Here is a 137,491-nt window from a genome sequence, read left to right on the forward strand (position 1 = left end):
ACCGAACGAGACCACTCTCACGTTCTTCGGCAAAGGCCATGAAGCTCGGCAGGGAATCCTGGTCCCATCTAGCCGTCGGATATTTTTACCCCGCTACACTACAAACCAGCATTCCTCGCTGCATTCTTTGCTCTTTCATCTTAGAAATTCTTCACAAGTTAAACAAAATTTTGGAATTGCACAGAGAAGCACAAATATATAGAAACTACGTACTATGTCCAAGAAACTAAAGAGGAGTCGGGCAAGATCGCCTTAACCTGTATTTTATGTCCCATAGGTTTTCAAAAAATTTACAACTTATTTTTACATTTTTTTGAAAAAACCTTGTTTATGAGCTTTTAGTGTGAGTTTTTTCTTGTTTTGTAACTGGAATAGAAGAGGGAAAAGAATCCTAGTAAAGAAGTGAGGCATAAAAAGAAAGAAGATAAAAGCATGCATGTTTGTACGTCAAACTCTAATAATTGTTCAAATTTCAAATCCAAAACCTCCATCTCCAATCAAAAGTGTCAAATTTGCACTTGAATCTCCAACCAAAAGTTCCCCCACTCAATGTTGAAATTTATAAATTTTTGACATTTTTTTTGGTAACAAGAGTGCAAATTAAATTATAAAATAATAAGTCTGAGGTATTTCACCCCTACAAAGTCTTGTTGCAATTGAAACAATAGCATGCTAGGTGCAACATGAAAAGAAATTAGGCCTAAGGATTGAGAGAGTGTCGTGCTTCTCTGCAGTCTTGATTAATCTTCACCGTTGTGAACTTCTCCATCAAGCACCTGCATTGCGAAATTACTCAAAGGATGGTGTGCTGTGTTATTGTGACCTTCTAATATTTTTAAGATTGAAGAAGCATCGACGCTAACTTTGAACCTAACCCAGAAGTGTTGCTTGGCTGGTGATATATAGCCCATCAAACATTGCCCAATGATTCCGCTGCAAGAGTCGAACAGGACCGGATCAAAGGAGCTTTGTGGCTGAGAGTGTTGCTGGGCTTGAAGGGATCGATTGAAGTTGGATTCTCAAATGCAGGGCCGATTGTAGGTGGATGGAAAAAAAGAAGTGGAGGTTTGCAAGAGAAGAGAGAGGAAACAGGTTTTGCAGGGGTTTGATTTTGTTAACTCCAATTGGACCAATTTGCGGATCAAAACCGGAGATCATGATAAAATTCAGCTCAATTGAATATCGGTAAGGACTTCATCTAGTAGATTGTTTATTTTCATTCAGATTCTTGACTGAAAAATTGAATTGTAACAAAGGAATCAAAATAAAATGAGCGGTTTCGATATTCGATTAAGCTGAATTTTATCATGATCTCCTAACAAATGAATCTAGAAAAATTGTACGGTTTTGATTAGCAAATTGGGATACGGAATGAGCATACCCTCGCGAGAGTAAACAAAATTGCTCTCATTTTTTATAGTCCAGTATTCCATTTTGAACCGTCCCTTAATAAGTGTCTATTTTATAAAGTACTGGGTAAAAATATAATTTCCATTTTGCCCCTAAAATAGATTTCATTTTGAAAAATTTATGAGTAAAAGTGTAATAATGATACCTCCATAAAGGCTAAGTTAAAAAAGTTTAGAGTGTAATAATAATATCTCTAAAAAATGTTGAATTTACGCGGTGGGACCTTTAAAGGACGGAGAGAGTATTATGTTTTGATGCCACCGCATATGCTATATCCCAAATGAAGTAATAGGGAGAGCTTTGCACTTGTACCCTTACTAGTTAATTAAATGGCTCTCTTTTCTTAAAAAAAAAATAATAAAGAAAGAAAGAAAAGAAGATATTCCTCCTGATACCATATTATTTTCTGACAATGATGTAGAAACTTCACTGAATATTAGTACTAGTATTCAATACTTCCGGAGTATATGAACAGTATATTTCTTCCATAACATATGAGGTCCATACGGAGGACATTCATGTTATGTGAGAAAAGAAAGTATACTGTTCATATACCCCGAGAGTATTTAATTTTCACACTCTGTATAATTTAACACATAACAAGGCAAAAATATAAAGGAAATCACGCTTTAAATCATGTAGGGGATTCGTAACCCAGACAACATCAACATTCCCAAAAACAAACATACAAACAAATTGGTAAGGAATTATTGCAGTACTACAAAATTCAAGACATTTGGCTATGGAGTAGCAAGGAGAAATGCTGATTGGTGGTGCTGTAACCTCCATCGACCACAAGGTTAATCCCGCTCAAGTACTTCGACTCGTCGCTCCCCAGAAACACGGCCGCCTCCGCCACGTCCTCTGCCGTCGGCACTACCCCTTTTAGATTCGCCGCCTCACAAAGCAGCCCTTCAAAAGTGTTTTTCTCCATTCCAAATGCTTTACTTAGTAATGGAGTGGGAAGTGCACCGGGGGAAATACAGTTCACCCTTATCCCATGCTGCCCTAACTCCACACACAAGTTCTTCATGAGCCCAACAACCGCGTACTTTGACGCTGCGTACGAGTGTGGCGATGTGCCCGCAAGCACTGTGCCAAGGCTTGCCGTAAAGAGAATCACACCTTTCTTTGCCGGAATCATAACACTAGCGGCGTGTTTGGCCCCCAAGAAAGCGCCGTAAACGTTCACATCGAAAACCTTTTTCAAGTCTTCGTAATCCAAGCCTTGGATTGTGAAGTCCAATTTTCCAGGAATACCGGCGTTATTGTACATTATGTCGACCTTTCCATACTTTGACATGGCTGTGTCAACCGCATTTTTAACATCATGGTCAACAGTCACGTCGCAATGAACGTAGGTAACATTTTCATCCGTGCCAATGTCCTTGCAAACTGCCCATCCAAGGTCGTCTTGGACGTCAGCGATGATAATCTTGGCACCGTGTCGAGCAAAGAGCCTAGCGGTAGTCTCGCCAATACCGCTTGCGCCGCCCGTGATGATGGCTACTTTGCCTTCTAACCTGCACAATAGTTGGTAAGTCAACAAAGAAAATAACTACTACTATACGGATAAAACTATGTACCAAAGTTCAGAGAGACTTATGTGATCTTTCCTTTCTTTCTAAATCGAATCAATTAAGAGAATGACTTATTCACGAAGGAGCCGCAAATAAGTCGTTCACGGAGCCGCACAATCACATCCGTACATTTCAACAATCAATGATTGAGATTGCTTTTCAATAGGCACCGGATAAGCCAGGTGACATGGATAACATGAATACCTTTTAGAGATAGGAGCTTGGGAGGAACAACCTTCCATTTTTGGCTAACAGTTAAATGGGAGCTCAAACATGTGGAAAGCTATATGCTCTGCCCAAACATTTATAGGCAGCTTTGCATCTGGGTAAGGGTAAGAGTATTATGACACAGCGGCCAATTAACAGAAGACGTGTCAAAAAGCTGTGTTGTTTTGCTGTTGCCTGGTTGGATTCATTTATGACATGCAAGGAAGGACAATAAATATCCTCAATCTCAAGTTCCTCCAACTACTACCAAGAATTGGCCATGGATCCATCCTAATAAATACACAAGATGATGGACAGCAACCAGCCCATGTGTTTTGGTGACAATCTCAACGCAACTTGGCAAATGGTTTTTCTTATCTAAACTAAATAAAGAAGATTCGGTGATAAATTGTATAAGCCCGGTTCTGGTATTTGAGTTCATAGAATTTTCATCAATGCTACCCTCTCAGCCTCGTTAACCAAATTACATACCAGGGCTATACCACAACCAGGGCTAGACAAAAAGTTGTATCCAACACAGGGTCACAAAAGTACTGAATCTGAACCCAATTTGCCCTATACAAAAAGGCGGTATACAAGACAAGGCCACAAAAAATTGTTGGTAGTCTGCCCTATACAAAATGTGGTATCTGAGTATACTACCACATCAGTAAGTGATGGAAAGTAGATTTTTAGAGGACTAATTTGTCCAAAAAAAAACAAAACAAACGTAATTCCAATAGTCATTGATTTGCTACCTGTTAATTTACATGTACAAATCTCGATTACAGCCATATCAAGCAAAATAATCCCAAAAAATGCATGGATTAGGGCCATATCAAAGGGAAAATAGAAAACTCCAAGTTTCTGAAACCGTAACTAAACTAATTTGATTTCACAGGATTTTTTTTTTCATTTTTGCACTAAATGTAACAACACTAAACATAAAAAACATGGATTACAGCCATACCAAGGAAACAGAAAAGCCCCAAATTTCTTAAAACGAGCTTACTAACATGATTTCATGGGAATTTTATTTATTTATTTTTTTTATCTTCGCACAAAATGTAACACCACTGAACCAACAATCGTTAATATCAAACCATTCCAAATGAAAAACATGAACACTTTGTGTTGGGTGGGTCCCTCCTAGTTGATGGGTCGACAAGGGGGCTTAGTAATTAAGTCCAAAATGTTATGGGGTTATCTTGTTATTCTTTGAATGACAAAGGGGGAATCTTGTAATTTCTTTAATGAAACTAGAAAAGGAATCTGGAGACTTCGTCTCCCATTACCTGTGTAAAAAAGAGAGAAACAGAAAGTAACGAAAAGAGGGCCAAGTTGATCCATGATTGGGTGCTCATTTGAAGTCCGATTATGATAAGATTTTGGTATGTTGTTCACATCGATGAGCTCTACGCACTGATCGGAGCAGATCGGCAAGCTTCTCTCGGATTCTAGGAGTTTGGGAAATCCACATGGTGAGACCTAAACTTGTACTCTTTGTTGATTTTGTTAAAATCCACCTTAAGATGATGTTTGTATGCCTCTAGTAGCTTGCTAGGGAAGAACTCTTGTAACCCCATTATGATTATAGTGGCGGATTTGGTAGCGATTACGCTTCCGTAAACGTACCTCTAATTTAGGAGAACCACGTAAAAATTCAGGTATCTCGTGATTTGCTTACTTGTTACTATTTACTTTTCGGCTCCTAGATTGCTTCTTGTTGGTTATTGTGGTTGCGATAATTTAGCTTATTCTCTATTTGCACAAGGAGGGAAAAATATTCGTAATGTTTGGGGTAGTTTTTCCCAATTCTTTCTCAAAATTCAAAACCAAACAAAGTAGAAAGTCCCAAATTTTTGAACCCTAACTGTTCACATTTCACTAGAAACCCCAACAAATATATATATCAAAGAACTATAACCAAAAAAAGTAAAATCTAACAGATGTCGCATGCACCAATTAGGGTTTACATGGTTACCTATAATAGCTTAAAGAAGCAGCGATAAGGATGAACAATTCTCGATTGTTGTAGTAGAATCGCACAATCTTCTTCTTCAAAAACGACCCAAGTTCTTCAACTGTTGGAGTAGAATCGCGAGCATCATTGTGTCATCGTCTTCTTACGTGATCGCCATCGTTCCTCATCGCTTCTTCTTTCCTCTCTCTCTCTCTCTCTCTCTCTGGACGTAGAGTGTTCGGAAGAGGAGAACAATCTCCAAGTGTGTCTTTATATATGTAAGGGCAATTTTGTCATTTCAGTCTCATTCAACACTCAACTTAACGCCGTCTCACGGGAAATTTTCAATGCCAAGCAGGTATATCCTATGTGGTATCCGTTCGGCGCATCCGAGCCGTCCGATACATTTTTGGATGGCTCGGATTGAAACCTTCTTTCTCCTCTTACTCCAACACTTTCTCTCTCCAAATTTGAGCCGTTCAAACACGAAATGGACGGTTCGAATGTGCGAGTGAGCACCACGTGATACCCGCTCGACACTGAAAAATCTTTCCTTCACAGTCTGAGTTAATTTGACAGGAAGGGGGTCTTTCGGGTATTGTCAGCAAAAGGAGGGGAGGGAAGTGTTATTTTAGATACCTCCCTTGGTAATGTGTTTTTTTTTAATGACCGAGGAACAGACTTACAACCGAGCCACAATTGGATCCGACTACGCAACCCAAACCTTGGGGGGAACTAGCATAGCCATGCCAGTCACGATCCCCCACTTACTATCAAGGTACTCCTCCTGTGGGGAATCGAATCCCCGACCAAGGAGAGTTCTCTTAAAGTCAATGATTCGCCTTTACCACTGGGACAACACCTAGATGTGTCCCCAGGTAATGTGTTGGTGTTAGATACACAGAGGTCATTAAAATTTGCCCAAGTTTTACCTAACACTAGTTGGCATCAAAATCCGAGTGCAATTTTAACACTCAACTTAACGCTGTCATTGTGGCTTTATATATGTAAGGGCAATTTTGTGTTGGAGTAGAATCGAGAGCATCATTGTGTCATCGTCTTCTTACGTGATCACCATCGTTCCTCATCGCTTCTTCTTTCCTCGCTCTCTCTCTCTGGACATAGAGTGTTTGGAAGAGGAGAACAATCTCCAAGTGTGTCTTTATATATGTAAGGGCAATTTTGTCATTTCAGTATCATTTAACACTCAACTTACCGCCGTCTTACAATCTGAGCTAATTTGGCAGGAAGGGGGTCTTTCGGTATTGTCAGCAAAAGGAGGGGAGGGAAGTGTTATTTTAGATACCTCCCTACAGCCTAGCTACAATTGGATCCGACTGCGCAACCCAAACCTCGGGGGGAACTAGCACGGCCACACCAGTCACGGCCCCCCACTTACTATCAGGATATTCACCCGGTGGAGAATCGAACCCCTGACCAATGGGAGTTTTTCTAAAGTCAATCATTCGTCCTTACCATTGGGTGTGTCCCCAGGTAATGTATGGGTGTCAGATACACAGAGAGGTCATTAAAATTTGCCCAAGTTGTACCTAACACTTGTTGGCATGAAAATCCGAGTGCAATTTTGTAACGTTCACCCTCTATTTAACGTTATTTTTTCTCATATTGGTTGAAATGATGTAGGTCTCACCTATGCAATACACTTTTTTGATAGTAGTGAGATTCATACCATTTCAACCAATAGAAAGAAGGGTAATGTTCAGCTTCTTTTAAGAACTTTTAAGAATGGTGAACAAAATTAAATAAATTCAGGCCAAGCAAATCAAATGCCTCTTTGTGGTTGCCTTTTCCATGCTCATACAAGGCTTCTGCAAGCTGAGACAAAAAAACAGCCGATGATGAACAAAATTACCTATGATTTTTGGTTTGTTTTTGTCGTCTAAATTGAGCTATTCTCATCAATAATAACGTCGAACTTGAGCATTTAGAATCCACATCGATAGAAGCGGAGCCTTAGGGTACAGAACTTTGTGGAATACGAAAACAAGTGCTACAAACCGGCGTTCCGCTCTGCATTCTTTGCTCTTTCATCTTGCTCTGCCTCAGAAATTCCACTATGTCCAAGAAACTAAATAGGAGTCGGGCAAGATCGCCATAACCTGTATTTTAAGCCTTCGAGTAGATCTTCTCCTGTATCGAAGGCTCAGCTTGAAGTTAAGGCCCATACTATCGACACATCAAGATGCCACTCCAAATACCAAAGTGCCTAAAAATTGTCATGACGCGAACATTGGATGACAATTAGTTTAACTGCATTCGACAAGAATGCTCTAACGATGTTTCAATCAGGAACAAGGACGACGCGTGACACGAGCACTTACAAAGCAGCAGTTCATGCAAACCTTCAGAACTGATAGATAAGCATACGCTACAACGCATATTGCACGGCTATGACTCTGTACGTACAAGTATAAGAGAACCATTTGAATATCTCCTGATATCTGTGCATTCATTTATCCATCAGAACAGCATGTTCTTACGACTAATGAAATAGTGAAAGACATGTATCACTATCATGACTCTGAAATATGATTTTCTGCCATTAAGGGCCCTTCTGAAGATCTATTGACGAAGGACTTGTTGTGGTGTCTGAACCTTAGTAGCATAACACATATGTGGGAGTGGGAGGCCAGTATGACAGCGTCTTCAGGAAACATCTAAAACTATTGAAATTCGCTAGAGCAAAGATTGAGAGCGGTGACGTAGAGCGAGGATTGAGAATGGGAGGGGAGGTGCTGCCCCTTCAAAGGGCAGGAGCGTATTCAGAAAACATCTAAAACTACGAAACTTAGGTCCGATCACAACCCTGTAACAAATAACCATTTCTATTTGGCATGAGTTACATCAAAAAATGAAAAAAGCACTGAATAACAAAACGAAAAAACCATAAAAAGCAACTCCAAAAACTGCTACTAACAAGACCGTTTATTGGATTACAAAACTCCGAACAAACAACAAACCAAAAAAATAAAAACAAGAAAGACCAACTTGAGCAATCTAAGTGGCCCAAATTATTGACGTGGTGACAACCTATTGGGGAAATTACTGGGCTTTAGCTCTGGCAGCCATCATCTTGACAACCTCCACAAGCTTCTCTGTTTCCGGGATGACATCCTTCACAGCAGCATTCGAACCAAACCTCTCGGCCCATCCAAACAGCCCAGGGGTCTTGGTTTCATCGAGCAGCTTTATATCGGCCATCTTCTCCGACACTCTCAGCCACCCCAAGAAGCTCCCAAGGGCTATATCGAGGTACCCGATTGTGTCACCACCGAAGAAGTCCTTCCCTTTGCCACATTTGGCAAAAGCATCCTCCAACAGCATCATCCCTTCCATAAATTGCTCTAGTGCTGCCGCTTTTGCCTCGTCTCCCTTTGCATTCCGAATCCCACTTAGTGCCGGCAACCACTGCACAATGAGGTAAGATACGGTACAGTCCATGGGTACCATGTGAAAACTCCTTTAGAAAACAGAAGTTTCATAAAATAAAAAATGCTCTTCTGCTCTTTAGTGCAAGTGAAACTAAATTTTGATCAAAATGAGGATAAGCTGACCAAAGAGTCTTAGTATTAATCAAGGAGCTACTTAGGCTCCATTTGGCTTTGGCTTATTTATTTGTTCTTATTTAAATTTTTCTCATATTTGTTAGTTTTTCGTCAATTTTTTTGGAAATTATGGCATCGTAATGACAAGAGGAATATAAAAAGTAAAAAATTACGATCGAAACCTTTTTTTTTTTGAATAAAGACAAAAATAAGCCAATAAGCCAATTTTTTTATCTTTATTTAAAAATGATTTCGATCATAATTTTTTACTTTTTAAATTTCTCTCATCATGACATACAATAATCTTTAAAAAATTGACGAAAAATTAACAAATACGAAAAAAATTGAATAAAAACAAAAAAAATAAGCCAATTGGCTTATTTAACCGAACAATGCCTAACTACCTAGTACCGAGTTGCTGGCTTATTTTGCATTAACTTCTTTTTCTTAGTATTCGAACCAGCTTATGCACTTCGATTAGTCCAATGTCCACAAGTGAGGGGCTAATTTTTTGAAAGACAATATCAAAAAGAGCAATGTTATGAACATAACTTTAAAACACAGTAATGACTACAAATTGTGTACTAAAAAATATATGTGTTCTTAGACTTTATTGTGTCAAAAATCAGATCAAAAGAATACCTTATCATCAACATAAGCAGCCCAGAATCGGGCCATGGCCCGATCATACGGCTCAGAAGGGAGAATATCCGGGCCATCGGTCCACACCTCATCAATGTACTGCACAATAATAAGGGACTCGCAAATGGGTTTCCCCCCATGAATCATGACCGGGATTTTCTTATGAACCGGGTTTGATTTCAGTAGCAACTCACTCTTGGACCCAAACGTCTCCTCAAGAAACTCGTAGTCGACATGTTTCAAGTTGAGGGCGATTTGAACCCGGTTCACGTACGAGCTGGGCGCCGCACCCAGAACCTTCACGTCGCTCAGTGCCATTGATACGGGTCTTGAAGTAACAGCTAGAGGGCTGTTTGTAAAGGAGTTAAAAGGTGGTTTTGCAGTAATGGGTATGAATGTAGAGGAGGGGCTAGTGATAATTTTTATAGAGCCTTTGGCTTGGTGAAGAAGAAGGCTTTGGTTGACTTTGACTATGGTGCTACAGACGGTCCCGACCACAATTTCCTAGATATTATTGTTTGCAGAAATGCTACGGTGCTATAGATACTTCCGTTGGAAGGAGTCCCCTCCCCTGCGTCATTGAATGCGTCATGGTGATTTTGGAAAAGGACGATGAATAGGACTGCATTGTCCTGTTATTGCAGGTTGAGTTCTCAGCTTTTTGATAATTTGTTCTTATTATTCAATTTTTTTCTTCAGTTATTAGTCTCGTGTTTCACTTTTTTTGTTTTTCTATTCTTGTTAGGACTAGTCGGAAAAATAAAAATTATGACTTTCACCTAAATACTTTTTGAAATATACAAGATAAAACCCGTTTTTTGGGGGTGTTTTGAGCTTTATCTTTTGATATTTTCAAAAAATATTTGAATAAACGTCATAATATTTTACTCTTTTTTTTTTTTTTGGTCTTGACGAGACAAATCGAAAAACTAAAAAAGTAAGGTTCAAAACTAATAAACGCCAAAAAAATTGAATAAGAGCAAACTATAAAAAAGCTCAAAAAGCAAAAGAAGTCAACCTTCCGAGGGCTATATCGAGCTACCCGTTGGTGTCACCGCCGAAGAAGCCCTTTCCTTTGCCACATTTGGTAAAAGCATCCTCCAACTGCTGGAGGGTTTTCATAAATTGCTCTATTGTTGCCGTTGTTGTCTCTTGTCCCTCTACATTCCTGAGCCACCTCAGTGTCAGCCACCATTGCTCAATCATGTACAGTACATTGCAACCATTGTGTACTGTGACCAAATTCCTTTAGAATTCATAACTTTCATAACAAGTTCATCTGCCAGTGAGTGCACGTGAACTGACTGTATATTTGGCTTCATGTATCTCATTCACCAACTGTATGACTCAACATTGGAACAATCTTATTAATAGGTTTTCAACAATTTACATTTTTTGTTAAAAACCTTGTTTATGAGCTTTTAGTGTGAGTTTTTTTGCTCTTTAATTGAAAAAGAAGAGGAAAAAAAATCCTTGTAAAGAAGTGAGGCATCAAAAGAAAGAAGCTAAAAGCATGCATGCATGTTTGTGCGTCAAACTCTAATAAATATTCAAATTTCAAATCCAAAACCTCCATCTCCAATCAAAAGTGTCAAATTTGCACTTGAATCTCCAACCAAAAGTGACCCCACTCAATGTTGAAATTTATAAATTTTTGACATTTTTTTTGTTTTTGTAATAAGGGTGCAAATTAAATTAAAAAATAACAAGTATGTGGATATTTCACCCCTACACTGTCTTGTTGCAATTGAAACAATAGCACACTAGGTGCAACATGAAAAGAAATTAAGTCTAAGGATTGAGAGCCTGTCACGCCTCTTTGTAGTCTTTGATTATTCTTCACCATTGTGAACTTCTCCATCAAGCTCCAGCATTGAGAAATGAAGTTATTCAAAGGATGGTGTGCTGTGTTGTTGTGACCAGGGCCGTCCCTAAGATTTTGGAGGCCTAAGACGGACGCAGACAATGAGGCCCTTAATATAATTTATGAAAATAAAATAATAAGCAGATAAATGATTTTTTCAAAGCCAAATGCATGTATTCGGAAAAAACCCAAACAATTACTAATTTATGATCTTGTTTTCTCTCCTTTGATCTCTAATTCATCTTCTTCTTCTTTATTTTGAGTTCATGAAAGGAGATTAGAGCTATAAGGGTAAAATATGCACAAAACTTATCGAGGAACCCACCACATGGAATTATTTTCTAAGGGGCTCTACATGAAGACAGGTCCGCCCGCGATCTACATTTTCTTTTTCCTTTCTTGTTTCCTGCTCAATCAGGTTGGGACCAACCATTGGGCTTTTTTCCCTTGAGTGTAAAATAGGTGCTTTGTGGTTTTAAAATGGGCCCTAGTGTTGCTATACCTAAAACGATTGGACATATATAATGGGTATCCAAAAAAATAGGAGGCTCTAATTTTTACACATTTTTTGGGGCTTAAGGCGTAGGCCTCTTCGGCCTTAACCCAGAGCTGACACTAATTGTGACCTAATATTTTTAAGATTGAAGAAGCATCAATGCTAACTTCGATCCTATCCCGGTTGTGTTGCTTGGTTAGTGATAGCCCATCAAATATTGCCCTATGATTCTGCTGCAAAAGTCGAACAGGACCATATCAAAAGAGCTTTGTGGCTGAAAGTGTTGCTGGGCTTGAAGGGATTGAAGTTGGATTTTCAAATGCAGGACCGAAATGGATGGAAAAAAAGGAGGTTTGGAGGTTTGCTAGAGGAGAGAGAGGAAACAGGTTTTGGATCCCTGATTAGTCCTCCTGCTACTACTGCGTCGAGCCTATCCACGGCTCCATCAGTGTTGATCTTTACCGAGCCCATTGCTGGAGGCTCCCATCCGACCATTTTTTCAAGAGAAGCCCTTGACGGTTTGTTATTGAAAAACGGTGAAGTACCATTCAGTTCCCAGGGCCAAAACGCCATAAGGGGTGAAGAATCTGGATTCGAGTGGATTACTAACGGGGTTCGAATCAAAGTGGAGTCTATTGCAGTTAGCCCAAATACACCAACAACCAAGAGGGAAAATGATGGACCAAGGAACACCGAAAGAACGAAAGAGCTTTGGAACATCACTTTGACTTGTCTGGACAAATGGGACAAAAAGGATTGGGGGTGATGTTGTGAGCAAACAGATCGTGTTTAGTCGCAAGACGATCACAAGCGACTAACCAGATGAAGTGGATGACATGAGGGTTAGCGGGGATTTTCCAAAGCCATTTCCAATCTTCATAAGGAGCGGTACTGGACAAATTTTTACAGAGTTTATAACCATGCTTGCTACTGAAAAGACCAGAAGTAGAGTTCCAACAGATGCGATCAGGTTCGAATTTGACAACTTGAAAAAGTTCCCTAGAATCATGTTTTTAATGTTCGAGGGGGAAAACAAAGGGAGTGTTATCCAGTGCCCAGAAGCCCCCGTCCCACAAATCCGGCACTGCTAAATCTCGATCGCAAATGGTCAAAGGGCCCTCTAATCTATCATACCGCGAAGAGGGCCTTCTCCTGACCAATTATCTAACCAGAAATTTGTGGAGGTACCACTACGGACCACAACTCTTGCCCCATTCATGAACAAGTCGCTCCCTTTACAAACACATCTCCATATAATGGTTATTGGTCGTGTTGCCGTATTTGCCTTCAAGGACTTTGGCCCAAAGCGACTCAGGTTCATAGGGTAATCGATTTCCAATTGAGTTTCTCAATAGCCACTTTACCAGCCAAATGGGAACTGCGGATACCATGGCCCCCGGAAGCCTTGGGCTTAGTGACCTTATCCCAACTCTAAACAAGAATTACTATTTGACATCACTCTCGATAATCAAACACAATGGAATTCATTTTTCAAAAAAACACACAACGGAATTTATTGACCAGTAAGTACCCAGTTCTGCAGCAACATTACGAAATACGAAGGATTACAAAGTACCTTGTCTTGCCAAGGTAAAAGGTCCTAGCTGCAAGCATTACCTTAACCTAAGAATATCTAATTTGCAACTTGTTCCAGCCATTACTTAAAGGTATGAGTTAGATCAAAAAAATGAACACAGCACAAGACACCAAAAACAACTACAAACAGGACCAATTACTAAATTACAAACTCAGGCCCAGTTCCGCTAAGGGAAATAAGAACTTATTTTTTGAGTTAAATGTGATGTATGATGAGAGAATGATCTGTCTCATAAAACTTAAAAAATACTCCTAAGAACCTTAGCAGAACAAGGCTGAGAAGAAAAACAAACCAAAATTGAAATAAAATAAAATAAAATTAGACCATCTTGAGCAATCTGAACAGCCCAAATTATTGACTTTAGTTGACAACTGAATTGGACAACGCAATTGGAAAATTACTGGGCTTTAGCTCTGCAGCTAACACCTTGATAAGCTCCACAAGCTTCTCTGTTTCTAAAATAACATTCTTCACAACAGCATTTGAACCAAACCTATGAGCCCATCCGAATAGACCGGGTGTCTTGGATTCATCCAGGATCTTTATATCGGTTAACTTCTACGTTACTCTTAGCCAACCCAAGAAGCCCCTGAAGGCTATGTCGAGATATCCGATGGTGTCAACACCAAAACAGGCCTTTCCCTTGCCACATTTTGCAAAAGCATCCTCCAACGGCATGATCACTTCCATAACTTGCTCTAGTGCAGCCGCTTTTGCCTCCTCTCCCTCTGCAATTCGCAGCCCCTTCAATGTTGGCCACAACTGCACAATCATGTACATTACATACATACAATCAGGTGCGTTTTCTCTAACCAATAAGTTATGGACAACTTCTTGTTGTCCAAAAATATCAAGTTGTTTTCACTAATCTATTAAGTAGTAGATTATGTGCGGGTGAAAGGAAAAAATAGAGAGGAAAAATACGGGGGGAAATGAAGGGCAAGAAGTTGTGGGTTTGTGTGAACAATGTTACAAAATGCAATAACTTTTAGTTCAAAATTTTTAGTGCAAACGCCACAATGGGTGCTTTATGAAATTTCATTTTGAAAACATAATTTTTTGTCATAGAGAAAATCATTTGCCGCTTCTTATAAGTACAAAACTGAAGACTCTGTATTTAGCGAACTGATCATATTCATACATGCCATCCAAGGGTTTCAATCGCCATGTGAGCAGTCTTCCTACTAGGGTAGGAAGCCTTCAAAATTAAGTCCACTCTTTGAATTGGACGGTCCAGATTCACCCACGCTATAAACAATTTGTTTACAGGCTCTGTGAATAAGTCTGTCTCAAGCCAGAAAGCGATAGGAATCCAATTTTTAGCTATATATATATTTTTTATTTTTTTCCTTGTCAAATGGAGTGCATTCTCGGATATTCGACTCTCAATGCAAACGAAAAATCTCAAGGAATACTAGAAGATTACACAATCGTAAACTTCCAGGCTCCGGTATTAATAATTGATTGAGCATTAATTGAACTACACATAATATAGTATCAAAAGTCAAACCAGAAGCATACCTTATCATCAACATAAGGAGTCCAGAACAGGGCCATGGTCTGATCGTACGGATCAGAAGGGAGAATACTGGGGCCATCGGTCCACACCTCGTCAATATACCGCACGATAATGAGAGACTCGCAAATGGGTTTTTCCCCCTGGATCATAATAGGGATCTTCTTGTAAACCGGGTTCGATTTCTGTAGCAACTTGCTCTTGACAAAATTTGGGGACGTGAATTTCTCCTTGAGGAACTCGTAGTCGACGGATTTCAAGTTGAGGGCTATCTAAACCCGATTCACGAACAGGCTCAGCGGCGCGCCGATAACCTTTACGTCGCTCGGTGCCATTGATGTAGGCAATGATGGAACCAAGGGGGTCTAGTGGCGGCGGCCGCCACGACAAGAATTTTATAAATTGCAATTATTACATGTATAAAAAAAAATTATCCCCAACATATATAGTTTTTCTACTACTAGATTTTTTTTCTTTATTTTTTGTTATATATTATTCCTAAATCTTCTATTTTTTTTTCAAGAAAGGAAACCAAAAAAAGTATTCCAAAACTAAATTCAATGGGCCAACATAAAATAATATAAAGGATGAGGTATAATTAAGGGAAAAAAAACTTCACACTCTAAAACTATAGTTTTTGTTATGTTGTTTTAATTTTTTTTAGAATCGACGACTATTAATATTGTAATTCATTTTTTTATTTTTTGAATATACATTTTGTCACTGATAAGGTAAAATTATAATTCCGTCCCTGATAGGAGAGGTGACCCCATCATCCCGATTCATCCGTAATAAAACGTCATATGGATTGGAATTCTTGGCGTGCAGCATTCGCCCAATCAGATTTTTGTGGGTCCGTCAGACTAAATATCTTTCGTCCTTTCCAAAATTCCAAGCACGAGTTAAATTCCAAGCACGAGTTGGTGCAACTTGCAAATGTTGGGGGTAATATTTGTCTCTTACTCCTAACAGCCTGTTTGGATGCCAGATACGGCACCCGGATATGCCAAGAAGTCGGAGATGTAATCCCAGCCCCACACATATCCAGTGTTTGGCTTCAATTTTCCTCTTCCGGACTTGTTTACTGTTCGAACTACGTATCCCCCTTCTCCGGAATTTCACCCGGATTTATAACGACACCCCAGGCCCTGTCGTTAGCAAATCAGGGGAGTTTTGGGCATTTTTGTAACATTCTACCCCTTCAAATCAGGGGCGTTGTGTTACCTTTTCTTGCCAAAAAAATGAGAGAGAGAGAGAGAGAGGACTGCCCCATCGTCGGTGATGGTGGGTCAGAGCAACCATCGTCGTCGGTAAAGATAATAGAGAGAGAGAGAGAGAGAGAGAGAGAGAGAGAGAGAGAGAGAGAGAGAGACTTACGGCCGGAAAACCCAGCAGATGGATGAGCGGCGGCGACAGACGGAGAAGACGAAGGGGTTGCAGAGGTTGCCGGACGAAGAAGACGCCTTGGAACTACGGGTGGGGTTCTTTGGAAATGGAGAAGTGTGACGCGGCGGTGAACTATTCTTGGGTAATGGAGAAATGTATTTGGAAATGGGGAACTGTGCATCTACAAATATATACAGATATACGTTTATATACACAGCTTTGCCATTTTTCACTTTTAAATTACGTTTTTTTCTTTTTTTGGGAAAATAATATTTATTTGTAATAAAAATCATTCTAAAATGAAATTATTTTATCCTAAAATTAATGACAAATATCAATTTATTCTAATTTAAAATAAACCAATTTTGAGCATTAAAAAAATCAAAGTGGGGTAATTTAGTCATTTCACATCTTATCCAATCATATCCACCTTCCAAATCCTCATTCTCAAAAAATCATCTAAACACCTCATTACAAATCTACCATTCTTAACATATCACCCCTCATTACATATCCACCTTCAAATCTCCCCTCATTCTATATCTACCCAAAACAAATCCTCCATCCAAACGGACCGTAATATCCTGAGATATTTGTTTTTCCATGTTTACTATGCATTAGCTCAGTTAGCATCACTCACCGTCTTTTTTAGTAGAAGCTTGGGTTCGAGCTTCATGAGAGACAGTTGATTAGGGTTTAGGACTATGGAGTATGGACAGCCTTTGGATCTTTTGAGAACTAACTTACTAACTCTCTACTAACCTCCGCTAATGTATACAGTATTGAAAAAAAAAAATCAGTATGCATTTAGACTTTGGGGTTTGGCACAATGGTCGTGTTCCTAGGAGTGGGATACACAAACGTATGGTTTCAAAGAGTACTGTTGGATTAAAACCCCCAGGGGTTTGAGCAGGTGGGCAAAAGAAAGCTATAATAAGTGTTTATCCTTCACGAGATCGTGTATTCGAATTTCACGGACGCTAAACGTTCAAATCTTAGGGCCATTGGAAAGTTTGTCTAGCCGTTAACTTCAGCATCTTAATATTAGTCGAGATGCGTACAAGCTGTCCCATACGTTCAGTTATTTAAAAGAGTCTTTGAATTAAAGAGTGCTAGGACAATAATTGAGCATAAAAAACACAAATGTAGTTTCTTTCAATCCAAATATGTTTACTATCATGGGAAGTCTTGTCGTACTTTTGTGCCGCACCGTACATGCATCCTAATGCGACATAGTTTGAAGGGAAAATTTCAAAATAGCCCCCAACCTTTACACCAAAATTCAATTAGACTCTCAATCTTTTAAAAACTTCAATTTTACTCCTAACGTTATATTCCGTTAATCAAAACACTCCCTTCCATCCGAATGACTAACGGATTCTGTTAAAAGCTCCGTTAAATATCGTCCCGATCAAATTTTGATGATCTGAGCTATTCAATGTTTTCAAAACATGATTTTAAAGGTAACATTAACGAAATCAGCAAAAAAAATGACCGCGAATGGCTTCATCTGAACAGTTTTTTATTGAATAGTTCAATAAAAAACTACTCAAATCAAGCATTTTCTGGTAATTTTTTTTTCAAAAATCCTAGAGGTACATATGAAATGTACATATTTTGTACATATCAATTTTGTGGGGCCCACCTTGGGTCCCACAAAGATGATTCAAACCGCCTATTATTTTTAAAATATTTTTTTATGGAGCCCTGTAAAAAATCAGCACAACCCGATATCGGTAAGGATTTTTTCTTAATTTGTGGAGGCGAAACTACTTAATTGCTTAGTTTCGCCCCTACAAATTTAGAAAAAATTCTTACCGATATCGGGTTGAGCTGATTTTTTACAGGGCTCCATAAAAAGATGTTTTAAAAATAATGAGCGGTTCGGATCATCTTTGTGGGACCCGAATTGGGCCCCACAAAATCTATATGTACATTGTATGTACATATTATATGTACCAATAGCAGCACTCTTTTTTTTTGTTGATTTTTCGCAAGTACCCTTAAAATTACATTCTTATCACATTGAGCGGCTCAGATCATCAAAATTCGATCAGAAAATGGGATGTGTAGACCGAAGCAAAATTCGGACGTCCAGACTTAAACAAAATCCGGATCGATCCGCATCTCCCTTTTTCCAATCGAATTTCGATGATCTGAGCTGCTCAATATGATTTAAATGTGATTTTAAGGGTACCCGTTGAAAATCAGCCAAAAAAAAAAAAAAAAGACCGAGAGGGAGTTGATCTGAATAGTTTTTTTATTGAACTAACCCTTAAAATCACGTTTTGAACACATTGAGTGGCTCGGATCATCGAAATTCGATCGGAATGCTATTTAATGGAATTCGTTAGTCATTCGGACGGAAGGGGGTGTTTTGATTAACGGAATATAACGTTGAGAGTAAAATTAAAGTTTTTAAAAGGTTGGAAGTCTAAATTAATTTTGGTGTAAAGGTTGGGGGCTATTTGAAATTTTCCCTAGTTTGAAATGTCTTACGTTTGAAAAAATGGACCACAAGGGATTGGATTGGACTAGTCTTTGTGGTTGGCTTAGGTGTAAAGCACAAGGATAATAATCATACTAAGGCCTAGTTTGGCATTATAAAACAAATGATTTAGGAGTATTTTTTTTGTCCTTATTTAATTTTTCCGCATTTATTAGTTTTTCGTCGATTTTTTAAGGATTATTGTTTCGTCATGATAAGAGGAATCTAAAAAGTAAAAATTACTATTGAAATTCATTTTTTTTAAATAAAAACAAAAATAAGCCAAATTTTTCAACACTAATTTCATCCTACTCAGAACTATACAACACTAATTTCATCCTACCTCTAAGTTTGGAATGCAAAAGGGGTGTAGAAGGAAGAAATGAAACGAAGTCACGTCTGCTCCTAATTTAGAATCGAACAAATTAAGATTACAACACTGTCTTAGCTAGACAATGAGCTGGCTCAATGATCCTGCAAGGGAACTTTCATTCTATGGTGTATTATCTGCCTGCACCACGCCGTGGTTTATTGCGGCATTTAGTTTTTTGTCGGTAAACTTAATTTAACTATTACAATCCATTGGCAAAAAGGCAATGAAAACATGGTATAGTAATAACTAATAACGAATGAAATGGGCAAGGGAAGCCCAACTTGCAGAATGTCCTAAACGTCAACTTTCAAAATAGAACAACTACAAAAAATATCTATACCATCATGAAGCAAGTAAGAAAATGGCACAAGAGGCTGTGAGGCAAGGATGGAACCAGGGGTTTAGTGGAGGCGGCCGCCACAACAAGAATTTTAGAAATTGTAATAATTACATGTATAAAAAAAAATTGTCCCCAACATATATAGTTTCACCACCGCTAGATTTTTTTCTTTAGTTTTTGTTATATACTATTTCCTAAATCTTCTTTTCTTTTTTCTTTTTTTTTTTTGGGGTTTCCAAGAAAAGAGACTCAAAAAAGTATTCCAAAACTAAATGCAATGGACCAAAGTGAAATAATATAAAGGATGAGGTATAATTAAGGGGAAAAAAACTTCACACTTTAACTCTAAAACTGATGAAAGGGAGAGTAGGTTGCCTATTGTTCTAATGCGTTTGAATGGTGAGTTTTGTTTTGCAGCTGCTCTACAACTCGATCTCAGTTAGTAAGTTTTTCATTGTAGTGTGTTTTGTCATGGAAGTGCCAAAGGGGGAGATTGTAAGGACCAAATTTGTAGTCTTAATTGTATTCGCAATTCCGTACGACAAAACACATATTTTATATCGAGTTGTAATTTTATTATTTTTATAGGCTAGTGAGTTTGTATAGGATTAGAGTGGAAGGAATCTATTTATTTGTAATTGAGTGAGAGTGAATCAAACATCTAAAGGCAGAATGGCTTCGCAAATGGAAAGGAGCTAAATCGGAACGGATTGATCGGGATATCAATCAAATATCCATCGGAGGCTACAGACACACATGATAGTTTTCCTATTTCCTTTTCAAATGAAAAAACAGGGTTCCTTAATAATCCGTAAAAAACCCTAAAAGTATGAATGTGAAGTACTAAGTTATTCTACCAGCAAAAATCACGCAAGCAAACAATCCCACAACTCAGAGATATACATGGAAAACCCTAGAATGGATAAAAATCACAGGAAGAAATCAAATCACTATAATCATTGTGCAGTTACAGATATACCTATCACTACTACAAAATGGTATAAAGATCACGGTCCAAAAACTAAAAAGATCTCACTTTTTGTAAAAACGTAATAAAATGTTATGAACTATAGTTTTAACCTCAGTTATACAAAAAAACTGAGATAGAAAGATTTTTTAGTCTCAGTAATCTAAAAATTGATATTGTAACTTGAAGAATAGATCTCATTTTAAAAAAAAACTGAGATTATATATGAAAGAATATATCTCGTTTCCAAAAAAACTGAGATGAAAAGATTTTTTAGCCTTAGTAATTTAAAAGTGAGATTGTAACTTCAAGAATAGAACTCGTTTTCCAAAAACAGAGATTATATATGAAAGAATATATCTCATTTCGAAAAAATTGAGATAAAAAGAACCTTTAATCTCAGTCATTTAGAAACTGAGGTCGTAAGTTAGAGAATATTTTTTTTAAGACTTGAGATGAAAGATCTTATATAGGAAAAGTTGAAAGTCGCTTACCCCTTAATCGACTCCTCGCGTAATATTCCTAAATAAATGTCACTCTCAACCATTCTACAAAAAATATTTGGTCACAAAATGGGGCACTTTCAGCAATGAAAATATATTTCGTCGCCAAATGAGTACCTTTGGTGACAACATTTATGAAGGTTGCATTTCATCTCCAAATATATTTCGAGTATAACTCTATGTTCAGAACTCCATTAATTGAGATAATTCAAATTGGGTTTGAACAATAACACAAAGGGCTACAACTTTCATGTTTATCAAAATTGCTAATTTTAATATTTAAAGGTTCAAAATGATGTTCAAAATATATTTTAATGTTAAACGCATATGTTTTATATTAAATATTTCAATTATATATTGAAAAGTGTGTGTGGTGCAGTTGGTTGAAGCTTCTATGTAAAACTCAAGAGACTTGGGTTCAAAACCCACTAGGAGAAATAATGTGGGATTTTTTCCCTTAGCAAAACGCCACTTTTAATCTCGGTTTTCTCAAAAACTGAGATTATTTCTCTCTAAACAACTACGATTTTATAATAAAACTGAGATGTTTTGCTATTAAAGGTCACGATTTTGTCATTTTTAATCGCAGTTTTTATGTTTTTAGTCACAGTTGTAATGAGTTTTAATCACGGTTTTTATCTTGTGGTTAAAAGATAGAGACTTTTAATTACACCTTGATAGACCACAGTTTTAAATGCGAGATTAAAAGTGAAAGATCACACTAAATGACCGAGGTCTTTATCTATTTTTGTAATAGTGTATCCAAACGGTGTAAATCCTCACAACGTTCTAAGTACTACTTGCCGAGTCACACGTACACCGCACCCAGTGATCTTGATCGCCAACAGCCTTAAGTCCATAAGCCCTCCAATAAACTAAAAGAAATTCCTTCACAAAGAATAGCTCTTCAAAGAACCAGTTGCTTCCATTTCCTCTGCCGCCGCACCTATATCTCTTATGGCTCGAAGAGCTTTTGTTCTTCTTACACAATTCCAAACAAAAACCTTTTACTGTTGCACTTTTTTCCCGTACCCCAGAAGCAAAAAAGGAAATAGGAAAACTATCATGTGTGTCTGTAGCCTCCGATGGATATTTGATTGATATCCCGATCAATCCGTTTCGATTTAGCTCCTTTCCATTTGCGAAGCCATTCTGCCTTTAGATGTTTGATTCACTCTCACTCAATTACAAATAAATAGATTCCTTCCACTCTAATCTTATATAAACTCACTAGCCTATAAAAATAATAAAATTACAACTCGAAATAAAATATGTGTTTTGTCGTACGGAATTGCCAATACAATTAAGACTACAAATTTGGTCCTTACAAAAACAACTTATATAACCTAAAAAAATTAAAGTTAGTCTTTTTTTTGTACTCTTTGTGCAAATGACAAATATTATTTACTATAATTTTTGTTATGTTGTTTTAATTTTTTGTAAAGTCGATGACTATTAATATTGTAATTCATCTTTTTATTTTTTAGTATACATTTTGCCACTGCTAAAGTAAAACCCTCGTTCTTTCCCTGGTTGCATCATTGAATGCGTCAGATTGTTTTTGGAATGGAAGAGGAAGGAGGAATGGGACTGGATCGTCCTCTCAACCTTTTGAAGTAGAGTACTATTTTTCAATTCCACCTTTTCCTTTTTCCAGGTGATGGACGGTGTTTCTTGTCAGGCTAGTTTCCTGGTTGCATCATTGAATGCGTCAGATTGTTTTTGGAATGGAAGAGGAAGGAGGAATGGGACTGGATCGTCCTCTCAACCTTTTGAAGTAGAGTACTATTTTTCAATTCTACCTTTTCCTTTTTCCAGGTGATGGACGGTGTTTCTTGTCAGGCTAGTTTTTAAAGCCTTTCACACGTTAACGTGTAGGGGTAAGGCTGCCAAAAAAAAAATTTGTTGACAAGAAGAATTAAAACTTGAGAGAATATGCTTTGTTCTCTTTGCAACTTAAAAAAAAAAATTTTAAAAATTCTTTCAAGATTTTTCTATTTTCAACATTTTTCTTTCTATCTCTCTTCACTTATTACTCCTACTATTTTTCAAAAAAAATTTCAAATTTCAATCCAAACAAAGCAGACTTTGTTTATTTGCATGGAATTGATGGAAAAATCAATTTTTTTGTGACTTTGTATGTGTTTACTTATCAGAAAAGTTGGTACTGGCTTGAACTTTTCTAGTGGAAATTTTTTTTCCTGCAAATAGGATTGTAAACGAGTCATGCCAAGCCGAGATTTGACGAGCTCAACTCGTTTACTAGCTAAACGAGCCTAAAATTCGAGCTCGAGCCTTGACAAGCCAAGCCCTTATCAAGCCGAGCTAAGTCATTTACTAAACGAGCCTCTTTAATCTAGCCGAGTCACTCTTAACGAACCGGGCTTTTGTCAAACGAGCACAGCCAAGCTCGGTTCGTTTACTAAATAAGCCGAATCGAACCTTAACAAAGAACTTTTAAAAAATAAAGATAAACTGGAACGGGGCCTAATAATAGGCTTTAGGTAGTCTAACTACTTGCCAGCATTGCTCTAATTCTCTTATTCAGTACTTTTAGAAAAGCAGTTCTTCAAATATATAAAGATATAGCCCTTTAGAAGACGATTCTGAACGAGCTGAGTTGAGCAGTGGGTTGTTCAATCTTTGACATGAAAACCTTGCAATCTTGAAAGATGTGTTCAAATTCGATATTTTGGTCTAAAATGCGAGTTTAATTGAGCGGAGCTGGAGCTCTAAGTAGCTTGAAATTTAGTACTGTCATATGGATAGAGGTGTGTGTAGAGCCTGAGTACTCAGTTGTACAAACTTGGACTGACCAAGTAGGGTGCCAAAAAGCGTGCTAAAGATTGATTTTATTAACATTTGACTTGATCTCAAACGAGGTTGTAGTAACAAATTAACTAGTCATAACACGGATCTAGCTTTGAGTAGACAGGCGACCTAATAAGCTCACATGTAATTATGGAATTAGCTCTCATGGAATAATGGTCCTGTTATCACATACTTTGGGAACCGTATTTTTTATACTATAATCGTATGTCAGTAAAGCTAAGGGGACCAACCACCCCCATACTGATGGAGTATCAACGGGCACGCGGAGCACACTTCAGGTTCTGCACGGATGATCTGAGTCGTTCCATAATTAAAAAAAAAACAAGTGGGTTTGTAAAAGATTAACTTAATCTGATACGTGTGGGTGCTCGATTCAATCTTTTATTTTTTCATTTAGATTCCAAGAATTTTTGTAACTGGGTTCATTCACTTATCTAAATTGCGATTATTTCATACTGAAATTACTTTATATGTCTATATATATGTATGTATCTGTACACGAGGTTAATTTAGAGCATCCTCTAAAATCCATATCTGAATACCCAAGCTTTTAATGAAGGAGAATCTATATACCGGGCCTTACCGGTCGGTAAGGGTAATTTCGGATAATATCGGGCGAGATGTTGTTTCCTGTGATTTCGGCCGGTATTTTGCAAAGCTGGGCAGTGAACCGACAAAAAAAGGGAAAACAGAAAAAGAAGAAGACCGAAGCAGAGAAAATAACCAGAGAACCGAAAAAAATGGTCGATCTGTTCGTGAAGTTGTCTTCTCTCTACCCTGCTATAGCATGATGCACTAGTTGCTGCAAAATAGGTCTTGTCAAAAGAAAAGAATTCTTGTTCTTCTGCAAAATTACTTGTCAAGAGAACACGCACAAAAAAATAAATGAGCAAACTCCTAAGTCTCAACCTAATACCACTTTGGCCAACCCCTTTGGGTTCTCGATTCTACTTTTATGACAAGAAATGGAGTATTATATTGAAAACATGAATCATGTTACCATGAAATTCTTAATTGAAGAGGTGTGTATAGTGGAAAATGATTTCTGCACTACCTTTTTGGATTATGACACTCATTTTCTTATGAAAAATACACACAAAAACTGTTAGTAATTTATTTTAATCAACGGGTATCTGTAATCTTAACGTGGGGAGATTAATGAGTATTTAATATCATGGAGCTCGTAATATAATTGAGATAAGGACGGGAGTGCAATTATAATTCTGTAGTGGGGTGAATTATAATTAGAGAAATAAGAAATAGAATCCTGGTGGGATTAAGTTTTCTTATTTACACTGGGAGCCCAGACTTATTACTCCTTAGGTCCCTATCGTAGCCCTATATATACACGTTATGCTCTCTAGGTCAGTATGATGTTTTTCTATTCTTCAGTAAATAGAGGCAGGCTTAGAGAGAGCAAATAGATCACGAAAGAGTCCACACTTGGTTCGTGTTCTAGACGTGCAGGGAATACGATAGAAGATCGTAAGGTACGGTCGAGCAGTATTCGTGGTTTATAGCAAGACGTGCTATAACAAGTTCAACCAGCGTTCGTGTCGCAGGGAGTTGAGGTAGAACCCTAATTCCGCTTTATAGGGTTTTACAATTTTTGTTGTCTAATCTGTACGCGTCATTACTGGGTCTTGGGGATTCAGTTTCCCAACAGTGGTATCAAAGCAGGCTGTAATCACGCGTATGGATTAAACAGGCCATGTTGTCCGTAGGTTATAGAGGGTAGAACGTAGAACTGTGCTAACCTTTATTTTGCAGCGTTCTTACCCAACTATTATGGTCACATGATTTTTATTGGTTTTATGTGATTGGATCCCACGATAATTTTTTCGTGGTTATTGTTATTTATTGGGTACCACGATTATTTTTCGTGGTTGTAATAATTAACGTAGCATGTGTTATTTATTAGGTGCCACGATTATTTTTCGTGGTTGTAATAATTAACGTAGCATGTGAACTCCAATGGAGGCATAAGATCGATATTTGTATGTTTCTTCGATTGTAATAGCATTCGACGGTTATTCGGAGATCGAAGATGGTAGATACAAAAGATTCAAGTTATTTGGCTCGCAACAGTTTTTTTTCCAGATTCGTAGGGTCTGATTGCAGGGCTATTTCGACCCAGTAAACATTGGAATCAGAAAATCTGTTCTTCACGAAAGTTGTAGATAATTGAATTTCGAATCCAACCCAATTTGAATCACTTCAATTGGAGGTCAGATGAAGAAGATATGGCCAAAATACTGAAGGCTGTGCAGTTTACGCGGGAATATGTTAAATCCGAAATTTCTTGCCTAAGCACGGTTGGATTTTGGTTTTCTTGATTGATTCAAACTGTCTAAATCTTCTACATAAGTATAGCCGAAGGATTTCAAGTTTGGAAGGACTCCTTATTGCTTAAGGATTTCAAGTTTGGAAGGATTCCTTGTTGCTCAAGGATTGCATCTTTGACCATAATAGTTGGGATGCATATTTTATTATGTTTCCTAAATTATGTTTATGCATGTTTCTATGATTGTTTTGCATATGTGATAGTTTACCATATTGGGACAACATGGTAATATATGGCTTTTGACCTAGATCACGTTTTTTTGCAAACTTAAAAATTTTGATAACCCTCACAAATTTTTTTTAAATAACTAAGTGGAAGAGGGAGTTTATTTTATAAATTCCACGGTCTCCATTACTAGTATGTAGATGATGTAATTAATTTTGTGTGATGGTTTTAGAACCTTCCCCCCCATCGGGCAAAATTAATTATGGCATCATCGGTACAGACTTCCTTAATAGATAGGTCTATGATGATTGTTGTGTGACTTACTACACCATCTGAGGTAATTCATAACGGAACAATGGGTCATGGGGCTAGGTAATGGTATACACTTAGCTGTAAATAATAGTATCTTCACCATCTGAGTCACTATTATTATTTATAGGACCGAAGTTATATTGGCTATTTAATTTTGCTTGGCACGGTATAGTGTCTAGATAGTAAAATTAAAAGGTTGTGCCTATCTACACGAATGATAAAGAGTAGAGACTTCCCATCGAGGCATGCTCTTCACGGTGTGTAGGGTTGCCAATGTTTTTCTTTTAACATGTGGTAGAGGGAACCAATATTAAAATGAAATTCAAAATTTTTATTGCCCTTCATAATTGATTGTTATGTTATTTGATTCTCAGATTCAAAAATGGGCTCTTTCAATCCACTTGCCATTATTCTCAAAGAAAATAAACTTACTGGACCAAACTATGTTGACTGGAAAAGAAACTTGAATATTGTGTTAACTGCTGAGGGCCACAAATATGTGCTATCTACGGCGTGCCCTCCTATACCTGAAGGAAATGCCACAGAACAAGAAGCAAAGCCTTATAAAGATTGGGTTAAGGCTGATGAGATGGCGCGGTGTTATATTTTGGCTTCTATGTCGAATATATTGCAACATCAGCATCAAGCTATGGAATCTGCTTCTGATATGATGCTGAACCTCAAAGAAATGTTTGGGGATCAGAATCGGGCAGCAAGGCTAGTTGCTATGAAAGAATTGGTGAGCATCACCCATGTTGAAGGGACCCCGGTTAGGGATCATGTTCTAAAGATGATAGCTCTTCTTAATGAACTAGAGATCCTTGGAGCTGAAATTGATGGGGAAACCCAGATCGATTTCGTTCTCAACTCACTGCAGTCTGAGAGTTTTAAGCAGTTTCGCCTGACTTATTCTATGAACAAAATGAATTTATCTTTGGCGGAACTTCTTAAGGAACTCCAAGCAGCTGAGGGTCTTTTGGTTACGAAGAAACCACCATCAGTGCTAGTGGCTGAGAAGGCTTCTACTTCTAAGCCGAAAGGCAAGAAGAAGCAGAATAAGTCTCAGAAAAAGGTTGTGGAGGCAGTTCATGCGCCTCAAGGTGGAGTGAAAAAGCCTACGGGCAAGTGTTTTCACTGCAAGCAGAAAGGACACTGGAAGAAGGAATGTCCGGTTTTTCTCAATAAAGTGAACAAACAAGGTAAATCTTTTTCACTAGTTGTTGAATCATGTTTAGCGGTGTTATCTACCAGTACCTGGTGTGTAGATACGGGAGCCACTAATCATGTTTGCAATTCATTGCAGGGGTTCCAGGAAACCAGAAGACTCAGTGATGGGGAGATTTATCTACATATGGGAAATGCTACGAGAGTGGCAGCAGTTGCAGTAGGAAATATTTTTTTAAATTTTAGTAGTAATAGGAGTTTAATTTTGAGAGATTGTCTTTATGTTCCTACTATTAGAAGAAACTTGGTTTCAGTTTCTAAGTTAATAAAGGATGGATATTTGGTTTATTTTAGTGACTCTGTGGTTATTAAGTTAAATAAACGTTTTATCTGTTCTGGTTCATTGGTGGATGATCTCTACATTATAAACCCTATATTTCCTACAGTGCAACTGCATGAATTGAATAACACTAATAATTTACCATGCAAGAGAAAAGAGCCTTCGAAATTGAACCAAACGTATCTTTGGCACTTACGTCTTGGTCATATTAATCTGAATAGGATTTCTAGACTGGTTAGAGATGGACCTTTAGGTTCATTAGAAGTTAAGGAACTTCCAGTCTGTGAATCATGTTTGGAAGGTAAGATGACCAAAAGGCCTTTTTCAGCAAAAGGATATAGAGCCAAAGAGCCGTTAGAATTGGTTCACTCTGATTTGTGTGGGCCTATGAATATCCAAGCTAAAGGTGGTTTTGAGTACTTTGTCACTTTTATTGACGATTACTCAAGGTATGGATACATTTATTTGATGCACCGTAAGTCCGAATGCTTTGAGAAATTCAGGGAGTATAGGGCGGAAACGGAAAAGCGTTTGGGTAAATGTCTCAAGACACTACGATCTGATCGTGGTGGTGAATACCTCTTGGGAGAGTTTAAGGACTACTTGTCAGCTGAAGGGATTACATCCCAATTGTCAGCTACAGGTATGCCACAACAAAATGGTGTAGCAGAGAGAAGGAATAGGACTCTTATGGATATGGTAAGATCAATGATGAGTTATTCAGATTTACCAATTTCGTTTTGGGGACATGCACTAGAAACAGCAGCGTATATTCTTAACTTGGTACCATCTAAGTCAGTACCATCTACACCCACAGAACTATGGATTGGGCGCAAACCTAGTCTCCAGCATGTTCGGGTTTGGGGTAGTCCAGCACATGTGCTGAATGGGAACGCAGATAAGTTGGAATCGAGAACAGAAGTTTGCTTGTTTGTGGGGTACCCTAGAGGAACGAGAGGTGGACTGTTTTATAGTCCTGCGGATAAGAAGGTCATTGTTAGCACTAATGCCCGGTTCTTAGAAGAGGACTATGTGATAGACCACAAACCCAGAAGTAAAATTGTTCTAGAAGAATTAAGAGGAGAGAGACCGGTACAAACTTCTTTACCACCAATAGTGCAGGAGGAAATGCCACAAGAGATATTTGTAGAGGCACCTATTGACACATCGGTACCTCGTCGTAGTGGGATGGTTACTGTTCCACCCAGTCGATATACGTTGTTGGGAGAGTTTTTTGAAATGATTCCTGATGATCAACATGCTGAACCCTGTAACTACAATGAGGCACTTCAAGATAAAGATGTGAAACTTTGGCAAAAGGCTATGAAATCAGAGATGGAGTCTATGTACTCTAATCGGGTCTGGGATCTTGTAGAACCACCTGAAGGGATTAAACCCATTGGGTGCAAGTGGATCTATAAGAAGAAGAGAGGGGCGGACGGGAAGGTGCATACCTTCAAAGCTAGGCTTGTTGCGAAAGGGTATACTCAGAAAGAAGGGATCGATTATGAGGAAACTTTTTCGCCAGTAGCCATGCTTAAGTCCATTCGGATTCTCTTATCCATTGCGGCTCATCTCGATTACGAGATTTGGCAAATGGATGTAAAGACCGCGTTCCTTAATGGAAATCTGGATGAGTGTATCTATATGGTGCAACCAGATGGATTCATAGCAAAAGGTCAGGAGCACATGTTGTGCAAGCTTAAGAAGTCTATTTATGGGCTTAAGCAGGCATCTAGATCTTGGAACATTCGTTTTGATCAAGCAATCAAGTCTTTTGGTTTTGATCAATGTCCGGATGAGTCATGTGTGTACAAGAAGCGCAACGGAAAAGTTGTAGTGTTTTTAGTACTATATGTCGATGATATCCTGCTCATCGGAAACGATGTGGGAGTGTTATCTTCAGTGAAAGTGTGGTTATCCGGCCAATTCGAAATGAAAGACTTGGGAGAAGCTGGTCACATCCTAGGGATTAAGCTTATACGAGATCGCAAGAATAGGATGTTGGGCTTATCACAAGCTACTTATATCGATGTCATTCTAGCCCGTTTTAGCATGCAAGATTCCAAGAAAGGGTTCCTCCCTTTTAGACATGGAATCAATCTATCCAAGGATCAGTGTCCTAAAACACCTGAAGAGATGGAGAAAATGAAGGCAGTTCCTTATGCCTCGGCAGTAGGAAGCCTTATGTATGCTATGTTGTGTACTAGACCTGATATTTGCTTTGCCGTTGGCATGGTTAGCAGATTTCAGTCTAATCCAGGGCAAGAACATTGGACTGCAGTGAAACATATACTCAAGTATCTGAAAAGAACTAGAGATCATATGTTGGTGTTCCAGTCAGATAGTCTGGTACCTCATGGGTACACAGACTCAGACTTCATGTCAGATAGGGATTCCAGAAAGTCTACCTCAGGATATGTGTTTACCTTGGGAGGTGGAGCTATAAGTTGGAGGAGTATCAAACAATCTTGCATTGCTGATTCTACCATGGAGGCAGAGTATGTGGCAGCTTCTGAAGCAGCCAAGGAGGCTGTTTGGCTTAGAAACTTTTTGTTGGATCTGGAAGTGGTCCCTTCAGTGCAATCAGCCATTACACTCTATTGTGACAATAGCGGTGCAGTTGCTAATTCGAAGGAGCCAAGGACTCACAAGAAGGGAAAACACATTGAGCGTAAGTATCATCTGATTCGAGAGATCGTACAAAGAGGTGATGTTGCTGTGACCAAGATTGCATCAGCGAATAACCTGGCAGATCCTTTTACGAAGAGCTTACCAGCTAAGACTTTTGATAGTCACGTAGAAGGAATGGGAGTGAGATGCATGGCAGTATGGTTTTGAGTCTTAGTGGGAGTTTTGTTAGGAAATTATATAAAAGTTATGTTTTTATATGATGGATTAATATTTAATTATTAATCAGTTTTATCCATTTTTGATGAGAATCTTTTATGGGCAATATTTGCATGATAATTTTGTATGTTGTGCATGTGTGTCTTTTATTCTACATAGTAGATAATCCAGTGTGTAGAGTACGGCTTACACACAGAAGATTGGATCATCGGTTCTTGTGAAATATAAGTTATGGTTCACAGTCTTAGATGGAATTTGACACACCATCGGTAGGACTGTAGCACAATATTTTAGTAGGTTTTTCTTGACTACAGGGAATGGTGTTAATTCCAACTCATTGTGCTAGTATACTTTGTGTGTATTGAACGGGACCGTATTGAGGTAATTGTCTTTATACTAACTTTATAAGACAATTGAAATCTCATGGTTATTATGAATGCTTATGCTCTTAATTCAAAGATAATTATTAGAAGTATATATTTAATGTTGTTGACTTTGATTCATTAAAGAGTGAGATCTTTGTACGGTCAATAGTCTCGGTGAATTGGGTAGCAACATTATGTATATGACAACTATTAATTATTAATGGAATCCACGTCCCGATAGGAATTGATGATACCCCTTGAGTAAGCTTATAAGTTTCGATTATGTTAAACCCTGCAGGTGGATATTTGTATCCGACATATCGAATAAGTTAAGCGGATAGTCTCAAGTTAAGATGTTGATTAAGTGGGAGATTGTTAGTAATTTATTTTAATCAACGGGTATCTGTAATCTTAACGTGGGGAGATTAATGAGTATTTAATATCATGGAGCTCGTAATATAATTGAGATAAGGACGGGAGTGCAATTATAATTCTGTAGTGGGGTGAATTATAATTAGAGAAATAAGAAATAGAATCCTGGTGGGATTAAGTTTTCTTATTTACACTGGGAGCCCAGACTTATTACTCCTTAGGTCCCTATCGTAGCCCTATATATACACGTTATGCTCTCTAGGTCAGTATGATGTTTTTCTATTCTTCAGTAAATAGAGGCAGGCTTAGAGAGAGCAAATAGATCACGAAAGAGTCCACACTTGGTTCGTGTTCTAGACGTGCAGGGAATACGATAGAAGATCGTAAGGTACGGTCGAGCAGTATTCGTGGTTTATAGCAAGACGTGCTATAACAAGTTCAACCAGCGTTCGTGTCGCAGGGAGTTGAGGTAGAACCCTAATTCCGCTTTATAGGGTTTTACAATTTTTGTTGTCTAATCTGTACGCGTCATTACTGGGTCTTGGGGATTCAGTTTCCCAACAAAAACTTCACTAAAAGACAATAAATTGAGTGCCATAAACAAAAAAAGGAGTGCAGAAATCATTTTCCATAGTTGATATGCATAGCTGGCGATATTACTTGTATTATCTTAATTCATCGATATATAGTGAACACTGATCTGCGTCATGAATATGGTTTTTTTTTTTTTTTTTGATAGGCTGCACCATGAATATGTTGAACTATACAATTGGGAAACCCCGTAAGAGAAACTGTGCGTTGCATTCTTCATTTCTTTTCTTAGTTGGTCTTCGCGCTTTGTGTATTTGTTGGTTTGGCTAATTTATCAGATTGGATATAAATCAATACATAACCAGTAGTTTCCATATAAGTAGTATGCCACCTTATTGAATTACAAAACTCTGAAGAAAAAAGAAACCAAAATTGGAAACAAAATTACCAAAAAAAAAATTACAGAGACCATCCTGAGCAATCTAAGCGGCCCAGATTATTGACTTGGTGACAACCAAATTGGGGAAATTACTGGGCTCTAGCTATAGCAGCGAATATATTGGCAAGCTCCACAACCTTCTCCGTTTTCGGAATAACATCCTTCACAGCGGCATTTGAACCAAATCTATGCGCCCATCCGAATAGACCGGGTGTCTTGGTTGCGTCGAGGATCTTTAAATCGATCATCTTCTCCGTCGCTCTCAGCCACCCCAAAAAGCTCCCGAGGATTATGTCAAGGTATCCAATGGTGTCACCGCCGAAGAAGTCCTTTCCCTTGCCACATTTCGCGAAAGCATCCTCCAACAGCATGATCCCTTCCATAAATTGCTCTAGTGCGGCCGCTATTGCCTCCTCTCCTTCTGCATTATGCAGCCCCCTCAGTAACGGCCACCACTGCACGCACAATCATGTACTTACATTAATTGCATACATGCAATTAGGAACGTTTCCGCTAACCAATAAATTATGGACAACTTCTTGTTATTCATAAATGTCAAGTTGTTCCCACTAACCCCATAAATTGTAAGTGGTATAAAAAAAGAAAAAATAGCGATGAGGAAAAAATGAAGAGGAAGAAGTAAACAACATGAATAAATGCAATAATTTGTAGTCTGAAATTTTTAATGAAAACGGCCCTGTTAAGGTAGGGAGCCTTCAAAGTTAAGTCCACTATTTGACTCAAACAGTCAAACTTCTACCAAACCAAGTTCGATTTTAAATTTTAATCAAATTAAAAGATACTCAAATCATGTACTTCAATTTTAATCATGTACCCCATCAATTTACAATTTCAAGATTAATAAAAAAAACGAAAATGTTATCAGCAAAGCAAAGCCAAAAAGCGAAAGGAATCCATTTTTTAGCTACAAATGAAGTTAAACCAGAAGCATACCTTAGCATCAAGGTAATCAGCCCAGAACCGGGCCATGGCCCGATCGTACGGATCCGAAGGGAGAATACCCGGGCCATCAGTCCATACGTCGAGAATATACTGCACAATAACGAGAGACTCGCAAACGGGTTTTCCCCCATGGAACAAAACAGGGACTTTCTTGTGAACCGGGTTCGATTTCAAAAGCAACTCACTCTTGGTCAAGAATGGGAATGACTCCTCGAGAAACTCGTAGTGGACGGATTTCAAATTGAGAGCGATTTGAACCCGGTTCGTGAATGGGCTCAGCGGTGCGCCGATAACCTTTACGTCGCTCGATGCCATTGTTATGGTTAGTGAAGTAAATAGAATAGAGGACTGTTTGTAAATGGAATAGAGGTTGTTTGGGAGTGGGTATGGATTGATAGAAAAGGAGGGATTGTTATTTATAGTTGGGTTTTGGCTAGCTGAAGAAGAAGAATTTTGTTGACCCGTGGCGTCATTGAATGCGTCAGGCTATTTTTGGAAGGGAAAATTTCAAAAAAGCCCTTGAACTTTCTGACAACTTGCAAAAAAACACCTGAACTTTCACTATTAACAAAAAAACACCTAAACTTAGCATTCCGTTAGCAATTAAACCCCTGACGTCTAATTCCGTCAATTTTTAACGGATGGAGCTAACGGAAGGCGTTAACTTTTTATTTTTTTTTACTTTTTACATTCAAAAATTATTTTTAACTCTTTCTTTTTTTTATTGGTAAATAAATATGCAATAAACTTTTTTTTTCTTACTATTTATCAAAAATTACTTTAACTTTATTTTTTACTATTTACAAAAATAATTTTACCCACCATCTTTTTGTTACTTTCAAATTTTACCCCTCTCTCTCTCTCTCTCTCTCTCTCTCTCTCTCTCTCTCTCTCTCTCGCTTTCTCTCTCTCTCTCTCTCTCTCTCTCTCTCTCTCTCTCTCTCTCTCTCTCTCCCTTTTTTTTTTTAGAACTTTAACCCCACTCCACCAATCAACTGCCAAAGCTCTAGCTCTAATTTTAGAAATTCGAAATTACTCTTTTTTTTAGCATTCTTGTTTTTTATATTTTTTACTTCCAAAATTACTTTTAACTCTTTATTTTTAGTAGTAAATAAATATGAAATAAAGTTTTTTTTCTTACTATTTATCAAAAATTACTTTAACCCTAATCTTTACTATTTATAATAATAACTTTAACCCATTTTTACTATTTATTGCATATTTATTTATGACTAAAAAAAGAATGAGTTAAAAATAATTTTTGAAAGTAAAAGTAGTAAAAAAAAGAAAAGGTTACAAAGAAGAGGTTAAAAGAACTTTTGAATTTCTGAAATTGTGGCTAAGGCTTTGGCGGTTGGTTGTGGGGTTAATTGGTGGTGTGGAGTCGATTCTAATAAGAAAAAAGGGAGAGAGGGGGGGGGGGAGTTGTGGGAAGGTAAAATTTGAAAATAAAAAATAGGGTTAAAGTAATTTTCGATAAATAATAAGAAAAAAAAGAACTTAATTGCATATTTATTTACCAATAAAAAAAGAAAGAGTTAAAAGTAATTTTGGAAGTAAAAAATACAAAAAAAAAAATGCTAAAAAAAAGAGTAATTTCGAATTTCTAAAATTAGAGCTAGAGCTTTGACAGTTGATTGGTGGAGTGGGGTTAAAGTTCTAAAAAAAAAAAAGAGGGAGAGAGAGAGAGAGAGAAGGGGAAAGGTAAAATTTGAAAGTAACAAAAAAGATGGTGGGTAAAATTATTTTTGTAAATAGTAAAAAATAAAGTTAAAGTAATTTTTGATAAATAGTAAGAAAAAAAAAGAACTTTATTGCATATTTATTTACCAATAAAAAAAAGAAAGAGTTAAAAGTAATTTTTGAATGTAAAAAGTAAAAAAAAATAAAAAGTTAACTCCTTCCGTTAGCTTCATCCGTTAAAAATTGACGGAATTGGACGGCAGGGGTTTAATTGCTAACGGAATGCTAAGTTTAGGTATTTTTTTGTTAATAGTGAAAGTTTAGGTATTTTTTTGCAAGTTGTCAGAAAGTTCAGGGGCTTTTTTGAAATTTTCCCATTTTTGGAATGGAAGAGGAAGGAGGAATAGGACTGGATCGTCCTGTTAGTAGAATATTCTTTTTCGATTCTACCTCCTCCTCCCTCTTCTTCTTCCTTTTTTTTTTTTTTTTTTTGTAGTGCAGAGCGTTTTGGGTTAACTTGCACGTACTTCGGACTAATATCTAAAATGCCTTTCAAAGCCGTTTCACACACAAGCTAACGCGTGGGGTGAGGCAGCCCCAAGCAGAGACGGACCGAAGCGGGGGCACTCGGGGCACGTGCCCCCACTCGAACGCGTGCCCCCACTCAAAATTAAAATATATTTTTTGTATAAATTACTCACTCCTCCCCAATTTGTTGCGCCTATTTTACTTTCACGTAATTTAAGGAAAGTTCATAATTACATTGACTTTGTGTCAATTTTACGATTTTACCCCTTTGTAACTTATGACTTTTTGTCAACTTTCTTATCATGTCATTAATTTACTTTACTTTTCTTTCAAATCAAGTTCAAAATTTGAATTTGGGAGGGAGAAATGAGGAGTAATATGGTAATATAGACATCCAAAATTGAAAAGTTTTGAAGCAAGCACATCATTTTGAGACATTCCAAAAAGAAATAAGGGCACAACAAAGTAGGAGAAGGGAGTAGCATAATTATGAAAGTGTGTTAATATGTAAACATACACGTACACTTACATATATCTCGAGAAAACACATACGTAATTAGTTTTATGTCTGAATTTCATCAAATGGTGTATTTTATACTTGTTGATTTACGAATTGTTTGTCTATTTGGAACTATGATTTCTTGATTATTTTTATTTTTAACCATCCAGGAGAAATATTGTAAAACAAAGTCATTAACAAAATTAACTCGGTCATTCTAAACTTGTTGATGTTCATTTAGAACATACTTTAAAAATTTTGTATGAGATTTTGTGCTCATTTTTACCTAATTTAATTTAAAGTAAGCGTTATAAACTTTTATAATTAGTAATACATGCCTTAATTTTGTACGATCTTATTGTGGTTGACTACAAAAATAAATTTTTGTCATTATGATTAACAAGTCCCCCCACTACACTAAATTCTTGAATCCATCCCTGGCCCCAAAAATTACTGATAAGAAGAAGCAAACCTAAGACTCTCAAAATAAACAAACTCTTAAGTCTCAGCCCAAAACCACTTTAGCCAAAACGAACAGGGTTTCTGATATGGTAAGAAATTACGTATTATATCGAAAACATGAATCATGTTACTATGAAATCCTAAAGTGAAACAAGACGACGATAAAAGCAAAACAGGACCTTCAACTATGAGAGAATATGGCAAAGTGGGGCTTGATAAATTGAAACTTCAAATTATGTGATAGTAGCAGCAAATCCTTGCATAAATGCACAAAAGAAACAGTATAATATATTTTTTAGGTAATTGATTTTATCACTCTCTTTTTTGTTAATGTAACTCTCATTTTTTCACAAAACAAATCATCTAACAAAGACACAAAAGAGAGTGGCATTAACAAAAAAGGAAGTGACAAAATCACTCTCCATTTTTTAATAGCAAAGAAATAATATAATAAGGGAATTGATTTTAACACTCTCTTATTTATATTTACACTCCTTTTTTTGTCTTTTATAATATAAAATAAAAACTTTCATTTTTTCACAATAAAACAAAGAAGAAAGTGTGAATATCAAAATCAAAAAAGGGAGTGTGAAAATCACTCCACTATAAGTTTATAGCAGTAATACATACCAATAAAAGTTTGGACATTGATTTCCGCTCTATACTTTTGTACATAAGCATTCCACTTTGAATGAGAATATTTGCACAAATAATTGTAAAACAAAACAATATTGCAACCAAAAAATAATTTTATTTCGGCTCACTGAACTTCTCAACTAATATCTATTGAAGGTCATGAATCTTATAGGCATCCCCATGTTACCTTCCTCCCCAACAAACACATCCCTTCGGAGGTGGTGGAGAAAAAGGGCTAATGAGGAGTGATAAGCACAGAATATTTTATATTATTATGCTTAATATCTCCCATTTATCATATTATTTTGTTTATTATCGGATATTTTATGTAATATTACGCGTAAGGTATGTTTTTGTTGATTTCAGGTAATTTAGGATAAAGTGTGTCTTTTGACATCCAATTTGACTTAATCACTTGAACCCATAAAATGACGCTGAAGATTTTGACTGTATCTGGACCCCCATCGAAGACCATTAGAAATCAGTCGAGAGCATCGTGGAATAAACAGAAAACAAAGCAGTGCACGGTTGCAAGCCATTGGGCCGGGTGTCGGAAGCCATGGCCATCGAAGACTCCACTTTTGCGTAAAGGATAGAAATGAAATATCTACATGCCATAATTAGATGGCTATTAAATGGAACCAGGGGAGTTTAGTGGTGGCGGCCGCCACGACAAGAATTTTATAAATTGCAATTATTAAATGTATAAAAAAAATTATTCCCAACATATATAGTTTTGCCACTGCTAGATTTTTTTTCCTTTATTTTTTGTTATATACTATTCCTAAACCTTCTTTTTTTTTTTTTCAAGAAAGGAGAGCCAAAAAAGTATTCCAAAATTAAATTCAATGGGTCAAAGTGAAATAATATAAAAGATGAGGTATAATTAAGAAAAAAAAACTTCACACTTTAACTCTAAAACAACTTATATAACCTAAAAATTAAAGTTAGTCTTTTTTGTACTCCTTGTGAAAATGACAAATATGATTTACTATAATTTTTGTTATGTTGTTTTAATTTTTTTTGTAGAGTCGATAACTATTAATATTGTAATTCATTTTTTTATTTTTTTAATATACATTTTGTCACTGGTAAGATAAAATTTCAATTCCGTCCCTGATTGGAGAGGAGACCCCATCACCCATAATAAAAAGTCATATGGATTGGAATTCTTGGCGTGCAGCATTCGCCCTATCAGATTTTTGTGGGTCCGTCCAACTAAATATCTTTCGTCCTCTCCAAAATTCCAAGCACCAGTTGGTGCAACTTAATATATTGTTTCCATCCAGAGGACCAGAAAGGCAATGGTGCTACATAGAATTAATTGTTTCTAGATACTTCCATTGGAAGGAGCCCCCAGCGTCATTGAATGCGTCAAAGTGATTTTGGAAAAGCAAAAATACTAGAGGCACATCGGTATGGCATACCTCAGTCACACCTCTCTCACATACAGGTAGGGCTCATTGAAACAGACCCTACCTGTATGTGAGAGGGATGTGACTGAGATGTACCACACCTGATGTGCCCCTAACACCTCTTGGAAAAGGGAAGATGAATAGGACTGCATTGTCCTGTTATTGAATGCGTCAGGGAGGCCAGTAATCTGTGAAGGCAAGCAGCCCAACTTCTCGACATGTAGGCGACAAAACCGAACTGGAAAATTACTGTGCTTTAGCTATGGCAGCCATTCTGAAAACCGAATCGGAAAATTACTGTGCTTTAGCTCTGGCAGGCTGGCTAAGTTCGGCTCCTCTTTAATTCTGTCCTGTAAAAGTTTCTTACGATCTCATATCAATGATCGAAACAATTCATGTTGTTTTGCTCGTTGAGAAACAAAAATGAAGTATGCCAAAAATAAAGTTTATTGGACATCATTAGATATGATTTCGGAACACATATGGAATACATTATTTTGCAAAATATAAGATTACAACATTGGAACAAATCCCCTTTCTAAATTTTTTACAATATAAATCTCTTTTGAAACCATATCAAACAATAACTGATCAAACTGAATTTTGGCATGCTTGATGCTCTCAGGGAATTAAAAACTGTGAACGGTTCCGATCATTGAAGTATGATTGATATTTTTTTTTTTTTGAATCCGGATTGGAAAGAGTGTTCTCTCTAATCTATTTAAAGGGATTGGAGAGGAGCCCGACTCTGGCTAGCAGCCGTCAAGTTTATAAGTTCCACAAGATTCTCTACTTCTGGAATGATATCCTTCATAGCAGCATTTGAGCAAAACCTTTCGGCTTTCAGCAAATAGACTTGGTGTTTTGGTTTTGTGAGCAGCTCTATATCCGCCACCATTTCCAACGCTCTCAGCCAACCCAGAAGCTTCTGAGAGCAATATTGAGCTATCCGATAGTGTCACCGCTGAAGAAGTCCTTTCCATTGCCACATTTGGCAAAAGCATCCTCCAATTGCTTGAGGACTTTCATAAATTGCTCTATTGCTGCTGTTGTTCTCATTCACCAACTATTTGAATCAACATTGGAACAATCTTCTTAATAGGTTTTCAAAAAAATTACACTTATTTTTACATTTAAAAAAAAAAAAACCTTGTTTCTGAGCTTTTAGTGTGAGTTTTTTGCTCTTTTACGGAAAAAGAAGAGGGAAAAACAATCCTAGTAAAGAAGTGAGCCATCAAAAGAAAGAAGCTAAAAGCAGCTTGTGTGTCAAAACTGTGGGGGCTCCGTTCCGGATGGTTCGTACTTTCTGAATGTTGGCTCGAGGTTAGCTCCTGGCTCCTTGCTCTATCCTACAAAACGAAGCACGACTAAAAGACCACGCCGGAGGTTCTCCGGGATGGCCCTCCGGTGCAAGAGTCAGTTTGCTTGCAAGGAAGAATTAGGGATTAGGAGCTAGGGTTTTCTTCGTGCGTACCTCTTCCAAGTAGGCATAATGGGATATTTATAGGGAACCCTTAGCTTGGTCTCCAAGATTGCACCAACGCTCAACACGCGTCGGCTGATGTCACTCTTACATCACGTTTAGGGTTTTGCAACCATTTTCATGATGAGCTGGCACCTTCACGTGCCCCCATCTTTATCCTCATAACCGTTTAGATGACGTTACGACCATCATCATTGCCAAGGTTATTGTTCTAACGCAGACGGGCTGGATCGTCGGCCACGCTTCGCTCGGCACCGAGCATGTTGTGTGACCTCAGCAGCCGTCCAAACGAACGTATTTCCCACTCATACGGGTGCTGGGACTGGTGTATTTAAGGAAGTAGTAATTAAGGGGACCCTCGGCAATGGGGACCCTCGGTTACGGTTGCTGTTCCGAACGTTGAGAGAAAAATGACTTGGGGAAGACAAGGATACCGGATTACGTTCGGAAATGGCTCGAGCCCTTTTGCTCGGCCTGCTACAATAACCCCTCAACCCATGCTGAAGCTCTTTACTTGGTATGGATTGATTTAAGATTTGGCCGAGCTTCATCCGAGGATCTTCATCCGAACCTGTAACAGAATAATCCGAGCCCCACATAGGATGACAGCTGTCGAGAATTTGTACGGGTGTGTCAGTCGAAAGGACGTCTTAGCAGATGAGGAGACGGCTGGCATGGGCAAGGCTTTCAGTCGCCACGTGTCACATAGAGGTTGGCAAGGGGTTCGGCTGTGAAATGATGGGCGGGAAATTCGAAAAGCCCCGCTCCGTCTATAAATAACGGTGAAGAATGAGAGAGAAAGCTCTTCTGCACTTTCTCTCTCTAGCGCCTGGAGCTTCTCTCTCTACAATTCCGTTCCAGAACTCGATTCGAATCCAGATCTTCACTTTCAAGCCTGATTCCAAGAGAAATCTTCATGTATGTCATCGATTCTTATCGTTTTACTCCTTCCCTTGCTTTTTATGCACATTTTTTGGGTTTTTGGGGTGATTTTAAGGGTTTTTGTTCTGTGTGAATAGTTGAATACTGGGAAGAACGTTGGCGTTCATCCCTGAACTCAACTTGTTCTTCCGAGCCCCAATAGGATGTTTAGGGCTCCCCGAACGACTTCTTGTGGTGGGGATTAAATAACCGAACGGTCCCCAATTTTGTGATTGGCCGAGCTTAGGGAGTCTTTCTAGGAATACCGAGCCCATTATAGGTTAGCCTATGACTCGTGAGCCGATAAGATGAACCGAACTTCCAAACAGCTTTCTTGTCGGCGCAGATTTCAACCGCTTAATACCCCTTTGTTCTTTTTCCTAGGTCTGGCTCACGAGGTCATCGACATGTCTTCATACTCGGATTGCTCGGAAACCGAATCCGATCGTCAGTTCATTAGCGAGCTTCTCGAGCTGCGTAGGTTGAGGAGCGGCCGAGCGATCGAATCAGCTTCAACCAGGATGTCGGCAACTTCTCCTGTGTCTGACGACTCTAACGCCGAGCGAGATTTTGAGTATGCCGCGGATGACTTCCTCACGGATCCTGAGATAAGTTTTTCCCCAGAGACCCAGTCTGAGACCGAGCCACAAGTGGGCCAAGAAGCCAAATCGAGGCTCATGTCAGGAGCTAAAGCTTCAACGTCGGCTCCGAGCGATGCCGATCTGTTCGATAAAGGCTTGCTATGCCCTTACGCTCACTACTTCAGTGGCGATTCTGGAGAATATGCAGCATTCCGCATGAAGTATAACATTCCCGACGATATTCTGATTCATAGAGTCAAGAGCACTAATGGCCATTTGCGAGGCTGGGCTTCGGTTCCCCATACATCTTTTTCTTAGGGAGATTCTCTGGAAGTTCAGCCTGGCCCCCCACCAGCTCGCAATAAACAGTTACCGTATAATCATGTCGGTGATAGCTCTGATCGAGAGCCAGAACCTCGATTTTACCCCAACCGACCTGTTTTTTACATACACCATGTCCAGACATGGCAAATCTGGCCGTCGGTATTTGTCGACGCGTCCCAAAAAGCAGCCCCTGATCGACGGACTTTCGGATACCAACAAATGGGCTTATTTTTACCTCGAAGTGCATGGAAACTTCGAGTTCGGCGATGGTCTCCGTCGATACACTGTTCCGAAAGTGGCTGATACGAGAGGTGATAAGACCGAACGTGTTTAACTCTTTTATTACGTTCTTCTTTTGTCTTCTTTGCTGCTGAGGGTATTTCTTGATTTGTTGTTCTTTGTGTTGTTGTTTTTGTAGAGCTCGGCCCAATTTCTAAGGTACTTAACACCAACTCTCCGGGGAAGGCGAACGAGACGCTGCTTGCTCAGGTTTGCCGTCACGCTCCGACCCTTCTTGATTACCGACCCTCCTACAAAGGTGTGCTGAGGAGGAAGGAAAAAGGGAAAGAGGTCGTTCCGAGCAAGAAAAAGACATCCAGTGTTCCGCCTGCCGAGGCTGTACAAAAGAAGAAAGTAACCTCCAACGCCGTCAAAATCCGAAAGAAAAGGCAACAGAGGGGAGTGAAATTGCCGAGGATTGGATTTACAGCAGAGGAGTGGCTTACTTCGTTCGAATCTGCCGAACTTCTCTAGCCTTCTTTTGAAGACATGTCAAGAAGGAACATTCCAAGGCCCGTGATCCCAACAAAGACGACTAATCCTGGCCGAAGCCGAAGCTCTTCTGAGCAGCAGAGTCAGAAGGAGAAGAGACAAAAAACGTCAGAGGACGTTGTTCTGCCGAACATCTCTCAATCCGTGCCTCTTGACACTCTTCAAGCCCCTACTTCAAAGGACCAGGGGAATCTTTCTGAACCTCATATTGATCTTATCGATCCCGTCACTGAAGCTGCCGTGCGTCGCCAGTTCAGCCCCTCTTACACAATGCCTGATGGCAGGGTTCTGCTCCAGAACGACTCGGTCAAAGAGGAGCCGAGCCTTGCGATCACTCTTTTGAGAGGGCTGGCTTTGCCAAGGGATTACGATCAAGTTCCAACTGAACTTCTTCCAGGTCTTGGTGAGATGTGTTCTCATCTTGTTCAGGTTTGTTCCTCCCCATTTTTTTTTAATTCTTATTTCTTCTCTTCTTCACTCATCATCATCATCATTTTTTTTTTACTTTGCTCTTTTGATTAGGCTGGGCAAGCTGCGCTGAAGGCGTATGACAAGGCTTCCAAAGTTTCTGCCGAACGATTGAGGTATAGGTCTGATCGAGATTCCTGGCGAACCAAGTTTAGGATCTCGGAGCAGCAGTTCAAGGATGAGGAGGCCGAGATGGAAAAGTTGAAGAAAGAGCTTGCTGAGGCGAGAGTTGCCGCCGAGACTTCTGATGCCGAGGTGAAAAAGTTGCAGGGCGAGGAGAAAGAAAAACTTAAAGTTGCTGATGCCCGAGGTTACGAGGCAGGGATCCAAAGGGCCGCTCTTGAGTATACCCAGGTTGCTCACAAGATGGTCAACGACGAGCTAGAAGCTCGGTTACCTGACTTTTTCAGGCTGGAATATGCCGCGGGTGCCGATGCAATGGCTGGTGTAATGGCAATTCAGCCTGAGTCTGGCTTCCTTAAGCAACTGCCCGAGCCAATCGTGCCTAATCTTGACCTTCCTTACACTGAAGAGGAATGCCAACCCTTGCCTCCCGAGGATGAAGATGAAGAGATGATCGAAGCGCCTGTGGCCGATCAACAAGAGAAGGCTGGTGATGGTAACAGTCGCTCCAAGGCTCAAGACGAAGTTGCTGAAGATGCCCGAGTTTAGGATTCTCCTTAAGTTTTGTTTTGTTTCTGAATATTTTGAACTTTGCTTCTTTTTTTTTTTTTGGACTGGATGGCACCGAACATTAGGTATTTGCCATGCCAGGTGTAATAGTTTGAAGAGGTACAACAATGAATTGTTTACCGAGCCGAGCCATCTTATGCAAGAGCTTTCCGAATCTCCAGTTTATCTTTTAATGACTTAGTGAAATTTCTCACTTTTGTTGCTTCATTGGATATTCCTCTGTGCCTTAGAAATATTTTTTGAGTTTGGCCGCCGAAGGTCAAGCAACCTTGGCTTGTTTCCAGGTTTATTTACTTGTAACAGCCCCTACGTTGGTATAAGGCTCGGCTTCAAATGCCAATCTTGTGCCAACGTAATATGTTAAGTAAATGTTTTAAGTGGCAATTAGTTCAAGTCAAAGTATGAACATAGCCGAACCAATATGTTTGATCGAGTTGTGGCTGGAAATCAAGTTGTCCGAGCCATAATGTGTTTGCAATTTAGAAATCCGAACGTAGTTGTAATGGTTAGAATGCCGAGCTATAGTGATCAAAGTTTGTAATCAAATATAGAGAACATTGATACTTCAGAAATTGGGGAGACTTTTCATTAAATAATAGGATGACCAAAACAGGTACAACATTTTGGTAAGTGACAAGTAATAAACTTTGAAGAGGACGTGATAGGTTGAGAAGCTTCAAAGGTATGCCTTCCTGAGGTTTAGAGCGTTCCACGGGTTCTCAATTTCCCTTCCTTCTTTGTCTTCTAACTTGTATGAGCCATTGCCGACCTCTTTAATCACCCTGTAGAGTCCTTCCCAATTTGGTTTGAATTTTGTCTTCTGGTTGGCTCGGACAACCTTTCGCCAGACCCAGTCGTCGGTTCGGAACTTTTTAAGCCTTACGCTTCGATTGTATCCCCGAGCGACTTCCTGCTGATAGTTAGCTAATTTGAGCTGGGCATCGTCTCGCTTTTCTTCGGCCAAAATAAGCTCGGTAGCGACTGCATCATTGTTGGTTTCTGGATCGAAAGTTTCAGTGCGGAGGGTTGGGAACCTGGATTCAAGTGGAATGACAGCCTCCATGCTGAAGGCCATTGCAAAGGGAGTTTGGCCAGTGGAGCGTCTGAGAGTGGAGCGATAGGCCCAAAGGACCCTAGGCAGTTCTTCGGCCCATTTTCCTCGTTTAGAGTCTAGCCGACGTTTGATGCCAGCGCAGATAGTCTTGTTTGTGGCTTCGGCCTGGCCGTTGCTTTGGGGGTAGGATGGGGTTGAATTGAAGAATCTAATTCCGAATTCAGCACAGAGTCTAGTTAACTCTTTGCCGACGAATTGGGAGCCATTATCCGAAACAATTGCATAAGGCACGCCGAACCTCGTGACGATGTTCCTTCACACGAATCGCCTAACGTCTGCTTCAGTCGTTGTGACTAATGGCTCGGCTTCCACCCATTTTGAAAAGTAATCCGTTGCAGTAATCAAAAACTTGAAGCCCCCAAGGGTAGTTGGAAGTTTGCCAACTATATCCAAGCCCCACTGAGCAAAGGGCCAGGGACTAGTGATAGGTTTGAGAGATTGAGCGGGCTGCCTTGGTATAGGAGAAAAAAGTTGGCAAGGTTTGTACTTTTTGACTACTTCTTCACAATCCTTCTTCATTCCTTTCCAGAAGTATCCTTGACTGAGAGCTCTTTGACAGAGGGAACGCCCGCCAGAGTGACAACCGCAGCTTCCAGAGTGGAGTTCAGTCAAAATAATTGGGACCTCGGTTGGGTGAACAACTCGAAGATATGGCCCAGTGAAGTTTTTCCTGTAGAGTTGGCCGTGCTCAGAGATCCAATAGTAGGCTGCTTTGCTGCGTACACGGTGGGCCTCTTTTTTGTCGGAGGGTAGCGTATCATCTTTGAGGAACGAGACGATTTCGTCCATCCAACTAGGGCCGAGGGAAATGCTGAACACTTCTTCCGAGACCTCGAAGCTTGGCTGGTGGATCTCGCCGAGACTGATGTGTCTGTATTCTGATGCTTTGCTTGCCGAGGCCAAACTTGCAAGAGCGTCGGCATGAGCGTTGTTCTCTCTGTTGATCTGTTCGATTTGGAATCCCTTTAACCCTCGGATTAGCTCAAGAGCCGTAGCCTGATACTTTATCATTCTTGGGTCCCGAGCTTCATAATCACCTGTTACTTGATTGACGATCAGCTGAGAGTCACAAAAAACTTGTAGGTCTTCAACTTGTAAACTTGTTGCGGCTTGGAGACCAGCAAGCAAAGCTTCATATTCGGCTTCGTTGTTTGTGGCTTGGAAGTTGATTGTGATAGCACTTTCATGAAGGACACCACAAGGGTTTACAAGGACAACCTCTGCACCCGCGCCGTTGCTGTTTGATGCCCCATCAACGTGTAACTTCCAAACGTCTCCGCTGAATAAGTTCCAAGTTTTTCGAGCCTCTTGTTGTTCTAGCATCCCATAATTAGGCTTGACCAATGTTTCTTCATCCGGGCTTCCTGGGGTGAATTCAGCAATGAAGTCTGCCAATACTTGGGCCTTGATTGCAGTTCGAGGCTCAAAGTGGATATCAAAATTTGCTAATTCGACCGCCCACTGAAATACTCTGCTTGATAGGTCGGCCTTCCTCAAGAGATTTTTAAGTGGAAACTCCGTGAGGACTATGATGGGGTGCTCTTGAAAATAAGGGAGCAATTTTCGAGCTGCTGTAACCAATGCTAGAAGAAGCTTCTCCAATGGTAGATATCTAGTCTGTGCTAGGAGTAAGGTTCGGCTAGTAAAGCAGATTGGTTGGTCTTCAAGGCCTTCCCGTCGGACAAGTGCCGAGCTTACGGCATGTGGAGAGACAGCTAAATAGAGATGGAGAGTTTCAAAAGCTACTGGTTTGACGAGAAGAGGGGCCGAACAAAGATAAGATTTCAGCTCGGTGAGGGCTGCATCGCAATCTTCCGTCCACTTGAAACTTCGTCGGCTTTGCTTCTTAAGAGTTTGGAAGAAGACATGGCATTTATCTGATGAGCGGCTAATAAACCTGTTGAGAGCCGCTGTCATCCCTGTTAGCTTCTGAATTTCCCAAGGAGTGGATGGTGGTTTTAATTGCTAAATAGCTGAAATCTGATTTGGATCTGCTTCGATACCACGCCGAGTAACCAGATAGCCGAGGAACTTCCCGGAACTAACTCTGAAGGCGCATTTGTGGGCGTTAAGCCTTAGCTTATGCTTCTTCAATATTGCAAAGACCTCGGCAAGATGAGAGAGGTGGTTCTCGGCATTGAGACTTTTGACGACCATATCGTCAATATAAGCTTACATGATCTCGTCGATGAGAATTTCGAACAATAGGTATACCATTCTTTGAAATGTGGCCCTCGCATTCTTAAGGCCGAACGGCATAACCAGGTAGCAGAAGAGGCCCCTGGGGGTGATGAACGCCGTCTTTTCCATATCGTCGGGGTCCATGGCTATCTGGTGGTAACCTCTATAAGCATCCAAGAAACTCAGCCGAGCGTGACCCGCTGTTGCATCTACCAATTGATCAATCTTTGAAAGGGGGAGGCAGTCCTTAGGGCAAGCATCATTCAAGTTGGTGTAGTCCACGCAGACTCTCCATTTTCCGTTCTTCTTCTTTACCACCACATGGTTCGCAAACCGGCGCCGAGCATGAAATATCGTGATGCATCCTCGTTGAGTGGGAATTTCATAAGATCCTCAATTGATTTCTCTTCAGGAAGAGATCCGACGTCTTCGAGGACTGGTTTGTCAGGGACTTCAACCCAATGAACTCGTTTGGAGCTTGATGACTTTCCGATGGCCGAGACGTAACATTGTCTGGCTTGTAACTGGTCTCCAAATAGATCTTCTTGTTTGCCATTAGCGCCGATGTACCTGACCACCTGGTGGTAGGTTGAGGCGACGGCTTTTATTGAATGGAGCCAATTTCGGCCAAGGATTGCGTTGTATGGGCTCGGTGTGTCTACGACGACGAACTCTAGATTAGAAGCAACCGAGCCCGTAACTACAGAGAGGGTAATCCTTCCGATAGGCCAAACTGGAGTGCCACTGAATCCAATTAAAGGGACTTCTGCTGGGAGAAGGCACGTCTCTAGGATTTTGAGCTCCTTGAAGAGAGATAAGTACATTACTTCTGCCGAGCTTCCTAGATCAATAAGCACCCTTTTGACCGAGTGAGTTAAGATTTGGACTGTGACCACCAGAGCGTCGCTATGGGGTGTTTGGACACGTTGAAGATCTTGCTCGGTGAAAGTGATTGACCAAGGGTGCTCAAGCATTTTGATTCTTTTAGGAGCACAATCGATGGAAAAAATTTGGGCAACTTTCTCAGCTTTGACAAGCTCTAGACGAAGCTGTTGTGCTGCCTCCTTTGTTGTTGAACCATGAATAACGTTGATCACTCCGACCGGACGTGGAATAGGATTTGGTCCACCAGCGTTCGGCTGTCTCCTCGGCGTTTTTGTCCAGTCAATATGATCATTAAGAAGTCCTTGCACCGCTAGATTTTCCAAAAGTGCCTTATAGGGGGCGCAAGTTGTGGTGTAATGCCCGAGCTCATTGTGGTACGAGCATCTCTTCCGACTGTTGTTATTGCCTTCTTCTGTGTTCAACTTGGGAGGGTTCGGCCATTAAAAAAACGGTTCCCTCTCTATGGTACGGAGGAGGAAATAAATTGGCTCTTTAAAAACGGTGGTTGCTGCTATATAGTCATGAGCTTTTGGACCCTTTTTGTCTGCCACCTTGACTGTGTTGACCTGCTTCTTCGGCTGGACCACGACCATAGGCTTTGGTGGTGCGATTTGGGGCGTGGGGATATGAAGGCTTTGAGGTGCGATTGAGTTTTGTCCTACTTGGAGTTCTTGCTCGGCGAGGAACTCTTCGTAGGAACAAAACTGTTATACCGTCCTCATTAGCTCGTTCATTCCATGAGGCGCCCATATTGCCAGCTCATCTAAGATCTTGCTTCCTGTTTCCAACCCATTTTTGAAGTTCCTGGCAGCCCAGTATTGATCAACACCGGGTATTTCGTTAAACAATTGCCAGTAACGTTCGGCATACTTCCCAAGCATTTCGCCGGGCCTCTTCCTCATCTGTGCCAAGGCATCTTCTTCCTTGGCTTGCTTGTTGCTAGTGATGAACCGATAGTTGAACTTTCAAGCTCTTTGAAACTATGGATCGATCCAGCCTCTAATTGGTTGAACCAAAGCAAGCCGAAGCGCCCAAGGCTCGAGGGAAACGCTTTGCACATGATGGCGTCATCATCGGTGACGCATGAAATGGTGCTCCTGTAGCTGATGAGATGGGTGTATGCTTCGGTTGTGCTGGGGTCGAACTTCTGGAACTTCGGGAGGTGGAGACCTGGCTTCGGCAACGTGGCTTGGATCTTTGCCGAGAAAGGTGACTCCGTCAGCTTTTTCAATTGATACTCGTGGGTTGGCCAAGGGGGAAGACCTTCCCGAGCGTTCCGAGACTTCTTCGATGCTCGGTATTCTTGTACCCTTTGTTTTCCTTCTTTCTCATCTTGCTGACGTTGAGATCCCCTCTTTCTCTTCTCTATGGGGACCCTTCTGTAGTCCTTTTTTGGAAGATTTTCAGTATGATAGACCCTTCGTCGGCTAGGACGATCGTCTTGCCGAACGACCACGCTTACGCTTTTTTCACGGTTAAGTTTCCAAGCGCTTCCCGAGTTTGTTGCTCGTCGTTCGTAGGCCTTTTCCCAAGGGACTTCATCATGTTCCATAAGCTGGCTCTGGGGACCTTTCTCGTTTCTTCGAGGCGTTCGGCTTCTTTGCCGTTCGGATTTGTATGGGATGAGAGCCTGATCGTTGTCTTGGAATTCCACGGTATCGTAGCTTTGGGAGCCCTGAGAGTATTCATCTCTAGCCGATGAACTTGAGAAAATAGTATGTGGGCTCCCTTCTCTTCCTTTAAGTCCCGCACCATTGCCGAGATGTTGATGAACTGGGGAAAGTTGCTGCCTAAAGCGAGCGCTATCCCCAGCTCGGTGATCTGTCAATGGTGGGTCCAGGCGGTCGTGGATTGAGATTCTTTTTGGCCGTGCATCAACACCCAAAGGAGGAGGGGGTGGCAGATTTTCTCTCCGGCGCCGACCCTGAGATCCAGAATGGGAAACCGTCGGAAATTCATTGGCCTTAATCTTTGCGATCTCCATTTTTAGAATGGTGACATCAACGTTGGTCTGTTCTTGTTGTTGTTCTAGCATTTGTACGTATGCTAGAGCGTCTTCGCTTAAGCCCACTGGACGTTGGATGGAGGAGCTCATGCCTGGTGGAGTAAATCCAGGAGGGTGAGATGGGGAGGCAGCGTTGATACCGGTTTCAGAGGTGATGTGCAAAGAGGAACTGAGGGGTTGAAAAAGAGGAGGTGGAGGTGCTCCGCCCATTTTTGGAGGAGAGTGGTGGAGATCTGGAGGAGTGAGGTTTTTAAGGTCAGAAGAGGTGGTCGAGGTGGAGGAGCCGCCGTGGATCTGAGAAAAATTGTTTCACGTCGGGTTCACCAAATTGTGGGGGCTCCGTTCCGGATGGTTCGTACTTTCTGAATGTTGGCTCGAGGTTAGCTCCTGGCTCCTTGCTCTATCCTGCAAAACGAAGCACGACTAAAAGACCACGCCGGAGGTTCTCCGGGATGGCCCTCTGGTGCAAGAGTCAGTTTGCTTGCAAGGAAGAATTAGGGATTAGGAGCTAGGTTTTCTTCGTGCGTACCTCTTCCAAGTAGGCATAATGGGATATTTATAGGGAACCCTTAGCTTGGTCTCCAACATTGCACCAACGCTCAACACGCGTCGGCTGATGTCACTCTTACATCACGTTTAGGGTTTTGCAACCACTTTCATGATGAGCTGGCACCTTCACGTGCCCCCATCTTTATCCTCATAACCGTTTAGATGACGTTACGACCATCATCATTGCCACGGTTATTGTTCTAACGCAGACGGGCTGGATCGTCGGCCACGCTTCGCTCGGCACCGAGCATGTTGTGTGACCTCGGCAGCCGTCCAAACGAACGTATTTCCCACTCATACGAGTGCTGGGACTGGAGTATTTAAGGAAGTAGTAATTAAGGGGACCCTCGGCAATGGGGACCCTCGGCTACGGTTGCTGTTCCGAACGTTGAGAGAAAAATGACTTGGGCAAGACAAGGATACCGGATTACGTTCGGAAATAGCTCGAGCCCTTTTGCTCGGCCTGCTACAAAAACTCTAATAAATATTTAAATTTCAAATCCAAAACCTCCATCTCCAACCTTAAGTGTCAAATTTGCACTTGAATCTCCAACCAAAAGTGCCCCCACTCAATGTTGAAATTTAAAAAGTTTTGACATTTTTTTGGTAATAAGGGCCCGATTGGATGCTATATCCATCGGGTGTATTTCGCAATCCGGTGTATTGGTTCCTTACTCCACTGTTTGGCAAGATTAAGGGCTCCTGTATTCGTTTCTTCCCTTCTTTGTTAACACAGGCCAGAGGGTACTAATTTATGGCTACCTCCGGTTGTAGCCATAATTAATCCGGGGCAATACAGGTGAAATCTTGCCATTTCTGCCCTCCCTAATCCCCCCTCTTCATCTCCTCCGTGTACATGCACAGAACGGAAAAAATGGAAAAAGAGAGAGGAAAAAAATTATGGCCGGAGTTATCATTTACAATAGAGAGAGAGAAGTACCGTTGCCGTTCAAAATTTGCCCGTCGTCGGTCTGGATCTACTCATTCGAAATTTGCCAGTCGTCCATGGGTGCCGGTCATCCATGGGGAAAGTGGGTGGGTTTTGTAGTGAGAGAGAGAGCGAGAGGCGGGGGTGGGTGGGTAGATTTGGTCCTATTTTAATTTGTATTTTTTTTTGTACAAAACTAAAATCTGACCCTTTTTATTTGTCTTTTTTTACTCCTATTTTGTTGTGTACAAAACTAAATATTCAATAAATAAAATAGATAATAAAACAATTTAAAAACACAAAATGTATTTATTTTTTAAATTATTAAAATAATTAAATTATTAGTAAACTAAATTATTATTGCTTATTGTGATAAAGTACTTAATTTTATTGGATTTTGTAATAATATATTTAATCTAATGAATTATCTATTGTAATACTGTGCAATGGCAAAAGAGTCATTTGACAGCTTTTTATATCATACACCCTTCTTTATACACCCAATTTATCCTCTATCCGAACCAAGTGTTATTTTATCCCCCTTCTCTAATACATCATCCAAACTGTCTACTTTTTAATACACCCTCTATAAATATCAAATCAATGTGGGTCTTTCCTTCTTAACTAATACTCCTTTCTATCTTATCACCCCTTCATAAATAATATACCCAAAACACATACGGCATCCAATCGGGCCCTAAGGGTGCAAATCAAATAATGAAATAATAAGTCTGTGATATTTCACCCCTACAAAGTCTTGTTGCAATTGAAACAATAGCGCACTAGGTGCAACATGGAAAGAAATTAAGCCTACGGATTGGGAGAGTGTCGCTCCTCTCTGTAGTCTTGATTAATCTTCACCATAGTGAACTTCTCCATAAGCACCTGCATTGAGAAATGAAGTTACTCAAAGGACGGAGTGCTATTTTATTGTGATAGCCCATCAAACATTGCCCAATGATTCGCTGCAAGAGTCGAACAGGACCAGATCAAAGGAGCTTTGTGGCTGACAGTGTTGCTGGGATTGAAGTTGATCTTCAAATGCAGGGCCAATTGTAGGTGGGTGGAAAAAAAAGGAGGTTGGGAGGTTTGCAAGAGGGGAGAGAGGAAACAGGTTTTGCGGGTCATTTTGCCCTTGTGATCCCGATAAGTCCTCCTGCTGCTACTGTGTCGAGCCTATCTACGGCTCCATCATTGTTGATCTAAACCGAGCCCATTGGTGGAGGCTCCCATCCAACCACCATTTTTCAAGAGAAGCTCTTGCTGGTTTGTTATTGTAAACGGTGAAGTACCATTCAGTTCCCCAGGCCAAAACATCTTGAAGGGTGAAGAATCTGGATTCGAGTGGATTATTAACCGGGTTCGAATCAAAGTGGCATCTATTGCAGCTAACCCAAATACACCAAAAACAAGAGGGAAAATGATGGACCAAGGAACACTGAAAGAATGAAGAGCTTTGGAACATCAATTTGACTTGTATGGACAAATGGGACAAAAAGGCCTGGGGGTGATGTTGCGAGCAAACAGATCGTGTTTAGTTGCAAGACGATCAAAAGTGACTAACCAGATGAAGTGGATGACACGAGGGTTAGCGGGGACTTTCCAAAAGCCATTTCCAATCTTCACAAGGAGTACTGGACAAATTTTTACCAAGTTCATAACCATGCTTGCTACTTAAAAGACCAGAAGTAGAATTCTAACAGATGCGATCAGATTCGAATTTGACAACTTGAAAAAATTCCCTAGAATCAAGTGTTTAACGTTCGAGGGGGAAAACAAAGGGAGTGTTATCCAGTGCCCAGAAGCCCCTGGCCCACAAATCCGGCACTGCTACGTTCGGCTAAATAAGCCAAGTGACTTATTTTTTTGTTTTTATTCAATTGTTTTTCATATTTGTTAGTTTTTCTTCAATTTTTTGGGGATTATTGCATCGTCATGACGAGAAAAATCTAAAAAGTAAAAAATTATGATAGAAATCAATTTTTTTTAATAAAGACGAAAAAATTGGCTTATTGGCTTATTTTCGTCTTTATTCAAAAAAATTGATTTCGATCATAATTTTTAACTAGATTTCTTTCGTCATGACGATGCAATAATCCCCAAAAAATTGAAGAAAAACTAACAAATACGAAAAAAAATTAAATAAGGACAAAAAAATAAGCCACTTGGCTTATTTAGCCGAACGAGGCGTGCAAATGGTCAAAGGGCCCTCTAATCAATCATACCGCGAAGAGGGCCTCCCCCTGACCAATTATCAAACTAGAAATTTGTGGAGGTACCGCTACGGACCACAACTCTTGCCCCTTTCATGAACAAGTCGCTCCCTTTGCAAACACATCTCCATATAATGGTTATTGGTCGTGTTGCCGTATTCGCCTTCAAGGACTTTGGCCCAAAGCAACTCAGGTTCATAGGGTAATCGATTTGCAATTGAGTTTCTCAATAGCCACTTTACTAGCCGAAGCATGCATGTAAAGTACAATAAAGAAAAAATTGAGGCATATTGAGAATTATTGACTCCCAAGAGGAGTAATTGCCTCTGGACTAGCACAAGGCTAGATCCTAAAAATTGTCGAGGGAAATGAGCAAAGCCTATAGGAAGTCACCTAGGGAGGTAACCCAATCTCTGTGGCTGGAGATCCTATGAAGGAGATGCAATAGGTAAAAACAATTCATATTATGTGACTTGATACCAGCACTAAAGAAAAATTAGGAGACTCCATATATTGTTGTTCTCCTGCTCATTCCTAAGGCATAGTGCTAAAGAAGTGACAGGTTGAGGATGGGTTTTAACCCTTAATGAATCCAAGGCGAGGATTTTCTCGCAAGGTACATTTCGTCACTGTACCCTTGGAGGATTCACCTAAGTGGGAGTTGTCGTGAGGCCGCGACTATGAGGCTTGGGCTAGCCTATAGAAATTGTCATGAGAATCAAGATCGAGTGCATGGCCATTAATAGCACTAACCCGCGATCGAACGTCCAATACTGGTACTGTGTATGTGATATGTTGAACTCTGACTCAAAGGATCTAGTTCAAAACATAGTTTACTATGATCCTTCAGAGGTAAACTATTAACACTAAGTGAGGTTCAAGTCCGGAAGACATCTTCACCTATTTCACAGTATATAGTTGCCCAATTTTGTTTCTAGTATGTATTTTAAAAGTCAAACTATAAAATATTTATTTTTATTAAAAAGTGGGGGATTGTTGGAACATTTTTAATAAAATAAATGTTAAATATTAATTCCTCTATTATCATCATCATTATTCTTCTGTTACATAATTATGTTTATATTAACCCAAAATCGGTTACAAGATTTAAGGGAATTTATGATTGTTATTATGTATATTAATACGTATTACATCTATATATATGGGTAATCCGTACAAGTGTGATGGTTATGAAAAATAGAGGGTTTTAGAGTATTCATAAACTATTTTCTATAGAGTTGGGCAACTCGGTTCGTAACTCGTTCAAACCTCTCGGTGGTCGTGAACATCGGATGAGGAATGCTTGTGAGCTCTTGGGTTTAATCTTGGGGCTAGTACACTCCGGTGGAACCTTAACGAGTGGAGAAATATTAGCCTTAAGACAGTGACAACACGAATCTCATTCTCACAGGCAACATCTTTCCTTTCATTATTTGTATATTCTCTCGTATTTACTTGTTGAGTTTTTATGTTTATGTGTACCTATATAATTCTTGTGATAAATAAATATTTGTGAATAAAAGTTTTAACATTATTAACCGGGTTCGAATCAAAGTGGAGTCTATTGCAGCTAACCCAAATACACCAACAAGAAGAGGGAAAATGATGGACCAAGGAACACTGAAAGAAAAAGAATGAAGAGCTTTGGAACATCAATTTGACTTGTATGGACAAATGGGACAAAAAGGCTTGGGGTGATGTTGCCAGCATACAGATCGTGTTTAGTTGCAAGTCGATCAAAAGCGACTAACCAGATGAAGTGGATGACACGAGGGTTAGCGGGGACTTTCCAAAAGCCATTTCCAATCTTCACAAGGAGCGGTACTGGACAAATTTTTACCGAGTTCTTCCAAAATTTTCTTTTTCAAAAAAAATGTAATTTCAAACTCAAATATAACAAAAATCAAAAATAAAATCAAAATTAATTTTTTAATTTTTTTTGCACCGTTTAAAAGATTTCAATGAGATTTATCAAACAAGATCTATATTGGTAGGAAAATTATTTGCGTAAACACATGATTTTTAACCTTGAAGTTACCTTCATTTTCTTAAAGTTCTTTTCAAGTTAAAGGCTATCTGAACCTGGTTCACGAACGGGCTCGGCAGCGCGCCGATAGCCTTTAGGTCGCTCAGTGCCATTGATATGGGTAGTGAAGTAATAAGAGAGGTCTGTTTCTAAACAGAACAGGTTGTTTGGGAGTATTTATAGTAGGGTTTTGGCTTGCTGAAGTAGAAGGCTTTTGTACGTTGATCTGTTGGCTATGTGTTTACACCCGTTTTTGGCACCCGGTCCTGGGCAAGCATTGGAAGGCTATTTAATTATCTTTTAATTAAATTGGGCCAAAAAATAGAGAGGTATTAGATTAAAATTAATGGGCCAAGACAGTTTTAATTGGGCCCGGTTAATTTTGACCCAATCTGGACATAATTTGAGATTATGGGCTATGGGTCATATTATTAAATTGAGGCCCATTCAGTTTGTGTGATGAGAGCGAGGCCTTTTTTATTTTTAATAGGCCCATTGCTACATTGATGAAACCATTTGATAAAGTCTCGTGGAAGGAGGAACAAGAGAATAGGGATGATTGCCACGTAGCCATTTGACAAGTCAAATGGCCCATTATCCCCTCATGCCCACAAAAAGGGGTGGGGTAAGCCCATGATCTTCTCAACTACCCATAACCCCACAGAGAGGAAAAATAGGAGAGGTCCACTAGCCTTTCTCAACTGTTAGTAACCACCCACTCGCGCATGATAGCCATGGGACATGTGCCATCACGAGAAATCAAGACGGGAAGATCATTTTTGCATGCAAAACCGTGGAGCACTTGGCCTATAAATATAAGAAGACAAAAAAAAAAAAATGGTACACACACCAATCAAGCTCAACGCTTAAAACTAAAGCCTTCCCAGCGAAGCAGTTATCTCATTTCTCTCCCATTTCTATTTCTCTTGTACCTCCAACTTTATTATTACGACATATATAGTAAAGTTATTCCGTCTCTTTTGTATCCCCAATTTTATTATTATGACATAATAAAGTTATTCTACGTTGTTACTTCTTTTCCTACACGGTTAGAAAATTATTAAGTCTTCGCTCGTAGAGGCAAAACGACGAACGAACACTGCAATCCAGCTCTTAGGTTTGCAGTACTTTCATCCTCATAGTTAAGAAGTCAGAAAAGGAGCACTCAACCCTTTACATTGGACGCGATAAGTCCTAGTACGCCCGCTCAGTCCTTGAGCTACTTCGGAGCCAAAACACTATGGTAGTGCTACAGAGGAGCAATTTTCTACTAGAATCTTCTATTGGAAGGAGGAGCTGGGGGGCGCGTTCGTTGAGTCATTGAATGCGTCAGGCTGTTTTTGGAAGAGGGCTGCTTTCCCCGCCTTGACACCCCACCTCCCTGGCCCCACACCTTATTTCCCATATTACCCCCTCCCCTCCTCCCGTTCCTCCCTCCTTTTATTTACTTTTTTTTTTCTTCTTTTTTCTTCTTTATTTTCTTTTTTTTTTTCTGTCAGAATTTTTTTATTCGTTTTTTTTCTTTATTTCCTTTTGATTCCTTCCACTTTGAATCTTTCTTATTTGTTTCTTTTCTCATTTACCTCCCTTCTTTATTTTTTTTTTGGTTAACTCAAATTCTATTTTCAATTAAAATTGACTTTATACTTAATAAATTTATATTATTTTAATTAGTTAATTAGTCTTAACAATGAATAATAAAAATAACTTATAATGAACAATAATAAATTGAAATAAAATTTCATTTTTATTATAATTGAGTACATATTGTCAAAACATGAAAATACATAAAAACACAAATTTTAATCAATATCTCCTCCAAATGCTGCTCCCGGCATGCTTATACCCATTACTTCGTACTACAATAGCAAACGTGTTTCATAACTGGCAGCCCATCCTTTAGCTTCATCCGATGAATGCTCCTCCCACCATGTTGGGATGGGTGGTACAGGGTAATGAGGTTCTAAGAAAATTTGCACGAAGTGATTGTTGTTAACACGGGCAATAGCAATTTCCCGGCGGTATTCGACTAGAACTGGAGGGGACCTCAATGGCAAATGAATAAAACAACCGTAAACATCCTCATCAAATGTATGCAATACTAGATTGTACCTTGTTGCGATGACAACTCCCAAAGTCATAGCCTCCATCCAATGATTCTCTGATGCTATAGGCTCGAACCAATTCAGTAAAATTAGTAGACAATTTGCCCAATCATGTACTGGATAAATCACACTGTATAGATAATAATTTTGTCGAATTTCTTCAATAAGCTCCTCTCGTACTCGACTCCAATCATTTTCACTATACCCGATTAGTGCAGCTATCGCCTTGAATCCACAATGACCATCACCAAGCACGTCAACAGTGTGGGAAATATAACGCTGAAAAGCCTGAGGTAATCGTTGAATGTAGCAATCAGTGATGGATGGAACTATAAATTGAGTGTTGCGAACCCCCGAACCCCTCCCACGTCTTCCTCTCCCTCTCACTCGCGATGTTGCAGTCCTTGATCCTGAAGTTGATGCTTCTGAGAAAGAAGGTATGCGACGTGTACTTTGCTCATCTCTACCTGTAGGTCGACCTCTATGTTCTGTGTTGTACGATGGAGGTCGAACTGTGCTACGAGATGGATCTGCCATATCGATAATCCTGTCTATGATATGCTCTCGCATAGGTGGATCCATCCCATCTAATATCTCAACGACTTGAGATGTCCTGTCAGATCGTACTCCCTCCTCATTAAACTCGGTTGCGTGCATAGACAACCTAGTCCAATGAGCATGGATACTCCATAGCGACATTGGAGTGGAAATGGAACGATAATATGCAAGATCGTTCATGCATGGCAATCCGTATGTGATTTTGATCGTACAGTTGCAATAGCCAACAATGTGGGGGGATACTTCTAAAGCGGTTTCTAGCTAATCATCTATGAACTCCATTGCCCCTAATGAAATTCGACACCTTACCTGATCAAAAATGGAGTCACGTAATTGTTTGTGGCGTGGAATGTTCAATGATTTCTCGAACGACTTCTTAATTTTCCCGAACTGATTTTTCAACATCTTTTCTATTTTATCAAAAGATGTTTGTAGCGATGACATGGTATCCCCCAAATATGCCTTTAGCCTCGCATGTGCAGACTCTGCCCTGTAATAGAATAATGCACTGTGTTTAAATAGGAAAGTATCAAAAAATATTTTCTAGTGTAGTAGAGAAATGCACAAAATTTTAATAGTAAAGTCAAAAAGCGATTTTACCTTTAACTTGAATTGCTTCCGAGGTGCATACATGTATCTGTCCATGCTGAAACAAACCGCTCTTTGTATGACCTTAACCATGTTTGCCACAGGTAAGTTATGACATACGGGAACTGGCGAAAATCATCGCACATGGCTTGCCACTTCTGTTCGAAAGACGAAGGTGTAGATGAATTGATAAGCGAGTGCCATGACTTGATGAAGCGCTTCCATTCCAGACCAAGCACACGGCTGCAGTTCTTCATGACGCACTGATTTATGTGTCAAATACACAAGATGTGACGTGCTGTAGGGAAACATGCTTCAATGGCGTTCATAAGCGCTAAATCCCGATCTGAAACAAACACCAATGGCATCGACGCCCCCTCTTGAAGCATCCAGTTTTTTAAGTTATTCAATGCCCACGTCAATGTCTCTTCTCTCTCATTACTAAGATAACCGAACATAAGCGAGTAAGTTCGCCATGTGGATGTGATACCCACAACCTCCAATAGTGATTTCCGATACTCATTTGTCTTGTACGTCGCATCAATGATTAGTACAGACGGAAAGTTGACAGATAGCTCTAGACTCATAGGATGAACCCAAATAATATCTGTGATTTCGTTAGTATCCGGATTTGTAAGAAATTGATAGAGGTAATGTTTCTTAAGTAATTGACGTATGACATACTGAATAGGAGTTAGACCGTCCAGTTTGGCTGCTTTGTTTGCAAAAATGGTGTTATAAATGCTCTTGATTCCCGTAGTGTTTGACGGGTCTTTTTGCTTCAAAATATTAAGAATCTCACGAGGCGCAGTGCTATTGGCCATGTCGGCCACAAATTGTTTCTCTACTGGTTTTAGCCTTGACGGGTATTCGTGGCCCTCAATATGTTTTGCTATTTCTTGGTTATGGACACCACTAATAACCTCTAAACCCCACCTGATACCGCATGGATGTTGTGGTATACCTCACAGTTGAAATGGGCAATCGCATTTTCTAGTCCCAGTGTTTCTTTGCAAGGATTGCCCTTCAACCAGATACCGTGGCGGTTCGTACTTTCCTCCTCTTTCATAACAAAGAATGCACTTCGGCAATTTGCCGCCTTTTAACTTAGCAGAATTTAAAATAACCACCACAATACCATATTTTAGACCAACGCTCCGCGCCCAAGCTAACATATCTTCTCTACTTTCAAAAATCTATATAAAAAAAACGAATATGTATAAATACAACATTAACCAGTCTTAACATAAATAACGAATATGCAAAACAATAACAGTGAAAACTAACCTGGTCGGTGGTAAATTCTAGTGTGTAATCGCGACTATTGTGGGAGACACTCTCCTCACTACGAACATCATTCTCAAATGACCAACTATCTGAAATTGAAAAGTTGTAGTTATCCATTGTTCCTTCCCGAATTTTTCGCTGTGGCGTTTCTAAAAAATTTGACAGATACACAGTCTGTGAGGAAAGCCTAAGTAACCATGCTAAATTTTCACCGAAAATCATTATTCTAAATTTTGTGGATTATGTTTGACATAGAAATAACCAGGAAAGTCCCAGGTCGGATGGTCGGACGAGTCCAATTAGAATCACCATTCCTTCCTTAGTCGGTACGAAGCCAGACTTGTTGACAAACTTTCGAGGGTGTTAGCCTCGGGTTACTCCACAATTGTAAAAACGATCATAAAACATAGTGTCACATGGAGGACACCTTGGAGTGGAAACCACTTATGCGTTAGACCAGTAATTTTAGTAGAATAAGTTTTCTAGCTATCTTTAGTATTTTAACTTAATATGCATTTTTAAACACAAAAATAAAATATAACAGAAGGATACGGTAGCTTACGGAAGATGAATGTGGCTATCAACGAAGTGACTTCTTACGGTAAGCTTATGTTAGCTTCGAAAGAGAAAAGAAAATACTTTTTTTTTCTCTCGAAAATAATATTGACTAAACTACTAAATTTTTTGGATCGAGAGCTGATCGGGTGGTGATTTGGTGGCGGCTTTGGGTTGAGTTTCTTGAAGAATTCAAGAAGAAACTCATTAATACCAAGAACAAAGTAGATCAAGAGCAAATACAAAGTTTCTAGAGAGAAAAGTTGGAAAGATTCAAGGTGTGAATTGAATGGTTTCACAAAGGGTTCTATTTATAGGAAAATGAGGACCTCTCTCCTCACCAAATATGGGCGGCCCCCCCCCCCCATCCCATATTTGCTCATCCCATATGGGCGCCCCCACTCTCCCACCCCCCCCCCCCATATTTGCTATATGGTTGAAGTATAATTCTAGTTTAAGTCTAATAAAAATATAGTTACAAAAATAAAATGTTCAATTTTTAATCTGTTTGAACTGGTGCAAAGATGTTATTTTTCTGATCATTTCATCCTAAATGGTCGTAATAAATTTTTGCCTCCAAGGCTTTTCAATGAACACCCTAAAAGAGTCTTGAAACTAAATAATGAGTTTTAGGGTGTTTGTTGAAAAGTCTTAAAGCAAAAAAAAAAAGGAAAACGGCCGGATAAGAAAAAAAGAAAACAAAAATGGAAGGGCGCGGGGGGGGGGGGGGGGGGGGGGGGGGCGGTGTAAAAGAAAACAAAAAAGAAAAGGGAGAGCTGGGGGGGTAAGGGGTAAGGAGGTCAATTTGGGGGGGGGGGGGGGGGGGGGGGGGAGGGGGGGGGGGGTGGGGGAATAGCAATTTTCTTTTGGAATGGAAGAGAAAGGAGGAATGGGACTGGATCGTCCTAACTGTCAACCTTTTGAAGTAGAGTAGTGGAGTATACTTTTTCAATCTTACCTTCTCCTTTTTCCTGGTGATGGACGGTGTTTCCGGGTCAGGCTAGCTTTTTAAAGCCTTTCAACACGTTAACGTGTAGGGGTAAGGCTGCCAAAAAAAGTGTTGTTGACAAGAAGAATTAAACTTGAGACATTAGGATTTTGTTCATTTGCATAGAATTGATGGAAAAATCAATTTTTGTGTAACTTTTGTGTTTACTAATCAAAAAAATTGTCACTGGCCTGCAACTTTTTAGTGGAAACTTTTTTCTTACAAATAGGGCTGTAAACTACCGAGCCCAAGGCAGCATTGACAAGCTCGAAACGAGCCAACATTCAAGACTGAGCTCGGCTCGGCTCTTCAGAGCAGACGACCTTATCGAGTTGAGTTGAGTAATTTGCTAAACGAGCCTTCTTTAATCGAGCTAAGTCACCCTTAACAAAACCAAGCTTTTGGTAAAATGAGCATAGCTGAGCTCGGCCTTTTTACTAAACAAGCGAAAACTCGAGCTCAACGCTCGGTCGTTTTCACTAATAAGCCAAGCCAAACGAGCCGAGCCGAGCTTACGAGCTGCTCTGTCTGTTTATAGCCCTACCTGCAAATTGTCTTGTCAAAAGAAAAGAATTCTTGATTTCCCGCAAAATTACTTGTCAAGGAGAACACGCACAAAAAATAAATAAGCAAACTCCTAAGTCTCAACCCAATATCACTTTGGCCAACCCTTGGGTTCTCGATTCTACTTTTATGATAGAAATGGAGTATTATATCGAAAACATGAATCTTTTACCATGAAATTCTTAATTGAAGAGTGTGTGTATAGTGAAAAAGATTTATGCACTCTCTTTTTGGATTATGACACTCTTTTCTTGTCTTTTAGTGAAAAAAATACACAACAAAACTTCCTCACTTAAGACAAGAATTGAGTGCCATAAACAAAAAGAGAGTGCAAAAATCTGTTCCATAGTTTCCTATGCATAGCTAGCGATATTACTTGTATTATCTTAATTCATCGATATATAGTGAACACTGATCTGCATCATGAATATGTTTTTTTTTTTATTTGGCTGCGGCCATTGAATAGTTGAACTATACAATTGGGAAACCCCGTAGAGAGAAACTGTGCGTTGCATTCTTCATTTCTTTTCTTAGTTGGTCTTCGCGCGTGTGGTATTTGTTGGTTTGGCTAATTTATCAATTGGATATAAATCAATACATAACCATAGTTTCCCATATAAGTAGTATGCCACATTATTGAATTACAAACACTCTGAGAAAAAAAGAAACCAAATTGGAACACAAAATTTACCAAAAAAAAAATTACAGAGACCATCCTGAAGCAATCTAAGCGGCCCCAGATTATTGACTTGGTGAAAACCAAATTGGGGAAATTACTGTGCTCTAGCTATAGCAGCGAATTATATTTGGCAAGCTCCACAACTTTCTCCGTTTTCGGAATAACATCCTTCACAGCGGCATTTGAACCAATTCTTTGCGCCCATCCGAATAGACCGGGTGTCTTGGTTGCCTCGAGGATCTTATAATCGACATCTTCTCCGTCGCTCTCAGCCACCCCAAACAAAGCCCCCCGAGGATTATGTCGAGGTATCCAACGGTGTCACCGCCGAAGAAGTCCTGTCCCTTGCCACATTTCGCGAGAAGCATCCTCCAACAGCATGATCCCTTCTCATAAAATGCTCTAGTCGTGGCCGCTCATTGCCTCTCTCCTTCTGCATTATGCAGCCCCCTCAGTAACGGCCACCACTGCACGCACATCATGTACTTACATTAATTGCATACATACAATCAGGAACGTTTCTGCTAACCAATAAGTTATGGACAACTTCTTGTTATTCATAAATGTCAAGTTGTTTCCACTAACCCCATAAATTGTAAATGGTATATGGGCAGGTAAAAAGGGAAAAATAGAGATGAGGAAAAATGAAGAGGAAGAAAATAAACAACATGAATAAATGCAATAACTAGTAGTCTGTAAATTTTTATAAGAAAACGCCCCTGTTAAGGTAGGGAGCCTTCAAAGTTAAGTCCACTATTTGACTCAAACAGTCAAACTTATACCAAACCAAGTTCGATTTTAAATTTTAATCAAATTAAAAGAGACTCAAATCATGTACTTCAATTTTAATCATGTACCCCATCAATTTACAATTACAAGATTAATAAAAAAAACGAAAAGTTAATCAGCAAAGCAAAAGCCAAAAAAGCGAAAGGAATCCATTTTTTAGCTACAAATGAAGGTCAAACCAGAAGCATACCTTAGCATCAAGGTAATCAGCCCAGAACCGGGCCATGGCCCGATCGTACGGATCCGAAGGGAGATTACCGGGCCATCAGTCCATACGTCAAGAATATACTGCACATATAACGAGAGACTCGCAAACGGTGTTTTCCCCCATGGAACAAAAGGGACATCTTTTTGTGAACCGGGTTCGATTCAAAAGCAACTCACTCTTGGTCAGGAAGGAAAATGACTCCTCGAGAAACTGTCGAGTGACGGATTTCAAATTGAGGGCGATTTGAACCCGGTTCGTGAATGGGCTCAGCGGTGCGCCGATAACTTACGTCGCTCCGATGCCATTGATATGGTTATGAGAAGTAAATTAGAATAGAGGACTGTTTGTAAATGGAATAGAGGTAGTTTTGGGAGTGGGTATGGATTGATAGAAAAGGAGGGATTGTTATTTATAGTTGGGTTTTGGCTAGCTGAAGAAGAAGACTTTTGTTGACCCGTGGCGTCATTGAATGCGCCAGGCTATTTTTGGAAGGGAAGAGGAAGGAGGAAGTCGACTGTATCGGTCTGTTACTAGAGTATTCTTTTTCGATTCTACCTCCTCCTTCCTCTTCCTTTTTTTTTTTTGGTAGTGCAGAGCGTTTTGGGTTAACTTGCACCGTATTCGGACTAATATCTAAGATGCCTCTCAAAAACCGTTTACATGCTAACGCGTGGTGTGAGGCAAGCCCAAGAATTACTGATAAGAAGAACCAACCTAAGACTCTCAAAATGAACAAACTCTTAAGTCTCAGCCCAAAACCACTTTGGCCAAAACGAACAGGTTTTTCTGATATGATAAGAAATGACGTATTCAGGGACAAGACCAGATTGGTTTAACCCTAGCAATGGCGAAATGTATACTAAAAAAATAAAAAGATGATTTACAATATTAATAGTTATCGACTCTACAACAAAATTAAAACAACATACAAAAACTAGTAATAAAATATTTGTTCATTTGCACAAGGAGTCATAAAAAAAAGTCTTACTTTATAATTTTTAGGTTATATAAGTTGTTTTAGAGTTAAAGTGTGAAGTATTTTTTTACCTTAATTATACCTCATCCTTTATATTATTTCACTTTGGCCCATTACATTTAGTTTTGAATACTTTTTTTGTGTCTATTTCTTGAAAAAAAAAGGGAAAACGACCGCCCAGGACCTTGTTTTGATAATTGATACCCGTCAAAGACATGCTGGACAAACATTTGTTAATATTGAAAATATCCTTGGTGAGTATTAATTATCAAACACGTCCTTGGCCGTCATTCCCACCCCCCCCCCCCACCCCCCCCCCCCCCCCCCCAAATAAAACTAAAAATAAAATAAAAACTAGAAAATAGAAGATTTAGGAAATAGTATATAACAAAAAACATAAAGAAAAAAATCTAACGGTGGCGAAACTATATAGTTGTGGGATAATTTTTTTTTTTATACATGTAATAATTGCAATTTCTAAAATTTTTATTGTCCGGCCGGCCGCACGCATAACCCCTGGTTCTATCCTTGCCTCATAGCTCTTGTGCCATTTTCTTACTTGCTTCATGTTGGTAGAGATATTTTTTGTAGTTGTTCTATGTTTAGGACATTCTGCAAGTTGGGGTTTCCCTTGCCATTTCATTCATTATTAGTTAATACTATACCATGTTTCCATTGTCTTTTTGCCAATGGATTGTAATAGTTAAATTAAGTTTACCGACAAAAAAATGCTGCAATAAACCACAGGGCGTGGTGCAGGCAGATAATACACCATAGAATGAAAGTTCCCTTGCGGGATCATTGAGCGAAGCTCGATCATTGTCTAGCTAAGACAGCGTTGGATTCTAAATTAGGAGCAGACATGACGTCGTTTCATTTCTTCCTTCTACACCCCTTTTGCATTTCAAACGGAAGACATTTCAAACTATGTCGCATTAGGATGCATGTACGGTGTGGCACAAAAGTACCACAAGACTTCCCATAATAGTAACATATTTGGATTGAAAGTTTCTACATTTGTGTTTTTTATGCTCGATCAATTATTATCCTAGCACTCTTTAATCCAAAGACTCTTTTTTAAATAACCGAATATCTAGGACAACTTGTACGTTTCTCGACTAATATTGAGGCGCTAGAATGTTAACACGGGACAAATTTACCAGTTGGCTCTAAGATTGGAATGTTTGGCCTCTGCGGAATTCGAATACACGACCTCATGGAGGAATAAACACTTATTATAGTTTTTTTGCCACTTTGCTCAAACCCTTGGGGTTTTAATCCAACAGTACTCTTTGAAACCATACGTTTGTGTAACCTACTCTAGAACACGACCCTATTGTGCCAACCCCAACGGTCTAAATGCATATGATTTTTTTTTCAATATTGTATACATTAGCGGAAGTTAGTAGAAAGTTAGTTAAGTTAGTTCTCAAAAATCCAAAGGCTGTCATTCTCCATGGTCCTAAACCTAACCATTGTCTCTCATAAAGCTCGAACCAAGCTTCTACTAAGAAGGCAGTGAATGATGCTAACTGAGCTAATGCATAGTAACACTTGGAAGAGCAAATAACTCAGGATAATAGGAGTAAGAGACAATATTACCCCACATTCTGCAAGTTGCACACTTGCTACGTGCTTGGAATTTTGAAAGGACGAAAGATATTTAGTCGGAACCACAAAAATCTGGTTAGGGCGAATGCTGCACGCAAGAATTCCAATCCATATGGCGTTTTATTAAGGTGATGGGGGTCTACTACGCCAATCAGGACGGAATTGAGATTTTTCGTATTAGTGGCAAAATGATACTAAAACATAAAAAGATGAATTACAATATTAATAGTTAGCGACTCTAAAAAAATTTAAAACAACTAACAGAACTAATAGTAAATGATATTTGTCATTTTTCACAAGACGTACAACATAAGACACATTTTAATTTTTAATTTTAGGTTATATAAATTGTTTTAGAGATAAAGTGTGAAGTTTTTTTTCCTTAATATACCTCATCCTTTATATTGTTTCACTTTGGCCCAATAAATTTAGTTTGGAATATTTTTTTGGGTCTCCTTTCTTGAAAGAAAAAATAGAAGATTTAGGAATAGTTATAGCAAAACTTAAAGAAAACAAATCTAGCGTGGCAAAACTATATTTGTTGGGGATAAAAAAAAATTTATACATATAATAATTAGAATTTATTAAATTTTTGTTAGGGCGACCGCCGCCATTAGACCCCGGGATCCATCCTTGGTTGCAAGCCATTGGGGTGTCGGCAGCCGTGGCTATCGAAGACTCCACTTTTGCGTAAAGGATAGAAATGAAATATCTACAAGCCATAATTAGATGTCTATAATTGTATAAAGTAGATATTTTTGTATTATATTATTACTATATCTTAGTTATGTACAAGCCATGCGTGGCTTTCTTTTGTTCTCTTGGCGCATATATATATATATATATAAGACATCTAGAAGGAAAGAGAGAATTTCTAGCAGAAGGCCATAGAAGGATAAGAAGAGCGGAGCTCCAAGGCGGAGCAGATGCTTTGCCTCTGTTCCGAAAAATCTGTTACTATACTATTTTATTTATTTTTGGAATGTAGATGAAATTCTGGTCAAGTAAACTTTAATTATTATATGTTATTTCTGGTTTCTTTCAGTTTGTTCAGTTAATTATATGGCTTTGGTAAATGATTTCTTGAGTATCAAGAGCGGGTGTTTGGTGATCTTGCGATTTTAAACACTACGCCGTACAATAGTTTTCATAGATATATAATTGAGAAATGATTTAGTCTATACTTGAGAGGATGGGTCGTGCTTAGGGCAATTCTTAGTGTAAAGTAGTGTAGTGTAGTGTAGAATCGAAGGCGCATTAGTGACAAACTTGTTCTTAGAAATTACGTAGCGAATAGTTGAGGCCGATTAGTGACAGGTGCTGCTATAGATTATTTCGAGTCTTTGACAATTCGTGCCTTTCTTAATATGCTATGTCGATGACAAATTATATTTATCCTATTGACGATTTTAGTGGGGTTAATCGCTACCACGGATCACAGTTGAATGAAAGGATTAAGACTTTAAACAGATACAATACTAATGTACAAAGCCAGGGTGGAATCGAGATTCCACGACCTTCTCTATCCCTTATCTTTATCCCTCCATTTTATTTTATGTTATTTCCATTTTGTGCATTTTATGTTTAAAAATCCAAAAATCATCTATCTTTTGCTTGGACTAAAGTAGAAGTTAATTTTGGCAATTGACACACTTATTTTCTTGTGGATCGACACGGACTTCCTCGCCTATACTATGCAAATCTTTAGTTGTAGTCCGGTTAATGTAAATAATAATTGAATTTGACAGCCGTTTAGTAACTTCAACGACTACGAAAGGGCTCATCAAATTTCTGGCGCCGTTGCCAGGGATTCTTATTATAGCTAATTTTGGTGAATCGACACACCACTGTAAGTACTCTGTTTATTCTTCCTTCATGTAATTTAAACTCAATTTAGCGGATACCTCTAACTGAGCCACCATTCGACTTGAGGTGTACGAAGTTAGGTTGAGCATCAATTGCCTTTTAATTGCTTTTTAGTGTATATAACGTGGCAGGTGGCATAACCTCACGGAATTGTATTGAGACGAGGCGGCGGCATAGGCCCCTCTAGTTGGTTTACTAGTTTTGTGCAGGGCGTATGCTCAAGTTTATAGTAGCCCTCTTTCAAATTGGTTGCATAGGTCTGCTTCTCTTCCGAGGGGCTCGCCGTATCATTTCGAAATATTCTCCACAGTGCAAGTTATTCACCCCCGTTAAGGACATTGGCAGATCAACCGACTACTCGTACTTTGCGTGATTACCTAACTCCGGAAAAAAGGTCGCACGTGTCACCGATAGCCGTTCCAAATTGCACCGCCGCAATTCGTTTGCTTTCAAGCAAGAATATCACCGGGTTATACCAGAATTTCGGGGGTGTAAACTTGAGGATCCTTATGCTCATATTGCGGAATTTGAGACCATTGTCAGCACGTTTATGACAAACCCGGGACAATTAGACAAGCTCGCTTGAAGTTGTTCCATTTCTCACACAAGGATAAGGCCAAGCAGTGGTTCCATTTTTTGAAGCCCCGATCTTTGCTCACTTGGAGGAAGTTCAGGATGTGTTCACCACGAAGTTTTTCCCGGTTAGCCAAACATAGCTTCTCATGGACGAAATTCAGAATTTTAAGCAAAAATATGGGGAGGTCTTTTACAAGTATTGGGAACGTTACAAGGATTTACTTGCAACTGTTCCATACCATAATTTTTCCATGTACCTAGTGATTAACTACTTATTTGGGCTGCGATCACAACACAATCAGCTTTTTGATACTAATGGGGAGTGGTTATTTTATGGGAAAGGATCTCGATGTCGCTTGGGGTTCTTAGACGCTTTGGCGGAGAGGGCTAGGCAACTGGCAATACATAGATCTAGGTGATCAAGCAAAGAGAAACCAGGATCAAGTGGCTCCGGCAAGTTCTCGATGAGAGAGCATAACGTTTTGAGACAAGCTAGATGAGCTATCGTCAAGGTTGGACCAAAATGAAGTTGGACGTGGTTCAAGTGAAGAGGTGTGAAGGAATTTCAACAAGTGGAGGAAATGTGTGAGATTTGCGAGACAGTGGGTCATTCGACCGATAATTGTCATACTATTCCCACCCTCTGGCACCACTTTAGTCAACTTCCTCCGGAAGATGTGTGTGCAATGAACCAACGTTGGGATCCGTATCCCCAATACTTATAATCCGGGGTTGCGGTCCAATCTGGCTTTCCATTGGAGTAATCAAAATGAAGCAGGAACTTCACTACTTCACAGCTTCTCCTCCGCTCAGAATCAAACTGGCGGCGCAACCTTAATTACAAGGCCCACCACGGTTCCCTGTAATTCAAGGCCTGCTAGGATTCATACCATCCGGCCAATTTCAAGGGCAAAACCCAGTTTCAACAACAAGCACCTCCTCCACGGCGATCTTGGAGGACATTATGAACCCCTTTTAGTCAAATGCAAGTGACCACAATGAGCAAACTACTCAAGCCTATGAACGACATCAGAAACCAATGGGCAAGCTAACTAAGCAGTAGGCCAACAGAGAGAGAGGAAAGTTTCTTGCTCAGCCAAAACCGAACCCCCAAGGTCAACATTGATTGGTAGCTCTTCGGTGCCTTTCCCCTGAGCAAGCCAAGGCAATTATTTCGTTGAGAAGCGGAGAAGACGATTGATAATGCTCAAATGGAGCCAGCCCGGTCACACCTATCTTACTACCTTGTCCGGCACCGTCACACGCCAACTATACGAACATGGGGAATCTCCCAAGAAAGCTCTATGGGAAGAGAGACAAGGAAAGGCCAATGAGAGTGATGTTCCGCAAGCCTTCACTGTTCCCGCACCATACCCCAACCGATTGAAGACTTCGGCCAAACCAAATTTGAATACCGACATCTATGACGTGCTCAAGCAAGTGACGGTCAACCTTCCCTTGATCGATGCTATCAAAAAGATTCCTTCGTATGCCAAATTTTTGAAGGACTTGTGTACTCATAAATGCAAACTCCAAGTTCAAAAGAAGGTATTCTTGACCGAGCAAGTGAGTTCTCTTTTTCAGTCGACCCTTCCACCCAAGTATAACGATCCGGGGTGTCCTACGATATCCATCACGATTGGAGGCAAAGTCGTGGAAAAAGCTCTCCTTGATTTGCGTGCAAGTGTGAATCTCTTGCCGTTCTCGGTGTATGAACAACTTGGGTTGAGAGAGATGAAGCCAACTCGAGTGACTTTACAATTGGCGGATAAGAGTACCCGAGTTCCTAAGAGGATGGTTGAAGATATACTTGTTCAAGTCGACCAATTTGTATACCCGGTTGACTTCGTGGTGTTAGACACTTGTCTGGTACCGGCGGCTCAGGCATCTATTCCAATTATTCTCAGGCTCGGGCGCCCGTTCTTAGCAACATCCGATATCGTGATCCATTGCCGAGATGGGCGGCTTAACATGAATTTTGGTAACATGAAGATGCAAGTCAACATGTTCCACATAGGAAGCCAAATGGGGGATGATGATGATGTGCGCGGAGTTAGTATGATTGATTCGTTTGTTCAAGACCATGTCGATGAGTTCATTTGCAAGGATGAGTCGGAATTAGCGCTTACTTCCGCCGAGGCCGATTTTCTTGATGCCCCCGAGGTTGCGTATTTGTGCTCTTTGCTAGATGAGGAATAAGTGTGTGGCTTAAACCCGTGGATTTCGAAATTTGAGGAGCTACCCCCGATTGAGAAGCAAAAAGTTTCGTCTAGTGTGGAACCCCCGAAGCTCGAGTTAAAGCCGCTACCGAGCGCACTCAAGTATGCTTATCTTGGCGGTGGCCAAACATACCCGATGGTGATCTCCTCCGCCCTAAGCGAACTTGAAGAGTTGGAATTGCTTGCCTTGTTACGGAAGCATTCTAAGGCGATCGGGTGGTCTATAGCCGACATAAAGGGCATCGATGCATCTCTTTGTTCTAGGATGATGTCAAGCCATCTCGCCAACCTCAACGGCGATTGAACTCGATTATGAAGGACGTCGTGCGAGCGAATGTGCTTAAGTTGTTAGACTTCGCGATAATTTAAGCCCGTAATAAATAAGAAAAAGGCGGTAGGGTCGTACCGACTAGACTATATATGATTAGCGGATTCTAAGTGGGTTAACTTGATACAAGTTGTACCTAAAAAGTTGGGAGTGACGGTTGTGAGAAATGACAAGGACGAACTAATCCCAACGCGTGTTCAAACCGGTTGGAGGGTGTGTATTGAATACCGAAAGTTGAATGCAAGTACGAGAAAAGACCACTTTCCTCTTCCCTTCATCGGTCAAATCTTGGAGAGGGTGGCCGGCTATAAGTTCTATTGCTTCCTAGACGGGTACTCTGGTTATAATCAGATTGAGGTGGCTTTGGAGGACCAAGACAAGACTACTTTCATGTGCCCATTAGGGACCTTTGCATATCATCGTATGCCGTTCGGGCTTTGCAACGCCCCTGGCACCTTCTCTCGGTGTATTATGGGAATCTTCAGCGACATGGTGGAAAAGATTGTGGAGGTGTTCATGGACGACTTCTCCGTTTTCGGTGTCTCTTTTGAGGCGTGTCTCATGAACTTGGGGTTAGTGTTAGCCCGGTGTGAGGAGAAGAACCTAGTCTTGAATTGGGAGAAATGTCACTTATGGTGACCGAAGGCATCATTCTTGGCCACATTGTGTCATCCAAGGGAATCGAAGTGGATAGAGCCAAGATTGACTTGATTGGGAACCTCCCTATTCTAAAATGTTTAAAGGATATCCATTCTTTCTTGGGGCATGCTGGTTTCTATCGACGGTTCATAAAGGATTTTAGTGCCATAGCTCGGCCATTATGTCATTTGCTCGCCAAAGATGTGCCTTTTGAGAGGACGCCGGCTTGCGAGGCCATTTTTGCCAAGTTAAAGTCAAGTCTTATCTCACCATGTATCGTGCGGTCTCCGGATTGGGAATTACCGTTCGAACTCATGTGTGATACCAGTGATTAAGTCGTCGGGGCCGTTTTGGGCCAACGGCAAGGCAAGGAGCTGTATGTGATCTACTATGCTAATAAGACGTTGAATGAAGCCCAAATGAACTATTCGACCACCGAGAAGGAGTTGCTAGCTATTGTCTTTGCACTAGACAAGCTTCGGTCTTACTGAGTGGGAGCTCCAATCACCGTGTACACCGATCACTCGGCCCTCAAATACCTCTTTACGAAACAAGATGCCAAGGCGCGGTTGATTCAATGGATTTTACTCCTGCAAGAGTTCGACCTTATAATTAAGGACAAGAAGGGCGTCGAGAATGTGGTAGCTGACCACTTGTTTCACTTGGAATTTGAAGACCACACTTCTCATATCCCCATCGGTGACTCCTTTCCATGTGAACAGTTGTTTGGAATCTCATCGGTACCGTGGTATGCTGATATAATTAACTACTTGGTTACCGGCTTGAAGCCCCCACATTGGCATATCCATGAAAGGCGTCGATTTTTGGCAGAGGTAAAAAGGTTCTCTTTTGATGATTCGTACCTTTTTAAGTATTGTGCGGACCAACTCGTCCGACATTGTGTGCCTGACTCTGAGCAACAAAGCGTGATCAAATTTTGCCATACAAAGCCTTGTGGCGGCCATTTCTCGTTCAAAAAGACCGCCGCAAAGATTTTGCAATGCGGGTTCTATTGGCCAAATTTGTATAAGGATATGTTTGCCTTTTGTCGGGGTTGTGCACGATGCCAACTTTTGGGATGTGTTACCCTACGCAATGAGATGCCCCTTACACCTATCTTGATCATTGAAGTCTTCGATTGCTAGGGCATCGACTTCATGGGCCTTTTTTTGTCGTCTTTCCGGTACCTCTACATATTATTGGCGGTTGATTACGTCTCCAAATGGGTAGAGGCAATTCCTACGCGCACTAAAGATCATTCTGTTGTCGAATTTCTAAAGGACAACATTTTATCGAGATATGGGATGCCGAGGGCTATCATTAGTGATCAAGGGTGTCATTTTTGCAACCGGTCCATTGCCGCTTTAATGAAGAAGTATGCCATTATTCACAAGGTTTCAACAGTCTTCCATCCTCAAACAAATGCCCAAGCAGAACTAGTGAATCAGAAAATTAAAAATATCTTAGAGAAGACGGTTAATCTTACCAATAAGGATTGGTCAATGCGTTTGACTAATGCCTTGTGGGCTTACCGTACTACGTACAAAACCATTTTGAGTATGTCTCCCTACCGACTCGTCTATGAAAAAGCTTGCCACTTGCCGGTGGAACTTGATATTCAAATTTCAAATCCAAAACCTACATCTCCAATCTAAAGTGTCAAATTTGCACTTGAATCTCCAACCAAAAGTGCCCCCACTCAATGTTGAAATTTAAAAAATTTTGACATTTTTTTGGTAATAAGGGTGCAAATCAAATAATGAAATAATAAGCTAGTCTGTGATATTTCACCCCTACAAAGTCTTGTTGCAATTGAAACAATAGCACACTAGGTGCAACATGAAAAGAAATTAAGCCTACGGATTGGGAGAGTGTCGCGCCTCTCTGTAGTTTTGATTAATCTTCACCATTGTGAACTTCTCCATCTAGCACCTTCATTGAGAAATGAAGTTACTCAAAGGACGGTGTGCTATGTTATTGTGATAGCCCATCAAACATTGCCCAATGATTCCACTGCAAGAGTCGAACAGGACCAGATCAAATGAGCTTTGTGGCTGAGAGTGTTACTGGGATTGAAGTTGGATTTTCAAATGCAGGGCCGATTGTAGGTGGATGGGAAAAAAAGGAGGTTTGGAGGTTTGCAAAGAGGAGAGAGAGGAAACAGGTTTTCGGGTCATTTTGCCCTTGCGATCCCTGATAAGTCCTATGTCCTCCTGCTGCTGCTGTGTCGAGCCTATCCACGGCTCCATCATTGTTGATCTAAACCGAGACCATTGGTGGAGGCTCCCATCAAACCACCATTTTTTCAAGAGAAGCTCTTGCTGGTTTGTTATTGTAAACGGTGAAGTACCATTCAGTTCCCCAGGCCAAAACATCATCAAAGGTGAAGAATCTGGATTCGAGTGGATTATTAACGGGGTTCGAATCAAAGTGGAGTCTATTGCAGCTAACCCAAATACACCAACAACAAGAGGGAAAATGATGGACCAAGGAACACTGAAAGAATGGAGAGCTTTGGAACATCAATTTGACTTGTATGGACAAATTGGACAAAAAGGCTTGGGGGTGATGTTGCGAGCAAACAGATCGTGTTTAGTCGCAAAACGATCACAAGAGACTAACCAGATGAAGTGGATGACACGAGGGTTAGCGGGGACTTTCCAAAAGCCATTTCCAATCTTCACAAGGAGCGGTACTGGACAAATTTTTACTGAGTTCATAACCATGCTTGCTACTGAAAAGACCAGAAGTAGAGTTCCAACAGATGCGATCAGGTTCAGAATTTGACAACTTGAAAAAATTCCCTAAAATCATGATTTTAATGTTGGAGGGGAAAGCAAAGGGAGTGTTATCCATTGCCCAGAAGCCCCTGTCCCACAAATCCTGCACTGCGAAATCGCGATCGCGAATTGTCAAAGGGCCCTCTAATCTATCATATCGTGAAGAGGGCCTTCTCCAAACCAATTATCGAACCAGAAATTTCCGGAGGTACCACTACGGACCACAACTCTTGCCCCTTTCATGAAACAAGTCGCTCCCTTTACAAGCACATCTCCATATAATGGTTACTGGCCATGTTGCGACTTTTGCCCAAAGCGACTCAAGTTCATAGTGTAATCTGCAATTGAGTTTTTCGATAGCCACTTTACTAGCCAAATGCGAACTGCTGATACCCTGGCCCCCGAAAGCCTTGGGTTTAGTGACCTTATCCCAACTCTAAACGAGAATTGCTATTTGACATCGCTCTCATTTGACTTTAAGATTCATTCTAATAACCAAACGCAGTGGAATTTATTTTCAAAAAAAACACACGACCGAATTTATTTACCAGTAAGTACCCAGTTCTGCAGCAACATTACGAAATACAAAGGAATGAAGGATTACAAAGTACCTTGCCTTGCCTAGGAAAAAGTCCTAGCTACAAGCATTACCTTAACCTAAGGATATCTAATTTGCAACTTGTTCCAGCCATTTCTTAAAGGTATGAGTTAGATCAAAAAAATGAACACAGCACTGGGTCACAAGCCCTCGAAATAACAAAGACACCAAAAACAGTTACAAATAGGACCAATTACTGAATTACAAACTCAGGCCCAGTTTTGGTAAGAGAAATAAGTACTTATTTTTTTAGTTAAATGAGATGTATAGTGGGAGAATGACCTGTCTCGTAAAGCTTAAAAAATACTCATAAGAACCTTAGTGGAACAGGGCCTGAGAAGAAAAAACAAACCAAAATTTAAAAAAAAAAAAAATAGACCATCTTGAGCAATCTAAACAGCCCAAATTATTGACATTATTTACAACCGAATTGGACAACGCAATTGGAAAATTACTGGGCTTTAGCTCTAGCAGCTAATATCTTGATAAGCTCCACAAGCTTCTCTGTTTCCGGAAAAACATCCTTCGCAGCTACATTTGAACCAAACCTATGAGCCCATCCGAATAGACCGGGTGTCTTGGATTCGTCCAGGATCTTTATATTGGTCAACTTCTCCGCTACTCTTAGCCACCCCAAAAAGCCCCCGAAGGCTATGTCAAGGTATCCGATGGTGTCACCACCAAAAAAGGCCTTTCCCTTGCCACATTTCGCGAAAGCATCCTCCAACGGCATGATCACTTCCATAACTTGCTCTAGTGCGGCCACTTTTGCCTCCTCTCCCTCTGCATTTCGCAGCCCCCTCAATGTCGGCCACAACTGCACAATCATGTACATTACATTCATACAATCAGGTGCGTTTTCGCTAACCAATAAGTTATGGACAACTTCTTGTTGTCCAAAAATGTCAAGTTGTTTTCACTAACCTATAAATTGTAGATTATGTACGGGTGAAAGGAAAAAATAGAGAGGAAAAATTCGGGGGGCAATGAAGAGCAAGAAGTTATGGGATTGTGTGAACAACGTTACAACATGCAATAACTTGTAGTTCAAAATTTTTAGTGCAAACGCCACAATGGATGCTTTATGAAATTTCCTTTTGAAAACATAATTTTTTTTCATAGAGAAAAATCATTTGCCGCTTCTTATAAGTACAAAACTGAAGACTCTGTATTTTGCGAACTGATCATATTCATACATGCCATTCAAGTGTTTCAATTGCCATGTGAGCAATCTTCCTACTAGGGTAGGAAGCCTTCAAAATTAAGTCCACTCTTTGAATTGCACGGCCCAGATTCACCCACGTTATAAACAGTTCGTTTACAGGCTCCGTGAATAAGTTTGTCTCAAGCCAAAAAGCGATAGGAATCCAGTTTTTAGCTACAAATATTTTTTTTTCTTTTTTTGTCAAATGGAGTGCACGCTCGGATATTCGACTCTCAATGCAAACGAAAATTCTTAAGGAATACTTGAAGATTACGCGATCATAAACTTCAAGGCTCCAGTATTAGTAATTGATTGAGCATTAATTGAACTACACATAATATAGTATCAAAAGTCAAACCAGAAGCATACCTTATCATCAACATAAGCAGCCCAGAATAGGTCCATGGCCCGGTCGTACGGATCCGAAGGGAGAATACCTGGGCTATCGGTCCACACCTCGTGAATATACCGCACAATATGAGAGACTCGCAAATGGGTTTTCCCCCATGGATCATAACAGGGATCTTCTAGTAAACCGGGTTCGATTTCTGTAACAACTCACTCTTGACAAAATTTGGGGACGTGAATTTCTCCTCGAGGAACTCGTAGTCGACGGATTTCAAGTTCAGGGCTATCTAAACCCGGTTCACGAACGGACTCGATGGCGTGCCGATAACCTTTACGTCGCTCGGTGCCATTGATGTGGGTAGTGAAGTAAAATAAGAGAGGTCTGTTTGTAAACAGAATAGGTTGTTTGGGAGTGGGTTATGAATTGATAGAAAAGGGAGGGATTGTTATTTATAGTAGGGTTTTCGCTTGCTGAAGAAGAAAGGCTTTTGTTGACCTGTTGCCTTTGCAGAAATGCTAGAGACAAAGAAAATTTACCCCGAAACTATCCCGAAAAGATCAACTAGTGGTTGAGATTCACTTTGATGTGTGTGACACAATCATCAAAGTGATTCTCAACCATTGATTGTTGTTTTCGGGGTACTTTCGGAGTAAGTTTTCTTTGTACCTAGCATTCCCCTTCACATAATGGACCTAAGACTAATTTTCTACAATAAATATTTGATCTTTATGTATTTATCATTAAAAAATTAAATTAGCATACTACTTATATGGAAACTTGTGGTTATGTATTGATTTATGTTCAATCTGATAAATTAGCCAAATCAACAAATACACAATGCGCGAAGACCAACTAAGAAAAGAAATGAAGAATGCAACGCACATTTTTTTTTTTACGGGGTTTCCCAATTGTATAGTTCAACATATTTATGGCGCAGCCTATAAAAAAAAAAAAAGAAGACATATTCATGACGCAAATCAGTGTTCACTATATCAATGAAGATAATACAAGTAATATCGACGGCTATGTATATCAACCATGGACAATGATTTTTGCACTTCCTTTTTTGATTATGGCATTCATTTTCTTGTCTTTTAGTGAAGTTTTTGTGTGTAAAAGACAAGAAAATGAGTGTCATAATAAATAAAAAAGGAGTGTAGAAATCATTTCCCACTATACACACACATCTCTTCAATTAAGAATTTCAGGGTAACATGACAAATGTTTTCGACATAATACTCCATTTCTTATCATAAAAGTAGAATCAAGAACCCAAGGGGTTGGCCAGAGTGGTATTGGGATGAGACTTAGGAGTTTGCTCATTTCTAGAATTCTAGGTTCCGTTCAGCTGTTGGAAATATTGTGTGAGAAAGTTCCCAGAAAAAGTGAATTAACGAAAAATAAAATTTATTTTCTTGTGTGTGTTCTCTTGACAAGTAATTTTGCAGGAAAACAAGAATTTTTTTCTTTTGACAAAACCTATTTTGCAGGAAAAATATTTCCACTGGAACAGTTCAAGCCAGTGACAACTTTTCTAATAAGTAAACACACATAAAGTTACAAGAAAGTTGATTTTTCTATCCATTCCATGCAAATGGACAAAATACTAATGTTTCAAGTTTGATTCTTCTTGTTAACAATTTTTTTTCGACCGCCTTACCCATACGCGTTAACATGTGAAAGACTTTAAAAATTAGCCCGAAGTGCGCACAAGCTGACCATAAAACACCGTCCATCACCGGGAAGAAAAAGGAGAAGGTAGAATTGAAAAATAGTACTCTACTTCAAAAGGTTAGCTGGACGATCCAGTCCCATTCCTCCCTCTTCCATTCCAAAAACAGCCTGACGCATTCAATGACGCAGCGAACTCGCCCCCCAGCTACTCCTTCCAATAGAAGCTTCTACTAGAAAATTGAAAATTGCTCCTCTGTAGCACTACCAAAGCCAACGGGAAATGCTAGGTACAAAGAAAACGTATTCCGAAAGTATTATGAAAACAACAATTAATGGTTGGAAATATCCTTTGGGTAAAAATGAGTTGTCAAATTTTGATTGGAGGATGGGGAAATTTTTTTTTTTTTCTATTTTCTATTTCTTTTTTTCTTCTCTTCAGCCAAAAGTACGAAATGGAAAAAGGGAGAAGAAATGGTTTTGGGTTGGCAAAATGATCCGGTGCAACACATGCACACTCGCTGGATACGCACTCGCGCACAATCGATTACGGAAATAAAATTGGTGTGACAACATAAATAATTTTTCGTATTAAATAAACTAAAAAAGCAAAAATAATATTTTTGTTTTGATAATTATTATTTACTAAAAATACCGGGTCTTTACAACTGAGCACATGCAATGGAACCGTTCCGTGAAATGATTTGACCTATGGACGTGGGTGTGGTAAACGTCATAATGCCAGAGGGTAAATATTTGATCGAGTATCAATAAATAGAGAGAGATTTAGTGATACGTCCACTATAGATATTTCATAAGTATACAAGTTTACCTAATAGTTTTGTAAAGTCATAAATTTACACAACTTAAACTTTAGGGTACCCTATGAACGTGTCTAAAATCCTAAACTCTATAAAAATGCATAAACCACCAAAACCCTATAATAGGAAAATGCACCATAAAACAATCAAAAAGTGTCTAAACCCTAGGGTAATCTACGTTAGGGTACCATATCCTATAATAAAAAAATGCACCCTAAAATCTTATGAAATGCCTAAACTCTGGGGTACCCTACCCTACCCTACTCTACGGTATCCTAAAATGGACTTGAGACCTTACAAAATTAATAGGTGAACTTGTGGGCTTATGAAATTCACATAACAGAAATACTAGAGACAAAGAAAATTTACCTCGAAACTATCCCGAAAAGATCAACTAGTGGTCGAGATTCACTTTGATATGTGTGACACAATCATCAAAGTGATTCTCAACCATTGATTGCTATTTTCGGGGTACTTTCGGAGTAAGTTTTCTTTGTATTTAGCATTCCCCCTCATTTTTTCCATTTCTTGTTCCCCAGCATCAATATGCACGGCAGAGAGAGAGAGAGAGAGAGAGAGAGAGCAGCGTGAGAGGAGAGAGGTGGCAGCCATACCTCCGACCGGCCGTCCCCACCACCGGAGCAGCATCACCTCCTGCCGCCATCACCCCCAACCGAGCCCACCTCTAGCCGAGCTCCATCCACCGATCCTCCAACCGCCGCTCGTCCTCTCGCCATCACCGCCAAGCTCTCATCATCACCACCACCGTGCACCTCTCACCACCGTAGCCACCTCCTCCTCCTCACAGCCGGGTCACCACAGCCGTAGCACCATCACCAACTACCAAGCTCCGCGGCCACCCCGACTCGCCACCGAAACCTCTTCGAAAAACCTTTTGTAGGACGAGAGGTAGTCCGAACTCACCTCCCAAAATATATATTATGTTCCGTATTGATTGTTTCGTGTTTCGGTATGAAAATAATCCAACCCGACGTCGCCAATCGTAATCCGGCCGAAACAGACTGAAAATGGAACCCACTGTTTTCAGTAAAACAGCCACTGCAAAGTTCTGAAATTATTTTAGTATATTACAATTCACCCCTCGTGATTTAAAAGAGCTTATAAATTTGACTCTTGAGTAGTAAACATTAATATTAAATTTCGAGGTTAATTAGTTTTCGATTCGGTCCTAATCCCGTTAACACCCCGCGACGATTAAGAGTAAACGTAAACTTTAGCTTTGAAAAAGAAAAGAGAAAATAATAAGGATCACTTAATTTATGTTAATCACATGATTAATTATATGGCATGACTAATTTTATCGCATGATTTGTTTTTATCGTGCGATTAAATGTTGTTAGCATGTTTTGTTGAAATGTCGTAATAATGTGGAGATCGAAACCTGTTAAATGCAAGTATTAGTTTAAGAGACGACTGGTGTTAGGTCGATTACTATGTTTAAGTGATAGTCGGTAATGAAAGGTGAACATGGTTATTAGTCCTTGTGAAGCATAATTTATGTTGTTCCTTGCTTAATTCCTGTTAAGTATGGACGTGCATGATTTCGAAAACCTAGAATGGACATTAGAACCCGGGGTGGTATACGATTAGAGGATCATGTAGACGCTAATAAGTAAAGGATAAACCGGAAAGTGCAATAATTATGATTTTAAGATGGGTGCTAACAGGGGCCCAGTCTTGCGTTAATGGGTGCTAACAGGGGCCCAGGTTGTTTGAGAAACGTAACCCTAGGTCGGGCACAGTGATGATTGACTGCGAGAATAGGTTTGGTTCCTTCCTTGCGTGGTTGCGTCGACTGTAGATCTGAGTAAATAATTTGGTAGCTATCAGCGGGACACGGCAAGGAGCAGTCTGAATCACACTAGGTTGCCTTACGCTAGAGGTTGAGGGTAGGACGGATCTCGAGGTGGAGATCCTAGACTTTCATATAAGTTAAAGGATAGTAATGAAATCAAACACTGTTATTTGCATTGCACTCTTTATCTTGTTGTGTGTAAATTATGGGTTTGGGTGGGTTTTGGCTACTGAGCGTCATCGCTCACGGTACTATATTGCCCTGGTAACTCGAACGCCAGGTATTGAAGATGGAACAGAAGGGCCGTAGGTAAAGAATGATTTGACGACGACCAATGAAGAGAATGTCAACTCTGAATTCCGTACTTTAGTTGCTCTGACTAATTTAAATCGACCTTAATTTGAGAGCTTTCTGATTTATTGGGAATTGTAATATTTTGACAATATCAAAGACTTAAATTACATTCGATATTGTTGTAATATGGTGACCAGGCTTTTGGATCAATGACGTAACAAATCTATAGATTTCTCTTGGGAAAATTGTCTTTGGAAATTTTAAAGCCTGGAACAAGAAAAATATTATTGAAAATCTCTTTTCAATATTTTTTTAATGTCTTCAAATTTTTGGGGCGTTACATCAGTAATCAATAAGTTGTCAACTACAACTTTTTTCTTTTGTTATTATTAAAAAAATTGCATTTTTTACTTTTGATGCCAAATTTTTACGTACTATTGGTTCATCTCGATGAGAGGAACTGAAAAAGTAAAAAAATGACTTTTATACAAGTATTTCTGGAAATATCTAAGAAAAAATTCCAAAAAGTTAGCTTTGGGCTTTGGCCTTTTTCTTATATATTTTTCCAAAAAAATGGGTAAAAGTCAAATTTTTTTTTTTTACTTTTCTGATTCCTTTCACCGAGACGAATCAACAGTATATAAAATTTTGGAGCGAAACTAACAAATGTAAAAAAAAAAATTTGAATAAAGACCAGAAAAAAAATTGTAGTCCACAACTTATACTCCCTCCGTCCCTTATTTATAGTCCGGTATTCCATTTTGGGCTGTCCCTTAATAAGTGTCCATTTTGTAAAGTTAGTGGGTAAAAGTTGATGAATTGTCTATTTTGTCTCTAAAAGTTGATTCCATTTTAAAAAGTAAGTGAGTAAAAGTGTAATAATGATGGGTAAGTAGGGAAAGTGGAGGAAAAAGTTGATGTGAAAGGTATAATGATGATGTCTTTTTAATAAGTTGGAATTACGAAGCAGGACACTTAAAAAGGGACGGAAGGAGTAATTAATAAGGCCTTATAATTCCTACCAACTTCTCCAATTTCTGGTACTTAACGACATAACGTCTGTTTCCGCATCATTGTATCAATCAAACAGCAGAACGACAAAAGCAATAAGAAGACTGACAATAGCAACTCCAAAAAAAAATTTGCTACAAACAAGACCAATTATTGTATTACAAAACTCTGAAGAAAAAAGAAACCAAAATTGGAAACAAAATTACCAAAAAAAAAAAAAAAAATTACAGAGACCATCCAGAGCAATCTAAGCAGCCCAGATTATTGACTTGGTGACAACCGAATTGGGGAAATTACTGGGCTTTTGCTCTAGCAGTTAACATCTTGGCAAGCTCCACAATCTTCTCTGTTTTCGGAATAACATCCTTCAAAGCGGCATTTGAACCAAATCTATGCGCCCATCCAAATAGACCTGGTGTCTTGGTTGCGTCGAGGATCTTTAGATCGGTCATCTTCTCTGCCGCTCTCAGCCACCCCAAGAAGCCCCCGAGGGCTATGTCTAGGTATCCGATGGTGTCACCTCCGAAGAAGTCCTTTCCCTTGCCACATTTCGCGAAAGCATCCTCCAACAGTATGATCCCTTCCATAACTTGCTCTAGTGCGGCCGCTTTTGCCTCCTCTCCCTCTGCATTTGTTAGCCCCCTCAGTGTTGGCCACCACTGCACAATCATGTACTTAATTACATTAATTGCATACATACATCAGGACATTTCCGCTAACCAATAAATTATGGACAACTTGTTTTTGTTCAAAAATGTCAAATTGTTCCCACTAACACCATATGTTGTAAATGGTATATGGACGGGTAAAAGGTAAAAATATAGATGAGGAAAAAATGAAGAGGAAGAAGTGAACAATCTGACAAAATGCAATAATTTATAATCCGTAATTTTTAATGAAAATGCCCCTAGCTAAGGTAGGAAGCCTTCAAAATTAAGTCCACTATTTGACTCAAACAGTCAAACTTATATCAAACCAAGTTCCATTTTAACTTTTAATCAAATCAAAAGAGACTCAAATAATGTACTTCAATTTTAATCATGTGCCCCTCAATTTACAATTACAAGATTAATAAAAAAATAACTTTAATCTATACTAAGATTTGGGTTTGACTGGTTCATGAGAAATAAAGCTTATACTAAAATGTTTACAAATATTAAAATAAAAAATTGATTAAAGACCGTAGATGTTATTAGCAAAGCAAAGTCAAAAAGCGAAAGGAATCCATTTTTTAGCTACAAATGAAGTCAAACAAGAAGCATACCTTATCATCAACATAAGCAGCCCAGAACCGGGCCGTGGCTCGATCATACGGATCCGAAGGGAGAATACCTGGGCCATCGATCCACACCTCGTCAATATACTGCACAATAACGAGAGACTCGCAAACGGGTTTTCCCCCATGGATCAAAACAGGGACTTTCTTGTGAATCGGGTTCGATTTCAGTAGCAACTCACTCTTGTACCCAAACGTCTCCTCGAGAAACTCGTAGTCGACGTGTTTCAAGTTGAGGGCGATTTGAACCCGGTTCACAAACGGGCTCGGCGGTGCGCCCAGAACCTTTACGTCACTCGGTGCCATTGTTGGGGTTAGTGAAGTAAATAGAATAGAGGACTGTTTGTAAATGGAATAGCGGTTGTTTGGGTGTGGGTATGGATTGATAGAAAAAGGAGGGATTGTTATTTATAGTAGGGTTTTGGATTGCTGAAGAAGAAAGCTTTTGTTTACCCGTGGCGTCATTGAATGCGTCAGGCTATTTTTGAAGAAGAAGGCTTTTGTTGACCCGTGGCGTCATTGAATGCGTCATTGAATAACTTTCAACTCTCGGCACAGTTTTTAATAAATTTTTCTCTCTATCTCTCTCTACTCATTACCACTCAAACTCTCAAAAATAACTTTCTAAAAACTCAACCAAACAAAGTATCACCGAGAGTTAAAAGTTATTCTCAAAAAGGGCAATCAAACACAGCGAGAGTTTTTTTGGATAGAGTATTCTTTTTCGATTCTACCTCCTCCTCCTCCTCCTCCTCCTTCTTCTTCTTCTTCTTCTTCTTCTTCTTCCGGTAGTGTAGAGTATTTTGGGTTCACTTGCATGCACTTCGGACTAATATCTAAAGCACCTCTCAAAGCCGTTTCGCATGGGGTGAGACAGCCCCAAGAATTACTGACAAGAAGAACCAAACCTAAGACTCTCAAAATGAACAAATTTCTAAATCTCAGTCCAAAACCACTTTGGCCAAAAACAAACAGGGTTTCTGATAAGAAATGCCGTATTATATCGAAAACATGAATCATGTTACTATGAAATCCTACGGTCAAACAAGACGACGATAAAAGCAAAACGAGACCTTCAACTATGAGAGAATATGGCAAAGTGGTGCTTGATAAATTGAAACTTCAAATTATGTGGTAGTAGCAGCAAATCCCTGCATAAATGCACAAAAGAAACAGTATAATATATTTGTTAGAAGTGACAATTTCAACCCATATTTTTTAACCCGTCCAAATCCATCCATTTATAACCCAATCCAACCCGCTCAAATTATATAATGGGTTGATATGGGTTCAGATATGAGTTGAACCCATATCAACCCATATTTATATGGGTTTAGGTGGGTTGAAAATGGATTCAATATGGATTGAAAGAAAAAGATTCATGCTGGCCTGTTTTTTTAATTGCTCCTGCCTTTAGTCCAAAACTTTTTTTAATTGCTCCCATCTGTTTTTTTTCCTCGATCGCTGAAAATTGGATTTGCTTGGGTGTGTTGTTTTGTCATGTCCTACCAGGAGAAGAATGCACAATTTCCGTACGGCAAAACCCACCAAATCGTTGGCCTGTTTGGATGGAGTAAAAAGGAGAGGGGAAAAATATGAGGGGTATATAGAGAGGGGTCTACTCCTTTTCCCCCGTTTGGCAATCCAATTTTGTCCCCTGTTATTTTTTACCCCTTCTTCGTTTTCACCAGTTTAAGGGATTGTCCAGAATTAATTTTGGGCTCCTCTTGAGGTCTCCAAAAATAATTCGGCTGTGGAGGGGTATTTTGTGGATGAAAATACCCCTCGTTATCCCCTTGCCCCTTCCACCATTCAACCAATTTCTACTCTTCATTCTACCCAGAATCATAAGATCTTCGCACATGTTCAAACAAATTGAAAATTGAAAACATTTAATTTTTAACTATATTTTTTAATATATAAACGGTGTAAAAAAATAAGTATTCCAATTTTCAATCCGTTTGAACCGGTGCGAAGATCTTAGTTTTCTGATCATTTTATCCTAAATGGTCATAATTAAATTTTCACTTTATGACTCTCGTTGATTAACCCTAAGAGATATTTGATTCTACGACTTTCTTAAGGCTAATCAACGAGAGTCTTAGAGTCAAAATTTAATTATGATCAGTTAGGATAAAATTATCAGAAAATTAAAATCTTTCCATCTGTTCAAACGGATTGAAATTTGAAACACTTAATTTTTAACCATATTTTTTAATATATAAACGGTCTAAAGAGATTGAAAAATTAAATAATCCAAATTTCAATCCGTTTGAACCGATGGAAAGATTTTAGTTTTCTGATCATTTTATCCTCAATGGTCATAATTAAATTTGGACTCTATGACTCTCGTTGATTAGCCCTAAGAGATATTTGATTCTGCGACTTTCTTAGGACTAATTAACGAGAGCCATAGAGTCAAAATTTAATTATAACCATTTAGGATAAAATGATCAGAAAATTAAAATTTTTCCACCGGTTCAAACGGATTGAAATTTGGAACACTTAATTTTTTTAATATATGAACTGTATAAAAAATTGTTTAATAATAATACTAAATTCGTTAATTTGTTAGTAGAAATAAATATTACGGCTTAAATTGTGAAAGAATAATTAAATTTGCAATTACATATAAAACGTAATACATATTGCACAAGGGCAAAAAGGTCATTTGACAGCTTTTTATATCATCCACCCTTTCATATACCCCCTATTAATCTTTCATCCAAACAAAATATTATTTAATCCCCCTTCTTTAATACCTCATTTAAACAACCTACTATTTAATCCTCCCTCCATAAATATCACATCAATGTGGATCATCCCTTATTAACTAACAGACGCTGCTACTGGTACAGCGGCTGCTGTACAGCAGCCGCGTACAGATCACTTTTGTGTCCATCTCGGGTCCCGCAAAGATGATCAGAACCGCTCATTTTGTTCAAGATACTTCGTTTAGGGTCTCTGTAAAAAACACCTCAATCCGATATCGGGAAGGGTGTTTACGAATCATCCAACTTTGGCTAAATTTTGAAGCAAAGTTGGATGATTCGTAAACACCCTTCCCGATATCGGATTGAGGTGATTTTTTACAGAGACCCTAAACGAAGTATTTTGAACAAAATGAGCGGTTCCGATCATCTTTGCGGGACCCGAGATGGGCACAAAAGTGATCTGTACGCGGCTGCTGTACAGCAGCCGCTGTACCAGTAGCATTTCTGTTAACTAACTAGCGCATGCCCGTGCCTGAAGGCACGGCTCCGAATCAATGGTCAAAAAATTATTCAATTTTATCCCTCTAATAACCTCTTTAACACAAAGACAAAAAAAACTCAACATAGTATTTTTCTTCACTCATTAATGACTATGTTCAAATGTCTATGTCTAAAGACATAATATAACACATTGTGAAGTGAACCTACATGTATTTTCAAAAGGTACGTGTGTAAAGTGAGGCCACAAAATTTGGCACTCGCAACAAAGACATTCTATACAAATAATTTTAAATGGCTTTTGTTACCATTTCATCATCCTTCACCCAAGATCTAAACTCAAACAATATGTGGAAAAATAAGCTTGAAAAACTTTCATAAATGGGTTCCATTAATCTAGAGGGATATCAGGTCGAAACTCATTTGTTGATCAAATCCCTCACCATCACATAACCAGCTAGCACCAGCTGCTAGCTACTGTTTGCTCCGAAGACCCAAGAAAACTACCGCTCGTGATCCTTGTGCCCGAGAATGAACATTGATTATGAATAGTCACTCATGTTTTAGCTTAGGATCTTGAAATTTCCAACCGGATTCAACTCTGAAGCAAGAAGATAATTACCTAGAATACAACAAAAAAAAACACACACATCTGTAAAAGAAAAAATCATACCACCAAAAAGGATTTCCAAGGCATATGAAAACCGTACCACCAAAAAGGATTTCTAATTAGTTCACCACGTATCAATGGAATCCTAGTTGGAAAAGAAAAAATTCAAATGCAGTTCATAGTGTCCTCAATGTAATCAAATAATCTTAAAATTAGACTTGACCAGCAAGGGAATTTTCAATAGAATGGGATTTCGGTCCAATCTCATTTTCTTATTCAATCCCACACTCCCAATTGCACAATACATACCTAGTACTACAACTAAGTGGATTCAAACAAAGATATGCATGAATGCTCAGAAATTCATTGTGGAGTATCCACGTCAAGATATCGCAATCTATTTCTTTCTTACCCAACCCGGATAGGTCGGGATATAATTTCTATAAGTTCTTATCATCAATGAAATAATTTCTATGAGTTCTTATTTGCGAACTTCATGTATGGAGAGTAAAGCCTCTTTTTTGCTCCCCATACATAAGATTTATGCCCAACGTACTTTGATGACCCCAATCCCTATTTTCAAAAAGAGCAAAAAAGGAAAACACCATGTTGACCTACACTCAAATGACTAACCTAAAGCACTTGTATAATATCTTCACCGATTATTTAATCAAATACTTGGGATGCTAAAATTGTTCGTGCCTAAAGGCACGGCGCAACGTAATACATGAGTGCCAAAAAATCTCCTAGTTTCACGGATAATTATTGCACAAAATAAAACAATAGACCAAAATTATAAATGAATGCTCAGAAATTCAGTGTGGAGTACCCACGTCAAGATATCCCAATCTATTTCTTTCTTACCCAACCGAAATATGTCGGGATATAATTTCTATGAGTTCTTACCTTCAATCAAATAATTTCTATGAGTTCTTACGCATCTATATTTTTCTTTTATTTGCAAATTTCATGTATGGGGAGCAAAGCCTCTTTTTTGCTCCCTCTGTTGATCAATCAATCACTTCATTCTGTTTCTCATGGATCTGTCAATTATCTTAAATAGGACATGATTACATCTAGTTATCTAATATTTGAAACTATTTGGGATGCAACTCTGGCTTGCCGCGGTGTATCAAATAGTTAATTGACAGGATGATCTCTTTTTCGTTTCAAACTCTTACAAACAATATAAAAAAGCTCATATCATGTTAGTCCCATATCACAAACGTAAGTGATGGCCCCTGTTAACTAAATAAGTTGCTGAAAAACAAATCATTACCATGAGAACAAATGGAATCGGTCTCCTGTGCTGTAAAAAAAAAAAAAAACAGCAAACTTTGACGTGAGATTAATCGGCGGTGCTCAAAGAGACTAAGCAAACAATCCAAAATATGACTTTTTTTTTATTGGGTCATTCCTTAAACCTAATCTACTTTATCTTAGGGGACTCGGGGAGGAGAATGTTGCGTAAGTGTTGCTTTTGATAGCTCTTTTACAATCTGTGCCTAAAGTATGTACGTACAGAAGAAAACATTACGAATTATTATTGTAATCCCAATACTCCTAACAAAATTAAATCACTATCAAACTTTAGTTGAGTTAGTTAATTACCAATGATTTTTTCAAAAGAAAGACAGAAGATATGCCAAAGAGTGATACCTGTAAATCTTCTTCTTCATTGTCCACATGTGTTGTCTTCCTTTGCCTAGTCATTGCCTTTAAGTTTTTCTAATCCCGAGATTAAAAGATGCCTAATGCAAGGGTAAGGACCAAACCATAAAAAAATCACAATCAAAGGATCCATACATGGTTACAGGAAATGAAAAATGATACCCAAACATCTCATTCAAACATTTCAATATTTCAATTGGACAGAAACCTTGCTAAATTTCAATTTCAGAAACTTCCTAGCCGAATGGTACTCATATGGTCGATACATTTAATCAAACACTTAACATTCTCACAATTCATCCTATCAAAAATTGATTGGTCATTCCTGTACAACGTGTAAGGGGGGAAACAATTAATGATTAGCCAACACATAATTCGTGTACAACGTGTAAGGGGGGAAACAATGAATAGCCAACACATGAAAGTAAAAAAAATAGATCAAGGCTTACAATGGAATTGGAAGATTGACCGGTCTTCCCCTAAAAGAAATTATAGTCACTGGAAGAAAAAGGACAGCAACTGTATGGAGATAGGAACATTAGAAGGAAGGAAGGAGAGAGAGTGAGAGGATAATCAAAAATTTAGCCACCGGTTTTGGTTTCTTTTGGAAAAATAACGTGTTCTGAAATGAGGGGGCCGGGAGGAGAGAGATGGAGATAATCAAGGAGATTATGATGGATTTCAATTAGTATAACTTCCTTAATTTAATTATTCCAAATAACGTGTTCAGAGAGAGAGAGAGAGAGAGAGAGATGGAGATAATCAAGGAGATTAGGATGGATTCCAATTAGTATACTTCCTTAATTTAATTATTCCAAATAACGTGTTCTGAGAGAGAGAGAGAGGGAGAACTTCCTTAATTATAGATTTCCGAAAAGTTAGTACTTCGAAATTAGTTTCTAATTCCCGGAATGTTTTGTTTCCTTAATCAAAGACATGGCTTTTTAATTTAATTATTTCAAATTACGTGTTGAGAGAGAGAGAATCAAGGAGATTAGGATGGATTCCAATTAGTATAACTTCCTTAATTTAATTATTCCAAATAACGTGTTCTGAGAGAGAGAGAGAGAGGGGGAGGGAGAGAGAGAGAACTTCCTTAATTATAGATTTCCGGAAAGTTAGTACTTGGAAATTAGTCTCTAATTTCCAGAATATTTTGTTTCCTTAATCAAAAAGAAGGTATGTATAGAAAGAGATTTAAGGTGAGAATTGTATTTTCAATCCAGCGGTTGAAATTTATGTACCAATTTAACGGTGAAAAATATGTACCGCTCTACCATATTATATAGATACCCCTTACTATCTTATTCCCCCTTATTAATTAATACCCCCAATTCTTTTTTCGCATCCAAATGAACCCCTAAGCCCGATTATTTAGTCCTGGGCATAACTCATCCGGGTATTCAAATGGCCGGCCAAACCAAGGCATACCTTGGGAACCCAAACTCATCCGAGCGGATGAGCTCATCCGGCTGCCATTCCCTGCATCCAATCGGGCCCTTATAGGTATCCCATGTTTCACTTTTCCTCCCAACAAACGCCATCCCTTGGAAAGTGGTGGAGAAAGAGGGCTAATGATGGAGTACTTATGTGAAGCCCACTATACTGAAACATGGACTCCGGCCTGGTGGGCTGGGCTGGGCTGAGGGGTTTCTCTCGCATGATGCAGTTAAGGAAACATTCCATGGTTTGATAAGGAGGTTTGTGAAAATATTTCAGCCCAATGCTCCATAGAGATTGGAAAGCCTTTTCCTGTAAGAGATGATTTCTCTCAACTTCACAAGGAAACTTCAGCCGAAAAAACTAATGTGCTTTTTTATTTTTATTTTTATTTTTTTTTCATTCGTTAAACTAATGTGCTTTCGGTCCAACTTATTTCATTATTTTTTGGGAAAATAAATTAATATTGAGGCAAAAGCTTTACTCTGCTTTTTCTCTTCTTTTTTGTTAAGGAAGATAGCAATGTGCGTCTTTAGTCCCTCACTGTGATGCCTTTGTGTTGATCTACGTATCTTTCTCAACAATCTAATGAAGCTCTCTCTCTCTCTCTCCAACATGACTCGTGGGCAGAATCTATACCCTTCGGCAACTTGTGATTACGAGTGGAGTGTTCATCAATAAGAAATAGTGCTAAAACAATAGCCAAGAATAACGAGTGATATAATGTGCTTAACTACATGACATAAGAGACACATTCTACCAATATATTAATGACACATCACATGGTATTTAAAATGTGGTACCCAAATATGGTCACCAGAGAATTACTTTATCCGTCCTAATTTAATTGTCTTTTTTAGGAGTTCGTACCACTTTTTCAATAGATTATATCTTGTAATTTATAATGTTTTATGTGATTTTGAAAATATTGTATTATAGAACTAATCGAGATCTATCAAACAAGATCTATATTAGACATAAAATTCATTACCGATTTAAAGTTATAACTAGTTTTTTATCCAGTTACAACGGAATAAGGGACAAATAAATTAGGACGGGGGGAGTAATTCTGATTATGTACGAACGAACAATCAATCTTATCCACCATCTCAAAATCATTACCAAGCAAAAGATATGGAGATTTTCTATTCAGGAAATCACACATGAAAAACTTAGACCTTCGTACACTTCACGTTTTCATAAGCTCCTTAATCCATTAAAAGGCCAAACAATAAGTAAATTAAACTCTATATTAGAGGTGGGCATCGTGTCGTGACATATTATACTTATGTCGTGTCATGTTGTATTTCTGTCGTATCATTTTAGATTTCGTTTCTAATTTCTTTGATCTTTTGAATGAGTCCTTGTTTCTTGTCCTTTGTTGCCAAGTAGTCCACCCTTCCTTATCAGGAGCTTATAATAATCCCTTTGATAGGAATATGACCTAAAAGAAAAAGAAATAAATAAACCCCAAATCAGTTAGCATAGAAATATAATAATCCTATTAGAATACAAATGCATAAACAAGATTATAGACCTATAGCAAGAAAACAAAACCTGGATCAGTTCCAGGCTGCTGCGTTGCCTCAAGTCCAGAACTTGACTTTTTGTGTTTTTAAACTTAAGGTGAGTTTTCGCTAAATTTTTTTTTACCTTCAGGCATGATCGGCTCTGAGGAGAAGGCAGAGGTACGGCTACTTTAGGTCCCGAAATTTAAGGCAGAGGTATGGCTACTTTAGGCTCCGAAAATTAAGAGAAAAAGTAGTGCCCGTTTCCATATGTGTTGTATATAAACTACTCCGAAGAATGACAAAGCTGATGGCTTGGCACTAGCGGCTTGTGCGTCTGCCTTATTTGTAAAATGCTCGAATTTGTTTCCTGTAGTCAGTTTTTTTGGGTGAAATATATTTTTTCATTTCCATGCTGAAACTAATATGTAGAACAAAATTCTTGTGTAGATGTACTCAAAGGGGCCGGATCCCGTCCATTTGCATCGGACCAATTCGGTCCATTTGGTGCATTCGGGCCGTCAAAAAGTGATTCCGTCCAAAATACTTTTGGACGGCCCGAATGCACCAAATGGACCGAACTGGTCCAAAGCCATATTGACAGGATTCGAATCCGTGATCAAAGTCTTAGAATTCAATTTTTTTTGCAGATCACAGTCAATATAACCATATTTCACTAATATCAAAACTAAGTTTTTTCTAATTCAAGTTTTATTATTTTTCGTGTACAGTTTATTCATTTTACTTTCAACTTCTCACGTTAAATACACAAATAAAACACTTTTGATAATGAGGACCCAAAATTATTAATTTTTTTACTTCAACGAACTTAATCAACAATGTTTAAACTAAGATAACTATTTCATTATTGATGATAGCATTCTCGTAATTAAACTAAATAAACATAATTAGAGAGACAACATAAGGTATGAGCAATACTTCGTTATATTGGATTTATTTATTAATGGCGTAATTTTTGTATATTTGAAGGTTATTTAATTAAATTGTGAATCCTAAATTTCATGTTTTATATTTTTATAATATTCTAATGAATTTTTTTGTTAAGAACTACAAAAGCCCACTTTATAATTTACCTTTAGGCCCCCAAACCAAACTATCAAGGCCGGCACTACCTGCAAGCAAGCTAATGACGGTAATTAAGTTGTTTTCATTAAATGATATTTAAGTTGATGTATATAAGACGAATGATTTGTCTAGAAATTTGCGAAAACATAGACTGTAGTCCATTTTGTTTTGGGGAAACTCACCCTTAATGTCATTGGTTTTGAATTGAAGATGATATATTATGAGAAAATGACCGGCCTGTCTCGTAAATAGGTAAATAAATACTTTAAAAAATAAGAATATAATCTTAGCGGAACGGGAGCCTAACTGTGAGCACTAAAATAGGAAGGGTCTCTAAAATTCGTAAATTTTTGAAGGCGTAGCTCAAGGACATGCGAACCAGCCATCAGAAAATCCAAATTCAGATTAGCATAAAAAAAAGGCTAAAATCCAGCAAATGAAATAAGGACATGAACTCATCAAGCCACCATTGACGTGGAACCGTAGCCACATGAGCAAGAGAATCAATTCTGACAGGGGTTCAAAGTCCAAATGATGGTGCAATAGATCGATTGTGCTATGACAGGGAAGAATCCAATATTGGATGACAAGATTTGTGCTGATTCTTTAGGTCACAATATATAGTTGCATTATCACCATTCTCATCACTCCACCTTCACTTTATTCCTTTAATTAGTACGCCCGGCCCCAACTCATTCCTTCTCTATCTTAAGCTTTCATTCTTGTAAACCTTTATTTTTTTTTTCAGATCTTTGTTTTGTGTGTTTTTGTTCACTTTTTTCTGAAGTTTTGTTAGATTTGCGTTATATTTTTTTGGATTAATTATATGTTTTTACAAGAGGAGTCTAAAAAGTATAAAAATATTTACCAAAAGCCAAAAAAAAAATCACTAAAGACGAAAAAAATATAAAATAGCTATATTTTTTGTCTCAAATGTCGTCTTATATGAACTTTTTTCAATATCGGCCCACATTTTTATATTTTTATGATTTCTTTCGTCAAGACGAATGATTAATCTCTGAAATTACGACAAAAATCTCAACAAAAAGTTATAAAAAATAAAGAATACTAAAAAAGTTTTAAGCGAAAAGTTTACAAGACCTTGTTTTTCTTTTCTTCACAAAAACCCACAAAAAAACCAGAGGACTGAAAGGTGGAGAACTCGTCATGTTCTATTACAAAGTCTTACTTTAGCAAGGCCCCGTTCTACTAAAGTTCTTGTGTTTTTAAGTACTTAATTTCCGTTTTATGAGACAGGTCATTGTCTCACAATACATCACCTTTAATTCAAAAAATAAGTACTTTCAAATAAGTACTTATTTTTCTTACCGGAACAGGGCCTAACTATTGTTCATGACTATCATGTAGTTTTAATAGTAAATTTAGTAACTCTAATGTGGGTTGACAAATATGTAACTTTTTGCTCGTATTTTTAATAATGAAGAAAGTTTGTATTGTCGCATTATTTTGTTACGATTTTTTTCCTTGAGTTTGTATTTACATTGTGCCTACACTACTCGTTATTCTTGGCTACAAGTCAAACTGAAAACTTGCGTTTTTGCTAAACTAAATGACTACATGTTAATGACAATAATTTGTATGTTGGAGAATGACCTATTTAATTAGAAACCAATGAAAACATGGGGTTTAATTCATTTATTTAGAAAAAAATGCACCCTTAAACCTGTAAGTATTAAATTTAGTGATCACATTTAAATATCCATACTTTTGGTTATTCTTCTTATATTGATAAAATAAACTCCAACCTACATGTTTTTTTACTAGCACATGTCACGTAATCTCCAAGTCCAATACACAATCACCATAAATAAAACTGATGGCATCACTATTTCCCTATCATATCTAACGAAGTTAGAATTATTTTGTCGTCTTGAGCACCGACACATGATGCTCCGGCACTTTTATCCATTCCACGTTGCTCTGGGGCTTAGCATAGACTCCCAAAAAATATACAATGTGTGAATAAAGATGAGGAGACTAAAAAAGAAGAGGAAACACAACCCTATCACTTTCAATTTTCTGCCTCGGAAAGCTCCAAACCATCAATTTAACCTGAAGGAAGGCTACAAGAGATCAGAGAGAGCCAAAGCTTGTAATCCAATGGTATTTTGTGGTTTTTTTTGGGATGTCAAGGTTCGAGTCTTGTCAGAAGCGTTTGTAGTTTAAAATTATAGATAGCTAATGGCTTTCTGTGGACTTATTTACTACTTACCTTCTAACTTCCGCTAATGTAAACCAATTGAAAAAAAAATGCAAGAGAGATAAATATCAAAAGGAGAGAGGAGAGAGGATGTTTGGCCAAGTGGAAATGAAAAAAGTACTTCCTTCCCAAATTCTTGTTCCTACTTTTTTTTTGAAAGTCTTAAAGATTGGCTATATCTTTTAATTTAAAATAATTTTTATATTAATATCAAATATGAAGGAAAATGATTTTGACACTCTCTTTTTTGTTAACGTTACTCCCCTGTAAGTGTATTTTTGCACCAAAATATTTTTTATATTAATATCAAATATGAAGGGAAATAATTTTGTCACTCTCTTTCTTGTTAGCGTCACTTCCCTGCAAATGTATTTTTGCACCAAAAATACACTTGTAGAGGAGTGACGTTAACAAAAAAGGGAGTAGCAAAATCAGCAGCCAATCTGAATCTCATTTGATAGATATCAATGAGTTCTTTTATACAAAGTTTTTAAAATTACCAAAAAAATTATAGATTGCAAGATATAATCAATTAAAAAATAACACGAAATTTCAAAAAGGACGAAAAATTTGAGATGGAGGGAGTGTTAATATTTGTTTTCCATCACATCTAATGTTTGAACTCTACGGATACCTTAGACCCCTTCACTTAAACTTAACTTAAATTTGGTAGTTGTCCTTATTTGAATTTTTTTCGTATTTGTTAGCTTTACGCCAAATTTTTGTAGGTTATTGATTCGTCTCGACAAAAGGAATCGAAAAAGTAATTTTTTTTTTTACTTTTACCCAAGTATTTTGAAAAATAACTATTTTTTAGCAACAAAACGACATTTTTTGGGCTAAGAAGTGGTTATTTTTCAAAATACTTGGATAAAAATAAAAAAATTACTTTTCTGATTCCTTTCGTTGAGGCGAATCAATAACCCATAAAAAATTGGCGCAAAACTGGCAAATGCGAAAAAAATTCAAATAAAGATAATTTCCAAATTTAAGTTAAATTAAAATTAAATTCAAAAGAACGTTGCCTAATATTTAATTTTTGGCCAATAAATGATTTTTTTATCGGTAACTTCAATGCCTCATAATTACTCACCGCTATCTCGGCTGAAGGGAAAAAAAGTCTACTAATTTTTCCACTTCCTTTTCTAGTAACGCTACTCCCCTATAAGTGTATTTCTACACCATTTGTAGGGGAGGAGTGCTGTTAACATAAAAAGAAAAAAAAAGTGGCAAAATCATTTTTTTATAAAAAAGTAAAAAGGGAAGACAGCATACTGTAACAAAAGTCATTACCAAAGAAAACGATTGACACTTACGGGGGGACGAAAGAAAATCCCAAAATCCCATACATCAAAAAAATCGACAGCTGTAGTCGTTGGAGTATAGAGGTGTCAAATGGACCCCTGTTTAACTTCGTGCTAACCGTGCTTCGTGACGTGTCGTATCGGTCCGTTTACTTTATTTACTTAAATCGTGTCATGTCGTGCCGTACCGTTTGTCAATCGTGCCGTGCCGTGCCGGCCCGTTTACTTAAATCGTGTCATGTTGTGCTGTGCCATTTGCCAATCGTGTCGTGTCGGTCCGTTTCTGAAATCGTGTTGTGTCATGCCGGTCCATTTTCTTAAATCGTGTCGTGTCGTGCCGTTTTCAATCTTGCCGGTCCGTTTTCTTAAATCGTGTCGTGTCGTGCCAGCCCGTGTTCTTAAATCATGTCATTCCGTGCCATTTTCAATCGTGTCAAGATGTGCTGGCCATTTACTTAATCGTGTCGTGTCTGATTGGGCCGGGCCGTGCCGTTTTAAGTCGTGTCGTTTTAGTCTGCCCTAACATGTGTGGGTTGACTTAAGGCATAACTAATTTTGCATCAGACATGTAACCATTGTATGCATTTGATTTTTTGACATATTGAAAACTCAGCGACATTGGGCAAGGATAGAGAGATCCTTGTATTCACTGCATCCTCATAAAAAACAATGGATGAGTGTGTGTGTTTGAGAGAGAGAGAGAGAGAGAGCAAAGTTGCTATTCAGCTTCGGTTGCCCCTTTTTTTTCCTTTTTTTTCTTTGAACGTCCCCTCTTTTTCCTCGCTTTTTCAGCTTCCTACTTAATAAATCTTAGACTACTTTTTGGTTAGTATATAAGCGAGTTTGGTAAATGGCTCAATCAATCTGCAGTTGCGCTTTCAATTCTTATTGTCGCACATTTGAATAGTTTGAGGTGTTTTCTTAAAAAAACTTTTACCGTTTTACGCTCCTACTAGTGCACGAGAATTGTGTTAGGCAAAAGGTCTACATTCGGTCTCAGAATATCATAATCACTCTGTAACTTGCAGAAGAGAAAAATGAAAGGAGAAAAATAATAATGGACTCTGCATTTTCATATACCATGGCACGCCAAAAAAATTTAACAATTAAAAAAATAACATATTACAACCCCTAATTAAAAAGAAATTATTGGTCTTAATGAAGTAAAATTTAACAATTACAAAAATAACATATTACAAATAGTCTTATTGTCCTAGTTCAGACTGTCCAGCTAACCCTTATTTATATGTTTTTTTCCCTTATTTCTACTATGTATTTTTTTTCTTTTTTGTTTGACATTTTTTTTTATTTTTTGTTAGATTTGGGGTAAATAATATATGATTTTTGCACGTTTTCTTTCATATTAATTACTCTTGCACCATAAATATTTTGATAAGTTCTTTTAATTTTACTTATTATCTTGTATTGTAATGTTAAATTTGCAAACCAAAGGTCCAAAGCCTTTTTTTTTTTTTTTTGAAGAGTCCAAAGCCTATTTAATTTTACTAACAAAAACAAAACAAATATTTTTACCGAATAAAATTTGATAGTTTTTCAAAAGTGAAAAAATAATTTTTTAAAAGCATGATTTTTTAATAAATTGATTTTTTAAAAAAATTAAATATCTTAGTTGTTTACCTTTAAAAAAAGGTAAACAAATATTTTTTACCGAATAGAAATTGTTCAATTTTTTTAAAATTAAAAAAAAAAAGCCATTTGGCTTATTTAATTTTTTTTCCCGTGCCTCGTGCCGCGCCCTTTCGTGCCCATGTCGTGCCGGGTCGTGCCCATGCCCGTGCCCGTGCCTTGCTAGAACCGTGCCGTGCCGTTCCTGTTCACTTTTCGTGCCCGTGCCCATGTCGTTCCCGTCTACAACCGTGTCGTGTTGTGCCGTGCCAGGCCAACTTTCGTGTCATGCCTGTGCTATGCCGCCCACTTCCGTGCCCGTGCCCGTGCCCCGGGCCCACTACAATCGTATTGTGTCTTACCGTGCCAGGCCAATACCGTACCTGTGACGTGCCGTGCCCGTGTCGTGCCGGCACGGCTAGGGCTGTAAACGAGCCGAATCGAGCCGAATATTAGAATACTCAGATTCATTCGTTAAGTTTTTTAGCGAACTCGAGCTCGAGCCGAACTCAATGAAAATTATGACGAGCCAAACTCGAACCGAGCTTGCCCAGGTTTGGGTCGAACTCGAGCTTGTTTACGAGCCTTAACGATTCAATAATATCATATTTTTATGTTCTTATATAGGTCTAAAACTGCAAATAAAATTTTCATTATGTACATAAATATGTTCATATACATATAAAAAGATAAAAACATATACATAAGTAAATTTTTAGTAATTGTAAATGTTTAGACTTGTACAAGTTTTAAAAATTTTACTATATAACTATATAAAATCCCATTGATACACATATACTTCAGGTTCGCGAGCCTAATCGAGCCAAATACTGCTGCGTTCATGTTCGGCTCATTTATGAAACGAGCCTAATATTAAGGTTCAGGTTCGGTTCATTTAGTAGACGAATCGAACTCGAACGAACCTTTACCGAGTCGAGTCTCGAACAGTTCACGAACGGACTCAGTTCATTTACAGCCCTAGGCACGGCCCATTTGACACCTCTAAGTGTGCTATTGTTTTTAATTGGAGTAGCCCCAAATCCCGTTTCTCTTTCACAGAACTCTCACCATTTCGCGAGAGAGAGAGAGAGAGAGAGAGAGAGAGAGAAGCAACGGAAATGGAAGGAGAAGTGAAAAGGGACAGGTGGGGGTACGAGGTTAACACCTCGTCCGACGCTTGCATCTCTGCAATCAATTCCTACTACCTTCAGGTCTCTCTCACTCTTCTGTATATATATTATAGTTGTTGTTTTCATTGGGTTGTACGTATATTGGTGTGAAAAATCTTGGAATGGAATGAAGGTTATGGGCTACGGTAGAGAGCGATCGGTGATTCTTGAAGCTCCGGCCCACGACCCCAACTGCGTATTGGCCAATATATTGGCTGCAAATTTCCTCTGCTCCTCCAATCCTTCTCTTGCTCCTTCTTATCTCCATGCTGCAAACACCCGACTAGTAATTCTCTCTCTCTCTCTCTCTCTCTCTCTCTCTCTCTCTCTCTCTCTCTCTCACACACACACACACACATCACTTCTTTTTCCTTCTTTTGCTTTTATTAGAATGTTCCCGTTAGTACGAAAATCATTTTTACGAAGAAACTTGTTGCGGAGCTCAAAACCCATGTAGATGGAGCTACGTTCGGCCAGCTGTCATAATCTAACTGCTTTCATTTTGCCATAGTTAGCCTAAGGGTCTAGTACTTTACTAAAGCTAGATTACTTCAGCAGGCCGTTAACCAGACAAGGATTGTGATTTTTTTCATAAGATGATTTCAAGAAAGAACCCTGCGTCTCTGCAGTATTGTTTTGGACGACAGAAAGTTGTGGTATTCGGCTGATCATCTCGACAGTCAATTATGCAGCAAATTTGGACCACTAAAAACCCTTAGGGGCGGCTGCTATTGCACAGACTGCCCTCTGCAGTCCAAAAGCAGACTGCAGAGAAGCCGGATTCTTCAAGAAAACTGATGCTGAAAACTGCAACCATAAATATTTGTTTTAATTTTGTTTTAGGAGACTTATCATGACGTCCTCTGATTGAGATTGTGCATTTGGGCAGCAACAAGCCACTGGGTACGAGAAAGCAGTGTTTGATGCTCTCAATTGTCTGATTTCACACGACAGGGATATTGATGTCGCTGTTGAGCTGTTCTCTAAGGTGAGGAGTTTTTTCTTCTGAGAATTCACTTTCCATATTTACAGGAACATGATAAGTTCTGTAAGTTACCACTTCTGGTTCCGGACCCGGTCCCAAAAAATTCTTGTTTTCCTTCCTATTCGGTAATGCTTTCCTTTGGCTATACCATCATTTGCTCTGTTATACTCAATGGATGGATTCATTTCTCCTTTCGTTTTCTTCTTGTTCTTTGCCAAGGGATAGGTTCACGATCCCCACCTGGGAAGCACTCACTATACTACGTAGACATGCTCATTCGCAATTACGACCCAATTAATCCCTCATTAGGCTTATGATCATCTTCTAAGGAATTTTGGGTTTTTGTTGGTTTGTTGCAAGTAGAATTTTTTGGTGTCTTCTCTTATTTATGGTTTGGTCAGCTGCTCTGACAAGCTGACCAATAGGCATGTTTATGAGTTATGTTGTTGGTGGAAATTTTGTTTGTCTAGGTTGAATAGTTTCATTTTGATTGGATAATCAGATCAGCTGTGATTAAAACTTAACGAGAATTCCTGTAACTGCTTGATTCGGTAGTGTTTTTTTTTTCTTTTTCTGATTCGGTATTCTTATGTGCAATTTACAAAAGGAGTTTTCAAGGTTTGTGTCAGAGATGGTTTTGTGGGGAACCACTTGAGTCTAGTTCTTCTCCTTCTAGTGACTATGAGACACTAAATACGGGTAGGAATTTCATCGGAGATTAGTTAAATGGTTGAATTGATATGACCTATAAATATTCTATGATCATGTTGGCTGTGTTTGGAACTTGGATTTGTGAAAGGAAAAGAAAACGTATTGGAACAGATGTTAAAGCATATTATAATCTTTCGTATCTTGTTCCATTTGTAAATCACTTTGCCAACCTAAGATACAAACACATCCATATACATAGTCACAAAATTTCACATGCTTAAATGTTATGCTAGCACTTAGAAATCCAGAACTTGTTTTCTCAGCTGTAAAACAGTTGAGTTGATAAGGACTGACTTTGGGTTTGTTTCTTAGTCCTCATTCAATATCATTTTCTATTTTTTGCAGCTATTAAAAGATTTCCCAAGAGATCTAGTATCTCTTAAGATGGCTCAAGTTCTCTGCTTTTATATGGCTCGGCCTGATCTGTCTCTGGATCTTGTTGAACAGGTTCTGTTTTATTGCGAATGTAATTATGGGGATGATTTTGATTGATTGCGAAGATAATCATTCTTAGATCATGCTTCAATGATCGCACATATACACTTATCTACAACATTGATATGCTACAAATATGTGGACCTGTGTTACTGAAGCATATGCCTTTTTTTTTTCCTTGATAGAGTTTTAGTTCATAAAGAAGGTAGTTCTTTATTTTTGATTAAATTTTGTTGTGATTTTCGGATTCTATAGGTTCTTCCCAAAAATGAACATGAAAATTACATACACGGAATGCTTTCCTTTGCTTTGTTAGAAGTTGGGCGGATGGAAGATGCAGAGAAAGCAGCAAAGAAGGGCTTCGAGATCTACAATGAAGATTCTTGGGCACAGCATGGTGTGAGTACAACCTATTAGCATCTACTTTCACTCAAGTGACTCTCAAATTAACCTTCCTTTCACCATCACCTAGGAAATTTTAGTACATTTGTGTTCTATTTCTTTTCTCTTTTGGTTTATTTTATCAAGCGTGGTATTCTTTGGATGGATAAAAATTCCCAAAGTTGGCCATGGTGTGTTTGTTGTCATAATAATCGGAAAGGAATCTCTTGACTTGAATCGCTCTCGGAAGTGTTGGATTGTGGTTTTAGTTTGTAGGTATCCTAGTATTTCTTTCCAAGATTGGTCTTCATGATACCACAATACATATGCAGCTCTGCCATGTTCTTCAGTATGAGTGTCGTTTCAAGGAAGCAGTGGAGTTCATGGAAGAATGCTCAAGATCATGGGGTTCTTTGTCATCTTTCATGTATGTAATTAATTCACTAAAAAAACTTACAATACAGTTTTCGGCAATTCATTTTTTTCCCGTTTAGATGGCTAACAAATGCAAACTTCAGGTTCACACACAATTGGTGGCATGTAGCCCTTTGTTATTTAGAAGGTAATTCGCCAATGAGAAAAGTGCTAGACGTGTATGATCACTGTATCTGGAAGGAGTTGGAAAGAAGCGATGCAACGTCGGCGGAGGTATGTTATTAGGTTAGTTTGGGTCTTGGATTTCTCTAGGAGTTGTGGACGGAAAAGAAAATTAGAGAAAAAGCAGGGAGAACTCAGGTTCACAATCCCCTTTGAGTGTCTCCTCCCTCCGGAAATCCCTTCACAGATCCAATCACAAATTTAGCATCCTCTTGTCTTGACTCATTTTGATGTATTAGCGTTTTCTAGCTTTTCTGTATATAGGTGTACTTAAATGCTGTTGGATTGTTGCTGCGGGTGTATGTACGAGGTGAAATTGATATCTTTGGGGACCGTCTCAAGATCTTAGCAGGTTGTCTGACAGATCAAGTGAGTTAGTATGCACTATGCATATTGCTTTTTTCTTCTATTTTCAATGAGGAGACATTTGATGTTGATAGTCTTGTTCTTAGCTTTATAAGCTTATGAGGACTGGTTTTTGTTAGTAGATTCAGAGGTATTGCCATTCAAATACTTTGTGGTGTTTTTGGCACTTTAGACTGTTTATTTTGGTATCAAAAAGGACACTGTTGGATTTGCTTCTGGCCCTCATGTAGTTGTATTTACCTGCTTTAATCTATTTGGACCAGGGTTAGTCCTCACTAGCCTGATTTTCCCATAACAGTTGGGTTAGGAGCAAAATTTAGTGTGAGATTCATGTTGATTACCATGTATTTGTATGCTATATGCCAGCATGTTCAATGCAACCACCATTCTCTTCCATGTATGTACTTTTTTTGTGGATTAACAATGTGCAACTAGGAAAAGCATGCATCTTCATCATCACTAAGGGCTCGTGTAAAGCTTTTAGGACCATGTTTCCTTTTCTGCGTCTTTCTTTCGAGAAATAAGTAGGAATCAGCTGTAATGAGAAAATATGAAGTTGGAAAGGATTTTGAAGGAACATATTGGAATATGATATGGAGAGCGGAAATGGCATGCCAAGGACTTGATTGGATTTTGATAGCTGAGATGAGCCTTCTGGTGACTTGCCTTTGGGTTACAGTTTATTATGCACATGTCTACCTTGATTATTTCCTCTGTTATTACTAAAACCCCAGAAGTGCGTCTGACATTGTTCTGTGCGCCAGAACACGTGCTCTACTTGTTTTTTCATTTGGTACAGGGCTGAGTTTAGACACCTCTAGTCCTGTATCAATAGATCTTTGAAAGTGCCTATATAATGGCAGAAAAGCAGATTTCACAGAGTCGTGATTGGAACGATACATGTCTTTAATAGTTTTATGAAACATGATGTAACGATGGTTTAATGGATTCACACATGTGGAGGAGAAATTTAAAGGGTCCTTTATTTGTTGTTATAGACGAGCAACATGCGAGCAATATGCCCTATAGCAAATTCTTGTCTATCAGTTTTTAAGGTTTGCATGCACTGCTACGATATAAATGCTCATGATGTCATGTGTCGTTCTTGTTCTTCATGGTTGAAATCTCATGAGAGCATATTGTGCAATGTACTTAACCTAATTGTCCTCCATTGGATCGTGCCATGACAACTTTTAGGCATTTTGGTACATGGAGTGGCATCTTGATGTGTTGATAGTATGGGCCTTAGCTTCTACTGGAGCCTTTGATAAAGGAGAAGATCTACTTAAAGGCTTGAAAGACAGGTTAGGGCAATCTTGCCCAACCTCTTTAGTTTCTTGGATATAGTATATTTCTATATATGTGTACTTTCACTGTGCATTTCCAAAGTTTAGTTTTGTTTGTGTAGAATTTCCAAGATGAGCAAGAAGAAACAGCAAAGAATGCAGAGAGGAATGCTGGTGTGTTTCGCTTGCTTTCTTTCGCCTTCATTATGATAATGTTTTTTGCTGACTTGTTTGATCACCATTTCATGTTTAATCATGGGCTACTCCCTGCATTCATGTTCAAAAACATTAGAATTCTACAAAGTAGCTCAATATTTGGCTGTTTAATTGTGAACTTAGACAAAGTTAGGAAACTATATCATGGTGGAATAGCTTGTTAATATGAGTTATTTGGAATCTTTCATTTTAAAGGATGGCTGTTGTCCAGTCTTCCTAAGTTGATCGCTTCTCCCTCTTAATCAACCTTCCACCCTAGTTTCAGAAGCAACGATATCGGGACCTCTTATGTTTTCATTCAAATTGAATGTTAAATCTCTTCATTTGAAGTCCACGTCTATCCTAACGGAGCTTTTGATTTCCTTAACCCCATGGAAGGTTTTCTCCGATTTCTAACAGCACCTTCTCTGCCAATGCTTTTTCCCCTGAAGAGGCTAGGATGAACGTCCATTGCTGTTTTGGACTACTATCAGGACAACTTTTCACTATGATAATAACCTGCAATCCTAATCTACAACTGTGAAAACCAAAGCCCATTGTAATTTGTTCATTATCGGCTGTTTTTTTCTTTGGTCTCAGCTTGCCGAAGCCTTATATCAGTATGGAAAAGGCAACAACAAAGAGGCATTGGATTTGCTTGGCCCAGATTTTGATGCAAACTACTGTAAGGTACAAATCTGAATGAATCCGACTTTTCACCCTACGTATATTTACTATTTACATTGTCACTCGTATTTTGCCAGATAATCGGAGCATCAGATGAACAACTTGAAGTCTTTAACGAAGTTTGGTACGTTTTGCTGCTGAATACCGGACAAGCTGAGAAAGGTACAATCGCTGTCCTTCCTTTCCTTTGAACTCCATGGAGGGGTATATTTCTGACTAGGATGCTTTTTCGTGCATAGCAACCGAAGTAATCAAGATGCGGGTAAAGAAGAGGGAAGGCGTTCCGTTCTTGTGGCGCCTATTGGTATGGCTCTTGCCTTTGGAAATAACTTAGTAGCCACATTTTTGCAGAATGTTGTACTGAATTGCATAATGGTGAATTGTTGGTTCAGGAGAGAGGTTATTCCATGTTAGGGAGGCCAGAAGCTACAGCTGTAGGAGAGAAAGCCAAGTATTTGGAGACTGCATACTTCAATTAATTGGCACGAGCATGTCTCGACGTGGTATTCCGACCTCTCGCCTTTCTTTATTTTCTTACCATTTTTTGAGAGGTGTAAGGTCAAAAACCAGTTCATATAGTTTGGTTTTGTGTGTAAATCAGTCGTGGATCAACTAATTCCTCCGGTTGTTATTAATGAATTTCTTACTCTTTAAAAAAAAAAAAAAACTAAGCCCTCCCGAGGATCGTGATGTATGTACTCATCCCACGAATATTGGTTGAATAATATTGGGGTATATCCCTAAATGATATGAATGGATACATAATGGTATGATTTTGAACATAATTTTGCTGATACTCATTGGGCAGAAAAACCTCCCTCTCTCCCTCGGACCAATTATTAGATACTCCCGGAGTACCATATGAAGACCGTCAGCAGAACTAGAGACCAATGAATGAAAGTATCCGCCAAAACTTACACAAGCACAATCAATCAAATAAGCACCATTCAGCCCAAAGGGTTAGTTTGATTGGTTGGTTGGTGGGTGGGTGGGTGAGTTTGCTCTTCACAATTGATCAGGGTTTGATTTTTGGAGTGAGATCACAAGAAAGTATTCTTTCCGTCCCAATTTAATTGTTTATCGTTCTATTCTAATTGGGTAAAAAATAAGTTACGTATATCTCTAAATCCGTAATGAATTTCATATCGAATATGAATATTGTTTGATAGATCTCAATCAGTTCTATAATATAAGGTTTTCAAAATCACATAAAACATTATACATTACGAGATATAATCAATTGAAAAGTGACACGAACTCCTAAGGACAATTAAATTTGGACAGAGAGTAATTTTTTGTGAATTTCTTAGTGTCAATACGGATAGTCTGCCTTTGACCGGATCAGAAAAAGAATTAGTTGAGGTAGCACGTAAGCTACCCTCGATAGCTCTGATTGTCGGCCAAAAAAGGAAAAAATTACAGTGTCGGGTGGGTACCACGCGGTGCAAACTTGGTGCATTCGAGTCTTCCATTGCATTTTTGGACAATTCGAATTTGAAGAGAAAACGTAGAGAAAGTGTTGGGGTGAAAGAAGATTAAGAATTTTAATCCAAATCATTCAAGAGTGTATTAGATGACCTCCATGTGCCGAGCAAGTACCACATGCGATGTACCCATTTAGCACCGAAAAATTTCTCGCCAAAAAATAAGCACCATTCTGTAGTGCATAGCACCACTGGTATTAGCAACAGTAAGAAAGTCTTTTCGGCTGACCAAAACAAAGAAAAAAAAAGTAAGAGCTCGTTCCACAACGCAAAAAAAAAAATTTACATTCTAAAAAAGTAATTTCAAGCTCAAAAATTATGAATTTATTGAAATTTAAAAATATGCAATATAGATCTTATTTGAAAGATCTCATCTAGATCTTTTATACAATGCAAAAAAATTAAATTTTTTTTTTTCATTTATATTATTTTTAAATTTAAAAATATAAAATAAATTATTTATTTTTTAATAAAATTTCTGAAACAGGTCTAAGTCTTTTAGAGTTAAAATGATGGCAAACATGGAAAAAAAGGGCGTCGAGGGCCCCCTCCAATGCTGCAGTTTCCAAAACTTTGGAAGCCAGAGTACCAAGATAATTTGAATAGTTGAAAGCAAACAAAAGAATCAATCAATTTTGATTAGAATAGAAGACTATATAACTACTGTTTCCTAAAGTCCAGAGTGTGGGCTAGACTTTCCACAACCTTGGTCTCCTCACTTTCCCACTGGACCGCGTTTTTTTTTTTTGGGACAGTTTTTTAAATACAAATCTGAAACATAGATACGGACATTAATAATCGTTCGATTTACGTGGACTTTATAGCGCTCATATTTCCAACGGTTGCAATAGAACTGTATTTGAGTTTGTGTTTGAACCTTAACATAATCCTTAAAGAGTACTACTATTTGCATCGACGGTTTCCGTAGGAAAATCGTACCACGAAAAAAGAGTGTTTAGATCAAGCATCCTACACGCATCGAATGTCATTGATTCCCTACGTTTGCATTTTCGTTAAGTAAAATAGAATTTTACGCTTGCATTTTCACTCATCGCTCTTACAGAGAAGAAGTTTTTCAGTGTCGTGTGGACACTGACCACGTGGTGCCAAACACGATTTTGGCGTACAAACGTATTTTGGACGGTCCAAATCTGTTTGGATAATTTTTAATGTAAAATTATCAAAACGCTCCCTCAAATCCAAACAAATCTAAACCGTCCTAAAGTACATTTGAATGGCCAAAATTCGTGCTCAGCACTATGTGACATGTTCCCAGCCGGTACTGAAAAAATTTTAGTTTAGGACCTTAGGTTACAAATGTGTATCATTTTCCTTTGTTTCCCACCTCCCTTATCTTCACTTCACGTGACCACTCTTTCTCTCTCTCTCTCTCCTCAAACTAGATCCAGATTCAGATCTCCACCCACTCATTGATGACCAAACCACACTCTTCTACCCACCATGCCTCCCTCTCCGCTAACCCCACCGCCACCACCACATTCCGCCGCCGTGCTCGTCCTAACCCTCCTCCTCACTCTCTCCTCCTCCGCCGTCCCAACAGCCTCTAACCCCTGCTCAAACCTCCAATCCACCACCACCACCACCCCATGTCCACCCTTCACCACCTCCACCCCCTCCTTCCCCTTCTCCGCCACCCCCGGCTGCGGCCACCCCTCCTTCCAAATCCATTGCTCCTCTCCTCACTCCACCCTCACCATCAACAACCTCTCCTTCTCTCTCCTCAAACCTGACTCCAACTCCTCCTCCCTCCTCCTCTCTCCTCTCCCCTCCAACACCTCATCGTCACCTAACAACAACCGTAATTGCACTTCTTCCCATTTTCTCTCCATTCCAAACCAACCCATCAACTTATCCAGCTCCCCGTTTCGGGTCTCCCATTGGTCTTGCTCTCGCCTCGGCGCTCTCAGATCATGCGCATCTCTCAACCTCCCGAACTGCATTCACTGCCCTTACGACTGCAAGCTCATCGAAAACCCACTTCAAATCGTCCCGGGATGTGGTTCCCAACGTCGCTTGGTATCCTCAGGATGTCAAAACGACGTCCTGGGATACCTTGACAAAATACTCTCGATGGGCGTTCTCGTTGAGTGGGATGCTAGAAGAGATCCTTATTTCTCTAGCTGCGATGCCTGCCAGGCCAGCAACGGGTCCTGCGGCTACAACTCGTCCGACCCAGAGAAACCATTCCTGTGTTTCCAAAACCAGTTAGGCAATCAAAATCTGACCCCGTGGGTTCGTCTGGACGGCCCCAACCGGACTGAGATGCTCTGCCTGAGCTTCGGGTTCTTCTGCCTGTTGTTCATTGTCCTCGTGTTCGTTCAATGGAGGCGGAGTAATTCATCGGCGACTAAAGAAGACCCGGCAATGCTCTACCTCAGCCGCCACCGTTCTCCGTCGACCCCGCTCCCTCCTATCTTCACCTACAAAGAGCTCGAGTCTTCGACAAACGGGTTTGACCCGAACCGCAAGATAGGCGATGGCGGGTTCGGGTCGGTCTACCTGGGCAATCTCCCCGACGGCCGGATCGTGGCCGTCAAACACCTCCACAAACCCCACCCCACCCCTGCAAAAGTCTTCTGCAACGAAATACTAATCCTGTCTTCAATCAACCACCCCAACATGGTCAAGATCCACGGGTACTGCCCCGACCCGAGAGCCCTCCTCTTGGTCTACGACTACGTTCCGAACGGGACCTTAGCCCAACACCTTCACTGCGTTAATAATAAACGCAGGAGAGGGTTTTTAAGGTGGAAAACCCGGGTCGACATTGCGCTACAGATAGCTAGCGGGATGGAGTACTTGCATTTCGATTTGGTCCCTCCGATTGTTCACAGGGATATAACATCAAGCAACATTTTCGTGGAAAAGGATATGAGGGTGAAATTGGGTGATTTCGGGATGTCGAGGGTGATGAGGAATTTCAATGGTGGGGCGGCGGCGTTGGCGGGTGGGGCGGGCTCGGGGTGTTGTGTTTGGACGGGTCCGCAGGGAACGCCGGGGTATTTGGACCCGGATTATTACAAGTCGTTCTTGCTGACGGAGAAGAGCGATGTTTATAGCTTTGGGGTGGTGTTGTTGGAGTTGGTGACGGGGATGAGGGCGGTGGACGGGAGGAGAGAGAAGGGGGAGGTGGTGCTGGTGGATTTTGTGGTGGAGAAGATTCAGATGCGGTTGTTGGAGCACGTGGTGGATGAGGGGTTGGTGGAGGAATGCAGTGGGGGAGGAGAGGGGGTGATGGGAGGGGTGGAGGCGGTGGCGGAGCTCGCGTTTCGATGTGTGGCGACAGACAAGGACGACCGGCCAGATGCGAGGGAGGTCGTGGCGGAGTTAAGGAGGATTCGCGGCAGCGGCGGTGCCAGCTTAGTCACGTAATTCTTACTCTCGTGTTCGCACACGCACACACGACATTACGTAACTCGAGTGGTGGCGGTGGTTGGGGGGGGGGCGGTGTTTCCCGGGCTTCTTCGAATTCGTCTAACGTTTGTGGGTCCCTGCTAAGACGGATTGGTGGTCTTTTTCGTGTATACCTTATGTGTTGACTTTTTGACTAACACCTGTCAGATGATGAGTTGTTGATGTCCAAACAGCATTGACCATGTGAATAGATCTGATCTGATTTAAGTAGTTGATGATTTGTTTTTACTACTTACCCCAATTTTACTTTCGCTTGTTACTTTTTCAAAAAAAAAAAATTTACTTTAACTTATTGCACTTTGACCTTCATTTTGTGGGGGAGAACATTTTCTTTATGGAGATTTTCGTAAAGATGCGCATACGGAGGTGAATTTCACTTATCCAAAGAATTTTAGACGGTTCAGATTTTTTAAAAAAAATTTCAAGAAAAAGTTTAACTTTTCTCTAAATTTTTTTATTAAAATCAAGACTATTCAAAACACTTTTGTATGGTCGCGATTGAATACTGCTGGAAAAAAAACTTGTGTAAATAAGTTTATCTCTTTTGTGGGATTATATATCCAATGTACATTAATGCGGTCTGGAAATATTTTTCATAAACAACATTACACACGGCCACCTTGGGCGGGTGTTTGGGAGTCTATTTTATTATATCAGCATTGTGAATTGTAGATTTTTGGATTGATGTCGGAATAGATTATGAATCTTTAGAGGCTAGAGTGTTATGGAGATGTGTATAATATATTTTTCAGCAAAGTCGTGTTTGGAAGTGTAATCTTCAAAATAGATTATGGGTATTTCATAATCTGCAGATTGTCCTTTATCAATTTCCTTTCCATTTCTCTACCATCATCTTCAACTTACATCACCCGAATCGATGGAAACGGATAGATTGAATTTGGGTGAAAAGATTTTCAGTCGGTGCATTTTTCCTTTTTACTCGGCAAAAGAAGATTCATTAATCTTTGAGAAGAAATATAAAAATTAAAAGGACTAAGAGCACAAACTCCAAACGCCACCTGAGACCCAAAAAAAAAAGGAAGGCAAAACACCAACCAAAACAACGAAGGACAAACGCCCAAGACTCAAAATCTAAGCACCTCGAACCCCAGAGACCAACCGATTCGACACTGCAGAAAACAATACAATCAGACCAAACCAAAGAACAAAACCTACACTAGAAAGTTGAAAGACAGACAACCCACTGGCTAGGAGAACCAAAAAAACACGACTTGACAAAAAACACTGCGAACACCCTTGAAATACCACGAACAAACTCCAAAGCAAGGCAAGACGGAGAGAATAAACCAGAAATTAGAACTCCAGGGAAATGGAGGACTCATCCTCCTCCAATTTAGCGAAAGCAAGACCCTCTCTTCTTGCAATATCATCCTCCTCCATTTCAATATATTTCTGTAAGTTAAAGCTCTTTCCTCCATAAAACTTAACGCCCAATCGAGCGCCAGTATCCACTGCCCTTTGATGATAACGACGAAGAAAAAGAAACTCTCTATCTCTATATTTTAATTTGACAGTGTTGACCCCGACTCCGCAAGACATTTTTTCTTTGTAATCTTCCTATTTGATCTTTTCAACCACCTTTCCAATTTTTGGATTGCATGATGGATGAATTGATTTCTCTCCTTGGAAAACTAGAACCTCCAACACCATTAGCCGAAACAAGATCTCTTCCACAATTGTAGGCTATATTTTTATATACTCCAAAAAACCCTAGGGGCCAGGGGGGGCTACGTTTCCCATGTACAAATGGATACTTTTAAGTTGTTTGAGCCCCACGCCCACCGTGGACAGTCTGATAATCCAGGCCTCCGAAGGCTGCCAAGTGCATGTGATATGGGTGGTTAACTGTACATTTTATCTGAAAAATATTAGTAAGAAAATTGATATTCGCATTCCACTTAATTTTACGTTACGTTAAAATTAAAGTGCCATCAGTAAAAGTAGTAAAACTCGAAAATCAGTTCCCTATTAGTAATGAACTTCTCGTAACGAATTGTCATTATGAAATAGGAGCATATTTGTATGTCAATGTGTGTTTGTGTGTCGTGCTGGAATTGAGCTTTACCATACGAAACATGACCTCTTGAGTTCAATTTGTGCTCATATGAAGGATACCACCGTATTACCATCGTACCCTCTAAAGCTGAATTCTTATATTGAGAGGAGAATTAACCGATTAGAGAACAATGGCTTAAAGTTTTTCATTACTGGGAAAATAGAATAGGTCTCACTTCGATTCTCATCACGGAACTCCATTTTCCACCTCCTAGTTAAGTTGGATTAGGTTTCTTCATTTTTTTTTAACTTAAAACAAATGCCCTCCCTATGTTAAGTCCAATTATACATTGAAAACAGAAATGCCCAATTAAATTGGCTATAAAGGTTCTGCCAACGGGTTTGTAGCTAGGCTGTAGTTTCTCGCCTCTTCCACATAGGATGTGAGGGGGTTCAATTCTTGCGGGGAGCTCAAGTGTTTGATGTAATAGTTAATGTCATTTGGGCTTAATCCGCCCATATGCTGCTTAACGGTTCCCTTTTTTCTTAGAAATAGGTTACTCCGTATAACTTAGAAGGTCCTGCTCCCAATTGGGCCTTTCTAAGGGCTTAAGAGGCCGCAGCTCGACCGAGGTTCAACACTTGTCGGTGACCACGGGCCCACGGCCTCTGCTAGCGGACTGACTCGAACACAAACAAGTGGAGCTTGGTTCTATTTGTTCTTGGGGAACTCTCTAGCTACTGGGATAATTATTAGGGAATATTTGTTAATGCTAATAACATGTTAAGAATATTTATTAATGCTAAAAATATTTTTAACGGATATTAATTAACAAAATACGTCATAGGCCGTCATTTTTCCTAATTTTTATTCAATTTGCTTTTATTGCTAAGATAAGAAAAATTCGTAAACCACTTTTGTAGGAGTGGACCAAGCTTTGGTCCAGTCTCCATCCTCCAGTTTGGTCCAATTTTAGGCTAAACCCGGGCCGACGACAATGACCGAAACTGTTCATATTTTAGATCTAGTTCAATGAGTTCAATCACGGCGATAGGTGTGTAATAAATAATTTACATTTATTGAAGGCAAAATAAATGGCTCTGGTCATTATTAGGGACTCAAAGTGGACTTATTAAATTGGATCAAGTTGGAGAATAGGCCGAATCTTGGTCCTTGTAGAGTGGGGTTCAATCTAAAAAATTGTATATTATCACAAAAGTTTGGCTAGTCAAGGAAGATAGAGTTCAATTAAAAGAAGTTTATTAGTAAATAACTAAGCTCAGCTCAGCTCGTAAAATGTTCGGTTCGTTAAGGCTTGAGCGTAACTCGAGTTCACGTTTTTTCTCATTTAGGCTGCGTTCTTTTAAACTTATTTTAAAATAAGTTGGTTTGTCGTTATTTGATTTTTTTTTGTATTTATTTGTTTTGTGACAATTTTTTGTGGATTATTGATTCGTTCTGACGAGAGAAAATGACCCAAGTATAATAACTACTTTTTAGGCAATGTTAATTGGCCAATAGATTCCGAGTGAAACTTACTTGACAGAAGACTGATCAGCTTACTTTGAGAATGGCTTGAGAGAGACGGATAGAGGGTTCCAAATCTTTTCGCATCCCGTTAATAGGTCATTTGGATGGCGTGATTTCAGGGGAGAAGAAAAGAAACGGAGGGATAACCAATTCTCTTCCACGTTTGGATGATCAAAGAGGTGGAGGTGAGAAAGAAAGCAGAACCCTTCCAAGCCCATTTTCGTTTCTCGCCAAAAGTGACGCGATTCCGTGAGAAAGGGAGAACGAACGGATCTCGTCGACTTTCGGCAGCACGTGCGGTCCACCCCCTCGTCGGATCGTCGACGTACCTGCACTATTGTCTTCGTCTTATCTAGGCGAAGCTAATTCTGTGATCAAAATTGAGTTTTAAACCTTTGATCTTGTCGCCGAAGAGTTATCGGAGATGTTTGATTGCCGGAATGGGAGGGAGAGAAGTTGATTTCTCATGGTTATTTGGTTGACAATGTGAGAAATCACACTATTTTCTTTTCTTTTCTCACTAAAATAAGGGAGATCACAACTCTTTCTTTTCTTTTCTTTTCTCGTGTAGCCAAAGGGATTGTAAGAGCTCGGTTTGTTAAAGCTCGAATTCAATTTTTTGGCACTCCTTCATTTTTTTTTCTCGCCTGTGTAGCCAAATGAACTATAAGAGCTCGGTTCATTAAAGCTCGAATTCAAATATGGCTACTGATTGCAGATGAATGGTGTTAACAAACAAAAAAAAAAAAAAAGTAACAAAATCATTACCCTTCAAATATTTGGCTCATTTAAATAAACTGACATCGTCATTTCTATGAACAAAATCTGACCATGCCGCTCTGACGGACAAAAACAGCCACTTAACACACTGAAATCAAGCGGGTCAATTCATGGCGAGAACCATCCGAAACAAGCCGAGTCTGACACGATACCTGAGCTCGCCGATTCCGTTTCTCCGTCGAATCACAACGTCGAGGTCCCTACAAACCCTAGCTTTCGAAGAGGTACGATCATCTTCCACCGACAGACCGCCCGATTTCACTGCTTTTGTGCTTCACGGCCTCTTAGGGTCAGGCCGAAACTGGCGGTCCTTCGCTCGTACCCTCGCTCCTTCTCTCTCCAACTCCTCCCCTTCCTCCGGTATTCCCCCATCTCTCCATGTCATACGGATGTAGTCGTTCATTCATGTATATGTTTGTGTGTACGAAAAACTCGATGGATGATTTTAACGTATGATTTCTGCTTCAGCTGGGTTCATTCCATAGAAAATTAGCAGGGAATTCTTTTATTTTTATCTTATTATCACGAACAACATTTCTCTATATTGTTATAATCTCAACTCAATTCAAAACCAAACCAAACCAAACTGAGTCTTTTTAATACCCAATCGATTGGGGTTTTGTTTATACCCAATTTTGGCCAAAATAAGAAGTGGTGTTTTAATGCCAACGAAGGTGCTTTATAGGCCAATGTTAAAATTAAAAGAGGCGCTAGCTCAAGCCCAAAGTGATTATTTGCTCATTCTTCATATAGAGCATGGCCCAGATTCATGGCCAATATTTGGGGGAAAGTATGATAAGGCCTCAACCCTTGCAATAGAACCCAACAAAAGACAGGGGGCCTAGAGGCAGGGCATTCAGTCACTCTTCTCAGTAGGTCCAAATCAGTTAAAGGCCTCCTTCTGGAAGGCCTGCTTCTGAAAGGCCTGCTTTAGAAAAGGGCAGGGGCGAGTCAGGAGGCCTGGACTCTACATGGATTGGGCTTACAAAAGGTTTAACGACGGACCTTATGCATCTATTGGGCCCGGCGTTTCGGGGCCCCGGGCCCAGTTTCTTTTGTGTAGAATCTTGAATAAGTCTCTAGAAAAGGGGTAGCTTAAGGCTTAAGGAGAAGCTTGATAAGAGAAGGAATGGGTCCCATGCCACAAGTACCAAGGTCGGCCTTCAACTCGCGGCCGGCTAAAGGAAAAGCTGCTCACAAGCAGCTGACCTTGGCCTTGTTCAGCTTGTTGCACGAGGAAAGATGGATCAAGTCCCAAAAATTCCTTTTGTGTCAAAGCTGCTCCCTTAATGGACCAATCCGGAGCCTTTAAAGTGCCTTAGAAGTAGAAAAAATAGTTGAGGGGTCTACTGGTTTGCAGAAAGGTCTTGGTCTTCAATCTTGAGAGCCCCCAATATCTCCATTTTGGCAAGAATTGGGCCTGAAAAGGGATATTGCAGGCCTCAGGCAAAGATACCAACAGAGATCTTGGAGTAAAATGCAAGAAAAAGGGGGGTTGGCGCACATTCATTGGAGGTTTTTGAAGCTGCTCAAAGGTCCAGAAGTGGATGTCTATAAATACCAGGACATAAGGCCTTGTCAAAGGTCCACGACCTCAAGAGCCCACGGCTTATGCAACTACATTTTCATTTCTTTCAAACATTGCTTGTACTCACTTCTTAGTAGTTTATGCTCTTGTCATAATCCTTGTACCCAAACTTCATTGAACTGTTAATGGAGTTTGTTTGATTTAAGTTTTAGATTTGTTTCATCTTTCTTTCCTTTTTTCTAGCAACGGTTAGATAAAATTTTAAGTCCTTATCTCGCAAAGGCAAGCAACGAACCATCTCGAGGCCTTACCCTTTGGGCCAAGCACAGTCACTTGAAAGGAGTCAGATTTTGAGGCATGAAGGCCTTAAAAAAGAATAGTTTGGACTGCAATCCAGTCCTGGCATGCCCGCAACCCTTGCCGACTTGGTTTTGCACTTTTTGTCGAGAACAGGTTTCTCCATTAAGCTTGGTCAAGGGTATCACGTCAAAACCAGTTGGCAAAAATATGGCATCAGGATTCGTATACGTACTTTGGAGGTAATAAAAAGCGAACATTGCCCTGGACTGTAGTTGTGGAGACTGGAGAGGTGAACATGGGTTACTTTTGGTGGGGATCACAATTAAGGCTCTATTTGGAACTTAGGGAAGGTAAAAGAAAAGAAGTGATTAAGAGGGAAATGAGAAGGAAAGTTAAATAGAAATTGAACTTATGTTTGGAATTTTCCCTTCTATTTTTGTAAGAACCAAATAAGGGAAGGAAAAGCTTATGTAAAATTTTCCCTTCTTTCCTCAAGTTCCAAATATAGGCTAAAGATTAAAGAAGGTGCATTTTTGGCAGAACTAAGGGGAAATCAATCACTTAGCCCAGCTCTGATACCGTGATAAAATAGCGAAGAGAAGGGATCGATTCATGCAGCCACCTTATATGTTTTCATCAAGTAGTCAGGTGGAACCTAGGGTTTCTGGGTTTAAATACCCATGCTTATGTTTGCCTGGACTAATATGATCACAAGATCAGGAACATCCATGGGTGGGTCCAAACCCGAAGTGCAACACATGACTTTTATTATGTTTTAAACACATAACTTTTATTATGTATTACTCCTTTATTGTATGGAGAAAAAGAATTGAAGTAATCCAATAGAAAATGGAAAACACGAAGTATCGTATGGAAGCTATGCTATCTTTTCTCCTCATTATCCTTGGTTTTCTAAGTGACCAGACAGAGGATGAAATTTTAGATGTTTTTGTAGAAGTAAAGGTTTTGCTAGTAGAATGTTTCCATACGTATTATGGGACTTTCGATTCCCGCTTCATTTTCTCTTTTTTACAAAAGGGGTCATCTGTTAGTCACTTGGAGGCTGGATATTGATTTTTGTTCATGTGATGTTTGTTTCCTATTAATAAGTAGTCTATGATAAGTAGACCTTCTTCTATAGGTTAAAGTCATTCTGTTTTTAGCTTAATAGGTCTTAAGAGCAATAATGGTTGAATGTTTGTGTTCATGTATCATATTTTGTACGAGTTGTCAGTGTGTTGTATATTTGTATTTAGATTGGAGGATGGTTCTTGTGGATATGAGGAACCACGGAAGATCAGCTGACATAGAGGGTTTATCACCACCCCACGACATGGCGAATGCTGCTAAAGATGTGGCTGACTTGGTAAATGCTCAAGGTTGGGCTTGGCCTGATGTTGTCCTGGGACACTCCATGGGTGGCAAGGTTGCCTTGCAATTTGCTGAGAGCTGTGCTCGAGGTGATTATGGTGAATCTGCTCAATTGCCTAAACAGGTATCGCTTTACCAAAATTGTAGTTGTTAGGTGGTATCATCGCACTATAATTTTCGGTCCATGGGAAGGACTGAAAGTGTTTCCCATTTAATAGTCTTACTTTTCCTTTATGGTTCTAAGCTTTTTTATTACCATGATTTTCTTTAAAATGTTTAAAATGCAGGGAATGATTCGTGCAAGTTCCATTGGAAAGAGTTCATTTTCTTTTTTTAATTTTCTTTTGGGAAATTGGAAATCTGTTTCTATGAACTAGATTGGCTAATTGAGAAAAGGAATGGAAGATAACACAGGTTAGGCAGTTGGGGGCAGTTCGTTCTGTTTTCAAAATGGAGCTGTTTCATTTAAACCTATGGTTTCTACTATTTGGACAATAGGGCAGCTTGAGCACTTTCCAACAATTGCATTATTGCATTTCCTCTTTGGGTTCTTGGTTGACTTGGTCATCTTCCTTGAAAAATGTAGAATTTCTAACACTTTTGAGTCCAAACATCAGTCCTGAGACTCCTGACTCCTAGATTGGTAGTTGTGTCAGTCAACGAGTATCGTTGCGTTCCCTTTGCTTCCAAAGTTAATAAATATGCGCCCTTTTATGTAAGTTCATTCGGTTTCTTTCGTTGAGGATCATTGATGTGTTACCTGGTTTTATTGAATGAAAGACATTTTGATTTGCTCCTCCCATTTGGTGCTGAAATTAAAGCTGAGTTTAATAATTATGTTCTCATCCGAAGTGAATATGTCAAAGAATGTCTTACGCGGCAATATACTAGAGGGTATTTATATGGAACAACTTCCAAGGTATGTTGCTCAGGGGGCGGCTCAAAGGGGATCATATTACCACAAAGTGCACCATATGTTGTGCGTGTCGAATCTAAAGCTAGAAGCCTAGAGCTGGCCATAGAAGTTTAGTGGATTTTATCATTGTTCTGTGACATCTTTTGTCAAGTGAGTTATGGATAGCTCTCATCTATTAAAGTCCGCATTTTCAGTACCAATTTTATGAATAGTTAGCTCACATATGAGAAACCTGGTGCAGGACAGCTCTGGGTACTGGACTCAGTCCCTGGAAAAGTGAACCCTGAAAGAAACAGCGACGGAGAAGTGGAGAAAGTCTTGCAGACCTTGCAGACTCTACCTAAATCAATCCCATCACGTAGGTAACGTCTCAATTCCTAATAAAGTGAATTTAGCGGTCCAAAAATCAATCCCGAAGGTTTTACTCTTTATTTCCTTGAAATTTTTCCAAAAACAATCCCGAAGTGTTTCCTCTTTATTTCCTTGAAATTTTTCCAAATAGAGGAAAATAAATTGTAACGAAGGAAAAATGGAGCTTGATGGTTCAAATGTGAAAGAAAGTTTGTAAAAATGGCTTAGAAATGTGATCTGTTGAATGTTCTCTGTAAAAATAATTATATTCCTATATTGTAATCTATAGCAGTCTACCCCATCGATATCATACCACAGTGGACAGGCATGTAGGCTGTAGCGTGCCGCTTAAGACACAAGAAAAGTGATGAGAGGACCTGGATCTTTTGGAAATATCAGGAAATTCCAAAAGTAGCCCCCTTCAGAGAGCTCTTGGTACGATTATGGTTGCAATTTTCAAACGAGTGGTATCAAGCTGAGTATTGGCTTGTTGCGCTGTGCTCAGTCAGGAATTACAGTCCAAGCTTGTTTGAAGCTGAGAATGAGCTTGGCTAACATTATTCGAGCTCAAGCTTGAGCTCAGCTCATCCTGGCGGTGTTTTTATCATTATACAATATGTAACCTAGTCAAGACCAGCATTGCTCGAGCTTGGGTCAGTTCGCTTGATAATCGTGGTTGAAAGTTGGGTCGCATTCGATATGTAAATGAAATTGAAAAGCTGAAAATGAGTCGAGGTCGATCCATTCATCAACAACTAAATTGTGTCTACTCTAAATGGCAGGTATATAATATTGGTCGTTGATGAGTATGTAAATTGTGAATCCCTACGGTTTGTGTGTGAGAGATGTTGGATGTGTAACTCATTATAAGCATAAGAGTCGACTTCATTACAGTTTGCCTAATTTCTGTATTTTTTAGCCACTTAGAACTTAAAGCACTGGTTATGGCTCGGAAAAAGGATTCAGATCTCATCTTGTAAACTATGCCAACTCAGAAAGCTATGCTAACCTATTTTTTCTGTCCTCTTCAACAATCAGAAAGTCTGAACAGCGGCAGTTTTGATAAAATCTTGCATTGAGGCCTATGAAAATTACATATGCTCCACGACAGTAGGAGCTTCACTTCAAAACATCTTTCTGAGGATATATTTACTTTAGCTGTTTTTCGACACAGAATATTGCAAGTTGTTTATTGTGATTAGTATACCAGTTTTCATAATTATTTATCATCCTGCCTTCAGGTGGCTGGTAAACCACATGATTAAACTTGGCTTCTCCAAGTCATTGTCAGAATGGATAGGCAGCAACCTCAAAAAATCAGGAGAACATGAGACATGGGCTTTTAATCTTGAAGGTGCTGTTGATATGTTCAATTCTTACCGGTAAACTTACCACTTTCCTCTTTGAATTCCGTTTGGGTCAGTTTCTCGATTAATTTCTTTTGCTTTTGTCGTCGTTATTTTTCAGTCATATGCCTATTTAGATGAGTAAGAATATGGAGTATGCTTTTATTTTCTTAGGGAGACGGATTATTGGCCTTTGCTGGAGCACCCGCCTAAAGGGATGGATGTATCTATTGTGCGCGCTGAGAAGAGCGACAGATGGGACACTGATGTGATTCAGAGGCTTGAAAGCCTTGCCAATCGAAGGGTTGATGAATCTGAGGGGAAGTTTTCAGTGCATGTTCTTCCCAACTCCGGCCACTGGGTTCATGTGGACAATCCAAAGGGACTCCTAGAGATTGTGGCCCCCAGAATTGCTTCCCTAGCTTAATTCAGTTCTATTCCGGAGGTTGTGTGACTTTGATGATTTGAACATAAATCTCTTGAGTTATTTTTCTCTTAGAAGGGTTTCTGGTGATTTGTTGTTATTGTTATCGCGGTTATCATTTTTCTTGTCGAGAGACAAATTTAATCGCATTTGATGTTAAGTTTGAGTTTTCATGAACACCTCATAATTATTTTTCGAAACATCTCATAATTATTTTTATAGGACAAATCTATGTTATGGAAAACATAATTTTCTACTAATAATTTTCCGAACCATCAACGTATGACGGTATGAGTTCCATAGAAAAAACGTCCTCCAAATTCATTAAGGAAAAATGTACAACCCAAAAGTTAAGGGTTTGCTCTTTAAAGAGTGTTTTTTTTTTTATTCGTTTTTATTATGGTGCTAGCTTAAAATTTTAGCAATGGCCCTCCTATGATCATGAAATATGCATGGAGGATATTCAGCTGTTAAGGCTTGAAAGAACGTTTGGGTTTTTACTTTTATTTTGTCAAATGTTCGAAGAATATATTCGCCGAGAGCTATCTATCTCTCCTTGACACAAACACGAGGTTCAGAGCTAAGACGCTTCCAAGCAATTATAGGGGCTTCGGGTCTGAGGTAAGCCTTCCTGTATCATTTGTAGGCAAAGGGGTACGCAAACATGGTTGTGCAGCGGCAAGAATCTGAAAAGCTAAGTCACGTTCATTTTTGACTAATTGTTCGATTAATTTGAGAAAAATAGAGCTTGATTTTGATTTCTAAGATTACTAAAAATAAAGTCAAAACAACTGAAAAAACGAGCGAGTAAATGGAGAGGGAATCTTGGATTCGAATCCAATATTTCTCTCGTAACAGTAACTACGTATCAATTAAAAGTGAATTGTTTAGTTTTCCCAAATTCTGTTAGGGTTTGCATTTCCTTCTGAATTAGATTGATTTGCATTTCCTTGAAGGTTTTCATGCATTCTACACTTTCCTTTTTCAATCTTCAACCAAACGAAAAGCCTCTTTTAAGCCTATTTTCACGTCCAATGCTCACCAAAACTAAAAACACTCAAAACATGCTAAGCCAGCACATAAGTTAGGATTTGGTTAAGGAGAGGATGGGAGAAAGGACGTGACGTTCACCTGTGAAGGTGGTCTGCAAAGGTTGTTGTTGACTTGAGGGTAGCGAATTTGAGAATAAGAGAATTTTATTCACGGTTGAGTCAAAAATAAGTTCTTTACAATAGCAACCAATCGCGACCATTCAAAAGTGTTCTGGATGGTCTGTAATGAAACTTTTCTAGAGAGAAGTTTAATGAAACTTTTCTAGAGAGAAGTTTAACCCTTCCTGGAAAAGTTCAAAAAAACATATAGACCGTCCAAAAGTGTTTTGGACGGTTGCGATTGGCTTTGTAACAACTATTCACAGTTTCACTTTAAAAAGATTTTCTCTTTGGGAATGTATGGAAGGCTATTGTGTGAAGGGTGTAGATTCAGTTTTGTTTTCGAGATTAGTTGCGGCAAATTTCCCATGATCGAATTAATGTTGACATCAGTTCTGTTAGGGTTTCAAACGGGAAGATGCCAGAAGAGGGTCTTTTGATAAATAACTTCAAATTAAGGCAGACGGTGATATATCAGATACTTCAGGGTACGATTTTGCATTCATGAGAAAACCTCAGGGAAAGTTACTGAAATTAAAAGGTAAAAGGATGGGGGTAATTTCGGTATTCGACGTAGAATCGATCAGCTCCCAAACCCTAGCCATATAAATAGAAAACATACATCCCTCGAGCTTTATCAACCTTCACTAGGGTTTTCCAGAGCTCCGAAGCTATATAGACTTCTCTCTCTGCTCTCTACGCTTACCACTTTGCAGCCATGGTGAGTCTCTCTCTCTCTCTATAGATCTGAAAACCTGTGTAGCTCGTTATTGTTTTAATCGGATTGATGTGAGTGATACCCTGAATCTCCATTTCTCTTATGGCAATTTCGGAGAACGACTGTATTGGTGATCTGTTTGTGTTCTTGTTCACATTTTCCTCGTTCACTTTAGTAATAGAACAAAGGGAACGTGTAAGTTGTTATATGCTGTTATCAGAATAGGAAAACAAACAGAATCTACCAGTCTATGATTGTTCCCTCAACGTTACAGCTATATACCGAGGGAATTGTGTTACTGTTAGCAGAATACTTTATTCAAAAGCATCTGTTTGTTTCGAATTAAGTGTTCTACCTAGAAATATTTTACCCGTTTTTCAGTGTTCCTTTCAACGAAAGGCAAGGAAACAGTGTGTATTTTTTTCCGCAAAGCACATTTTTCATGACTTGTAATGAAAAATGTCGTAGGGTGAGTTTTGGTGGATTTTTCGATAGTTATGGAGACAAAATCCATGGGCTTTGAGTTCATCTGTGCTGAGCATAGATTGCCCTTGAGCAATACCTTGTGGATCTATTTTGGGCATAATATCAACATTCCTTCAGCCTCATTTAACTGTAAAGTATTTTGAAAACTCTAACCAAATGCCTTAGAGTATATCAACAACTGCCTTTTGTTGTGTGAAAACCTGAAAAATGTCTCGCATAGGAAAATGTATGTCTCGTGGCATAACAAATGTAAGTATTTTTTTTTCTTATTCTTATGAGTATCACATATGCACAATTACAAAAAGCTTTTCTGACAAACATAGCTATGTATGTTGTCTTTCTTTTTCCCTCTTCCAACGTCCAAGGTCTGCTTTGTTTGCGTTTTATTTTATTGATCGGGTGTAACTTTTGGCTGTTCAATACTATGTGGGAGTTTTAACAAGATTCAGTTGTTGTAGTCAAGGAGCAGGAAAGTCAGAGAACCCAAGGAGGAGACTGTTACTCTTGGTCCCAGTGTACGGGATGGGGAGATTGTTTTCGGTGTTGCCCACATCTTTGCCTCTTTTAATGACACATTCATCGTGAGTACAGTACCATTTTTTCCTATGTGTTAAAGTTCGTTGAGGGCCGTTTCCTTATTACTTTTTATGCTTATGTTTATGTTTACTTATTACTGTTATGTTTTAAAGTGTGTCGAGGGCTGTGTACTTATTACTGTTATGTTTATGTTACAGCATGTGACTGATTTGTCTGGAAGAGAAACCCTTGTTCGCATTACTGGTATGATGTAATGACTCTTGTTACAGTCCGTTGTTTTCTAGAGGAGCTGTGCCCTTGTCTGATAACTCTCAGTGCGGAAATCACATTGCTGTTTTGTTAAATTTCAAGCCATAAATTTTTGTGATAAATTCAATGATGAAAATTAAATTTTGTGTGAGAAATAAAATTGTACTTAGATACCTCTTCTACAAACTCCAAAAACCACATGAGGTACACCGTTAATCATTTCAATATACTGCATGGTCTGGAGCACAGACTACCCGATAATTATGATGCCAACCCTCCATTGGCTGTTTTTTTTTTGTTTTTGTTTTGGATGGGGGGGAGGGTTACTGATTTTCTCGAGTTATGGACAGTGGTTCATATTCTGTTTAAGATATTATTGTAAAACAGTAAAGCAAATGTTGTTTTATACAGAAAAATATACAATTCTGTTTGTGTTTTTCCTATTGTATATTATATGCTAGCATGTGATTTTGAGCTGATGTACCTCTTGCGATTCAACTTCAGCTCCAAGTCTTGTATCAAAATTACAATTCAATGGTTTTAGCTAATCCTCTCTTTGGCCATTGACATGTTTTCGTGCTTCTGCAATGCAGGTGGAATGAAAGTGAAGGCTGACAGGGATGAATCTTCACCCTATGCAGCCATGCTTGCAGCCCAAGATGTTACACAACGATGCAAGGTCTTTGCGCTTTCTGTTCATTTTCTGCCAGACAAACATGATTGAGCATGCAACCCTAGAAAGAGCGGTTGAATAATGAAAGTTTCTTCTTGAATGTAATAGCATAAAGAAAGCAGAGTAGTTTCCTCAATTTTTTTTTCCCAACTGGCATCTATAGTGTTTTCCTTTTCATTGATCTCTCTCTCTCTCTCCCCACACTTTAAGTTTGTATGTATGATTGCATGTATAATGTATTGATTATTACTTGAACTGACGTCTGTTGGACTCTCCTATCTATGATGAATGCAGGAGCTTGGCATAAATGCTCTTCATATTAAGCTCCGCGCTACAGGAGGTAACAAAACCAAGACGCCTGGTCCAGGTGCCCAGTCTGCCCTCCGTGCTCTTGCTCGTTCAGGCATGAAAATTGGTCGCATTGGTATGAAGAAACCTCTTCTTTCAGCTTGTTTTTTACTAGGTTTTTGTCGTTTTGTTTGTTGTACTTTTGCAATGGGTAACCAAGTGGTTTCAGGTTGTTTAGCTTTATTGCCTTCATTTTTATAACTTCTGTTTTTACTAGGGGAATATCCCACTGCAAATATGCTTTGCTTGTGTTTTACTTCCCAAATTTCTTCGCCCTTTTGGTAGATAATATATTCTTGCTCTCAAAACCTGATAGGTATTATATATAATGACTTCATTCCAGGTTCACTATGCTTCATGAAATTGTCATTTGTGTATGCAACTCTCTGGATGAATTATGGTTGCTAATTTATCATCTCCCTTGTTGCAGAGGATGTGACTCCTATTCCCACCGACAGTACACGCAGAAAGGGTGGCAGAAGGGGGAGGCGTCTGTGATTTGCGGCATTATCATGTTCAATGTTCTGCATTATGTTCTAGCATGTCTGCAGTTATGTCTTGGGATATTTGGTTCCCTTGCTGCCCTTTATTTCTTGTTGGTTTTTGAAGAATTTCGTAGGTTTGGATATTATGTTTTAAACATGTCATGATTCGGAATGCGAGAATTTGAAAGAGAACTATAGAACTTCTGGCTTGTCTTATTATGCTTTGCTGTCTTATTTTTATCCTGCATCAACAATGTCTTTTCTGGTGATGCATGAATAATATGGTGTTGGAAATTATTGGGGTATCATAGGTTTTGTTGTCTAATCTATTTAGAGTCTTACTATAGTAGTCTCTTTTGAGGTTTCTTGGATGCCTTGCGGTTATTGATACTTGGCTGAATTTACTGGAGCGAAGGGTAGAATGCTAACGTGCTAGGTTTTTTTTTTTGATCAGAGCTAACGTGCTAGGTTGGCACCTACCTTTTTACCAATCATATGCCAATCCTGAGTCATTTTAATCATTGTAACCGCACCCATTTGAATGGGTTGCTTGCGTATCCGATTCAACTAGTCTGAAATGATATTAGGAGTAAGCTAAATATCGAAATCAAGTCAATGTTTTCGGAATTTTTAGCTTCGGCCTGAACACTTGAGTTGCTACGTATCCAAATTCAACTCGGAATCAGGTCGATGTAGTTTCACATATTTGCTCTGAATTTTGTTTAATCAATCGAAGTTGTCGATTCAACCTTTTTGGATCATGTGACTTTAAGTTAGCTTAGCCTTTTTAGTCGACTAGTTGGCCATGACATGGACCTTTTGAACGCTTGAATAATTTGTTTTGAATTGCTCTGATCACTGCTTAAGCTTTCTGACTTTGCAGCAAGTTCAAATGTGTCAAAATATTTTAAGGCAGCTGATAATGCCAAAACCGGTATTGTTTCTGCCAAAATCGAAAGTGTTCCTTCCAAAACTTTAATGGTAGCTCCTCATAGAATTACTTACTTGCCCGTCCTTTCCTACATCACTGACTTTTCAACATCATCCTTTTTAACGAAATAACCCCTGAAACCAGGAGCTCTTCAGGAGTATTCTATCTTTGCTTTAAGGTTTTCAATTGCTCTGGTGATAAATCTTCGAAGCTTCAACGCTTTCCCTCTTGAGGCCGGCTCGCCATTCGGATCTTACTCTATTTTAATCAATCAAGGACATGTGGACTGTTTCTCAAAAAAAAAAAAAAAAAATCACTTTTGTTAGTTTTGAGTTAATTTTTTTTTATTTTTTATAGATTTTTGGTTCGCCCATTCAAGAGGAATGTAAAAGTTAAAACTATTACCATAATCTTAAAAAAGTTCAAGACAAAAATAATCCAAAAGCCTTTTTGGATTATTTTTTTCTCTTTCTTTAAAATAATATATTTTGGTTCATCTTTTTTTTTAATTATTTTTATTTTTAAATGGAGTGTTTTTGGTTGGATGGATGACTTGAGGTAAATTTATTATTTTTTACCAGCATATTTTTTTTGATCGTTTTTGTCATAAATTTTTTTTTCGGTGAAAGTTTTTGTTGTAATTTTGATACCTCTATTTCATCAGGAAATTTTTTTACGTAGTAAAGAAGGTTTCTGTTTAATTTTGGATAGTGATGTGAATTGGGTTGAATCACCATGGTATATTATATAAGACTAAGGAGCAATTGGTATTTCAGTGATATGTAAGGCTGACGCTCCCAAGATTTTTGGCAGAGCAATTGGTCATTTGAGCTTTGAAAATTCCGGCCAAATGACGTATGAAAGGCAGCTTCTCGTAGAAAAAGATGAGGTTTGAAAAGTCAGTGATGTTGGAGGGTAAATAAGTAATTCTATGAGGAGCTATCACTGATATTTTGGCAGGAACAATATTGGTTTTGGCATTATCAATTGCCTATTTGAATTTTTTTGCTGATCTAAATTCAGAGTCACAGAATCAAAAGCGCTTCCAATTTAGAATGAGGAAAATGATTTCCAAGACCACTTTTAGAATTATATAAGACTAAGGAGTACTTTTTTTTTCTTGGCCGTCATTTCCCCAAGAAGATTATGAGAGGGGAATGATCGAGGGGTACGTAAGCAAGGATGGAGACAGAGGGGGGCTAGTAGGGGCAGTTGCCCCCCCCTACCGCCCTACGATTCTAAAAAAATAATACTATTACATTGAAAAAAAAATCTTATTATCAAAATGTATAGTCTCGCCCCTCTTCAGAAATATAGCTCGCCTCTCCTGCACGCCATGTTAGTAGTAATGAATAAATACCCATTGCAAGATTTTTCAATGAGCCAAGTTCCACAATAAACGCTAAAATCGATGGAGACGAATATGAAATCACCAATAAATATCCACTACAAAGAGACGTTACCAAGTCTTAGCTACTTTATGCATGGAGTCTGATTGCAAGATTTTTCCAACGAGTTCTATTCTATGATAATGACACTGAATTGACTTTGACAAGTCTTTGCATGCTAGTTGTTGTACAGAGTGGTAAGAACATGGCCATCAATTTCTAATGATAAAACATGAGGTTCTCAATCAATTGTTACAAGATTTTTTGAATCATGAGGTTCTCAATCAATTGTTGCAAGATTTTTCTAAGACAAAACAAAGATGGAAAAATGAGGAGATGCTATTCTTGTCTATTCTCTAATAATTACATATGTATTTTCCATGTCTTTGTGGCTCTTTGGAATCCAAAGAAATATGCCTTGAGTGATTGTAAGATTTTTTGAACGAGTCAAGCTCACATTGTTATACGGAACCAACACGGAAAGATGAGGAAAGGCTCTTCTCATCAGTTCTATGATATAATGACATGCGACTTTACCAAATTTTTGTTGCTTTATGGAATTTTAGTAACATGACCGTTAGTGATTGAAAGATTTTTATAGCAGAGTCAAGACTCAAGACCCATCTAACAAACATGGACAAAGAAGGAAAGATTTCTATCGAAATTGATAACTCTGGCGTGCTACCTTGCTAAGTTATTGTCACATCGTATTTGGTCCCCCAAAGATATTATTAGTCAAGGTGCATAGTGCCAACAGAGTAGGACAGCGAGGTTGTGTGCTTGATGGTTACCATGGCAAATGAGACAAGGAAAGTGGCGTGTGGCATTCCCCCATACTTATACTAACCCAAAGAAGCAATTCTGGCTCCAATCCCAAAAGGAACTAGGCCACAGGCATGATTTCCAAAATCCTGTTTACCTGCTGCCTTTGATACCGTATAGGCATGCTTTGACACTTGATAGAATTTTCCTGCTTTAAACATTTGATACACAATATGCAATGTTGTATGAATGCACAAATTGAAAATGCAGACACAAGCTAAGGGCGGCTCCTAAGAGGACAACGATACTTAAGGGCTATCACCGAGCCTCAATACTTTATTGTCTTTTGCTTCTGAGATGCGCATCTAGATAGAGAGACACTTGAGCGGGCTGGCGTGCCCAGTTGACATATAGCGGTGTGGCATTGGGCCTGCATGCCCTTTCTTCGATGCTTGGGCGGATAAGCCCCAGAGATATGCTTTGCTTGGCCTTGGGCTGACGTGCCCTTGCCGTCCATAAGATTCCACAGCTTGTGGATTACAAAAGCAAGGGTAGCAATGTAAAAATTGCATTTTTTCAATTTATTGACATATAAACCATGCGCTAATATCTAATTTGCATTGATAAGTGAATTGAGTCAACACACAGACACACATACATGTACAAATGTGCCTAGCTCGAAGAAAAAGGGAGAAAGACCCCAGGATACGATGAGGATCCTTAGACATATGGAAAATAATGAAATTTTGGGTATTAACGTGCCAAAACTCACAATATCCTTTTAAACAGGTGAAACTGACACTTGTAAGGTCAAACATATGTACGGTGACCTGGATGAACAAATAGAACTGAGAAAAGCATATCGACATGACAATGGATTGAAATCTAGAAAAATGCCACAAAAACGGACACAAGACGCAGATAAAGACACATATAGGCCCGGACTGAAACCGACACCCCCGTGCAGTCACATTAGGTCTGCACAACATGACAAAACTTGGTAAAAGCCCCTTGAACAGGACTCGAAGACAGTAGCTGACTGCTATTGATCGCTGCGCAAATTGAAAAAGCGCGCGTAGGGTTGAGACCAACGCACATAACTACGAATAAGTGCGCGTGAACCTCAAACTAGCGCACATGACTGCAAAGCTACTGCAACTGCTCACACCAGACTTCGCTGAACTTAGAATAAACTGTGAGCCGTTAGGCCTCGCAAGCATTTCATTTTGTTTTTGATGCTTAAAATCTTTTAAGGCTTTATGCTCAGCTTTGAAATTGAATTAGTAGTTTGCAATAAAACTGAAAGACAAAAGGTTTTCCCCCTTTCAGACGCCTCCCATGCAGCTTGATCTTCGATCATTTTCGACCTTTGATGTGTATCAAACGTCAACCATGGATCCAATTGATAGATTATGACCGAGTCTCAATGAGAAACTGCCTACGTATCCCAAGCTAGGGAATCAGGTCAAAACGTAGTTCAGGCTAAGGTTCACTCGTGTGTTTTACCTCACCTTTTACGCTCTAACTTTTGCCTAGAACTGCCCATTCGGGTTTTCGGTCTAGCGAGCTTTCAAATATTGCCTTTACTTTTGCCTAAACCGCCTTCATAGGTTCTCAGTCTAGCAGGCTGCTCTAATTTTTGCTTGAAACTGCCCACCCTTGGGGTTTTCAGCCCAACGAGCTTCTCTCAGGGAAAAGGCTTCTGAATTGATCCATGTTGACCAAGGTATTGATTTGTTGCCGAGGTCGATGACGTTTGGCTATAGCCCCAAATAAGATGGCTTTTGATAGCATAGAGTCCAGAGTGTTTCAGTTGACATGCCTCGCTCCAGGCCAATTTTGAACTTTCTAACTTGTGCTTGGCGAAAGGCTGTTCCTACAAACTTGAACATGGTATGTGGCGCTGGACCTTCTGAGCTTTTGCTTTTTGGCTTAGCATCTGGTAGCAGGCGAATTTGATACTTCTTTTATCTCAGGATTAACACCAGACGTGTCTTCTGTGAGACCACGCCAGGATGTTAATGAACTCTTCGAGCTTGTTTGACCAGGCGCAATGCTCCTCTGGGGACTGTGTTGAACCAATTTGAACTATTTGAAGGTCTACTTCACCTTTCAAGTTCATTTGAAAACTACTATTTCAATTAATAGGCTGAGCATGCCTTTCGTCTTCCCTTTCGGCGAGGGAACACATTTTCTTGGGGATGACCCCATCGAAATCTATCCCTTCATCATCTGGGTCGACACAGTTGATTCACAAGCCAGCAAAGTACTTAGAAGCAAGATAATGCATATCATAAAGAAAGCCCCTCGGGGTTGCCAAGTATAGCAGACTCAAAACTTGAAATAAAAGCTACGACGTGGAGAGTCAAGAGGCGCAACCTCCGACTCAGAGGTAGATTTAGATGACTCAAAAGACTATATGTCAGACTCAGACAAAACGCCAATGCAAACTAGACGCGGTTTGAAAATGCAATATTTAAAAAGCTACCCATAGCTTCCACAAAAAGAGGTAGGATCCAGCGGGTGTCAGGCCCAAGCAACAGCACTTCGGCTTCCTCAGTTTCTTCGACCAAACCTACTCGGTGCTCTTTTGATCAATGGACCTCAGCCGGTCAGTCCTCCCCTTTGCAAGCCCCTCATCACTATCAGTCCAGATGTTGGCAGAGAAAGTCCCAATTGCACAAACTGGTGCCAGGAAGCTGTCCTCAGGCTTGGACGGGATGGGTACAGTCGGCTTGGGTTGATTTTCTGGGATGATATTGGGGATAGGTTTGGATGTGGTAACTTTTGATGGAGATGGGGCTAGGATGATGCCACAATCGATGAGATCTTGAATGGCATGTCGAAGCCGAAAACGGGCATTGGTTGAATGGCCAGGCATTTGATGGTAGGAGCAAAAGAGGTTATATTTGAAATTGGCAGAGGGATTCTTGGGCAATGAAGTTGGATTGAGGGGCTTGATGGAACCAGCATCGAGGAGCCTCTCATAAACCGAGGCTAAAGGTGCATCGAAATATGAGAAAACCCTCGGTGGGTTCCGACGAGTGAATTGAGAGTTCAAAGCAGGACCCTTGTTTGCTTTGCAGTTGCAACACATTGCCTCATCAACAGGATGCATTCTTTTGCCCTCGGGGCTGAATTCATCACTAAGCATGTCCTCCCCTTTGGCAATGGCTTCGACAACGGAATCAACATCCTCATTCGAATGAGTCCTAGCCTTATGGAATTCAATCTGGTCATTGAACATGTCTCCCGAGCATAGTTTGATTCCAACCGTTGGAGAGTGATAGGCTTAAAGAGGTTCTTTGACTAGCCCCATATCTAGCTGCGGGGCTATAGAGGTAACGAGGCCAACGAGTCCCTGGACCATAATCATCTGTTTGTCCATCTTGTGACCCAATTCCTCCACAGCTTTCCTGAGCTCAGCCAGCTCCATTTGTACTGCCATTCTGAATTGATGAACGAGGTAGGTGATATAACCTTGGAAGCGAAGGTGTAACAACCCCGACAGACTAACCCAAGTAGGTTTGGCTATTCCCTTCAGTGAGATGGCCTAAAGCTTCGGACAGCAAAGTAAACGAGAACTTAGTGAGGTTCCTGCAGTAATTAAAATGCAATGTACATGTTGACATCGTCGGTGTCCTCTTAGACTCTACAACTACAAACAAGTCCGTCTCATGATGTTCGAACACTACCAAAATCCTCAAATTTCTTTTCGAGATGTATCATTTGAATAAATCGACTAACACTAAGAGATGTCAAAACAGACTAAGCCTTTGTCTATTTCGTTCTTGAAGTTTCAACTTGAAATTCGGAACAACTTGGTATTGATGACATGACACCTTAACTTTGAATGCTGCGGTGTATAGTGACTTCGCACTTCAACCTGGGTAGTGCCAGTGACACGACATCCATGCTTTGTGGTTCTTTATTTTCAGTTGAAACTTCAATCAGGCATGAGGCAAGGGCTTAAAAAGGTTTGATTTCTCAAAGTCTCTATGATCTAAGGACTTTGAAAATTAGCAACGTGTACCATCGAGATGCACGACTCTTTATCGGGTCTAACAGTGTCCTAATAAGTATAAGACAGACTTGAAAGAGAGACAACCTAGAAGCCGCCCTAAACATGCTCCTACGCAAAACGGTATGTATGTACAGTACATGCGATAGGGAAAGCAGTAACACGTAGACAGTATGTGGGGTTAGATGCAAATAATCTTACCCTATGGGTACCTATCCTAGTTTAGAGAGTTCTAGTGCTTTTGTATATGCAAAGGTTGGTTTTGGTTTGTAACGGGTTCCTTGGACTAAAGCCAAGATATACCTCCCGCTGCCCGCGTAACCGCAGAGCAATAGTCGAACGGTAGAATGACTCATCATCGTCGAAGGTTGTCGGTCATTCTGGGTCCCCGGGCTCTGGTAAACCGTGCCGGATTGCCAAAACGATCCAACGCGGCTTTATCCCACATCGATGCATATGAAAAATGCTAAAGAATTTGAATAATGGAACAGAATCGCAAATTCGCAAATACCTTTTCAAATTTGGCTCTCTTTATTTAGTCAATACTTAAAAGAAACTACACAAGAGAACAATCGAAAAAGCCCCAGGCAGGATGGCCGGACACGAGGTCTCACCAATCCTTTCTTTAGCAGCGCGAACCTCTCTATTTTGACAGGCTTTTGTGGGATTGTTCTCAAGTGTTTTAAACTCTAAGTATAGACCAATATTGGTTCAATCCCTAGCAGAGTCGCCACTGTGGGTATGCGTGCCCTTTTCTTCTTTTTGGGAAAAGGATTCCGTTCCCTTCCCAAGGAGAGAAAAATGCCGGTTCGCCGGAGCGCTTTAAGCTAGACGACAAGCGCTCGCGAAAATACAGAGTTGCCACTCGGGTTTGAAGGTCCGACACCCAAGGAACCGTATTTCGAAGCACTTGTCGCGCTGTTTTGATTTTGAAAAAGTTAATGAACCAGTCCGTCATAACCATATCTGGGTTCGAGAGCTAGGTTACAAGAGGGGAAGGGTTTTGTGGTACCCCTCTCGCCCAATCCGGAGATCGGTTTCTACTTAGGCATTTACGAAAGATGTTTGTTTGCGATTCAGTTTGATTAATCAATTTTTAGCCAAATAAGGCAGGGGAACAGTTAATCGGGGATTTAAAACTGTAACATATTTGCAAGATGTGAATGATAGCATGGATGAACAGTTAGCATAGGATGAGAACAGACTGCTGTGGGAGTTTAAACAAACTGGGAGACCCCTGTTTTGGAGTGACGTACATAGGAAGAAACCAGTATGCACTGAACAAGTCAATGCATGCTGTTTATTCCTGCGCGCACAACTCCAAGACATGCGCGCGCCGGTGAGCTCAAACCCACAGCTCTTATTCTCAAACCATCTGGGCTCTGGAAGGACCAGTGCACACACAGGACAAACCACGCAGTTTATAGGCGGCATAATATACAATTTAAAGGTTGTAAAGCCCTACAAATTAATAAAATACCCCATAAACAATATGGGGACAAAATAATGGCATAAAACTAAGCTACCCGTGTAAGGCCACTCACTGGTCAGAGGCATACTATCGCGCGACGGAGCCAGTCTGGTGCGCGAGATGTGATTGGCGCTCTATCGCGTGATAGAGCCAGTCTGGCGCGCGATGGTGCGCCCTGGCGCAACCAGACCAGTGCTTGGTTTACACATTTTTGGATTATAGTACATATCCAGAAAGACCTCAGGGGTATTCCAAAACAACAGATAAGCATATTGAACTACCGTTAACAATTTCTAACAAAAGAAAGCAATAAACTGGTTATTAACATGCTCAACGGAGTGATCTATACACAAAATAAAGCACAAAACAGTAGGACACCAATCCCCACGTGGTCCATCGCATGCAGCACCGGAGTGTCGCGCAAGAGAGTGGGACCATCGCGCGCTGGTTCCTACCATGACAGTTTTTGAAACCTTGCCAGCTTTAGGACTAGGACTGGTATTGATTACCAGCCTTGGCCCTACCAGCCCCTCTCTGGGATCAGAACAGAAAACAAAACAAAGGTAAGCTATATCTTCGGTTTTGAGTTTGAAAGAGTATTTGAGCTTTTGATGTTTGAAGTTGATTGGGGTGTTAGAGGATTGTTGAGTGTGAGAAAATGGGAAAGAACAAGCTATGTTCTTGGATGAGGTGTGAGAATGAAGGATGGTGTGCGTAACCCTTCTTCAATTTTTTTGAACTTGTTAACCCCCTTGAAAGAGAAACAAATGGGGATATTTATAGGGAGAGGGAGGTGAATCTGGTTGGAAACAGAGGAGTTCAATCAGTCCACGAGGCCTGGCTGAAGTTGCATTGGTGGCCAACTGTCCTCCTTCAGAAAGGTTGGTGGTAGGTTGGACCGTCGCGTGACGGAGTCAGTCTGTGGCGCGATGGTGCGCCCTGGCGCTCTGTGGCGCGATGGAGTGAGTCTGGCGCGCGATGGTGCACCTCGGCACGGGATGGTTGCGCCTTGGCGCGCATCAGTAGAGTTTTTGGTTTTTTGAAATGACTTAGGCTAGGTTAGGTTCAAGGGTTTTGCAAACACTCAAAGCTCAAACACGCTATCATTCCAAGGGTGTTCTTGATCCATTTCATCATTGGGGAATTAAAAACCGTAAGTAAACTAATCTGGAAGCCCAGATTGGGATGTCTACAGGGCGGCTCGGATTGTCACGATTGATCGGGAAAAGGGAGTCCCGCACGGTAAGGCCGTGCGGGATCCCTTAGGAGATCCGGACTATATATATATATATATATATATAAAACTTAACTATAACAGCCCTGATTTTGGTCAATAAAAATTTCGTTAAATATTTGAATTTTTTTTGAAATACTTATTTTTACTTTCAGTAATCCGTCGTAATTAGATTCTAGTCCTTCGGAGCTAATCGAATTAGATTCCAACCGACTACTTGGAGGAACCAAGCAACCAAACTCACCCAGTTACTAGTTGAACCTTTTAAACCTTTTGCCTTTACCCATTGGTCAATAGAAGTTAGGGTAATCTTTGTCCATTGGACAATAGGCCTCCCATTTAAATATTTTGGTAAGTACAAGATATAGTATTTTAATGGTGTATATCCACATGTGCAAAGTACATATATGCATTGTTTATTAGGGATTCTCCCACCCCTCCATTGTCCATTGGTTATTAACCGCTAGGGAAACTATTACCCATTGGGTAATAGCACTAATCTTCCAACATGGTACAAAGTTTTATTTTTATAATCAAGATTTGGATTCCCATGTACTTTTATGTATTAAAATATTAGGGTATATCTAAACCCTAGATTTCCAAGTACTTTATTGAATAAAATAGTACTTGTACTTTATTATTATTTTAATGGAGAAATCTTAAATCATATATTTTAATACCTATGTATATATAGGCATGTGTATATATGCATATTATATATAGGCCTAAATCTCCCTAGTGTACTCAATTTATTTGTTTAATGGGGTATGTGCCTAATTAGATTTCTTTAATGGGGTATTTGGATTTGAAAATCTTATACTTTTGTACTTTTATGTTATTATATGTGTATATATATATGTAGTGTACTTGAGAGAGAGAGAGAGAGAGAGAGAGAGAGAGCGAGAGATGCCGAGAGGAGAGAGAGAGAGAGAGTGAGCCGAGAGGGAGAGAGGGATGGAGAGAGAGAGAGAGGAAAGAGGAAAGAGAGAGCAAGATTGGTTGTACCTTCCATGATCTTCCTACATCTTTCAAATCCATGGGTGAATCTTCCTTCCTAGCTAAGAAACTAACCCTCCATTGTCCTCCATTGTACTTCTATGATTTGTTTAAACACCAAATCTTGTACAACTATTTTTCTTTCCATCAAATCTTCCAAAATCTTCCATAATCAAATCTTTGGTACAAATCTTAGCCATGCAAGCCTAGGGTTAGGCCTTGATCTTCCAAGATTGCATGACAAGTGTCAACATTTGAAGTATGATGAGAGAGGGGGGGGGGGGGGGGCGGGGGGGGGGGGACCAGCCTTAGAGAGAGAGAGGGAGCTCAAGTTTTGGCTATAAATAGAGCCATTCCCATGCCATTCAACAAACACCTTTTCAATCTTCAACTTCTCTCTCTAGAATTTCCTTTGTTCTTGCTTTGTTCTTCTTGTTCTTGAGTTCTTCAAGAAACTCATTCAAAGCCGCCACTAAACCGCCACTCGACCACCCTCTCGATCCAAAAGTAGTAGTAGTAATAGTCAAGGTCAAGTCTCGAGAGAAACCTTTCTCTTTCGAAGCTACCATAAGCATTCCGTAGGAAGTTACTCCGCTCGATCACCGATGTACTTTCCGTAGCCGCCCTACCGCCAAGAAGTAAGGTAGAACCCCTTGCCCCCTAACTCTACGTATAGAACCGTATGTTAGAAAGTAAAATACCTCTACTCACTTCCCTAAGTATAAGTAGATTATCCTTAACGGATTTCGAAAGATAGAACTTATCGTTTGTTT

General features: G+C 39.3%; 10 protein-coding genes, 1 long non-coding RNA gene and 2 pseudogenes across 15 annotated transcripts; 4 read left to right on the forward strand and 9 right to left on the reverse strand.

Annotated features, from left to right (window-relative positions):
- Positions 1–2,023: 2,023 nt before the first annotated feature.
- On the reverse strand, positions 2,024–3,349 carry LOC131310355 (short chain aldehyde dehydrogenase 1-like). The gene is made up of 2 exons (XM_058337340.1): positions 3,195–3,349; positions 2,024–2,933 (listed from the first exon to the last, which is right to left on the reverse strand). The coding sequence occupies exons 1-2, from the start codon at positions 3,230–3,232 to the stop codon at positions 2,138–2,140; spliced, it is 834 nt and encodes a 277-aa protein (XP_058193323.1). The 5' UTR covers positions 3,233–3,349; the 3' UTR covers positions 2,024–2,137.
- Positions 3,350–7,969: 4,620 nt separating this feature from the next.
- On the reverse strand, positions 7,970–9,873 carry LOC131310359 (glutathione S-transferase U17-like). The gene is made up of 2 exons (XM_058337344.1): positions 9,369–9,873; positions 7,970–8,589 (listed from the first exon to the last, which is right to left on the reverse strand). The coding sequence occupies exons 1-2, from the start codon at positions 9,684–9,686 to the stop codon at positions 8,224–8,226; spliced, it is 684 nt and encodes a 227-aa protein (XP_058193327.1). The 5' UTR covers positions 9,687–9,873; the 3' UTR covers positions 7,970–8,223.
- A 3,619-nt stretch (positions 9,874–13,492) lies between these two features.
- On the reverse strand, positions 13,493–15,994 carry LOC131310373 (glutathione S-transferase U17-like; annotated as a pseudogene).
- A 16,531-nt stretch (positions 15,995–32,525) lies between these two features.
- Positions 32,526–34,072, reverse strand: LOC131310357 (glutathione S-transferase U17-like). Its single transcript, XM_058337342.1, has 2 exons — positions 33,567–34,072; positions 32,526–33,067 (listed from the first exon to the last, which is right to left on the reverse strand). Exons 1-2 carry the CDS (start codon positions 33,888–33,890, stop codon positions 32,702–32,704), a joined length of 690 nt encoding a protein of 229 aa, XP_058193325.1. The 5' UTR covers positions 33,891–34,072; the 3' UTR covers positions 32,526–32,701.
- Positions 34,073–44,486: 10,414 nt separating this feature from the next.
- Positions 44,487–47,070, reverse strand: LOC131309371 (uncharacterized). The gene is made up of 5 exons (XM_058336025.1): positions 46,624–47,070; positions 46,363–46,557; positions 45,503–46,212; positions 44,923–45,406; positions 44,487–44,558 (listed from the first exon to the last, which is right to left on the reverse strand). The coding sequence occupies exons 1-5, from the start codon at positions 47,068–47,070 to the stop codon at positions 44,487–44,489; spliced, it is 1,908 nt and encodes a 635-aa protein (XP_058192008.1).
- Positions 47,071–59,466: 12,396 nt separating this feature from the next.
- On the reverse strand, positions 59,467–60,595 carry LOC131309372 (protein FAR1-RELATED SEQUENCE 5-like). Its single transcript, XM_058336026.1, has 3 exons — positions 60,479–60,595; positions 60,230–60,387; positions 59,467–60,127 (listed from the first exon to the last, which is right to left on the reverse strand). The coding sequence occupies exons 1-3, from the start codon at positions 60,593–60,595 to the stop codon at positions 59,467–59,469; spliced, it is 936 nt and encodes a 311-aa protein (XP_058192009.1).
- Positions 60,596–63,178: 2,583 nt separating this feature from the next.
- Positions 63,179–84,786, reverse strand: LOC131310366 (glutathione S-transferase U17-like). Of its 2 annotated transcripts, XR_009195183.1 has the most exons (3): positions 84,285–84,786; positions 83,188–83,679; positions 63,179–63,235 (listed from the first exon to the last, which is right to left on the reverse strand). XR_009195183.1 is itself a non-coding variant. In XM_058337350.1 (2 exons), the coding sequence occupies exons 1-2, from the start codon at positions 84,600–84,602 to the stop codon at positions 83,314–83,316; spliced, it is 684 nt and encodes a 227-aa protein (XP_058193333.1). In that variant the 5' UTR covers positions 84,603–84,786; the 3' UTR covers positions 83,145–83,313. The 2 variants fall into 2 exon arrangements, 1 of the variants encoding a protein (XP_058193333.1); XM_058337350.1 differs by lacking the exon at positions 63,179–63,235 and having other exon boundaries at positions 83,145–83,679.
- LOC131310356 (glutathione S-transferase U17-like) lies at positions 75,769–77,771 on the reverse strand (annotated as a pseudogene).
- Positions 84,787–87,633: 2,847 nt separating the features above from the next.
- LOC131310375 (uncharacterized) lies at positions 87,634–90,860 on the reverse strand. Of its 3 annotated transcripts, XR_009195200.1 has the most exons (4): positions 90,239–90,860; positions 89,998–90,114; positions 89,778–89,869; positions 87,635–88,130 (listed from the first exon to the last, which is right to left on the reverse strand). It is a non-coding gene; the product is annotated as an uncharacterized LOC131310375 (long non-coding RNA). The 3 variants fall into 3 exon arrangements; XR_009195199.1 differs by having other exon boundaries at positions 87,634–88,130; positions 89,778–90,114; XR_009195198.1 differs by lacking the exon at positions 89,998–90,114 and having other exon boundaries at positions 87,638–88,130; positions 90,239–90,852.
- Positions 90,861–100,006: 9,146 nt separating this feature from the next.
- Positions 100,007–106,571, forward strand: LOC131310376 (uncharacterized). The gene is made up of 14 exons (XM_058337360.1): positions 100,007–100,185; positions 100,277–100,429; positions 101,033–101,131; positions 102,185–102,286; positions 102,530–102,673; positions 102,988–103,082; positions 103,174–103,303; positions 103,517–103,621; positions 104,816–104,922; positions 105,027–105,078; positions 105,700–105,789; positions 105,864–105,948; positions 106,026–106,090; positions 106,179–106,571. The coding sequence occupies exons 1-14, from the start codon at positions 100,093–100,095 to the stop codon at positions 106,263–106,265; spliced, it is 1,407 nt and encodes a 468-aa protein (XP_058193343.1). The 5' UTR covers positions 100,007–100,092; the 3' UTR covers positions 106,266–106,571.
- A 2,031-nt stretch (positions 106,572–108,602) lies between these two features.
- Positions 108,603–110,933, forward strand: LOC131310377 (LEAF RUST 10 DISEASE-RESISTANCE LOCUS RECEPTOR-LIKE PROTEIN KINASE-like 1.5). The gene has a single exon (XM_058337361.1). It carries the CDS (start codon positions 108,732–108,734, stop codon positions 110,661–110,663), a length of 1,932 nt encoding a protein of 643 aa, XP_058193344.1. The 5' UTR covers positions 108,603–108,731; the 3' UTR covers positions 110,664–110,933.
- A 4,135-nt stretch (positions 110,934–115,068) lies between these two features.
- LOC131310379 (uncharacterized) lies at positions 115,069–121,447 on the forward strand. Its single transcript, XM_058337362.1, has 5 exons — positions 115,069–115,392; positions 118,117–118,355; positions 119,394–119,509; positions 120,740–120,880; positions 121,019–121,447. Exons 1-5 carry the CDS (start codon positions 115,143–115,145, stop codon positions 121,269–121,271), a joined length of 999 nt encoding a protein of 332 aa, XP_058193345.1. The 5' UTR covers positions 115,069–115,142; the 3' UTR covers positions 121,272–121,447.
- A 1,542-nt stretch (positions 121,448–122,989) lies between these two features.
- Positions 122,990–126,134, forward strand: LOC131310380 (small ribosomal subunit protein uS11y). 2 transcript variants are annotated; one of them, XM_058337364.1, is made up of 6 exons: positions 122,991–123,140; positions 124,082–124,204; positions 124,358–124,403; positions 125,003–125,088; positions 125,377–125,506; positions 125,861–126,134. In XM_058337364.1, the coding sequence occupies exons 1-6, from the start codon at positions 123,138–123,140 to the stop codon at positions 125,926–125,928; spliced, it is 456 nt and encodes a 151-aa protein (XP_058193347.1). In that variant the 5' UTR covers positions 122,991–123,137; the 3' UTR covers positions 125,929–126,134. The 2 variants fall into 2 exon arrangements, with proteins under 2 accessions (XP_058193346.1, XP_058193347.1); XM_058337363.1 differs by having other exon boundaries at positions 122,990–123,140; positions 125,377–126,134.
- The last annotated feature ends 11,357 nt before the right edge of the window (positions 126,135–137,491 follow it).

The sequence above is a fragment of the Rhododendron vialii genome, chromosome 12a (genome assembly GCF_030253575.1).
Source record: "Rhododendron vialii isolate Sample 1 chromosome 12a, ASM3025357v1".
Classification (NCBI taxonomy): domain Eukaryota; kingdom Viridiplantae; phylum Streptophyta; class Magnoliopsida; order Ericales; family Ericaceae; genus Rhododendron; species Rhododendron vialii.

Bases quoted from the DNA above. Each gene is read 5' to 3' on its own strand.
- LOC131310355 (XM_058337340.1), bottom strand. From the start codon at position 3,232: ATGGAAGGTTGTTCCTCCCAAGCTCCTATCTCTAAAAG. The intron at 2,934-3,194 runs GTATTCATGTTA...ACTATTGTGCAG, and splicing joins CAAGCTCCTATCTCTAAAAG to GTTAGAAGGCAAAGTAGCCA.
- LOC131310359 (XM_058337344.1), bottom strand. From the start codon at position 9,686: ATGGCACTGAGCGACGTGAAGGTTCTGGGTGCGGCGCCCAGCTCGTAC. The intron at 8,590-9,368 runs GTATTCTTTTGA...CTCATTGTGCAG, and splicing joins CTGCTTATGTTGATGATAAG to TGGTTGCCGGCACTAAGTGG.
- LOC131310357 (XM_058337342.1), bottom strand. From the start codon at position 33,890: ATGGCATCGAGCGACGTAAAGGTTATCGGCGCACCGCTGAGCCCATTC. The intron at 33,068-33,566 runs GTATGCTTCTGG...TTGTGCGTGCAG, and splicing joins CTGATTACCTTGATGCTAAG to TGGTGGCCGTTACTGAGGGG.
- LOC131309371 (XM_058336025.1), bottom strand. From the start codon at position 47,070: ATGACAGCGGCTCTCAACAGGTTTATTAGCCGCTCATCAGATAAATGC. The intron at 46,558-46,623 runs GTATTTCAGTGG...ACTGCAATCAAG, and splicing joins AGGCCGACCTATCAAGCAGA to GCCCAAGTATTGGCAGACTT. The intron at 45,407-45,502 runs GTTTTTGATTAC...ATTCGTGTGAAG, and splicing joins ACTACCCTTGGGGGCTTCAA to GAACATCGTCACGAGGTTCG.
- LOC131309372 (XM_058336026.1), bottom strand. From the start codon at position 60,595: ATGGATAACTACAACTTTTCAATTTCAGATAGTTGGTCATTTGAGAAT. The intron at 60,388-60,478 runs GTTAGTTTTCAC...TTTTTTATATAG, and splicing joins TAGAATTTACCACCGACCAG to ATTTTTGAAAGTAGAGAAGA. The intron at 60,128-60,229 runs GTATCTGGTTGA...ATGCGGTATCAG, and splicing joins GGAAAGTACGAACCGCCACG to GTGGGGTTTAGAGGTTATTA.
- LOC131310366 (XM_058337350.1), bottom strand. From the start codon at position 84,602: ATGGCACCGAGTGACGTAAAGGTTCTGGGCGCACCGCCGAGCCCGTTT. The intron at 83,680-84,284 runs GTATGCTTCTTG...ATGATTGTGCAG, and splicing joins CTGCTTATGTTGATGATAAG to TGGTGGCCAACACTGAGGGG.
- LOC131310376 (XM_058337360.1), top strand. From the start codon at position 100,093: ATGGAAGGAGAAGTGAAAAGGGACAGGTGGGGGTACGAGGTTAACACC. The intron at 105,949-106,025 runs GTACAATCGCTG...TTTCGTGCATAG, and splicing joins TACCGGACAAGCTGAGAAAG to CAACCGAAGTAATCAAGATG. The intron at 106,091-106,178 runs GTATGGCTCTTG...TTGTTGGTTCAG, and splicing joins CGTTCTTGTGGCGCCTATTG to GAGAGAGGTTATTCCATGTT.
- LOC131310377 (XM_058337361.1), top strand. From the start codon at position 108,732: ATGCCTCCCTCTCCGCTAACCCCACCGCCACCACCACATTCCGCCGCC.
- LOC131310379 (XM_058337362.1), top strand. From the start codon at position 115,143: ATGGCGAGAACCATCCGAAACAAGCCGAGTCTGACACGATACCTGAGC. The intron at 118,356-119,393 runs GTATCGCTTTAC...GGTGCAGGACAG, and splicing joins CTGCTCAATTGCCTAAACAG to CTCTGGGTACTGGACTCAGT. The intron at 119,510-120,739 runs GTAACGTCTCAA...TCCTGCCTTCAG, and splicing joins AAATCAATCCCATCACGTAG to GTGGCTGGTAAACCACATGA.
- LOC131310380 (XM_058337363.1), top strand. The intron at 124,404-125,002 runs GTATGATGTAAT...TCTGCAATGCAG, and splicing joins AACCCTTGTTCGCATTACTG to GTGGAATGAAAGTGAAGGCT. The intron at 125,089-125,376 runs GTCTTTGCGCTT...TGATGAATGCAG, and splicing joins ATGTTACACAACGATGCAAG to GAGCTTGGCATAAATGCTCT.